This window comes from Cajanus cajan, chromosome 9, assembly GCF_000230855.2.
Source record: "Cajanus cajan strain Asha chromosome 9, NIPB_CcT2T_4, whole genome shotgun sequence".
Taxonomy (NCBI): Eukaryota; Viridiplantae; Streptophyta; class Magnoliopsida; order Fabales; family Fabaceae; genus Cajanus; species Cajanus cajan.
This window is the reverse complement of record NC_138525.1, coordinates 55,158,341-55,284,466: the sequence shown is the minus strand read 5'-3', so window position 1 is coordinate 55,284,466 and position 126,126 is coordinate 55,158,341. Positions and strand designations below refer to the sequence as shown.

Here is a 126,126-nt window from a genome sequence, read left to right as displayed (position 1 = left end):
GAGAGAGAGAGAGAGAGAGAGAGAGAGAGAGAGAGAGAGAGAGAGATGGTTTTTTACTGCTGTTTTGTTTACTTCTTTTTTCATATTTTTTATTAATATACGAAATAATAATAAAAAAAATAGCAGTAAAAAACCATCTCTATCTATCTCTCTCTCTCTCCATATTTTTTATTAATATACGAAATAATAATAAAAAAAATAGCAGAATGGAACAATAGATTATTTTAGCTTAGTTCTGTAGTTTGATTCTGATAACTCTGCTATTTAATATAATGTATATTCCTAAATCCACTTTTATTACTTTATTTTCGTTGACTTTGTTTTTATTATTATCCAGTCTTATTTATGGTTTTAAGTTTAAGTTAGAGACATAGGGAGCTATATGTATTTTTAAATAAGTTGCTATCAAAAAAATTTTTGATAAAAATTAATTATCACAAAATTTCTTAAAAAAAACTTTGAAAATAGATAAAATTAGGTAGTAAAAATAACAAATGTTTAATTTAAGATTATAATATTTTTTTTTAGTTGTCAATTTTTATTATAACATAGTATTATATTTAATAAATAGTATTAAAAGTTTATATTAAACATACTATTTTATAAGTAAATATACTTAAAACTAATAGTACATTAAATATACATTTTTTATAAATAAATAATATTAAAAAACCAAAATATTTTATATTTATAAAGAATACGTAATGTGTATGATTTTATAATAAAAATTTTTTATTTATTTATTTTGTTATTTAATATTGTCGTAAACAGATATCCTCTATTTAACCAGTAAACTAAGTTTATTAAAACTCGTTCTTATTTTTGCATTGCATAAAACTACTATATAATTATAGTTATTTACGTGAAAAAAAAGGGCTGTTTAGGTTCAACAAAATAACTAAAACACCTTTCGAATGCCACTCACGTTCAACTACTTTTTTTCCACAGTAATATATTTCTAATAGAAGATTTTTACAGTTACTTCATTCTTTAAAAGTATCCAGTTAACTGAAGATGTCCATAAAACAAGTTTTAAAATCTTGAACAATAAAAAAGTAATCTCACAAATTATACATTTTACAAAAATCATAAAATCTATAAACTTCAAACTTTACAATCAAGTTTTGCAAACCAAATAGTAGATTTAAAAAAAAAATTTGTACCAAAGAATACTTAAGAAAAATATTTTAAAAAGGTAGTTTGATAAAAATACTCTATTCACTCTTAGATTATAAGGACTTGATTTTCTTTTTTTTTTAACTGTACTTTTATAATACCATAGAATTAAATGAATTAATTATACTAACATAAATTAAAGATTTTTATAATTTATAAATACTGATTAATTTATCTAAATTAATAAGTACTTTTAGTACTAATAGTTTTAAATACTAATGATCCTTGGTACTAAAACGAAGTTTTTTTTTTTTCCTTGGTACTAAGAACTTATACTTTTATGAAAGTAAGATGGTTTACGAGATATCACATAAACCTACGTCTTATATTTAACTTATTAAGTAAATAAATTTCTTAAAGTTTAAGAAACTCCACTTTATGGAACAAACCTACCTCTTAAATATTTCTTAAACTTTAAGTTCGTAAACACTTTAAAAAATTTTATCATAGAATTTCAAATTCTTCCAAAAAAGAGAATTTAAAATTCCTCATATTTTTTTCTTCTTATTTCACTTATATATTTTATCTTATCTCTTTATCTTTTCATCTTTTTAATTATTGAATATTAAAAAATATTTTTAAAATTATTAAATATTATCTAATATTATTTTTTAAAATTATTAAATATTTATTTAAAAATTAGGCTAATGTTTATTTTTATAAAATTTAATTTAAAAATCTCAACATATAAATATATTTTTAAAATCAATTTTACCATGGTGAAATCAAATTATCATATCCAACCCCAAAAATTTAAAATTTGAGAATTTTGAATTGACTTCCAAATAAAATATTTTAAGAATGATAGAAATTGAAATCAAAGTAATTCAAATATCAAAAATTTAAAATTTCTTAAATTTGTAAAATTCCTCATAATAGTGTGTTTGGATGGGAAATTTAAATGGAGTAATCAATTATTTTAAGAATTTCAAATTCTTTGAGATGAAATACCTTGTTTAGATGAAGAATTTATAAGGAATTTGAAATTTAAGCATTTGTTAAATTTCTTGAAAAAGTATAATTTCAAATTCTCCTAAAAGAGTATGAATTTGAAATTCCTCATATTTTTTTTCTTCTTATTTCACTTATATATTTTATCTTATCTATTATCTTCTTCATGTTTTTAATTATTAAATATTCAAAAATATTTTCAAAATTATTAAATATTTAAAAATTAGCTAATATTTATTTTTATAAAATTTAATTTAAAAATCTGAACATATAAATATATTTTTAAATTAATTTTATCATGTGGAATCAAATTATCATATTCAACCTAACAATTTAAAATTTGATAAATTTGAGTTGACTTGTCCAAACAAAATATTTTGAAAATGATAAAAATTGAAATCAAAGTAATTCAAATACCAAAAATTTAATTTTTTTTTAATTTGTAAAATACCTCATCTAACACACACCATAAATGAAATTGTCAAACATGATATTGAATTTTAGGTGGGGAAATGATTAAGAGTTGCTTTCAATGCTTTTTAAGTAAAGTTAACAAATGCACCTCTCCTTACTTTACCAAAAAATTTTAAATTCTTTGACACCATGTGTGAAGCATCCATCATAAAGATTGAGGTGATTTTGTTACAAAAGAGACATAAAAATTATTTTTGTGAAAAATTTGAAAGGGATACCTAAAGTCTACAAGAGGAAGGGATTATATTTTGTAGTTGTTGATAGGTTTTCCAAGATGACACATTTCATACTGTGTCATAGGATGGATGAAATCTTGCATTGTGTCGAATATTTTATAAAGTTGGTGAAACTCCATGGATTATCTAAAAAGATTGTATTATATGAAGATTCAAGAGTTCTTTTGTTACTTTTGAAATATTTGTGAGGGAAACTTAGAATTGAGTTACTATTTGTTCACTGTATGCCAACTCCAAAAGGATCAACAAACTTAAGTGGTTAATAGGACTTTGTCTTAACTGCTTATATGCTTGGTAGGTAAAACTTTTTAAACTTTAGATGATTTTTTTGTTTCATGTTGAGTTTGCATAATATAATGTTAAATTCTACTGCATCTTTATCTATATTTTTTTTAAATGTGTATGGTATTAATCCTTTATCTCCTTTTGATTTGTTACAATTGCCTAATATTTCTTTTATGACTAGTAAGATAGATTATCAAGAGCCATTTTTGTTAGGAACTTACATTTGAAGGTGAATGTGCAAATTGGGAAGGATGTGAAAAAAATTCAAAACATGCTAAACAAGAGATACAAGTCTTTAATATTAAAGTCAATAAATTGTATATGGGTTCACTTAAGGAAATGATGATCTCCTTCCAAAAGGACATCTAGATTTCAAGATATAAGAGATGACCCATTTTGTAAGTGTTGCAATGCATAATTGTTGACAGTAATAACTTTAATGTTAATGATATGTTTTTTTGTGATGTAGAAACTTGTAATCCAAATTTAAGGACAAATTATTTTCAAGAAAGAGAGAAAGACAAAGACCCACCATTTGAAACATCAAAAGAAATAAGAAAGGAAGTAGATCTTGTGATAAATGGTCCAATAACAAGAGCAAGAGGTTAAAAGCTCATGGAGAGACTAAGAAAGAAACTCAAAGAAATAGAGTTAAGTGGAAAAAGAAATGGAGTTATAAAAAATCCCACAATGACAAGCTTATTCTGATTTCTGTTAAATGCATCTAACAAACTTTTAGATACTTATAATATAATAGTTCCACTTATGACTTTATGTCAAGTTAAAAATCAAATCCGATCTTTGATAAATAAAAACACAAATATCAAACCATTATAAACATAAAATAGTAATTTTAGTTATGATTATCATGAATCAAATTTTAATATTTAATTACATAATATAGATACCAAATTATCATAAACATTAAAAAGTAGTAATTTTTATTATAATTTCATGCCGAATTTTAGGATTCAAACAATGTTCATTATTCAAAGAATACAATAGATGAATTACAAATGTAATTTTATTTATTTATCAAAATTATAATAACATCGTCATAATTCGAATTGAAAGATCTTATACATACTTCTCTAATCCTTTACCATTATGCCAACTTGAATAGTTATTCTAATGAGTATCGGTTATTCTAATGAGTATTAGTTTACGAGGGAAAAATTTAGAAGATTATCACGTAAACTAATAGTATATAATATATTAAAAGAAAAAAGAAATAGTGATGGCAGAATCACAGTATGGGAGAAAACAAACGAAACGCCCGCGTTGGAATACCACAAAAACCTAGGGGTAAAAAGGGACAAACAGTGTATGAAATATAGCAGTAGAAGCAAGGAAACGACTCTGCCTCAGTCCTCACTCTATATAACACTTTCGTCACAATTTTTGTGTAGAAAGTAAATAAATTTTCTTCTTATTTCTCAGACACAACACAGGCGATTCCCAACCCCCCCCCCCTCTCTCTCTCTGGGGTTTCGTTTCGCTCTCTCTTCTCATCGCACTTCGGATGTGTATGCTCCCATCCCCTTTCTCTCTCATCTCGCAGGTTTGTTTCTCTCTCTCTCTTCACCCCAACACGGTGTTTGTTTTACGTTAACAACTTGATCTGGTTTTTCACGCCAATTGCTGATTCGGCACCGTTTTTTGGTTCTTTCGGAATCGCTTTGGTTTAATCGCGGATTGCTGGTGTCCACCTAATCTGTTTTTTGGGCTTGTTAATCTGATTATTGTTGTTTTTATTTATTTATTGTGATTGTGATTTATTTATTGATTTTTTTTTTTTATTTCTAAATTTCAGGTGGTGGTTCAGTGTGTAGCTGAGGTGAGATGACAACCCTAAGATCGAGTTGGCCGTCGAGGCTGCGCCAACTTCTGTCGAGCGAGGGTGCCATTGGTCCTTCCGTTAAACTCGACTCTGAGCCTGTGAGTTGCTTTTCTCTCTCTCTCTCTCTCTCTCTCTCTCTCTTTTTTTTTTTTTTTTTTTTTCTATTACGCACCGTTTCGTTGTGTTTGTGAATAGGGTTTAATGGGGTATACGGGGTTAACCCCTCGTTAAGATTCTTATTCCTTTATTCATTTATATTGATGTATGATGGGGAATTCAATTAACATGCTCTGTAACTCGATATGAAGTGCTATTTCAAGGGTTTTTATGTCTGTGGTTTAGCTCTGGTTGGATTGTGTTTTACTACTGGCTTCATTCTTTTGATAGCGAGAACCTGAAAATTTGATCTTTTTGAAGTGCAAATGCTCGTGAACGGTTTTATGTATGAGGTAAAATAGATAAACATGCGTTTGGATGGTATTTAGTAATTGAAATAAGTTGGTATACACATTGGGCATTTGGATGGTTTTTGTTGGCCGAAAGTCCAAATTCGCTGTTGGTTTTTTAGATTTGAAGTGTGTTTTTTTGGGTAAGGTAACTGTTTCGGCTTTTAGGGAAAAAACTGTCCTTTTGTTTGCTTTGATGACAATGATATCAAATAACTGTTATGGCACCGCCGTAAAGGTACTAAGTGGCATTAATGTTAAGTAGTAAGCACCCAACATTAAAGTCATGCATCCTAAAACTCTGTTTTTTATTTTTGTTTTTGTTATATATATATTATTTTTTTCGCCATAAGCTGACACGCCATTCACCCTATGTTTATGGCGGATTTTTGGCCACTGCCCTAGGCCATTATTCGTTGATAACCTTGTTTGATGACTAGATGGAATTTGTGGCTTATCTCGAAGTGCTGTTTTGTTGCGAAGGAAACTGTATCTATAGCTGGAAATGGCTTATTTATTTAAATAGAAAGACAAGTTAGTGAGTTTTTTATTGAAATTAGTACAATGGCAGGAAAAATAATACTACATGCATTTAAGTCACTAATCTTGGATGTAGAATTTATTCGTTGTTACATTACTATTTCTGTAGTTTATATTTTGTTTGCTGGTGGGTTACTGGGTTTGAATGGCAAAATGAGCCACTTCGGTTTGGTCTGAGATCAACTGAATAGGGAGTTGTCCCAAAGCTATTTACCACTTACTAGAAAAGTTTGAATAAGCAATTTGCATTTGTACTTATTTTGATTTTGGGTCCTGTATTTGATTTTTTGAATTCATTTTGATATTATTTTCTACTATTGTAATATACAGTATATAATGATACCTCTGAAACATGTTTATGTAAAATATTGGCAAACGAAGCATGGTTAGTAGTTATTATGGTTTTTTAAATTTTATAAGTTGTATTTGATACTAGACTAAAGAAATACAGCATAGATAATGGTGTTTTTACAAGTATGTTACCCCAAAATTTGAGTATATTACACTGCTACTTGTTTATGCTAATTGCTAATTTCATTAGTCATCTACTAGAGCTGGTTTAATTAGTATGTGAACATTTGTTTCTCATAAAAGTTGGGTTATGCTTAAATTTATATAATAGATCTCAGGCCCCCTGGATGCATTGTTGTTGTGTCTCAAATTCTTGAACATTGAATATTTTAATGATTGATTAGCTGTAGTTCTATTCTGTATGTTTATGAACATCTTTTTGTTTCAAAACCCATGCAGTGCACTTGCATTGCACATTGAATAAACAGTGGTCAGTGAGTCAGTCGAAATACTTGCAAGTAGTATGCTGCTGTGTCATTACTTTCTAGCCATTCTCTGTTTTAGTTTAGTTTATTTACAAACCATGTACTTGAGACTGCTAGAGGTGCACTAGTGTAATGTAGCTCAGTCATTGGTTCTGTCAGAGATCTTGCTAACCGACTTAGAGGTAGTTAGACAGTTATAAATGTAGGAACTGATCACAAACTATGGAGTTTATTCAGAATTTTCAGAGAACTCTCCAGTTTGCTGTTAATTTTTCAGCTTACTTTTTTTGCACTCTCTTCATTTTTATCACTGTAGCGTATATTCTAGTATGGTATCATATTGATAATTTCAGTTAGTTAGCTTCTGTTAGGACACAAACTGACTTGGAGGTAGTTCGACAGTTATGACCAAAAGAGCTCACACCGGGTTAATTCAGAATATTAAATACACAACTTTCAGAGGAAAATCTCTGCTTTACTTTTCTCTCAGATTCTTATATTTTCACCCATTTTTCTTCTTATTTTCTCACTAAAGCACAGATTCTAATATGGAGATTTCATGTTATGTACAGTGAATCTTAGGTTTTGGTAGGTTACATGAGTTTGATTTCTTGTATACAGAGTACAGAAGTACAAACATATCCACTTACTTAGAAAGCAAACGTAGAAGCTTCTGGCTTTTGTTCAGCTTTAGGTTTTGGTACTTATTGTGTATGCATTATTTCAGTGGCAAATTCCTTGGGCTCTTTAAATTATGGGTGCTCCATTTGCATGTACTCTTTTTTGAAAAATTAATGTAGGGAGGTGATGATTTTCTTTGTCTAAAAATTTGATTAATACTGTTATTCCTCAGTCAACATTGATTATCACATGCAATTTATGAAGTGAAACATGTTTGGAAATTTGCTTCAACTTCATTTCATAATGTATTCTTAGATCCATATGTATTTTTCAGTGCAATTATATCTATTCACATTCTCTTTCATTTCTCCTTGACATCATGTAATGTCATTTTTGGTGATTGATTGGTTTCAGCCTCCTAAGATCAAAGCCTTCATTGCGAAGATCATCCAGTGTCCGTTACAGGATATTGCCATACCACTTTCTGGCTTTCGGTGGGAATACAACAAGGTATTACCATATTAGGCCTGCTATTTTTGCTGCATTGAGTAATTTATTTTATTTTCCCAATGCTTTATACCTTCCTTTCATGTCAGGGGAATTTTCATCACTGGAGACCATTGTTGCTTCATTTTGATACATACTTCAAGACTTATTTGTCGTGTAGAAAAGATCTGACATTGTTAGATAATTTAGAAGATGACAGTCCATTACCAAAACATGCAATTCTGCAAATATTACGAGTGATGCAAATAATTTTAGAGAACTGCCCAAACAAGAGTTCCTTTGATGGCTTAGAGGTTAGTTGGACATAAATTATACCCTATCTAAGTCTTCTTGTAATGTAATATATTATCCTTCATCCCTTCCCTTGTTTATTATTGTCAAGTGGTTTCTTATTTTATGTTTGAAATTTTTATTTATGATATTTTCTGTTTCTCTTCAGCATTTCAAGCTTTTACTTGCATCAACAGATCCTGAGATTCTTATTGCTACATTAGAAACTCTTTCGGCGCTTGTAAAAATTAATCCCTCTAAGCTTCATGGCAGTACAAAGATGATTTGCTGTGGTTCAGTGAACAGCTATCTTTTATCCCTAGCACAGGGTTGGGGGAGTAAGGAGGAGGGCCTGGGACTGTACTCTTGTGTTATGGCAAATGAGAAAGCCCAAGATGAAGCTCTGTGCTTATTTCCTTCTGATGTAGAGATTGGTCATGACCAATCAAATTGCCGCATAGGTACTACCCTTTATTTTGAATTGCATGGTCCTAGTGCCCAAAGCAAGGAACATAGTGGGGACACAGCTTCTCCCTGCTCAACAGTTATACATATGCCAGATTTGCATCTGCGTAAAGAAGATGATTTATCATTGATGAAACAGTGCATTGAGCAATATAGCATTCCTTCTGAGCTCAGATATTCATTGCTTACTAGAATCAGATATGCCCGTGCCTTTCGGTCTCCTAGAATATGCAGGCTTTATAGCAGGATTTGCCTACTTTCTTTTATTGTTCTGGTTCAGTCTGGTGATGCTCAGGATGAACTTGCTGCCTTTTTTGCCAATGAACCAGAATATACAAATGAATTAATTAGAATTGTACGATCAGAAGAAATTATATCTGGATCTATCAGAACACTTGCAATGCTGGCTTTAGGAGCTCAATTAGCAGCATATACATCATCCCATCATCGGGCACGGATACTCAGTGGATCTAGTTTAACTTTTGCTGGTGGGAACCGCATGATACTCCTGAATGTGCTTCAGAGGGCTATTTTATCATTGAAGAGTTCTAATGATCCATCGTCCCTTGCCTTTGTTGAAGCACTTCTTCAGTTCTATCTGCTCCATGTGGTTTCAACCTCAACTTCTGGAAATAATATTAGAGGTTCTGGGATGGTGCCTACATTCTTGCCATTGCTGGAGGATTTTGATTCTACACATATTCATCTAGTCTGTTTTGCCGTGAAAACCCTTCAGAAGCTTATGGATTATAGCAGCTCAGCTGTATCACTGTTTAAAGAATTGGGGGGCATTGAACTTCTGGCTCAGAGATTACAGAAAGAGGTACACAGAGTCATTGGTTTGGTTGGAGAAACTGATAACATGATGCTTACTGGCGAAAGCACAAAACACAGTACTGATCAATTGTACTCCCAGAAGAGGCTCATAAAGGTGTCCCTTAAGGCGCTTGGTTCTGCAACATATGCACCTGCAAACTCTACTAGATCTCAACATTCTCAGGACACTTCATTACCTACAACTCTAAGCTTGATTTTTCAGAATGTAGATAAGTTTGGAGGTGACATTTATTATTCAGCAGTTACTGTTATGAGTGAAATAATCCACAAAGATCCTACCTGTTTTTCTGCTCTGCATGAAATGGGTCTTCCTGATGCGTTTTTATTGTCAGTTGGGTCTGAAATACTTCCTTCATCAAAGGCTTTGACATGCATTCCAAATGGTCTTGGGGCCATTTGTCTTAATGCCAAAGGGTTAGAGGCTGTTAGGGAATCTTCATCACTACGGTTCCTTGTTGACATTTTCACTAGCAAGAAGTATGTCTTAGCCATGAACGAGGCTATTGTTCCTTTGGCAAATGCTGTGGAGGAACTACTACGTCATGTATCTTCATTGAGAAGCACTGGTGTTGATATTATCATTGAAATCATTCATAAGATTGCATCCTTTGGGGATGGAAATATTGCAGGACCTTCTGTAAAAGCTGAGGGCACTGCTATGGAAACAGATTCTGAAGACAAAGAAAATGAAGGCAATTGTTGCATTGTGGGCACATCATATTCAGATGTAGAAGGGATAAGTGATGAACAGTTTATTCAGCTATGTGTCTTTCATTTGATGGTATTGGTTCATAGGACTATGGAAAATGCTGAGGCATGCCGGTTATTTGTGGAAAAATCAGGAATTGAAGCTTTATTGATGTTGTTGTTACGCCCTACTATTGCACAATCCTCAGATGGCATGTCTATTGCTTTACATAGCACCATGGTATTTAAGGGGTTTGCTCAACATCATTCCATTCCTCTGGCACATGCATTCTGTTCTTCTCTTAGAGAGCACTTGAAGAAAGCTTTAGCCGGGTTTAGTGCAGCATCAGAACCTTTGTTGTTGGATCCAAGGATGACAACTGATGGTGGCATCTTTTCTTCACTTTTCCTGGTTGAGTTCCTTCTATTTCTTGCTGCATCCAAAGACAATCGTTGGGTGACTGCATTGCTAACAGAATTTGGAAATGGGAGTAAGGATGTTCTTGAAGACATTGGACTTGTACACCGTGAAGTTCTGTGGCAAATTGCTCTACTTGAAAATAGAAAGCCCGATGTTGAGGAAGAAGGTGCTTGTTCTTCTGATTCACAACATGTAGAAGGGGATGCGAGTGAAACTGAAGAGCAAAGGTTCAATTCTTTTAGGCAGTTTCTTGATCCATTATTGAGAAGGAGAACATCAGGATGGAGCATTGAATCTCAGTTTTTTAACCTGATAAACCTGTATCGAGATTTGGGCCGTTCGACTGGGTCTCAACATAGATTGAATTCAGTTTCAAACAGGCGGTCAAGTTCTGGTAATCAGGTACCGCATCCTGGGTCAGATGATAATTCTGCAACTGTTAATAAGGAATCTGACAAGCGGAGATCATATTATACCTCTTGTTGTGACATGGTCAGATCACTTTCTTTTCACATTACCCATTTGTTCCAAGAGTTAGGAAAAGTAATGTTGCTACCTACGCGTCGACGTGATGATGTTGTGAATGTAAGTCCTGCTTCAAAATCAGTGGCTTCGACATTTGCATCCATTGCTTTTGATCACATGAATTATGGTGGCCGTGAAAATCTTTCGGGAACAGAAGAATCTATATCAACAAAATGTCGTTATTTTGGGAAAGTGATTGATTTTATTGATAGTATTCTAATGGAGAGACCGGATTCATGCAATCCTATTCTGCTGAATTGCCTGTATGGACGTGGAGTTATTGAAACTGTATTAACTACCTTTGATGCGACCAGTCAACTGCTCTTCACTGTTAATCGGGCCCCTGCCTCGCCCATGGATACTGATGATGCAAATGTGAAGCAAGATACCAAGGAAGATACAGATAATTCATGGATTTATGGTTCTTTAGCTAGTTATGGGAAATTGATGGACCATCTTGTGACCTCCTCTTTCATATTATCATCATTCACAAAGCATTTGCTTGCCCAGCCCCTTACTAATGGTGATACACCTTTCCCAAGGGATGCTGAGACTTTTGTGAAGGTCCTGCAATCCAGAGTATTGAAAACTGTACTTCCTGTTTGGACTCATCTCCAGTTTGTTGACTGTAGTCATGAATTTATTTCTACTGTTATTTCTATCATTAGGCATGTCTATACAGGTGTTGAAGTAAAAAATGTGAATGGCAGTAGTGGTGCTCGCATTACTGGGCCACCTCCTAATGAAACAACTATTTCAACCATTGTTGAGATGGGTTTTTCCAGGTCTAGAGCAGAAGAAGCTTTGAGACAAGTTGGGTCAAATAGTGTGGAGTTGGCAATGGAGTGGTTGTTCTCTCATCCAGAGGAGACACAAGAAGACGATGAACTTGCCCGTGCACTTGCCATGTCCCTTGGAAACTCTGAATCAGATGCTAAGGATGCTGTTGCTAATGACGATTCTCTGCAGCTTGAGGAAGAGATGGTTCAACTTCCTCCTATTGATGAGTTGTTATCTACTTGTGCAAAACTTTTGCTGAAGGAACCTCTTGCTTTTCCAGTCCGTGACTTGCTTGTGATGATGTGTTCTCAGAATGATGGTCAACATAGATCTAATGTGGTCTCCTTTATTGTGGAACGGATCAAAGAATGTGGTTTGGTTTCCAGCACTGGAAATTATGCCATGCTGGCTGCTCTTTTTCATGTTCTTGCTTTAATTCTGAATGAGGATGCCGTAGCTAGAGAAGCTGCTTCCAAGAGTGGTTTGATCAAAATTGCCTCAGATTTACTCTACCAGTGGGATTCTAGTCTTGATAGCCGGGAGAAGCAGCAGGTACCAAAATGGGTCACAGCTGCTTTCCTTGCATTAGACAGATTATTGCAAGTGGATCAAAAAATGAATTCTGAAATTGCAGAGCAGTTGAAGAAGGAAGCTGTGAATAACCAGCAGACATCAATTACGATTGATGAAGACAGGCAAAATAAGGTGCAGTCTGCATTTGGAGCCTCTATGAAGTATGCAGATATACATGAGCAGAAGAGACTTGTTGAGGTTGCTTGTAGTTGTATGAAGAATAAACTTCCATCTGACACAATGCATGCTGTTTTGCTACTATGCTCCAATCTTACTAGGAATCATTCTGTAGCTCTTACCTTTTTGGATGCTGGTGGCTTAAGTCTACTTCTTTCTTTGCCAACCAGCAGCCTCTTCTCTGGGTTTGATAATGTTGCTGCTAGTATTGTTCGTCATGTTCTTGAAGATCCACAAACACTCCAGCAAGCAATGGAGTCCGAGATAAAACACAGTCTTGTAGTTGCATCTAACCGGCATCCAAATGGAAGGGTCAATCCTCACAATTTCCTTTTAAATTTAGCTTCTGTAATTTCTCGGGATCCAGCAATTTTTATGCAAGCCGCTCAATCTGTGTGTCAAGTTGAAATGGTAGGTGAGAGGTCATACATTGTCTTGCTGAAAGATAGAGATAAAGACAAAGCTAAGGAGAAAGAAAAGGAGAAGGATAAATCATCGGAGAAAGACAGAGTACAGAACAGTGATGGGAAGGTTGTTTTGGGAAATACAAACCCAGCACCTTCTGGCAATGGCAATGGCAAAATTCATGATTCAAATACCAAGAGTGCCAAAAGTCATAGAAAACCTACTCAAAGTTTTATTAATGTAATAGAGCTTCTTCTTGAATCAATATGTACCTTTGTTCCCCCCTTGAAAGATGACATTGCCTCAAATGTTCTTCCTGGCACCCCATCATCAACTGACATGGACATTGATGTCTCCATGGTTAAGGGAAAAGGGAAAGCTATTGCCACTGTGTCTGAGGGCAATGAAAATAGTAGTCAGGAAGCTTCTGCATCACTTGCAAAGATTGTATTCATTCTAAAGCTTCTGACAGAGATATTATTGATGTATTCATCATCTGTACATGTTCTACTTCGACGAGATGCTGAAATCAGCAGCATCAGGGGTTCTTATCAAAAGAGTCCTGCAGGTTTAAGCATGGGTGGGATATTCTACCATATTCTTCATAATTTTCTTCCACATTCGCGAAACTCTAAAAAGGATAAGAAAGTTGATGGTGATTGGAGGCAGAAACTAGCAACCAGGGCCAACCAGTTTATGGTGGCTGCTTGTGTTCGATCCACAGAGGCAAGGAAGAGGGTTTTTAGTGAGATTAGTTATATCATCAGTGAATTTGTTGATTCATGTCAAGACATCACACGACCAGGCAATGAAATTCAGGTTTTTGTAGATCTACTAAATGATGTTTTGGCTGCACGTACACCTGCTGGTTCATGCATCTCAGCTGAGGCTTCTACCACTTTTATAGATGTTGGTCTGGTTAAATCATTCACTCGTACCCTACAAGTTTTGGACCTTGACCATGCTGATTCATCTGAAGTTGCTACTGCTATTGTTAAAGCTCTTGAGTTGGTAACAAAGGAGCATGTCCATTCTGTTGATTCTAGTACAGGAAAGGGTGATAATTCAGCAAAACCTGTTCTAAGTCAACCTGGAAGATCAAATAATATTGGTGACATGTCACAGTCAATCGAAATGACATCACAAGTCAATCATGATTCCCTTCAAGTTGACCATGTTGGGTCCTATGCAGTTCGTTCCTATGGTGGGTCTGAAGCTGTTACTGATGATATGGAACATGATCAAGATCTTGATGGAGGCTTTGCTCCTGCTAACGTGGATGATTACATGCATGAAAATTCTGAGGATGCACGAGATCTTGAAAATGGAATGGAAAATGTAGGTCTACCATTTGAAATCCAACCTCACGGCCAAGAAAATCTTGATGAAGATGATGATGAAGATGATGATATGTCTGGAGATGAAGGTGAGGATGTAGATGAAGATGAGGAGGATGATGAGGAACACAATGATTTGGAAGAAGTCCATCATTTGCCACATCCTGACACAGATCAAGATGATCATGAGATTGACGATGAGGATTTTGACGATGAAGTTATGGAGGATGAGGATGATGAGGAAGATGAAGATGGTGTTATACTGCGACTTGAGGAGGGAATTAATGGAATTAATGTTTTTGACCATATTGAGGTTTTTGGTAGAGAAAATAGTTTTCCAAATGAAGCTTTTCATGTTATGCCGGTGGAAGTTTTTGGATCCAGACGTCCGAGCCGGACAACATCTATTTACAGTCTTTTGGGCAGAACTGGTGATCCTGCTGTGCCTTCGCGGCATCCACTGTTGGTTGAACCTTCTTCATTCCCCCCATCTACAGGGCAATCAGGCTAGTTTCTCTGAATTTTTGTTGTTGATAATCTATTCCATTGATAGTTTTTTTCTTAATGTGTTAATTTCTATTTTTTTAAGGCAGTAATTGCTACTTAATTTATAGAAAATTTTGACTTTTTAATGACATCTTTTCCTTTTGGTATCTTGTTAAAATATTCCAGATAGTTCATTGGAGAACAATTCAGTGGGTTTGGATAATATATTTCGATCACTGAGGAGTGGACGTCATGGACATCGTTTGCACTTGTGGACTGATAATAACCAGCAAAGTGGTGGGCCTAATACTGTTGTTGTACCACAAGGCCTTGAGGAGTTGCTTGTCACTCAATTAAGGCGGCCAACCCCTGAAAAATCATCCAATCAGAACATAGCAGAAATGGGCTCTGATGGCAATGTTGGAACCACCCAAGCACAAGATGCAGAAGGAGGTGCCGGGCCAGAAGTTCCTGTTGAAAGTAATGCTATTCTGGAAGTTATGACAGTAACACCTTCAGTAATTGATAACAGTAACAATGCTGATGTCAGACCAGCAGGAACTGGACCTCCACAAACAATTGTTTCAAGCACTCACTCTCAGGCAGTTGAGATGCAATTTGAACATAATGACGGAGCTGTGAGGGATGTTGAAGCAGTCAGCCAGGAGAGTAGTGGTAGTGGAGCTACTTTTGGTGAAAGTCTTCGGAGCTTAGATGTTGAGATTGGAAGTGCCGATGGCCATGATGATGGTGGAGAAAGGCAAGTTTCTGCTGATAGGATAGCAGCAGGTGATTTGCAGGCTGCACGCTCAAGAAGAGCTAATGTGCCTTTGAATCATTTGTCTCCTGTGGTTGGAAGAGATGTGTCCCTTCATAGCGTTACTGAAGTTTCAGAGAATTCAAGCCGTGATGCAGATCAAGATGTTCCAGCGGCAGAGCAGCAGGTGAACAGTGATGCTGGATCAGGAGCAATTGATCCTGCTTTTCTTGATGCCCTTCCTGAGGAGCTGCGTGCTGAAGTTCTCTCAGCTCAGCAGGGTCAAGCGGCTCAGCCATCAAATGTTGAGTCCCAAAACACTGGGGATATTGATCCAGAGTTCCTTGCAGCTCTTCCGGTTGATATTCGAGCTGAAGTTCTAGCTCAGCAGCAAGCACAGAGGTTGCATCAGTCTCAGGAGCTGGAAGGTCAACCTGTAGAAATGGATACAGTCTCAATAATTGCAACTTTTCCATCAGATTTACGAGAAGAGGCAAGTTTATGAGTTTGCCACTGTTATATGAAAGTGAGATTGTCTTTGTAATTGTAAGGTTTTTCTTCCTTTCAGGTTCTGTTAACGTCACCAGATACTATCCTTGCCAATCTTACACCTGCTCTTGTTGCTGAGGCAAATATGTTGAGGGAGAGGTTTGCACACAGATACAGTCGTACCCTCTTTGGCATGTATCCAAGAAGTCGTAGAGGGGAGCCTTCAAGGCGTGATGGTATTGGCACTGGTTTGGATGGAGCAGTGGGGACCATTGCTTCTCGCCGGTCCAGTGGAGCTAAGGTTGTTGAAGCTGATGGAGCACCTTTAGTTGACACAGAAGCTTTGCATGCCATGATTCGATTATTTCGTGTAGTGCAGGTATTGGTTTGTGATTGGAAGAAGTCCTTCAATGTGAGTCATTCTTTATTGTCTATAATTTGTCTATTACATTTTTTCAGCCACTCTATAAAGGCCAACTCCAGAGGCTGCTTTTAAATCTTTGTGCCCATAGTGAAACAAGAACCTTTCTGGTGAAGATTCTGATGGACTTGCTAATGCTTGATGTAAAAAGGCCCATCAGCTATTTTAGTAAAGTTGAGCCTCCATATAGATTATATGGTTGTCAGAGCAATGTAATGTATTCACGTCCTCAATCTTTTGATGGTAAGAGTACTTGATTAATCTTTTTTGTGTTGTGATTATAAACAATTATCTTTATTTTAATTGTCACATAAATGCATTTTTTTAGTTGGTGCTTATGATTGTGAGTCTTCAATTAAGACTTCTGTCTGAAATGTGTTTTATTTTCTTATTTTTATTTCACAAGCTTTCTCATATTGGAGTGTCAATTTATAATATTTGGGGAACTTTTTGTAAATGGTGAATGAATTAATACCTTCTGTATTGTTTAATCACATAGGAGTTCCCCCGCTGCTGTCCCGTAGAATACTTGAAACTCTCACTTATCTTGCTCGCAATCATCTGTACGTGGCAAAAATTTTGCTTCAGTTTAGGCTGCCTCTTCCTGCAATAAAAGAACCAGATGATGCACGTGGAAAATCTGTGATGGTTGTTGAAGATGAAGTAAGTATAAGTGAAAGTAATGAAGGGTACATCTCCATTGCAATGCTTTTAGGTCTCTTGAACCAACCACTTTATTTGAGGAGCATAGCCCATCTTGAGCAGGTGATGCATTGGTTTTATAGGCATTTTTGTTTTTATTTTCATGTGAATGCAGACAGTGCTGATGTTTGACTTTGTATCTGTGTTTCACTGTTTTGTATACAGCTGCTGAATTTACTGGATGTGATCATAGACAGTGCTGGAAACAAGTCATCTAACAAATCCCTGATATCTACTAACCCATCAGGTCCACAAATTTCTATTGTGGAGGCAGATGTGAATGCAAATTCTAATATTTTACCTTCTGGCAATGATGTATCTACTAAAGCTGATGATTCCTCCAAACCCACGTCCTCTGGTATTAATGTTGAATGCGAGTCACATGGAGTATTGAGTGATCTTCCAAAAGCAGAACTCCGGCTCATGTGCTCACTGCTTGCTCAAGAAGGGTATGCATGTGTGCTTATACCTGTTGTCAATTTTTTTTGTTAGGCATATACCTGTTGTCAATATATCTAGTTTGTGGATCTATTCACTATCACTAGGGGCTTCTGTATTTTGCAGAGGGGTGGGGTGGGGGTAATTAAACTCATGACTCGGGAGCATCAAACTAATTTTAAATTACGTCAGTTTTGTTCATATATATATATATATATTTTTTTTTCCTGTTTGTAATGCCACAGTTGATATTAATCACCAATCAGACCAGATTGGTCTTGCTATATTGTTGTAGATACAATGTTTTAGTAAATGTGGAGTTGGTCTGACATTTTATACATTTCTCCCAGTTTGTCAGATAATGCATATACTCTTGTTGCGGAGGTAATGAAGAAATTGGTGGCCATTGCTCCAACTCATTGTGAGCTTTTTGTTACTGAGCTGGCAGAAGCAGTTCAAAAGTTGACTTCATCTGCAATGGATGAGTTACGTGTCTTTAGTGAAGCAATGAAAGCTTTACTTAGTACTTCTTCAAGTGATGGAGCTGCTATTTTGAGAGTTTTGCAAGCCTTGAGTTCCCTTGTCACCTTATTGACTGAGAAAGATAATGATAGAGATACACCTGCTGCTCTTTCTGAGGTTTGGGAAATCAATTCAGCTTTAGAGCCCTTGTGGCATGAGCTGAGCTGTTGCATAAGCAAGATAGAATCCTACTCTGAGTCTACATCTGAGCTTTTGACATCCTCTAGAACATTTGTGTCTAAACCGTCTGGTGTCATGCCTCCACTTCCAGCTGGCTCCCAAAATATCTTACCCTACATTGAATCTTTCTTTGTGGTTTGTGAGAAATTGCATCCTGCTCAGCCTGGTGCTAGTCATGACTCAAGTATTCCTGTTATTTCTGATGTTGAATATGCCAGCACATCTGCAACTCCACAGAAAGCATCTGGAACTTCCGTGAAAGTAGATGAGAAACATGTGGCTTTTGTCCGGTTCTCAGAGAAGCACAGGAAGCTACTAAATGCCTTTATAAGGCAAAACCCTGGTTTGCTCGAGAAATCTTTCTCACTCATGCTGAAGGTTCCAAGATTTATTGATTTTGATAACAAGCGTGCCCATTTCCGATCAAAAATTAAGCATCAGCATGACCATCACCATAGCCCCTTGAGAATATCAGTGAGAAGGGCATATGTTTTAGAAGATTCTTATAACCAGCTTCGCATGAGATCAACTCAAGATTTGAAGGGAAGGTTGACTGTTCACTTCCAAGGGGAGGAGGGTATTGATGCTGGTGGGCTTACTAGGGAATGGTATCAATTGTTATCCAGAGTTATTTTTGATAAAGGAGCACTTCTTTTTACTACAGTGGGCAATGAATCAACATTTCAGCCGAACCCTAATTCTGTTTATCAAACAGAACATTTGTCTTATTTCAAGTTTGTTGGTAGAGTGGTGAGTCCCTTTTAAACTGTGTTGAATTTTTTAGTCGGTCTCGTGTGATTCTTTTTTTGACATCCTTTCTATCTTATCCAGGTTGGTAAAGCATTATTTGATGGTCAACTCTTGGATGTCCATTTTACTCGGTCATTCTACAAGCACATTCTTGGGGTCAAAGTTACATATCATGATATTGAAGCCATTGATCCTGATTATTTCAAAAATTTGAAATGGATGCTTGAGGCAAGTGCATTTATGTAGTTTCTTCCCCTCTGTATTCTTATCATATTTTGTTTATTGCTTAAATTGTGATGTTTATTTGTGTTTCTGGTGTGATTGCAGAATGATATCAGTGATGTTCTGGATCTTACTTTTAGCATTGACGCAGATGAGGAAAAATTGATCTTATATGAACGAACAGAAGTATTGACTGTGCTCTTAAATCTTTGAAATGGATTATTAGATTATGTATTATTATAGTCTAATCATGATGGAAATATCTAGGTGACTGATTACGAGTTGATTCCTGGTGGTCGGAACATCAAAGTTACTGAGGAGAATAAGCATCAATATGTTGACTTGGTTGCTGAGCATCGGTTGACAACTGCTATTCGACCTCAGATAAATTCTTTCTTGGAAGGGTTCAATGAATTGATTCCCAGGGAGTTGATATCAATATTCAATGACAAAGAACTGGAATTATTGATCAGTGGACTTCCTGATATTGATTGTGAGGCTTTCATTGCTTTATATTGCTTTAATGAATGTGATTTATTTTTATTTTCTCTCTCCACATGTTATCTTTACTGGTATCTAAATTGCATGGAATGGAAAATTTTAACTGTTAATTATTTTATTTCAGTGGATGACTTAAGAGCAAATACAGAATATTCTGGATACAGTGCTGCATCGCCTGTTATCCAATGGTTTTGGGAGGTTGTTCAAGGTTTCAGCAAAGAAGACAAGGCTCGTCTATTGCAGTTTGTGACAGGCACATCGAAGGTATATTGCTATCCAGAGCTTTGAACATATTAATCTTTTATTAGCTACTAATTTTCCGGTTGTTTTTCGAGTGTTTGAACATATTCCATGTAGAGTTATACCCATTCATGTTTTCAATTTGTTTCTGAAGCATTTTAGTCAATAGTGAGTCTCACATGATTGAGAGCTGCAGCAGCAGATATTTTTGTGATAGCTGTAATTTGAGTGATCTGCGATATGGATTGATATAAGACTTGGTTTATCTCCTGAATACATACAAAGATCTAAGTAATGTTGCTAAATTGTGATTAAGATCATAGAATTGCACAGTCACGTTGTGGAAGCCTCTCCGGGCTGCTGGATTCTGGGTGGGTTCGAGAGTTTGTAGGATCAGATTGAAATAGCTTATCATACTCGATGGATCGTGGATTTTTCTAGTTTTGACTATTGTGGGATCTGGGCTCTTGGTGTGAATGATCTGAAAGCCAAAAGACTCATTTTGTTGTTTGCTTTTATATTTGCCCTAGATCCCTCTTTACTGTAAACCCTTGAAGCCTTCTCTAAAAACAACCCATTCAAAATCCCTTCTAACTTGTAGATCTTGTCCCAAACCACCTCTCCCATTTGTTCCCTGCTCTTTTGAACTAATTTCTCTGTTATACAATGGGGCATCTCCGTTCTTTGGCATGAGAGTTTTTCGTCTGTGATTGTGCATCCAGTGTCTCTTTTCTTTCTGCTCTGTTGGTGGGTCTACTAGGACTGGCTGAACCGCTGAAGAAGCTCATAATTTTTTCTTAATGAAACCCACAAATTGAGCTTTTTGCGCCTTCATTTAAATACAAAATATCTAGACTGGTTTTCATGTCTGTTCTGTTTCATTTTTTATAAATTCTATTGAGTATAAAATAAATTGATATATTAAAACTCTTCCTTTAATTTTAATGATTTTATGTATTGGGTAATTATATTATGTTTTTATGATGTTGGCACCTTATTTTTTGCAAACTTGAAGGCGTCAAAACTTTTATAATGCAATATGGGTGTCTGATTTTTGCCACTTATGTTTCAGGTGCCTTTGGAAGGCTTTAGCGCTCTTCAAGGAATTTCAGGCTCCCAGAAGTTTCAAATACACAAAGCATATGGAAGTCCTGATCACTTACCTTCTGCTCATACATGGTATGTCTCTTAAGCCCCATAGAAATTCCCCATAATGTTATTTTGACGGATCATTATTATAGTCAAGTGATTTGAAATAATAAAAACTGAATTTTCTTCATGCAGTTTCAATCAGTTAGATTTGCCCGAGTATCCATCTAAACAACATTTAGAAGAGAGGTTACTGCTGGCAATTCACGAAGGAAGTGAGGGTTTTGGATTTGGTTGACAAGTTTCAGTGGGGAGGGGGGATAAAATACTTTGTATTACATTTTTAGGTTAGGAGTATTTTAAAATAGAATTGAGTGGTACAGGGGGTTTAAGTTTTTAAGTTCATATCATGTTAATATGTGTACAGTCGTATATTTGCAATGGGAAATGCCGTTGGCAGTTTTTCAATTAACCGTTTTGCCCTGCAATGATTTCCTGCTTATTCAGCTGATTACTTGCAAATATAACTTCTATGCAACAATGAATAAACTTCGTACCTGGTCATTTTCGTTGTGAATATCTTAGTTCACCGTTATTAGCTCAAGTAGTAACTTTGTAATGTTTTGAGGCGAAGATATTTCACATTAGTGGGAAACTAAGTTTGATAGTCAAATTTTAGTCTTGTTTATACTTTTGGTGAAGAAAAGGAAATAAGAAAAATGAATTAAACAATAAAATCAAGCAAAAAAGAAGAAAAAAAGTTGTCTTTGCTAGTAAAAAGAAATAGGTAAATTTACGTAATCTTTTTTTACTATTATAAGATATAAATATAGTAGTTACAAGTATATTTGCTTATACCATTAACCTAATACTACATCCAGTTTATGTTTACAAGAAATATATTAGTGTATTTGACACTAGTTTATTTCGTCTAAAACAGACCGAGAGTATTGGTACCTTCAATGGAGGAGCTTGGGTTGAGTAAACTTATTAAACTGGAGTTATGAATAAGTTCGTCGCCAAAGGAGTATAGCAAGCATAAGGGGCATCGGATATGGCTTTATTTTATTTTATTTTTCTACCCATGGTGTTAACTCAACCCAAAAAGTTAGCAGAATAAATGATTTCAAGCCATTATTATATACAGAAGCGATATAGGATCTTAACACTCCCAATCCCAATACTAGGACTAGGATTTTCTGCACCACATCAAAATTGAAAATGTAGAAGGCATAACTCAACAGTCAACACCAAAACACAGCTTATAAGTATATTTTGGCCCTATACTCAACCAATGTGGGATCATAACAATATCATTAAGCAGTTAAAGCCTGGATTTAGATTTGTTATCTACAACGTTGCTAATATAACTTACCGGTGGCATCAACTCTATACATCCATCTTTAATTTTGTGGAGTCTAAAACAATCATGTTGATACCCTCCTAATGGAAGCTTCAGCATAAGTTTCCACTTACAGTTTCTAGTTTTGTTTGTTATCTTTTCTTAGTTTCTTACCTCCATAACCATCCCATTCATATGGCAATCTGAAACAAACATTGAGAGTTAGATATCATCGTCTAAGATACTTCTTCCCTTCGGCATCATCTTTTATGATGCTGCAAAGGCTAGGTGGAAAATCAACTGGCCACAAAACCACGTCGTCTCCCCAAAGAGCCATCTTAGCAAGATGATCAGCTGCTCTATTAGTTTCACGCCATGAGTGAGAAATTCTGTATTTATCAAACTTCTTTAATAGCTTCCAGATTTGTTTCAAATAGCTATCAGCTTTTGGACAAAGTTGTTTTCTATTAACTGTCTTCACAACACTCATAGAGTCTGATTCCACCCATATTGATTTAATCCCAAGACCTAAGCAAAGAACAAGGCCTCTCCATATGGCCCACAGCTCAACAAAAAAAACATCACCTTGAGGAGCTTTGGAGACAAAAGCACAGATTGGTTCACCACGGTAATCACGAAGCAGCCCCCCAAAACTAGCAGTTTCTCTATGTAAAGAACCATCAGTATTTAATTTTGTCCATCCAAACTCTGGCTTTGTCCATTCACACCATCTCATGGATCTGGAAACTGGATTGAGAATGTTTGCAATTTGGTTGAGATTCCTTAGTAGAACCATCCCTTTGCTGCTTTTTTGAGTAGAGGATAACAGGTATGCGCTATTTGTTACATGAAACTCAACTCTATGCTCTTCTTCCTTAGCCTTGTGTTTCTTCCCATTAAGATGTGTCCTTAAGCAATTTTCACTGGTGGTACTAATCTGACATAAAGCACAGCTCCATTCCTTCTGGATTAGCATTATACCAGTTACCCTTCTATAACTGCTTTCTGTCTTGTCACAGCCAGCAAGATCATCTATCTCCTGATGCAAACAATTTTTTTAGAAAGAAAATTATATTATATCTACTACAATGACAAAATAGAGTTAGAATAAATGACAATCTGACTTGGAAGGAATGAATAGGAAGCAGGAACCTTTTTGTAGATGGTGATTACCATATTACATCTAAACAAATTTACAATATAATTGCAAGTGAAAACTCACCATGACATTTAGCATGACAATTGCATATTTGGGGTTAACAGATAATTGAGAAAGTAAAAGCAGAATACAAATTATAGCTAAAACCTTAACATTTTCAAATAAGTTGTCAGTAATTTTCTGCAATGATAAATGAAAAATACTGGGGCAAAAGCTTGATTACCATATTACATCTAAACACATTTACAATTTAATTGCAAGTGAAAACTCACCACGACATTTGGCATTACAATGGGCTTATTTGGAGTTAAAAGATAGATTAATAAATTAAAAGCAGAAAACAAATTAAAGCTAAAATCTTAACACTTTCAAATGAGTTGTCAGTAATTTGCTGCAATGGTGAATGAAAAATACTCGGGCAAAAGCTTGAAACCAATACCTGATGATATGCTTCAAGTTTCTTTTCTTGTATGTGTCTTGTCGGAATTGGCTGGTCAGAGGCATCAACAGGTTTACTAATCTCATCTGATTCAAAATGCGTGCTTTTCTGACTGAATTCGGTTGATGCCCTTTTATATAGGTTCCAAGTAAAGTAGTGTCTAATTACGAATTTGTAGACATATGATGCTGCACCAACATAAGGTGTCAACAGCAAGATAGTTGCTACGGATTTCACATGGGGCCACCACGGGAGGCTGTAAAAGCAACCAAATTAAAAATGAGAATAAAAATGGTAGCAGAAAACCATAAGATCGGGATTTCAACCATAAGCACAAGTTATGATTGGTTCCATGCAGCATATAATGATTGTACGAGGATGAACTATTAAGTTTAGTTTACTAATTTTTATTTTTCTCTCTTAACCCTGTCAGTGAGATGCAAAAGATCATCACTAAATGCATTTTTTTTGCAGATGATATAATTATAATTGGGGAATCAAGGAAAGAGGTTAACTATATGCTAGAGTTTTGGGAACAGACATTAAAACCAGAGGATTTTTGCTTGAGTAGGAGTAAGACAGAGTATATGCTTTGTAATCTTAGTAAGAAGCAAGAGGAAACTAACTTGGAGTTGGAGGTAAAAAAAATTGGAAAAGATGTCATACCACAAGCTTCTAAGTTAAAGTAATTGGGATCAACATGAGAAAATTAACGAGGATGTCACACATGATGACATGATACAAGCTAGGTGGTTAAAATGACAAAAGACATAAGGGGTTATTTGTGACGGTAAACTATCTACCAAGTTTAAAGAGAAGTTTTATGGTATTGCTATACAACTAGTTGTACTTTATGTAAGTAAATGTTGGCCTTTAAAGGCACAAGAAGAGAAAAACATGGGAATAGCATAAATGATTATGTTAAGGTGGATGTGTGATCATGCAAGAATATGAAATGATTGAATACGAAGAGATAGTGATGTCACACACTGACACCTATTGGGAAAAAACAACCAAAAAATCAATTAAGGTGATTTGAACACATACAAAGAAGGCCATCGGAGACATTGGTGAAGAGGGTAGTCTGCATGGCTTTTTAGTGTTGAAAAAAGGATAGAGGGAGCCCAAGAAGAACATTGGAGGAACTTATTGCAAGGGATCTCATTGTGGGTCCATGCAGTCAACCTCATCAAGTAGGGTATGGCTATTGTTGTTGTGGTTTCCTAACCCTGCCACTGCCACCCATGAGCTAACTTTTTATTTTTATTTCCTTTTAAAAAATTGTTTTCTAGTTTCTATTAACACTCAATACTCATGATCATTCAGACTCGACTTTATTCCTAGAAATAATTTCAGGTAAAGAAGTTAAAGACAGAAATAGACCACAAAATGCTCAAAAGAAACACCAAAGCAAACCAACATAACATGCACGTGAATGTGTGATGCCAAATTATGCACTGGCAGTACCATCTCAAAAATACTTCATATAAATGGAATTTTGTGAAAGGCAACACAACTGGAGAGAGAAGCAAGGTTCCAGTAACACAGTTGGTGAACCTTTATGTTGAACAACCCCGAATATCTCCAACAAGAAAAGAATAATAAAAATAAGATAGCGATGTTAAACAAATTACAACCCTAAAGTACCATACCAGAATGGAATCATTTCAGTGAACAATACAACGGTCAAGCTCACTGCGACCAAGAACCTAACTTTGACTTGAATTATGAGTTTGATTAAAGATACCGAATTTGGAAGTTATAGTTGGAAATAAAATTTTCAAAGTCTGCATTAACAGTTAAATGAGTTTAATGATCAGAGTAAACTAATTTGTACTCAAAATTAAATTCTCAGCATAAAAAGAAATTACCAGTTGAATAACACAGAAAGTTCCCATTCCATGATCATTGAGAAGGAAAACAGAACCCAAAAAACAAGGCATCGCTGGTTGCTGGAATGGGAATCACTCTCCATTGCCCGAACGGAAACGAACCTGCAAAAATTAAATAAATAAGTTTTAGCTTTTTTTTTTTTTTTTCAAAAAAAGAAAGCTTTTTTATTTAATGAAGAAATAAGAGGACCCATGAGTTGCTACTTACAATGGACAAAGCAAACTAAACGGAGGCCTGCAAGTAAAAAAAAAATTAAAAATTGAAGACATCAAAGTTAGATAATCAGACCTCTGAAACTAACGTTTATAATTTACTGTGACTAAAATTTCAAATAATTGATAACAAAAAAAAATGAAGAGAAGAGTTTGAGTACCAGGCAAGAACTGTGAATGTTTTGGTTAAAAGAGTATAAAGAGCTTCTTCCCAAGACATTGCTTCAATCTCAGTCTTTTTTTTCTTCAATCACAAAGCTTCATGAAGAAGCAAGTACGCATAACTAACAACGTTGTTGGGAAGAAGAAGACCAAAAGTCAATTTATTAACACTTTGCCTTCCTAAGATCTATGTTTCCGACCAAATAAGCCAATTGGAAAACGAGGAAGATAAAGACATGGAAAAATAAAAATAAAAACAAAGACATGTTTGATCCGTGCTAATAATTGAAAGGATATCCAATGTTTTCAAAATACCACACTAGACTAATGAGGGCACTAGGTTAATGAATAAAAGTAGTCGCTAATTAAATTATATAATTTGATTTTTATTACTTTTTAAAATATTTATATCATATTATATTATATATATATATATATAACTTTTTTAAAAAGTTGTAATCAATATAATATTGACATAAGTTATAGAATAGTTGAAATGTATAATTTAATATATAATCAAATATATAATTTTAAATTAAAAATATACGATATTAATTATTAAAATCAATTGTATAACAATAAAATATATTAGTTTATTAATTACTGTAATGTTCTTTAATCACATTCACTTATAAAATTAGTGATTAGTTGAATCACATAAATTGATATAAATAAAATTTAACTTAATTATATATTTTGTGTTTTTCAAACATATAAATATAAATTTTGATAAGATAGTAATCGAGTTATCGCTTCTCAACTCTTGACTTTAAGGTTCAATTCTTAGATATAATTCTTTTATTATATATATATAGAGAGAGAGTTAATCACTTATAAACTATTAGTGTAAAAAAATTTTAAACTGGCAATTAATTATATCTTTTAATTGTGTCATGTCACTGTTATTATATCTTTTTTTACATTGTCAGTGTAATGTGTTTATAATGACATGACATAATTAAAAGATATAATTGGTTTTCATTGTAAAAAAAATTACACTGGCAGTGTATAGGTGATTAACTCATATATATATATATATATAGAGAGAGAGAGAGTTAATCATCTATACACTGCTAGTGTAAAGTTTTTTACACTGACAACCAATCATATATTTTAAATTTTTTTTATTTGATTAAATAAGTAAATGACATGACACCATTAAAATATATGATTAGTTGTCGATGTAAAAAAATGTTACACTGTGTATGGGTGATTAACTCACACACATACACATATATATATATATATTCAAAACATCTATATATATTATACTAATCAAGGTTCAATTCTTGCATATAATCCTTTTATTATATATATTTTTTTAAAACATCTATATACACTATGTCAATCATGTTATAATCACCAAAGATTAACCGACTTACTCTAACTCATCGATTTGACATGATAATTGGTTGAGTTACACCGATTCTTATAAAGTCAATTATACATACGATCTAGTAACATACTTTAATTAATCTTACTGGACCTTCGATTTTACATTTAAAAATATTGTGATTTTAATTTTTAATAGGAATCAAAATAACATGTTTATGTTAAAATAAAAGAACTAAAAAAAATTAAATTTGTATACAAATTTTTGTTAAATTATTCATTGGGTCTCTTTATTTATTTATTTTTGTTTCAGTCTATTCTCATTATTTTTAAATGAGTCAATTTAATCTCAATTTTGTTTAATTAATATTAATGTTTAAATTTTGTTAGCTCTGTTTAAATAATTAATGATGGATGCCTATTAAGATATGACATGGATTGCTTATGTTTCTTTTAATTGGATTTTAGTTTCGGACGGATTCTAGGATATGAGACTACATTTGTCTCCTATTATGGAAAAGAACTGTAAGTCGTTAGATTTGCATCATTGCAAAATAATGGATGAAATTTTTTCCTTTTTTTCTTTTGTACTTTTTCTGTTCAATCCCTCCCAACCACATTACTTGAATCATTGTATGTTGTTGTCGAAGGTAGATGATGAACTTTTTTTTTCCTTCTCCCTTTTCTTTCCTATCCCACCACTACACACTTGTGGAGAGTATTTCTAATGAACTTCTTTTTCCCTCTTTCTTCTCCCTTTTCTTTTTTCCTTCTTCATCTTTCAGATATGTAAATTCCTTTTTCCAAATTAGATATGTATATTTAAACCAGATAAAACCCTCATTTATTCAGTGACAGATCCAAAATTTTTAGATAATGAGGACAATATTTATTTATATATTTATATTATTAAAAATTTTATATATAACTTTTAAAAGTATAAATATATATTATAATTTTTTTAAAATTATATCAATTATTATAAAATAAATTAGGTTTGACTATGTTATATTATAATTTAGTAAGTTTGAACTTAATTTTTTTTTAAATGTATCCTAAATATGACTTATTTATCTATCATAGATATTTTTTAAATATTTGGTTAGAACTACAATCCTAAAAATATAGTTTATAATAATTTAATACTAATAAAAACATAATAAACATGTTAAATTGTATAAAAATCAAGTGTAATTTATTTATGATATAAACATATTTTATATCTAATATAATTTTTTGAATGATAATTTATTTCAAAATATATTTTATAATAAAAATTCTAAATAGAATATCTTCCAATATTTCCTATTTTAAATTTTTTAATCAATGTATATAATTTTTCTTATTTTGATTTTTTTAATTAATGTATGCATAAATAGAAAGTATAAAAGGTAAAACATACATGTTACAAATTTTTTTTTTATCAAAAATTAAACTTTTTAAAAAATTAATTCGTTATTAACGAGTATTTTTTATCACATATGAGAACCGATCTCCTTTAAAAGTTTGATAAATATCAATTAAATGAACAAATATTTTAAATTTATATTTTATATATATGATAATTTAAATATATATATTTATTTATTTTATTAAAATATAATATTTATTTTTAAAAATATATTATTATTTTATAAAAAAAATATGTGTATAGTTGCCCCCACCCACAGTGCTTGTTCACTTCCTTTTAATAAAACTTGCGCAGATAAAAAGAATCAATTCCATTAAATAAGAAGGGAACAAAAAAAAGAGAAGGAGAGGGGGAAAAGTTAAAAAGTTTCACGGTTGCTAGAAATTATCTCCGACGACGGTGCATGATGGTTAGCCTCTCCATAGGAAAAGAGGTGATAATATATAGTACAGAAGGTACATCACACTAACATATGTCTCAACTTAATCTAAAGGACAAAATTAGTGGATCACAGTTGGCCACATGTTAAAGTTAACTTTTGTCTTTATTTTATGTTAGAAGTGTTAAAGAAATAGAATGTTTTTGTGCTGGTTTTCTTTGGCAAACTGTGAGCAATTAGTGATGAAAAGATCTCATCAATTGAATGGTCGGGAATGTGTAGTTACAAAATGAGTAATTCAAAGATAAAATCAGCAAGAAAAAAGTCATAATTTATACCTTCTAGAAAAAAAAAGACAATGTACGATTATCATAATAATAAGTCAAAGATAAAAATTTATTGAACAAATGTTTATACAAAGATATGATTTTTTTATTTATTAATGTTATAGGTTATAGATTAAAAATAATATAAGTTGAATAATTCATAATAATGTTATGTTCAAAATAGGATTTGAATGATTTACTATTATTAAATGAAAAAAAATATGATTTTGTTAAAAGGAAAAAAAATACTTTTTTTTATCAAGATTTATTGTATTTTATTAGAAAATTTATTAGTTGAAATTATATTTATTTTGGATCAACACTTCCACTAAAATTTGATTACATCATTTTAAATGACAAAAATAAAATTTGAATTTAAGATTTTATACATACTACCTTAACTCCTCAATATTATGTTTACCTTAATGATTAATTCAAATACATCCTTTGATAAATGGATGGAAAATATTACTTATCTAAGTTTTTTTCTCCACTTTCAAACTATTGTGTTCGTATTTAGGGATGACAATGGTAGGTTGGGGAAGGGTACTCGTACCTGCATTTGAAAAAAAATACTTGTATCGCTTTTATATTTATGTAGGTAACAATCTTAATTCCCATTTTCATACATCTTGTTTATATACTCATACTTAACTCACTACCTACACTTTACTAATGTGTAAAACCAATAATTCAATGAAAAATATCATTAAAAAATTGTTACAATTAAATTAAAAATTAAGCCTTAAATTGTCAAAACATAACTTTAAATCATTCAAACATAAGTCATAACTTATAATCAAACAACATTAAAAAAAATAAAGTTTAAATATAAATTCTAATCATTTAATGTTATTATCAGTAGGAGTAGAAATAGACTAATTAGGTTAGATTTTCACAAATATAAGTCATATTTATTTTATTTACCTATTAAAGACATTTTTTAAAGGCTAACTTGACATGTTTAAAAGTTTGTCTTGTGTGCAAGCATACTTGTATAGCCTGTTTTATACAAGATCTATAAATCTAAGTAGCTCAGCAAACTTTGTTTATTATCTAAAATATTCATTTTTTTGTCGTTGTTTTGTTGTATAGAATTGTTGCATTGGGGTTTAAACCTAGAACTTCTAGTATACTACCCCAACTCTCTCTTTTTACTAGGTTGACCTGGTGGTTCTTATTCATTATTTATAAAGACCTAGAATAATAATAAATAAAACAAAATAAAATAAAAAAATTTAACAAATTATTATATTTAAAAAAACAGTGATCTTATCAATAAATTCAAATTCTCAAATATGCTAATAGGGATATAAATGTCAAATATATCTAGATTTTTTTTTATAAATTAACAATCACTACTTAAAACAACCATTAATTGCCACATATATAATTGAAAAATATAAAATATAAAAAAAATACATATCTATACATGTGAAAAGTTCAGTAAATGTTTACAACAATAAACTTATATTCATATAATAATGACACTTTAAAATTCTAAATTAAACTATTTTTGTTAAAAAAACTAATTATTAATTACATATTATATATTCATCTCATCATCATTAAATATTGTGTAAATGTTTGTCTCTCGAATTTAAATATTACGTTGGTTAAATAATACTTAAAGAAATTGAAACATGACAAAGACTAAATATTAAGCTATCTAAAATAATAATGGCCAATATAAAATGCAATAACTCTAATTAAATAAATAAAATTGTGTAATTAATTTAAAATTTTAATTTAATATAATGTAAAGTATCTTTATTTAATTAATTAATACCAATGAATCTTTGTCTTGAAGGCACGATTTTTTGGGGAGCTATTTTACTCTCCTATTAGGCGTAAATCTTAACATCAAAATGTTTGTAGGTGTCCACCCTCATGTCGCACTTGTTTACTTGACACCACAAGGTCCACCTCTGCCATGTTATAATAAAACTATTTTCAATTAAAAATTAATTCAATTACATGTTTTTCTAAAATGATAAATGTTTTTAATCTCTGTAAATTGAATGATGTTTGTTTTTAGTTTTGGAAAATTGTTTCCTTCTAGCTAGTCTCTTTGATTGAGGAATTGTGCTACGATTCTACTTTTATAATAAATGAAAGAATATTCAAAACAAAAATTTTGTTTATGTGATAGACCATGTGATTCTTTTCACAAATATGTTCACATCTCGGATACTAATAATCTAGTTATTAAGGATATTTTCCGACAAGGTGACTCTCTCCTATGGCAGATAACTTGCAATATGCTGAGATCATGGCTATTTATATCATGGGTTTTCAATTGCTTGGGATAAAGGATTATAACATCAGTTAATTGCGAAGCTGAATCCAGTGTAGCTTTCATGATAATTAGTAACAATGGGGCACCCTCTTACTCACCCTCATGCAACAATTGTTTCAATGATACCTACGTTTACTATGTGTAATTCTTTGTCCTTCACGCATTCTTATAAAGAAGGAAACAAAAATTGATAGTTGTTTGGTTGTAAAAAAATATGACAGTAAAGAAAAAAAACAAAAAAAAAAAGTGCATTTACAAATATGCACGAAAATGAATAATACACGTGTTGAAATTTATTCGTAATCAATTAATAACATATTACTCCCAATCAATTAAATTGTTTTTCTATACCGAAATCGTAATTTTTTTAATCGAATAAATAAAAGTAATGTTTACTTTCGAAACTTTGAATTGATTACAATTTTTTTTATTCGATTGAAATTTTAAGTTTTATATGATTTTTTAATTGTTTATATACTTTAAATTTATTTACTCAATTTAAGTTTATTATTTTAATTAATTTTTAATCTAATTTAATTTTACTTTAGAATTATTTACTTACTTCTAACTAGTTATTTATTTTATTTTAAAATATTATTTATTTAGTTATATAATTTTATTTAATTGATTAAAATAAATAATTCATAATTTTTTATTTTCTATTTCTTTACTTTTTGTTTATTTTTATTTTTGCATTTCTCTCATCTCTTTTTTTATACTTTATTTTTCACCTATTTCTTTCCATCTTATTAAACATACATAATAATATTTCTCACCCAAATAACCAATTTTTTTTTTATTTCTTATTTATTTTTTTCACCTACTTTTCTTTTTTCAAGTTTCTCTCTCTCTATTTTTTTACTTTGTTTTTCTTCTCTACCCAACACAGCATAAGATAAGAGTACTAATTGGTTGGCAAATGAAGTTGCTAATTCTTTGGATGTAATGTTTGTTTGGCATGCCAGCCCAACTGATCTACATTATAATGAAGCCATGGGTAGTTTTTAACCCAGGGGCAATTAGCTTTTAATGTTTCTTTGGTAACTCTCAATGCTAAAAAGTAAATATTTCTTTATTTACATGAAGTAATAACATACTTAACCTAAACAATTATTATAAGAATAAATATAAATCAACTAATATTTATACATTAAATAATTGTCATGTCTAGATAGGAATTGGTTTGGATAAAATATATCAAAGCATTCATTTTTATATATAAATTTTAAGGAAAGGAATTGAATGACATTGATTTAACATTAAAAGAGTTAAACAAGTTTTTATCCATGATTTGTATTATAATCTAATGATTTTATTAAACTTTCACGTCAAATCTTACTTATTTATTTTTATTTAATTTAAAAATTAATATCAATCATAATTTTTATTTAATTTATGTTATTGTCTATATTATTATTATCACGACAAATGAATTAAAAAAATATTTTATATGATTTGACATCCTTCAAATAATTATGTCATAAAAAATTAATAAAGTATAAAAAATTAGCAAAATATGTTAAGAGAGACTAAAAATTAAAATTTTTAAAAATTGAGGACTAAAATTTTATTTAAAATATGTAAGTTATAAATTATGATATTTTAAGTTTTTATATTTTAAATAAATATATAGAGGTTGTATTGAGGAAAGCTCTACCGATGGCACATCTTTGATCATCGAGCACCTCACGGAGCGGATCTTAATTCTGAAACACACACTACGTGCTTTTAAAGAACGAGTCTAGTTTCCATGCCTTTTTTCCATGCAATAATTATTTTAGGGTTCTTTTCATTCCACCATACTTTCTTCGGTGCACTCCGCCATGGTGTTACGTGATTAAACAATCGTCTTCCTCTGTCGCATTTCGAAAACGTGATCAAAAGGTGTTTCGATTTTTCATTGCCTTTGGCATACAAGTGATTTTCCGCATCGAATAAAAATGGATGTTTCTCCGGCTAGTTTCCTCTACAGTTTCTCGATATTTTGTCTTACGTTGTCGATCACATTCATGTAAGTCCTCAACCATTATCTATTTTGTTGTTAAATATGTGTGTTTCTCTTAATTTTGACATATTCAGCCATGATTATCGATTATTATTGTTTCTGATGCGATTTTGTTTGGGATGTATGGTGTTAACAAATGCTAGTGGGTGAGATTGAATTTCGAATACTTGTCTGGCAATTTTAGGTTGAAAATGAAATCAATTTGAATTGCAGAAAAGGTTTACTCGGATTGTTAGGAATTTGACTAAGAGTGGGTGTGAGTCAAGAAAGTAGCCACTAGAAAAGTTTGCAACTAATTGGAAAAGGTTGCAAGCTTTGGTGCTCATGGACTACTTAATAGTAGTATCTCGTGGACGCACCAGAGAAGGGGTATGCGTAGAGCACCACTAGTTAGTGGAATGGGTGGCTTACCAATACCATATAGAATTTGAATGAAAACTTATATAACAGTTTACACATGCTATAATATTTATACTATGTTTAACATTGAATACAGAGATAATGTGATGCTGAATCTAAGCACTGATTACATACAAATGAATAATGTGCTACATGTACTCAATTCCCCATATGTTGATGATCATTGGGACACAGTTACTTGAGTTTCGAGATTTACTGAAAGCTCATTTGGAAATTGATTAGTATAAATAGAAGTTATAAAGACATAGTTGCCTGCACTAATATACCGATTGGGTTACATTTCGTAGAGATAGAAGACTAATCTTAGGCTGTTTTGTATTCTCTTTGGAGGAAATCTTCCTTCATGGAAAAGTGAGAAAATAGAATGTTGTTAATAGAAGTCACAAGGACATAGTGTTGAAGCAAAACACAGAACATCCGAGTTCATATTGCTAAAACAACTATAAATTTTTAGCCCTTTATGGGTTTTTCTGGCCTTAAAACTCTTTTCTCTCCAGCAGGCAACAACATCAAACCCTTTTCTCCATCTGTTTTGACTTCATTGGAAGTTTGGAACCCATATTTTTTATGTTCTCTATTCGTATTCAACCTTAGTAGCCATGCTTCTCTTCGCTCCATCTGTTTCTTTTTGTGAACAGTTCTTTATTCTGATGTGATCCAATCTCCATTCTCTTTCATTTTGCTTCAAAACTCATGCATTTAGCTAACGGATGAATTGGACTTGAACTGAGCCTTCATTGGAAACAGACATTTTCTAAATCTTTGGACTGGGTTTTTAATTCTATTTTTTTATTGCATTTTTATTATAATTGTAACAGCCCAAGCAACCCACCCGCATGAGGATATTGTCCGCTTTGGCCCACGGCCGCACGGTTTTGCTCTTGGCGATGACACGCATGCCACCCCAAAAGGCCTCCTCACAAGGAAGGTATCCACACCCATATATATGGCATGCTTCGTTCGCCTTCCTAACCGATGTGGGACTATATCCACCCCCCTCAAGGGAGTCCAGCGCCCTCGCTGGCACACCGATCCGGGCCCCGGCTCTGATACCAATGTAACAGCCCAAGCAACCCGCATGAGGATATTGTCCGCTTTGGCCCACGGCCGCACGGTTTTGCTCTTGATATAGTCCCACATCGGTTAGGAAGGCGAACGAAGCATGCCATATATATGGGTGTGGATACCTTCCTTGTGAGGAGGCCTTTTGGGGTGGCATGCGTGTCATCGCCAAGAGCAAAACCGTGCGGCCGTGGGCCAAAGCGGACAATATCCTCATGCGGGTTGCTTGGGCTGTTACATTGGTATCAGAGCCGGGGCCCGGATCGGTGTGCCAGCGAGGGCGCTGGACTCCCTTGAGGGGGGGTGGATATAGTCCCACATCGGTTAGGAAGGCGAACGAAGCATGCCATATATATGGGTGTGGATACCTTCCTTGTGAGGAGGCCCTTAGGGATGCCATGAGGGCATTGCCTAGGACAAAACCCTGAGGCCTGAGGGCAAAGGGGACAATATCTGGCCATGTGGGGTCGCTGCGCTACTCTGATGGGTTGGCAGGACTTGCCTTGGAGGAGGCCTTTTGGGGTGGCATGCGTGTCATCGCCAAGAGCAAAACCGTGCGGCCGTGGGCCAAAGCGGACAATATCCTCATGCGGGTTGCTTGGGCTGTTACAATAATCATCATTAAATATAATTTTTTAGATATCAAAACTATAAAATTACTACTTTTTTTAACCTAATTTTTTTGAAGCATTATTATCTTCTTAATACTATTGTGTCATTATACGGTTACACATGTTTCAAAATTATCGTGTATACAACTAGAAAGACATGCTATCACATTATTATATATGTTTCTAAATCAAATTTTTTTAGTTTAAAATAATTACCAAATATATAATTAGAAATTTAAATAATATTAATATAAAAATATTGGATATTTTTATTATACAAGACTGAAAGAATTATTGAGATAGGTCTAACAATGAGGGTTGAAGTAATATACACCAATGGAAGTTAAGATATAGAATGTTCAAGGTGTTAGATTCAAATTTTGAATATCAATGAATCAAAATTTTTAAATATATATATAAGATTGATTCACTTACTCCAACAATAAATTTATTCTATTTAATAACTTATATTTTATATAAAATTTTTAATAATTTAATTGTTGAATTAAATTTTTTTATAATATAGATTAAACTTATAAAATTTTAAAAGTTTTAAGATTATTTAATATATTTTCTTTCATTAATTTGAATTGACTGATAAATTTAATATATATATATATATAAATAAAAGATGAAGAAAAATTAAATAATTCAAAGATAAGTACTAGTAATTGTTGAGATAGATAAGATGTTTAGCGTAAATCATAATTCAAAGCTTGTAATAGTGTGTGTGGAAATTTTCTCAAAATTACTTATGTGTACTCGTCTAATATCCCTTTTGTCCGAACCAGAAGAAAAAAAAAATCTAATATCCCTTTTTACCAAGTTTTACTTTAATCTTCTTAACGATGACAATGTGAATAAAATTCTGAAAAATGGGGAAAATAAAAGTGCTTCTTTGCTATAAAAAACTATTGCATAGCAAGGAAAGATTTTGTTTTGAGGTATAGCATTTATTTAATTATTTTAAGTGAACTAAAGAGAGCCACCGGCTAATCTCTCATAATACTGAAATTTATTAAAAATCTCACCCCTAGTAACAAATATTCTTCGATATAGATGTTCTTCTATACACATAGCTAACGGAAAAATGTGATTTGGTGGCAAAATAAGAAATATTATATTCACTTAAATATATTTTTAGTTCTCTAAAATTAAATAGTTTTAATTTTTATCTTTGTGATATTCTTTTCTTTGTTTTTATTATTCTAAAATTTATAAATATTATTTTTTATTCTAGTAAAATAAATACATTTTAATTTGCTTTCTATAAAAAAATAACAATTTTTTATCTTTCTAAAATTTAAAGTTGCTATTTTTAATTTTTAGCGATTATTTTAAGATAAATAAATATTAATTATTTTAATGATTTATATTGACTATTTTAAGGTAAATAAATGATAATTATTTTATTGATCTATACGAAATTTTAAAGGTGTCAAACATTGACATAATATCATTAGTAATATTATGCAACATTTAGGATGTTCATTTATTTTTTTAATAAATAAAAAGTGGTTAAAAATGATCATATAAAGATTAAAAAATAAAAATAATAGTTTCAGTTTTAGTAGGATGAAAAATAAATAAATTCTTTTCCATAAATTAAAATCAAAACTAACAAATTTTGTAAGGACTGAAAATATTTTTGTCTATTTTATTTCTTAGTTCTATTTATTATTTTTAGTAAAACATAAATACAATTTTTGTAATTATACGTCGTGATCACTATATTTCGTGAAATCACCAACTAATAACAGAACTATTCACATGCTTAAGATTTTATATTCACTGTACATAGATATGCACACTATGACATATATATAAGTACAAGTCCAACTAAGAACAACTATATATACAGTATATGTACAATCATCTTATATAAAATAATATAGAATCTTAAATGCTGGTCAAACACTATTATACAGACCATAAAAAATAGTCCAATACAAGATTATACCATCGAAATGGCCCTACAACATCTCCATGAAGTCCGCTCTGACTAACCCTATCCTATTCCCATGAAAAATCATGATCATCGCAATCCAAACCACATAAAAAGCATGCAAGGATAAACTAAATTTCAAAAGCATACTAGTATATGAAATAACATTTATACTACTTACCAACATGTAAACCAACCAACCACCTTATGGTTTACAACACTCACCAAATAACACAACACCAATATGTTTGAAAGCTGCACACTAAGTCATATCAAACAATAATATACTCATCTAATGCATATGAACACACTAATCAACAACACATCATGCGAAAACACCTCAACTAATGTGTTGTCACGTATTCACCTACGAAGATCTCCTAACACACTAGAACAATTTAAGTGACCTATCGAATCAACTCAATTATTTTCACACCAAAATGCGCTCACTCGATCATAGCTAAAATGGGATACTAATCCCTAATTTCTGATTTCTCAGATGTCGCCACTTATATTAGAAAAGTTTGATTCCATCGTCAGGAATAATATAATTGGGTATAGGCGTACCACGATCTTAACATACATTACCAAGTCACATGTAGTGTTAGTCCACTAACTATTTGCAAGGAATCACACAACCTTGTCAGTAATCAGTTAGGAGTTGTAGCCCTTGACTTCATACTTTACTCTACATTAACTAAGGACATAGAGGAGACTCAACAAAATCCACTCAAAGAGTTTCACACCTACTCAGAGAGGGTTTTCAACAATTGGCCTCCCAAAGCACCAAAATAAGATTCCCTATATGAGATATTCACTTTCTAAACAATATCCTCTCCTCTAGTCCTAAGTCAATTTACATGTCTTAATGTTTGTAGCATTCTTAGTATCAACACCTCAACATACATCTTTTATATACATTTCCCCAGGTCAATGCATGTAGAGATCAAATCACACCAATCATGTATAGCATACTAATGCTTAACACCTCAACCAAGAATAACATCTCAATGCTCAACAATTTATTTAATAATAGCATATCAATGCTTATTCAACATTTCAACCGTGCAATTTATAACATATTAATCACACATAGCATATCAATGCTAGGCAGCTTAACCTAATAACATATTGATGCTTGTCATCATCATCATACAACATGTATCAACATTCAACTTACCAAAATCAACTATAGTACAAAGACAACCTTCACATAACTCAACATAATTGGAGTTCCACTAATTCAATCAAACTCATTTTTATCTCATATGAAAAATAAGAATATTATCTACAACACTTATGAAGCCTTAAAGTTTTAATTCCATCATCTACTATAGTGAAAATTACAAAAATCACAACAATTTACCTAAATACTGACAACTTGGCCTTTGTTCACTAAAAAGATCACAATTGAAGTTTTAGACCACCTTTTTAGGTGATTCCAAAGCTATTGAAAATTTAACATCTAGGGCTACAACTTCTATAAAGACAACAAAGTCTAATTCAGAAAGCACTGAACCACTCAACCGTTTCAAAATCGTTTAGTGGATTCCTTCCAAAAACACCCCTAATTCTAATATCCAATTCCACTTAGCCGTTTCAAAACGGCTCAGCCATTTCCTTCTAAAGACACCCCTAAACCTCTCCACTCCATCCCAAGCTTCCTACAAGCTCCAATCTCAATTCTAAACCATAAAAACTCATCTAAACAACCAAAATACATTAATTTCCACAACAAAACAACTCATAATAAGAATTTGGGTGCAAAATCAAAGTTCCCCCAAAAACTCCAAATACCACAAAAATTTCCAAGAAACTAAGAACACCAAGTCTCTTTGCAAATCAGTTTAACATTCAAACAATTATGCATCAACGAGCATTCATACCACACATGTAACATGAAAAGTCACACAATCATCCACCAAGATCAAGTCCTAACTATCTTTACCTCAATTCTAAGCTCTCTGGATGGGAAGAAAAGAGGAAGAGAGGAGAAGAACTTTGAAACTCCCGTAGTTGCGTCACTACTCTTTCTACCCCTTATTACCAAGCTCTATGAACCCTTCACCACTATCAACCCCTTTCCTACAACTTAGGTGGGTCTAGAAGAAGAAGAAGACAGTTAGTTTTGCAAAGAGTGAAAAAATTTCAATGTTATAATTTTTTAACAAGAACTTAAATTATGTTTTTAGTTTTTAACCATACAAACATACATAATTGATTAAAATTAAATTAAAAAAATTGTGATTTTTTTTAAGTATTCATGTGATTATTAAATAAATTTTAATTCAAACCATCCATGTATAATTCAGATTTATCTTTCTCATCTTCTCATTATAAATATTCATCTCACTTAATACGCTCGCTTGCTCTTTTACTCATTCACTCTCTCTCTCTTCTCCTGCTTTCTCTCTCTTTCTCTCTTTCTCTCTCTCTATATATATATATTTATATTTATATATATACACACACACATATATATAAAATTATACTTTTGATCTTTTATCTTATTTTTTAGATTTATTTTAGTCTTTTATCTATTAAAATATTCATTTTGATCTTTTATTTTTATGTTTGGATCAATTTGGTCCTTTTAAAACAATAATTATTTTTAACTTTACAATGTAATTTTGAATCAATTTTTTGGCTAATTTAAGACGGAAAACTTGTAACATTAGATTCAATTATATAAAAATTATGAAACTCAATTGACATTCGAATCCAAAAGATTTATATACATAGTGAAAATCGTGTGAAAAATATGTCTAAAAAATAACTAGAAAATAGTATGAAATTATAATTTTAAAAATTTTTCAATTGCCTTTTTGGACTCATTTTCATGCAATTTTCGTCATGTTTGTAACATTTTTTTTATTTGAATTTCAATTGTTCTTTTATAAGTGAATCTAATAAGATAAGTTTCAAATTTTGAATTAGTCCAAATTTAAGAGATAAAAAACTAAAATAAATATTTTAAAAGATAAAGGATTAATATATATATATATATATATATTTTGTGACATAACATTGGTAGTGGAGATTAAAATAACTTTGTTCAAAATTATGATAAATGAAGATCAATGTTTTTAAAAATAGAAATAAAAATAAAAATAAAATAATTATAAATATAAGATATATATATATATATATATATATATATATATATAAATATAAAATCTTAATTTTTTTTATAGAATTTCTTGGCTAAATGACCTGATTATGCTCTGTTTGGATTAAGAATGAAAGAGGAAAAAATGCAAAAGAAAGAAATAAAAAATGAAGAAGTGGAAAATTTTCTCTTTCACTTGTTTGAATGGATAGAAATGTTAGAGGAAAGAAAGAAATTGGAAAAAAAGTTATAATAATTTGTTTTAGATATATAGTTCCTTTATTATAATAGATAAAAATAGGTATATAGTAATAGATTACACCGTTATATTTTTTTGTAGTATTTTACATTCGGTGTCAAGATGTTGGAAGAAGGACAACTACGTATAATATTGACTGTTATGCTGCGATTACTTTGTTTTTATTATAGTTAATGGTATAGCGATTTGTTGTGTTTTAACCACTTTGTTACTTGTTTCTGATTACACGTCTTTTAACAGATTTTCTTTTGCATTGCTGACTTGGATTTTGAGCCGGGTACTAGGTGCATCAGTTGGATTTTGCGTTGGTGGATGTAATAGTTTAAGAGACGTGGCAGTAAAGTTTAAAAAGGTTTTTTTTTGCCTTCATTCACTGCCTTATTTTGAAGTTACGAAATTTATAGGGCACTGGGACATGCTTGATATAGTAAAATCCAAATTCATTGGATTTTATTATGGTAATTCGTGTACATTGCATGATTAAATAATCTTCTAGTACAAATAGTACACTACTTGGTTCAGTTGATATGGTTTCTCTCTATACAGCCCATTCTGTAGATCTTAGTTCAAATTCTCTGTCTCATATTCTAGCGACTGCCATGTTTGTTTCTGTCTCTAAGGTCCCACAGCAATATATTCTGTTGATTTATGACATGTACAGGGTCCTATTGAATCTGTATCTATTGGTGAAATTAAACTCAGCTTACGCCATTCCTTGCTTCAACATGGTGTGGGTTCTAGTTCAGGGGACCCAAAGTTGCAACTAATAATATGCAACTTAGAAGTTGCTACGCGACCTTCAATCAAAAGCAGCTCTAGCTCTGAGAAGAAGAAAACTCGAAAATCCAGTGGTCGTTCTTCTGGATCTGGCAAGGGAAAGTGGAAGACCATAAGCAATATTGCACGATATTTGTCACTTTGTGTGACAAACTTGGTTTTGAAGGTATGCACAGTATCATTTTTAACTTTCTTGTTTGGCCAACACATTGATTTTAGTATTTCTAAGTTCCAATACTGGGGTGTCTCTGTCTGTTTGTATAATATGTAAACATATAGTTAAAATGATTGTTAGAGGATAGTATGTTGTGATTATTTTTGAGGAGTAAAACAAATTTTAATACGACATATATACATGTGCATTTGAATTAATTTGTATTTATTTCTTCTTGATTCTACTGGGACTGAGATCGTATTTGAAAATCTTCTTTTGGTCACTGATAATCTCTTTTGAATATTGCAGACACCTAAAGGTACTGTTGAACTTGGGAAGTTGAATGTTGATATATCTAAAGATGGTGGATCCGAGTCAAATTTGTTGGTTAGAGTACAAATATTACCCATTGTTGTTAACCTTCCCGAGGCTCAAGTTACCAGTAATCAGTTATCTGATTCTAGTAGTGGAGGACTCAATGCTTCAAGCCAAGCATCTATTGCTGCTACAGAAAAGGCTCCGGCTACTTTTATCTGTGAAAAATTCTCTGTCTCATGTGAATTAGGCCATGATAGGTACTAATCTTCCTTGTATAAATTTTTATTATAATGGTATTAATCATGCACTCCACTTGTTTGAGTGGTTGTTGGAGTAAAGGAAGTGGATCTGTAAGCAAGATGTTCACAAGCTGTATGGTGTGAAGCTTATTGTTGAAGCCAATGGAAATTTTGAAGTGAAAAGCTTCATTTATAAGTGGAGATTGCAGTTTTCGCATGGTGCATCATATCTCAATAGTGAATTAAAACTATTGGAAACAGACTGTTAGTTTGACAAATATTTCATTGTTGGTCCCAAATTTAAAAATTCCAAACCAAACTTTCTTCTGGTTTGGTTCACAATTCAGGTAGCATTAGCACTCCATTTGTTCCTAATAGTATTTTAAATAATAGAATCTGTCAAATGGAACTTGCTTTTAATTTTTATATTTGTAGCTGATCATATGTTGCTTTGTCCTACATAGAGGTCCCATTTTATAATTATACATTATACTTGGTTTGTCCCTTTGCAGTTTCTATAAATGTCCTCATATTTAAAAGAAAAAAATTACCTAGCCTTGTGTTATGCAGCGTTGCTGCAAGATTACCCGACTTGGACACTCTCATCCTTTCCCGATTTTCATTTATTATTCTTATATGGTTTCTTAGTTTGTTGTTTTTCTTCTCCATGCAGTGAAGTGGGTATAATTATAAGGAATTTGGAAATTTCCACTGGAGAAGTCACTGTGAATTTGAATGACGGGTTGCTTGTGAAAAAAAAGAGTTCATCGGAATCTTCTTCTGGCTCTGAGAAAAATAAAGTGTCAAATGTTGAATCTATGAGCACAAAAGACCCTTCCAAGAAGCAGCAAACACTTGCAGGCCATATTTCTAAGTTTCCTCAAAAGGTTTGAGAAATTAAACATGCTTTGTTTTTCTAATAATGACATATGCTTCCTGAGCCTTGGTGCAATGGTTGGGTTGTGTTGACTGGTGAATGGGTGGCTTGGTGTTCTAGTTACTGAAATAGCTTCTCGGCTTATTTGGTAATGATGTATTCCCTTCAGTCTCGAATACAACAAAAAAAAATCATATGGGTATTGGTCTCTATTGAAAAAATCCAAGTCCCACATCGACTAAAGATTAAGCAATTAAATAGTATATAAGTGGAAAGCAACCCTCACCTTACAAGCCGGTTTTGTAGGGTTGAGTTAGGCTTAATTCACTATTCTAAGAAGATATCAGAGCTATCCTAGATTTTTAAAAATGGGTCACCCACCATTCATTGATACATGCACCATGGACATGAGGGGGTGTATTCAAGTTCCGCCAATCCTAGATCATTAAAAAAGGGCCACCTACCATTTATCCACGTACCAAGCCCAATAGTGCTGGACGTGAGGAGGTATATTGGGAAAAATCCAAGTCCCATATCGACTAGAGATTAAGCAATTAAATAGTATATAAGTGGAAAACAACCCTCACCTTACAACCCGGTTTTGTAGGGTTGAGTTAGGCTTAATCCACTATTCTAAGAGTCTCAAATATAAGCAAAATTTAACTAATTTAACCTCATTTAATATTATTATCTCGAAAATACCTTTCACTTATTTTTTTTTTTTTTTGAATGTTATACATGTAACTATTGTGTGTATATAGCATTATAATCAATTTATGTATATAATAGTGACTATATTGCTGTGTTCCGAAGAATGTAAAATTTATTTTTCAAGTGTTCATACAAGTGGTTACAAGTATTTATATGATTGGTGTCTAGCTGTCTGCTGAGTCAGCTGTTAGTTACAAGGTAATAATAGCATAACAAAATAACAGAAACCATACTCTTTTGTTTTGGTTCCCAACACATTCTCTGTTAGAAACAATTCTATTCGAGGCACTGTCTGGTACTAAATGTGGGCACTTCTCCTACTCCTAGCAAGGATTCAAATCTTAGTTCACCACATTGCAAAAGAATAGCTTTTTTGCTTGACCCAACTCTCTTTGGTACAGAAACTATAGTATTCATAATATGGGCAACCCTCTTCTGCTAAGCTAGATTTTGCGGTTGAGTTAGGCCTAATCCAATTATCATAATCATATTTTTATCTACATTTAGTGTTATCAATTCAGAGTGTTGCTAGGTCCTATTCTTTGATTGTCGTAAATATTTATCCATCTTAGCAAAGTGCATTATATCTTCAGCTTATCTTGCCGGTAGGTTGTGTGGCACAGAGATGCATCTTTGTGCAGCCTTTCCCCAATTTTGAGCTCCTTTCATAGCACTTCAGTAATTAGATGCCTTGTTGTAGTCTTTCAAGTCATTTTCAAATTTTTTAAACACCAGAGTTTGGCTTTGTGGCTAATGTGATTCCTTCACTTGTAAGTGTCTGAATATTTGTTTATGTTCATGGTGATTTTTGGTTTTCAACAGGCAATTTAATCTAGAATTCTATGGCCCTATTCAAAGCAAAAGTATATCAACTTTGTGGTTCTTAATGGGACAAATAGTTTCTGTTATATTTTCGGATTATATTTAACCAAAGATAAAAACTGTTCAAGGTTTTTTCAAATAGTTTTACTGTCGGCCATGTAATTATGCTTCTTATTGTAGGTCAGCCTCAATCTGCCAAAGCTGAATGTGAGTTTTGTGCATCGTGAACATAGTCTCTCTGTTGAAAATAACATCAAGGGCATCCAATTCAAAAGCATCAAATCACGACCCGCCAAAGATGTTGGGGAGAGTACACGTCTTCATTTTCAATTTGAATTTAGTGAAATTCATGTATGGAGTGTGTCTATTGATTTGTTGAAGCTTGTGGTATGATTTTCACTTTTTTCCCACTTCCCTTCTTGCTGACAACTTTTCTACTGTTCTATTGATATTAAAGCTTCTTAGAGAAGCTGGTTCTTCCATCCTGGAGATATTGAGGCTGAACCTGGGAGCATTTGTGTACATCCCTGTACAGGTAAGTAATTTTGCCATCCATATAACAAACCTTTATATCTCCGTATAGTTGGTATTTTTTAGTGTTTGCTCCACCTGTCAAAGTTTTCGTAATATTAGGGGCAATAAAAATGTATATTACACAGTTTATATAGAGAATCTATCACCTTTAAATTTAATCAATGAAGCACCAATAGTCCAATACTTGCATTTGTTTTACATATCCAATACGGATAGTTTTGTATCGTGTTAAAGTTTGTTTAAGAGTGTTTTATGTAGTGGTGGCGACAGGGCAGGGTTGGTTGGTAATAACTGCAATAATAATGGTGGTAACAGTTTCAATGATAGGATTGGCAGTGACAGTGTCAATAGTGGTAGTGGTGTTGGTCCCTACGGTTAGAATCTAGAAGGGGGGGTTGAATAGATTCTATGTTATTTTTCCTTTTCTTCTTTGCTTTCTAAATCTTTACCAAACAAATCTTGATTTAAAACAAACCTTTAAACATAAAAGGTAATTCAGAGTTATAAATGCACAGCTTATCCAACAAGATTTGAATAACAAGATATGTAAAGATTGAATTTATCAATTACCAAGAATCTTTAAAGTTCAGTTTCTGCAGATAATGTTTTTCTTCATACAACATTAATCAAGAAACTTATACAGAATGTAAAGAGTGTAAGGGTTAAGAAAATCATGCACCAAGATATATACTGGTTCAGCCATCCAAAGGCCTACATCCAGTTTCAGATTTAGATACACCTCTAAATCCAGTCAAATCCACTATTGATATTCTTTACAAGCACCCTGCACAAGCAATATCCAATCAATGAATTTAACAAGCAAATCTTGACACCCACAAGATTAACAAACCATTTCTTGACTCCACAAGAAACATATAACCCAAGAATATTGATCCCACAATATCCTACTTGAGAAAAACCTATCTCAAGATTTCTCTTTACACAACTCTTCCAGAGATTCTCTAATCTCAAGAGTTAAAACCATCCAAACAATAAAAGATCAGAAACGAGTACACCTGTTCGTGTAGATATGATCTTCAACAACGTAAACCAGTTTAGAATGAATTTTCTATATGAACTTCATCTTCTTGAATTGATCTTGCACACTTCTTTTTCCAAAAGTTGATTTTCAGCAGATATGTTCTTTCTTTCTTTTTCAGAAAATCTTTTTCTCTTTTGCAGTAATGTGTATTAAAAAAACTTCTTTCCGTGTGTGAAAATTCTCTTTTTTCTCTTCTTAAAAAAAACTTCAGTTTTAATCTTATTTAAAGACAATTTTCATGTGCAAGGAAACAGTTATTTCAGTTATATTCATAACAGAGATAATCTATTACCTGTGATGGTAATCTATTACCACGAGTTAGAATAACTGAACTAATTGTTTCAGCTCCTGTTTTAATCTATTACCTAACATGGTAATCGATTAACACGATGCCAAAATAACACAAAACTCACATTTGGAACAGAGGTAATCGATTACTTTAAAGAGGTAATCGATTAACACGATCCTTTTTCCTCTTGAAATCATCAGAACCAGTTTGGTAATCTATTACCACACATGGTAATCGATTATTCCAGTATCAATCAGTTTTTCAACATGAGTCAGGTAATCTATTACCAGTTCAGGTAATCTATTCCTTAACTCAGAAAATTTCTGATGTTTTCAAGTTTTCATTTAAAGTCTCAAACACTCAGTAAATTAATACTTCATGTTCTCAACAATGAATGAAATAAGAAAAATGAGTATTATGATATTTTCACCTTCATGTTAATTACTAATTTTTAACACATAACAAACAAACACATACAAGCCTAATCTTTTAAACAATCAATACATTATCCTTTTGACATAGGCTTAAAATAAAAAGCAACATGAACAAAACATCAAAACTAAAACTTCTAGGGAACATCTTCCAGATGTAGATTCTTCAATCTTCAACAATCTCCCCCTTTTTGGTTTTGATGAGCCAAACTCTTCATGTTGACTTTCACAATCATCATGTTGTTTTGTTTCACTTGTTTGTTTGAAATTTGAACTTGAATTTGAACCTGCATATGTCTAGAACAAAAACTTCCATACAAAGCATTATGCAGTTCTATTTCCATTTATTTCTTATACAATACATAAACAACCATATAAACATTTAATCAGTTTCTCATGAATTTCTCCCCCTGTTTGGCTTAACCAAACCAAAAAAACAGAGTAAACAGAGAAATAACATGATACTTATGCAACAAAAACAACAAGCACTTAATAAGACTTTCATCATATAAGCATTAAAAATGTTCAGAAGCATACAAATACTACAACTATTACAAACTTTAAGTCTGAAATATAAATCAAAGTATTTATGCTGAACAAATTAAAATGCAGTGCCTAAAATGTAATGCATAACTAAAGTTCTTCAGGGTAGGGTATGTTCATCGCATCCAGTCGTTCAGATATAGATTCAAAACAAGCCTTCAGCTCTTGATAATCTCTTCTCTGAGTTTCTCTGATGTCATCTAGCTTTGCCAGAACAGATAGCTCAAAAGTAGAAAGAGGCTTGGGCTCTTCAGCACCTTCCTCTTCTTCAGTTTGAACTTCAGGTTGAGACGGCTCTGTAGTCTCAGCAGTAGGAACATCTTCCTTTGCTATCCAACCAGCATCTGTTTTTACTAGCTTCATCATTTTCAGAGCTCTATCCTTGATATCATGAACATCTCTGGTGACCTCTTTTGCTTCACCAGTTAAGGGAACTTTATAGAACACCAATACCTTGCTTATGAACACAGCATATGGACACTTGCAGTCCATTAACCTCCTTGTCTTTAGCATTATGTCTTCTACCACATATACCCAATCAACTTGAATGTTGTTCTTAAAAGCTGCGAGCAGTGCCATATCTTCTTCACTGATTTGTGCGTGATTGCTCCCCCTTGCTGCCAGAATCCAGACAATTACATAATGTAGGAGTCTATCTTCCATTCGTAGACCTCCAGCATTATATGTAATTTTCCTCTTTTCTTTTCTTTTGTATTCTTTATTAGCCTCCCAGGCTGAAACATCCCTCAGCATACTCATAAAAAACGTATCTTTATCTATTAAGAAATTTTTCATCTTTAATTCATTGAAGGTAGGTTTAATACCATTTCTGGTTAATCCACCAATCTTCAAAAATACATCAGCAGATAGAGTAACTTTTATTCCTTTAACTTCTGAAACCAAAGCACCATTTTCATCTTTTCCCTTCTTTTTAGATGTACCTTGACCTTGAGTAGTAGGACGAGGGTAATCTCTGTTGGCTATGTGCTTTACACGCTTTCCTTTGCCAAGACTTTCCATGAATGGGGCTTAGGGTTAGGTTTTGAAATAGATTTTGAGATAGAAAAGGGAACCAGGGGTTTCGTTCGTTTTAGTTTGAAGTAAAAATGGAGAGAGTTTTGAATTAATTTGAATTCGAAACAGATTTAAAGAGGGTTTTTGAGAGAAAAAAAACAGGGGTTCGCGTCAGGTAATCGATTAACCCAGTTGGTAATCGATTATCTCGCAACTGAAACAGGGTAATTATGCAAGTGAGTGAGTGGTAATCGATTAACCCGCATGGTAATCGATTATCACAGTGGGTATGCATCAGAAATTGCATCAAAGTAGCAGAGGTAGTCGATTACTGAAAATTGATAATCGATTACTGCTGTTGATTTTTCAGCAATTTCTTCATTTCTTCCAATGGTAATCGATTAACCCGATAGGTAATCGATTATCACAGAGAAATGTGTGCAGATACAGGGCATACTGTGTTTTGTGTGATTTCCTATTATGAGTGCACATACATCAAGTTTAAACCTATAAGTGCTTAGCAATTTCATGCATATTCACACAATCATACTTTAATTATGAGATTTAGGATAGATTGGACTCACTAATGATACCAAGATTGGTTCTTAGCTTGAAAAATCTTTCCTTTGGTAGAGGCTTTGTAAAGATGTCAGCAAGTTGATCTTCTGACATTATGAATTTGATGTCACAGTCTCCTTTCTCTACATGATCTCTGATAAAGTGATGTCTAACTTCAATGTGCTTAGTTCTTGAGTGTAGAATAGGATTCCTTGAAATGTTAATTGCACTTGTGTTGTCACACTTCAGTGGTATGTGATCAATCTTCAAACCAAAGTCTTGAAGTTGATGTTTAAACCAAATTGACTGAGCACAGCAGCTTCCAGCAGCTATATACTCAGCTTCAGCAGTTGAGAGTGCTACACAAGCTTGTTTCTTGCTCTGCCACGATATGAGACATTCTCCAAACGTGTGGCACGTTCCACTTGTACTTTTCCTATCCAATTTACAACCAGCAAAATCGGAGTCAGAGTAACCAGTTAAAGATGGAGAAGTACCTTTAGGATACCACAATCCAACATTGATTGTGCCTTTCAAATACTTCAGTATTTTCTTTACAGCCTTCAGATGTGATTCCTTTGGTTTTGATTGGAATCTAGCACATACACATACACTGTACATGATGTCAGGTCTGCTAGCTGTTAGATACAGAAGAGATCCAATGATCCCTCTATACATTGATTCTTCAACATCTTTTCCTGCAATATCACTATCTAGATAACAATTAGTAGACATAGGAGTATTTGATATCTTACAATTCTCCATATCAAATTTCTTTAACAGTTCTTTGCTATATTTAGTTTGATGTAGAAAAATTCCATTTTCCATTTGTTTGACTTGTAGTCCTAGGAAGAAGCTTAATTCTCCCATCATAGACATATCAAACTCCTTCTGCATATTGGAAACAAATTCTTCACAAAGAGATTGGTTAGTTGATCCAAATATTATATCATCAACATAAATCTGAATCAGCAGAATATCTTTTGATTTTCTCTTTATGAAAAGAGTTTTATCAACATTACCTCTTTGAAAGTCATGAGTTAGTAGAAACTTACTCAGCCTTTCATACCATTTCCTTGGAGCTTGTTTCAGTCCATACAAAGCTTTCTTGAGCTTGTAAACATGCTTAGGTAATTTGCAGTCAACAAAACCAGGTGGTTGATCTACATAAACTTCTTCATCAATTAGACCATTTAAAAATGCACTTTTCACAGCCATTTGATATAGTTTGAAATCAAACACACAAGCAAATGCAAGTAAAAGCCTAACAGCTTCTAATCTAGCAACTGGAGCATATGTTTCACCAAAGTCTATACCTTCCTGTTGATTGTATCCTTTGGCTACTAATCTAGCTTTATTTTTAACTATAACACCTTCTTCATTTAGTTTGTTTCTGAAAACCCATTTTGTACCAATGACATTCATATTCTTATTGAAAGGAACTAAAATCCAAACATCATTTCTTTTGAATTGATTCAGTTCATCATGCATGGCCATTATCCAGAATTCATCTTTTAATGCATGTTCCACACATAATGGTTCAATTTGAGAAACAAATGCCATATCATCACTTAGAAGATTGAAAGAGTGTCTAGTAGAAACTCCCTTATTTATATCTCCAAGAATGTTATCCAGAGATAGATCTTTGGGTTTCCTCCATTCTTTGGGTAGTGATGTGTCTTCAGATGGTGTTTTCTGCTGTAGTTCCAGTTTTTCTTCTTCTTGTGTAATACTGTCACCTGTCTCATCTTCATCATTAAGAGATTTTCCTTTTTCAAGGATGTTAGTTTCATCAAAGGTAACATGTATAGATTCTTCAACAGATAAGGTACTTTTGTTAAAGACTCTATATGCTTTGCTAATTGCAGAATATCCAATAAAAACTCCTTCATCAGCCTTAGCATCAAATTTTCCAAGAGTGTCTTTTCCATTATTCAGAACAAAACACTTACAGCCAAACACTTTAAAATGTGAAATGTCAGGCTTTCTTCCTTTGTAAAGCTCATATGGTGTTTTCTTTAAAATAGGTCTAATCAAGATTCTATTTAGAACATAGCATGCAGTGTTTACTGCATCAGCCCAAAAGTATTTTGGTAAACCATTTTCATTTAACATGGCTCTTGCTAGCTCTATTAGAGATCTATTTTTCCTCTCTACAACTCCATTTTGTTGAGGAGTTCTAGGGACAGAAAAATTGTGATTAATACCATTTTCTTCACAAAAAGTTTGAAAAGATTCATTTTGAAATTCACCACCATGATCACTTCGCAAAGATTTAATTTTCAAGTCCTTTTCATTCTGAATTCTTTTTGAAATGATTCTAAAGGCTTTAAAAGCATTGTCTTTATGGGATATAAATGCAACCCATGTGAATCTGGAGTAGTCATCAATGAGAACTAAAGCATAAGTGTTTCCACCTAGACTTTTGGTTCTTGATGGTCCAAAGAGATCCATGTGCAAAAGTTCCAGCGGTCTAGAGGTTGACATAACTTTCTTTGATTTAAAAGAAGCTCTAGTCTGCTTTCCCTTTTGACATGCATCACAAAGTCCTTGTTTAGAGAACTTGATCTTTGGAAGACCACTAACAAGATCTTTAGATGCAAGTCTATTTAACTGATCTGCATTTATATGTGCAATGCGTCTATGCCATAACCATGTTACATTATCATGTGATGTGAGACAAGAATTGGATGATGAATGCTCTAAGTCTAAGATGTATATGTTATTGACTCTTTTTCCTATAAGCAGGACTTCATTTGATTCCTTATCACAAACCATACAGCATTGATTATTAAAAGAGATATTGTAATTTTTGTCACAAAGCTGGCTAATACTAAGCAGGTTATATTTGAGACCTTCTACATACAGGACATTTTCAATGAGAGTATTGGAATTGTTACCAACACTGCCTGAGCCTAGTATTCTGCCTTTGTTGTTATCTCCATATGTTACAGATCCTCCTTCTTTTTCCTGTAATGAGATAAATTTGCTTTTATCTCCTGTCATGTGTCTTGAGCAGCCGCTGTCTAAGTACCACATTGATTGCTTTGCTCTCAAGCACACCTGCAACACAAGTTATTCAATTTGATTTTGGTACCCAATGGATCTTGGGTCCTGGAGAATCAGTGAGTACATAATCTAATTTCTTAATCCATTTATATTTTCCACTAGGAATGCCAAATTTCCTTATCATGCATCTGTAGTAGTTATGACCAGATTTCATACAATAGTTACATGAGTGAGAATTAATGGATTTCATAACATTAACATTCTGTTTTTCTTTATCCTTTGCTTTTAATGCAGCATACAATGTTTCACAGTTCTCACATGGTGACTTTAGTTTAGAGATATCTGAAAGTAGTTTCCTGTTATCATTCTCTAAATCAGAAATTTTATCTCTCATGTGTGTCATTTTCTTTTTATAAACATTATTTGATTTTTCTAATTTCTTTGCTTCAGCATACAGTTCAGCAAATGCATTTTGCAATTCATCATACGAGTCAATAGATGAGTCAGAATCATATACCTCATAATCTGAATTATGTTTGGTCATGAGACAGAGATTTGCTTCCTGATCCTCATCACTATCACTTGAAGTTGTTGAGGCATTCTCTTCCCATGCTATGTATGCTTTCTTTTTCTTTGATCTGAACTTTTGTTTCGTCTCCTCATTCTTTTTCAGGCTTGGACAGTCAGCTCTCATGTGTCCAGCTTTTCCACATTCAAAACATTTGAACTTTGGAGATGAGTTTTCATTCTTCTTGAAGGATTTCTTCTGACTGGAGAATCTCTTATTGTTGTTCTTCCTTCTCATGAATTTTCTGAAATTCTTCACCATTAGATTTAATTCTTCTTGTTCAGAACTTTCATTGCTGCTATCCTCTTCATCACTTGAGGATTCTTTTACCTTTAAGGCCAGACCTTTTGCCTTTTTATCTTTTTGTTCTTCATCAGCAATCCTTGACAGATCCATCTCATATTCTCTTAGCTTTCCAAATAACTCAGCACTTGTCATCTGAGCTAAGTTCTTTGACTCTGTAATTGCTGTGACAGTTGGTTGCCATCTTCTGTTTAGTGACTTCAGGATTTTGACATTTACTTCTTCTTCCACGAAGTCTTTCCCTAATCCTTTTAGGTGATTTATTATGTGAATGAACCTCTTTTGCATATCCATGACAGTTTCACCTTGATTCATTCTGAAGGTTTCATATTCCTGAATGAGTGTGTTCTTTCTAGCTCTTCTCACTTCTGGAGTTCCTTCATGTGTTACTTGGATTAAATCCCAAGCTTCCTTTGCTGTAGAACAAGCTGAAATTCTAAAAAATTCATCAGAATTTAGTGCAGAATGTATGATATTTAAAGCTTTTGCATCATTCTCTGCTCTTCTAATTTCACTTTGATCCCAGCTATCATATGGTTTCTCAATTTCTTTTCCTCCCTCTATCTTAGTGGGTATTTTGTAATCTGTGATTACAGCCTGCCAAATATTTCTATGAACAGATTCCATGAAAATTTTCATTCTAACTTTCCAAAAGGGATAGTTATCTCCACAAAACAATGGGGGTCTGTTTATAGAAGCACCTTCAGCAAACGGTAATTGATTACCAGCCATCTAACCTTTCTAAAGATCTAGTCTTGAATGTTTTACAAGATACAGCTCTGGTACCAATTGTTGGTCCCTACGGTTAGAATCTATAAGGGGGGGTTGAATAGATTCTATGTTATTTTTCCTTTTCTTCTTTGCTTTCTAAATCTTTACCAAACAAATCTTGATTTAAAACAAACCTTTAAACATAAAAGGTAATTCAGAGTTATAAATGCACAGCTTATCCAACAAGATTTGAATAACAAGATATGTAAAGATTGAATTTATCAATTACCAAGAATCTTTAAAGTTCAGTTTCTGCAGATAATGTTTTTCTTCATACAACATTAATCAAGAAACTTATACAGAATGTAAAGAGTGTAAGGGTTAAGAAAATCATGCACCAAGATATATACTGGTTCAGCCATCCAAAGGCCTACATCCAGTTTCAGATTTAGATACACCTCTAAATCCAGTCAAATCCACTATTGATATTCTTTACAAGCACCCTGCACAAGCAATATCCAATCAATGAATTTAACAAGCAAATCTTGACACCCACAAGATTAACAAACCATTTCTTGACTCCACAAGAAACATATAACCCAAGAATATTGATCCCACAATATCCTACTTGAGAAAAACCTATCTCAAGATTTCTCTTTACACAACTCTTCCAGAGATTCTCTAATCTCAAGAGTTAAAACCATCCAAACAATAAAAGATCAGAAACGAGTACACCTGTTCGTGTAGATATGATCTTCAACAACGTAAACCAGTTTAGAATGAATTTTCTATATGAACTTCATCTTCTTGAATTGATCTTGCACACTTCTTTTTCCAAAAGTTGATTTTCAGCAGATATGTTCTTTCTTTCTTTTTCAGAAAATCTTTTTCTCTTTTGCAGTAATGTGTATTAAAAAAACTTCTTTCCGTGTGTGAAAATTCTCTTTTTTCTCTTCTTAAAAAAAACTTCAGTTTTAATCTTATTTAAAGACAATTTTCATGTGCAAGGAAACAGTTATTTCAGTTATATTCATAACAGAGATAATCTATTACCTGTGATGGTAATCTATTACCACGAGTTAGAATAACTGAACTAATTGTTTCAGCTCCTGTTTTAATCTATTATCTAACATGGTAATCGATTAACACGATGCCAAAATAACACAAAACTCACATTTGGAACAGAGGTAATCGATTACTTTAAAGAGGTAATCGATTAACACGATCCTTTTTCCTCTTGAAATCATCAGAACCAGTTTGGTAATCTATTACCACACATGGTAATCGATTATTCCAGTATCAATCAGTTTTTCAACATGAGTCAGGTAATCTATTACCAGTTCAGGTAATCTATTCCTTAACTCAGAAAATTTCTGATGTTTTCAAGTTTTCATTTAAAGTCTCAAACACTCAGTAAATTAATACTTCATGTTCTCAACAATGAATGAAATAAGAAAAATGAGTATTATGATATTTTCACCTTCATGTTAATTACTAATTTTTAACACATAACAAACAAACACATACAAGCCTAATCTTTTAAACAATCAATACATTATCCTTTTGACATAGGCTTAAAATAAAAAGCAACATGAACAAAACATCAAAACTAAAACTTCTAGGGAACATCTTCCAGATGTAGATTCTTCAATCTTCAACAAGTGGTAGCCATGATAGTGATGATAATGACAGTGTCAATGATAGTGATGTTGGTAGTAGGACCGAGAATGTTAGTGGTGGCGAATGTAGCTGGAGTGTGTTTTTAAAACTAAAAACTGAATTCATAAATCTTTTATTTCTTCATTTTGAACATAAAGGTAGAAGTTTTTTTGAAATTTAGTTAAAAGCCATTTTAGCCAAATACATTTTGCTTTAAAATTGTATTTGAAAACCAAAAACTAAAAGCCCACAACCACCTCCAAATGCATATTTTAATAATGTCCACAAGGTTTTCTTTTAATTTGGATTTGCAGAATTGAAATTATATATTTATTAGCTTTTATCAATTTTTATGCATATCCAGATATCTTGATACGTGATCCGTACATATTGTATCATATATATTTTAAGGATAATATAATCACATTGCTGCATCGGATACATGCATATTGAATCTGTGCATCATAGCCTTTATTATTTGACCAGGTGGTAATTTTTGCGGTCCAACACATTGATTTGTGGTCCACTATTATGGATAACACCATTCACTTACTTCACCTCATACTTAAGCTTTTAGAAGGGTTATTCCTTGATATGGTATTAGAGTCTTCTTGATAGTGGTGAAGAATTTGATCTTTGCCATCTCATTTCTTACCAGAATTGACTTTTAGCATAAAATAGAGTGCTTGCTCGTTGTCCGTGTTTCAAGCCTACAGAACTCCTAGTGATTTATTTTGGATGTAAAACAATTTTAAGCATTCACCTAATATCTTAAGCTTTTAGGAGAGTTATTCTTCGATAGCCACAATATTTTACAATAGCATTTCTGCAGACGTTTATATCTAAATGACAATGTTCTCATAGTATGAAACTATGAATGAAGGATGCTTGAAATGGACTATTAAATTGAGTTATAATTATTTTTTCTTTTATTTTCTGTGCAAACTTACTTTTCTTTTTGGGTCTCTTCCTCTAGTCAGTTATGCGTGTTAGAGCTGAAACTGAAATCAAGCTTGGAGGTTTACAATGCAACATCATAATGAGCAGATTAAAGCCTTGGTTGGTCCTACATTCATCTAATAAGAAGAAGAAAATGGTTCTTCGGGAAGAAGCTCCTGTTGTAAAACCAAAATCAACTGATAGTAAGAGTAAGACCATCATCGTGTGGACATGTAATTTTTCAGCTCCTGAGATGACAATAATGCTTTCTAATATGGCTGGTTCTCCACTGTATCATGTAAGTACTGGCAAATATATATGCTTATTGTTATTTATGAACTTGGAGGGAGAAGAATTTATGTGTGACTTACGTGTGGCAGTGGATGCCCTTACGAGTACTGTTTTATATAATATTATTGAGTCGTGTTAAAAAGTTGGAGCATTTATCATGCATATCATGCAAATTGTTTGCAGTAGATGCTAAAATTCACGCATTCTATAATATGCTGCTGGGTTTATAACCTTGCTGCCTGTAACACCTTTAGAGAAAAACAATGCAAGGACCGAAGTCTGTTGGTCTAATAATGAGAGAGTCTAGTTGTGTATTTTATGGAGCTTTAAGGGTGCATTTGGTTTGTTTTTGGCTTCATTTTTGTTTCATGCATTTTTATAAATAATTACGAAAATGTCACCTAATTTTCACGTAATTTCTCCTTTGCAAATTACTATGTAAAACTTCAATTTTAAATTGAAAATAACACAAAAAAGTACTTGAAGAAAGTTTTGTCCAAGGAGAATGTACACTTTCTTGAAACAGTAAATGAAGTGAAAATAAGGCAACATTTTTTTAATTATTAATGAAATCATGTCAGTGAAAGTAACTAACTAAAAGCATCCAAAATTTATATGTTAATCAGCTTGCATTAATGATACACGTATACTCATTATAAACCTCTAAAAGAGAGAAACATTTGTAACAGCTACTTGAATATTAGATTGGAAATTCATAGGATCATTGTCCATTATTGGTTCTGACTTCTGAGTCTTTTGTTGAAATGGAACTAAATTAATCATTTCCATCAACTGAAAGATATGGATGGATTGTTTGGTATCTTATTCCCTTTGTTTAAGTAATTATTATCTCCAATTTTTGACCATTTTAAGTTCTCTATCGGATGAAGATATCTTGTATGTTAGTTCAAATGCTTGAGTAAAGTCACTTACCACAAAGCATCGGTCTATTGCTTTCCAAATCAAGGGTTGCTTACAATCAACACATCTAGTCGCAAACAACACTTCGAATATGGGGACTACAGTGCATACTGAACTGGGTGAATTAAACCTCAACTTGGCTAATGAAAATCAAGAATTCTTGAAAGAAAGTATTTTTGGCGCTGAATCAAAATTTGGCTCCATTTTGCACATTACAAAGGTAAAATTGGATTGGGGAAAAAAGGACGTGAAATCCTCTCAAGAAGATGGTCCTAAGAGTGTGCTAAGTTTATCAGTTGATGTGACTGGTTTGGGAGTTTATCTAACTTTCAGGCGTATAGAATCATTCATATCAACTGCAATATCCTTTCAAGTTCTGTTGAAAAGCCTTTCTGGTTCAAAGAAGAAAACAACGCAGACCCGGGGGCGTTCATCATCATCAAAAAATTCAGGGAAGGGAGCTCAAATGGTGAAGTTCAATCTGGAAAAGTGTTCAGTGTATGTATTGGGGGAGACTGGATTAGAAAATACAGTTGTTCCTGATCCGAAGCGAGTTAATTATGGTTCACAGGGTGGTAGAGTTATAATAAATGTGTCAGCAGATGGTACCCCACGCAGTGCGAGCATAATGTCCTCTGTTTCCAATGACTACCAGAAGCTAAAGTACTGTATTTCTCTTGAAATTTTTCATTTTAAGGTGGGTTTGAACAAGGAGAAAAGATCCACACAGATAGAGCTTCAAAGGGCCAGATCTATCTATCAGGAATATTTGGAGGAAAATAAGCCAGTACCAAAGGTGGCATTATTAAACATGCAAAATCTCAAACTTGTTCAACGCTCAGGTAGCCTTAAAAATGCATCCTGTTCTCTTTTCAGTGCTACTGACATTACCATGAGGTGGGAGCCTGATGTACATCTATCACTAATTGAACTGGTTCTCCAGCTGAAATTGGTTGTACACAATACAAAGCTGCAAGAACGTGGTAATGAACATGTTGAAGACATGTCTCATGTAGGAGATTCTAATAAGAAAAATGAAGCTACTGTGGAATCAGTGCCTCCTGAAAAGAAGAAAGAATCTGTTTTTGCTGTCGATGTAGAAATGTTAAATATATCTGCTGGACTAGGAGATGGAGTTGAGGCTATGGTTCAGGTGCAGTCAATTTTTTCTGAGAATGCTCGTATAGGAGTGCTCCTTGAAGGGCTCATGTTTAATTTTAATGGGGCCAGAATCATCAGGAGTAGTCGAATGCAGGTTTCACGGATTCCTAGTAAATCTGCTAGTGCATCTGATTCAAAAACCACAGTATGGGATTGGGTAATTCAAGGTCTGGATGTTCACATTTGTATGCCTTACAGATTGCAATTGCGTGCTATTGATGATGCTCTAGAGGATATGTTGCGTGCTTTGAAGCTTATTGTTACTGCCAAGACAAATATAATTTTTCCTGTGAAGAAAGACAGTTCTAAAGCTAAAAAGCCTAGTTCAGTAAAATTTGGATGTGTAAGGTTTTTCATACGCAAGTTAACTGCTGATATTGAAGAGGAACCACTCCAGGGATGGCTTGATGAACATTATCATCTGTTGAAGAAGGAAGTTGGTGAATTAGCTGTGAGGTTAAACTTTTTTGATGAATTTATATCCAAGGTCAAGCAAGATCCAAAATCTACTGATGACACCAATAATTCTTCTCAAGAAAAAACGGTTTATTTTAATGATGTTGAGGTTGATGTAAATAACTCTTCAGTTATTGAATCAGTGAGAGAAGAAATTTATAAACAATCATTCCGATCATATTATCAGGCATGCCAAAACATAGTGTTATCTGAAGGGTCAGGTGCTAGTAGAGATGATGAGTTTCAAGCTGGTTTCAAACCTAGTGCTTCAAGGATTTCTCTTCTTACACTGTCAGCATCAGACTTAGATGTAACCTTGACAAAAATTGATGGTGGAGATGATGGGATGATTGAAGTTTTGAGGAAGCTTGACCCTGTTTGTCTTGAATGTGACATACCATTTTCCAGACTGTATGGGGCAAACATTCTCTTAAATACAGGTTCTCTTGTGGCCCAGATTCGTGATTACACATATCCTCTTTTTGCTGGAAGTTCTGGTAAATGTGAAGGTCGTCTTGTAATGGCCCAGCAGGTAATACTAAGAAATCTAATTTCTTTTGATAAGCAAATGAGTTTTATTTTATTAATGAAGGAAGGGCTAATCTCAGCATAAGACATCCCTATCAGCTAAAAGGTTTTATACATGTATACAAAAAGAACAAGAGCCCGATACATAAAACCAAACCCAGTAAAGTGACTAAATTAAAAGTCCCCCAAATTTGAAACCAGCAACATACACCTTCTGAGCACTCCCAGCTGCAAAATGAGTTGCTCCTCAAACCTTCAAGGCTCCTTTTTGTGTAGCTACAAGCAGAGAAGCACCAATCTTCACAAACAGAAAGTAGTGCACTAGTGGCCTAGTAGAATTTTCACTGCACTCTTCAAAATTATTCAGAATAACGTGAAAGGCCGCTTGATACCTTTTGCCTCCATCCATCTCCAGAATTAAAATGAAACCCAAATGATTAACATATTGTGGTCATCCTTTGGTTATGAAGAACCAGTTAAAATATAGAATTACGATCATTAATGGATCCAATAAATAATTAACTGTCCAAATATCCATATGAATTTATGTTTCCTGTGACTTTTAAGAAAAAGCTGCATGTTACTTCTTAAACTGAACTTGATATGTGTTTCTTTTATGCTTTGTGGGAATTAACTAAATGATGATTAAGCTGATAATATTTCTTGGTCGTTATTCTTTTATTTATTTCAAGTAGGCAACTAGCTTTCAACCTCAAATGCTTCAAGAAGTCTATGTTGGGGAATGGAGAAAGGTAAGCATGCTTCGATCAGCTACTGGTACTACTCCACCAATGAAGACATACACAGATTTGTCATTACATTTTCAGAAAGGGGAAGTGTCATTTGGGGTGGGCTATGAACCAGTTTTTGCTGATATTAGTTATGCTTTCACTGTGGTGCTACGGAGGGCTAATCTAAGTGTTAAGAAGCCTGGTCCACTTATTGTTCCACCAAAAAAGGAGAAGAGTTTGCCATGGTGGGATGACATGAGAAATTACATTCATGGAAGAATTTCCTTATTATTTTCTGAAACAAAATGGCATATTTCGGCAAGTACAGATCCTTATGAAAAGCTTGATGAACTTGGAATTCTTACTAGCTCTATGGAAATTCACCAGTCAGATGGTCGTGTTTTTCTTTCTGCAGAATATTTCAAGATTTTATTGACCAGTTTGGAGAGTATGGCAAACAAACGTGGTTCCAAAATTCCACCCTGTGTTTCTGGGGTATTTTTTGATGTCCCAGTATTTACACTTGAAGTTAATATGGACTGGGATTGTGACTCTGGCCAACCATTGAATCATTATTTATTTGCACTTCCGATTGAAGGGAAACCTCGTGATTTTGTATTTGATCCCTTCAGATCCACTGCTCTTTCCCTTCGATGGAACCTATCTTTTAGATCATTTCCTCCTTCGTCAGGAAAACAATGTTCATCCTCTGTTGAAAGAGATCGTACAGAAGGAGAAGCTACTGTATGTCAACCTCCTCGCACTTTTCAGAATGCTTCACCTGCTTCCCCAACAATAACTCTTGGTGCTCATGATCTAGCATGGATTAAAAGATTCTGCAACTTGAACTACCTTCCCCCACATAAACTGCGCATGTTCTCCCGTTGGCCTCGTTACGGTGTTCCAAGAATTGTCAGATCAGGCAATCTTGCACTAGATAAAGTAATTACTGAGTTTATGCTCCGTATAGATTCCACACCAATTTGTATAAAGAACATGCCATTAGATGATGATGATCCAGCCAAAGGACTGACCTTCACGATGACAAAGTTGAAGTTTGAATTGTGTTTTGGTAGGGGCCAGAAAAAGTTTACTTTCGAAAGCCAACGTGACCTTCTTGATCTTGTTTACCAAGGTATTGACCTTCATATGCCCAAAGTTTTCCTAAGTAAAGAAGAAGAAGACTGCTGTAGTGTTGCTAAATTAATTAGCATGGCAACAAAAAGCTCAAAATCTGCATCCAAGGATAAAATTCCCTCTGAAAAAGGTTATATGACACATAAAAGTCATGATGATGGATTTCTTTTATCCGGTGATTACTTCACTATAAGAAAACAGTCTCCAAAGGCTGATGCTGCCACTTTGGTAGCCTGGCGTGAAGCAGGAAAAACAAATGCTGAGACTGACAAGACCTATGTACGGCCTGAGCATGAAAATCGTAGCAAATCTGGTGAGCATGCACAATCAGACCATAGTGACGATGATGGGTATAATGTGGTAATTGCGGATAGTTGTCAGCGTGTGTTTGTCTATGGTCTCAAGCTTCTGTGGAATATTGAAAATAGAAATGCTATTTGTTTCTGGGTTGCTGGTCTTTCCAAAGCCATCCAAGCTGCCAAGCCTTCTCCTTCTCGACAGTATGCACAGAGAAAATTACATGAGGATAAAAAAAAGCTTGATGTAACTGAAACTAATCAAGAGGAAGGAGCTGAGACCAATCAAGATGATAGAGCTGAAACCCATCAAGATGATGGAGCTGAAAACCATCAAGATGATGGAGCTAAAACCCATCAAGATGATGGAACAAAAACCAATCAAGATGAAGGAGTTGAGACCAATCGAGATGAAGGAGCTGAGACCAATCAACATGAAGGAGGTGAGACCCATCAAGATGAAGGAGCTGAAACCCATCAAGATGAAGGAGCCGAGACCCGTCAAGATGAAGTTTCTCAGTGCCTTAACAACAATAGCATCTCAGATTCTCCATCTGCTCAAGCTGCCAAGAATACTGGATCACTTTCATCCCCACCACCTTCCGATACCCATCAAGATGAAGTTTCTGTGTGCCTTAACAACGATAGCATCTCAGATTCTCCCTCTTCTCAGGCTGCCAAGAATCCTGGATCACTTTCATCCCCACCACCTTCGGATAATGTGGACAACTTGCCATCTAGTATGTGTCATATGCTTCACGAAATTTACATGCACGTTGTAAAATGAAACACGCAAAGTAAATACATCACTAAATATGTCTTGTGTCACAACAAATATTTTCATTGCTTGTTAGATCCTTGATGTATTTTTGTTAGGTGCCATTTTCTCTTGAGTATTGTTACTGATAGGTTTGTTTACCCTCTTTTATTTCCCTTTTTTGTTTATTGCTAGCTAAAAATGAGAAGGCTGATGACCCAGAGGAGGGGACTCGACACTTTATGGTTAATATTATTGAACCACAGTTTAATCTTCACTCAGAGGATGCAAATGTAAGTTTTAAAAATACTTTTTCATTTAAATAAAGCTAACGGGCATATACACGAAGCATTTTAATTATTGTGTATACCTTTTAGATTGTAATTTGAACTTGGATTAAAACAATTTTCTTCTGCTCAATTTTTTTTAACAGATATTATTCTGAGGAGCAGCTGACTGCTTTGGTTTTCTGTTTCCTGTTAGTTTATGTTAGGATAAGTAGTTATGCATCTTTGAAGAGCATGTATGATACATATATATTTTGTTAGGACCCCCACATGTCAAAATGAACAAGACCAAAGGATTAACACTTCTATTATTATTGGGAGAAAAAGTAGCACAATGGTGTTTAGCTGCTTGACACAGCACAATGAAATGACGCAATAGACTCTTTTGTAAACAAATGAGGAAATAAGGTCCTAAATAAGCTAAGCTGTGGATGTCCAAGTTGCCTATGATGATTCCAAACTTGGGAAATTGCCCATGTCTTTGAGGTTGCCTGTTGACTAGAAGACATGCTCTGTCTGATATCATAATTGGGCTCCTTGTGTTGCAAGAAGTATAACTGACTGCTCTTTAGCATTAAAAACCGTCCTCCTTGTGTCAAGGTCCTGAAAGATACAAGGAAAAATTTAAAAAGGTTACTGAACAATTCAAATCCTTTGTAAGTTTATGTATAGAAATGATATTGTTAGACAATTTTGGAACATGAAGGACATCATCTAATGAGAGAGATGACTGTAGTTGGATGCTACCAGTTCCAACAATAGGGGCATTGTCTCCATTGGCCACTGTAATGAGTTGCCTGCCTTGAGTATGATGTAAAGCGGGTGGAAAAAAGGGTCATATTATTTGTTTCCAAATTAGAGATGTTGAAGGTACATGAACTAGGGGTCTTACTCATAGAGCCAATAAGCGTTCGAAGCTGATTGAGCTCTTCTTTAATAAGACCTTCAATGTCCTGGTCATGTTGGAAGGATGAGGAGTCTTCTGTTTTGTCTGCCCGGTCAAAAGTCGTTTGATTTGCTCACTTTAGTGTAGAGCACTTGTTTCCACCCACACGCTCATGAGTTTTCTCGCTTCCATGAAGCTTCTAGCAAGTATCTTTGACATGACCAGACCGCTTGTAGTATACACAATATTCCCCACGATCGATTGCCCTTTGGTGGGGGATTTCCACTAGCAGTTGAACCTTTGTTGGAGCCCTTTCCTATTGTCATAGCAGAGCATAACACCACGTACAATATGAAAGACTTCCGATAATGAGTAAAATTTCTCCTTGTCTAGAATTCGTACACATATGGGATTGTATTTGGAGTTAAAGCCATGGGGAAACATAAAAAGTTTTCCCATTTCAACAACCTCGGAGTGTGCAATAGAATCATCTTTACATGTCTAAAAGCTTTGGTAATGATCCAGTTCAATCCATTAGCCATTCAGGGTTCCAATATATTTAGTTATAGAAAGGGTTCCCTGCCTTGCGGTAAAAATTTTGCTCTCCGTGTCATGCAATATCTATGCCTACAAAAATATCTCTCCTAATATTTTTCTCTAATTACAACAACAAACAACTCATTTGGAATTTGAGCTTAAGGTCTAACTCAATCCTACAAAGTCGGCTTGTAAAATGAGAACTGTCCAAGCCTTAAACTGGACCAGTTATGTATTAGGTTAGTAAATTAATGGTCGAACCATGGAGTCAATAGTTGAATCACATAAATCGGTTTAGATAGTATAATTTTTTTTAAAACTAGATATATATTATTTATGTTGCATATTAACAAACTACATTTGTTGGTGTAGTGGTAGTTAGTAAGTTGCAAGCTTTCAAAACATTAGGCTCTTGAGTTCGATTCCCATGTACTGTTAATTTGCACGATAGCAAAACTCCTTGGGAGTGGAAGAAACACATGGGAGGATCGGTCCAACCAGAACTGGGTTTCACCGGTTTAAGCTGATTTCTGGTCAGTTAGATGACTTCAACACTAGGTCCAGTTCCTAACCTGAACCACTTGCACTTCCGGTTCCCGGTCAGACCAGTCGGTTACTGGTCCAAATCGAGTTTGATAACACTACTTATAAGCACTAATTATGCCGTATCTTTAGTTGATGTCTCCAATTCGGGTTTGATAATATTGCTTATAAGAACTACTTATGCTGTATTTTTAGTTGATGTGCGATTTCAACCGCCTTAGATCCGACATCCCAATAGTTGAACTCTACAATGCTTTAGTGAACATTTCTGGTTAGCCCCTTCATAGGTAGCCCTTTTCCCAAACACTAAAAACCAATTCTTTTAGGCCACAATTAAGGTGGGCTAGGGGTGACTGCAATTACAGGTGGCTTCCCAACAAACTTTAATAGGCTGAAAATTAGGCGGGTTAGGGGTGACCATAATTAGGCAGCTTTCCAGTAATTAAAATATTTCTTGTTAGGCAACCTTGTATTTTTATTTCCAATATCTTTTTTCATGTGTTATTTTTCCTTTGTTTATAAATTTGCAAAAGAAAGTGCCAAGATTATGTGTGTATTCATGCTTTTATAGGGTAGGTTTTTGCTTGCTGCTGTAAGTGGCCGCATTTTAGCCCAGTCATTTCACTCAGTCCTTCATGTTGGTTACGAGTTTATAGAGCATGCAATTAGTACTACAGATGAACGTAGTAGTGAATACCAGCCTGAAATTGCATGGAAAAGAATGGAGTTGTCTGTTATGTTGGAGCATGTGCAAGCCCATGTTGCACCAACAGATGTTGATCTAGGGGCTGGAGTACAGTGGCTACCGAAAATTCTCAGGGGCTCTCCAAAAGTAATGCGTACAGGTGCCCTTCTTGAGAGAGTTTTTATGCCTTGTAATATGTACTTTCAGTTCACAAGGCACAAAGGAGGAACTCCAGAACTGAAGGTAATTTTTTTTTCTTTTCTATCATAGTAATATCCTAGCCTGTGAATGTGATCAATTTATTAGGAAATCCAAAGCTCCTTGTAAGATTAAGTCTTTTATCTGAACTGTTGTACTGAATGATTTGCTGCATATTTGGATACTAGAAACATCCATCCATCTCCATAGTATTTGTGCTATGTACGTGGAAAAATTTGAATCTATCATACATATATTTTACATTGTTTTATTGCTAATTTCTTGCATCGTGTTTTGGGGAATATTGGTTTTGTGCTAAATATTTCTATACCTTTTTGACAAAAGGGTTTGAGGGAAGAAAAGAGGTCAGAAGTTTGCTGTATTCACTATTTTGTGGCACATATGATTGGAGAAAAATGCTAGGTTTTTTCTTAGATATTTTTATTTCTTTAGATGTTTTACGGAGAAGAATAAGGTTTTTGGCTTCTCTTTGGTGCTTGGCTCATGGTATTGCCATTTCAGATTTATGTAGTGTTTGGATTACCATTGTGCACCTTTGTTCTTTAGTATTGTTTTGCTGGTTCTATTATCTTAGATTTAATTTGGATGACATTTTATTCTCCTATCTATGAATATCTCCTTTCTTAATGAGATTACCCTTTCTATAAATAAAAAAATGATCCTAACTCGTGATCATCTCTGTATCCAAATTTTCCTTTTCTTAGTAAGCACATATATTCCCTAACATGCATATTTTTGTGGAGTGTTTTTCACCAGTTTGTGGTATTTTGTCATGGCTATGGTGGTCAATAATCTGTGTCAAATACATACTTTAATACTGCAGGTGAAACCCTTGAAGGAGCTCACATTCAATTCTCATAATATAACGGCAACAATGACATCTCGCCAGTTTCAGGTCATGCTGGATGTGTTGTGCAATCTTCTCCTTGCACGGGTTCCCAAGTATGGATAACTTGCTTTATACTCATTATAAATCTACTTTTATTTGTTTACCTACCTCAGATATTATCATATGTTTACACCATTTAGTACCCTATCAAATTTAACAGTGTCAGGTAAATTTGGTTATTCCATCTAAAATGACTACATTAGTATTTAGTAGGATCACTATAATTTCTTCTCCGGGGTTCAGGAGTTAGATTTATTAGCTGCTATATATGGATAGATCAATCTGATTTTTTGTTGGTCTTGTTATTTGGCATGGTCTCAAGTCACATATTCAACATTACTTTTATATATTTTCATCTTCTGAGTTACTTATTTACAGAGGATACTACTAACCTGATACAGTGTTTGATGTTCATCGATGCTGCAATAGTTTTCTATTTAAAACTATTGTTTATTTACTCTGAAATTATTTATCAGGCAGATTTTTTTTTTCATGGCTTTGGTTTTAATTTAGATAATCCAGGTAGTTGAATTATATGATTCTTACCTTAATGCAGTCTCTTTTTTCTCTTCCAAGATGTTCTGTTCTATATGAAGAATCCTTTAAATTAACTAAGTATATCATACACAACTTAGGCCTCAAAAAAGTAGCCTGTCGCTTTCTCTTGAAGATGATGAAGTGGTCGAAGAAGAAGCAGATGAGGTGGTACCTGATGGTGTTGAAGAGGTGGAACTTGAAAAAATCAACCTTGAAAAGAAAGAGAGGGAACAAAACTTGCTTCTTGATGATATAAGAAAACTGTCTCTTTGGCATGACCTTTCCACAGATCCACATCCAGAAAAGGAATCAGACTTGTGGATGATAGATGGTGGAATAGCCATGCTGGTAAGAAAGGAATCTTGTTAAAAATTTTTGAATGTATGTAAATGGATGGTTCTAGTCCAATTATAGATGCTTGTTGTTTGACTTGTAAGTGTTTCTGTCTGCCAAAAACAGATAAGGCTAATACTTTGCGTGGTGATATTTTTTTTATTGTGGTGCTTAGAATATTTATATCCATTAGCAGAAGCTGATAAGCTTATTAGTTGTAATAGTAAATTAATGATAATAGGAAAGTCTTCCTTCAGGCGGAAAGTAGCATGTAGGATTGAGCCCATTCAACGTAGTTTCTTCCATTCAGATTTTGGATTATAAGTTGTAACCAAAACTCAAGGACAGAACATCAACTGCATGAATCAAAGGATAAATAAACACAGAACAACACAAGTAGAAATAGCAAAAGGCATATAAACTTAACATGGTTTGATACCTCTTGCCTATATCATTATATCCGCAAGAAAATCTCAACAAATATTCATTGTCTCAAAATCCTAAACTTAAGAAACCCTCTCCCTAATTCAGCCCCCCTCTCACTTGGGTGGTGACCCTTTCTTTAGGTCCAGTGATTATTTCATCTCAAGAACTTATATTTATAGTGTGGTAAATAATTTCTAAAGACTTGAACCACTTAATTGCCTTTCACAATTCCTAGAGCCATCAATAACTTTTATTTATAGTCACAACCTATCACTTCCCAACTAATTACTTTTTTAATTCACTTACTTTAATTAATATTTGAAAATTTGGATTGATTTTCCCTACATGATGATGCAACATTGACGTCTCTAGTATTTGCAAAAGTCATAGTTGACGAACAGTATTAGAGCCAAAACTTTGATACCATGTAATTTTAAGAGAAGAAAATGATATTCCTTATGATTTATCAAAATTACATGAGTTATACAGGCAGAGTTGGCTAGGAGAGATTCTAACTACCCTGATTAAAAAATACGTATAGGGATAAGATAGGGAGAAAATAAAGGAAAATCATGTGATGTGTCAGATCAGAATAATCTGATCTTGATCTTAACTACTTAAATCTTTTAAAATCCTTTTTTAAAATTTAAAATCTGTTAGAATAGAATAAACATTTGTATTATTATGGTTAGCTTTATTTGAGTAGGCACAGGCTCCTTCGAGGAGACCTGTTGTATGTATCTTTCTTTTCTGTTATAATTTCTGTTAGGATTCAGTTACATCTGAACTGAATCCAGATGCCTATAGGTTCTTTGTATTCTATCATTATAATATAAACATACAAATTTATCTCAATCTCTCTCTCTCTCTGAGTTAGAATTCTAATAAAAGTACATACAAGTCGTATTCTTATTGTTTCAAATTTTGTATTTAGAATTTAGCAATTGATATTTTATAAGTTACAACACATAACATATCTCACTATATATACCTCTTACATACCACATATTTACCATAGTAATATACCGTGATCCATACCCAAACTGGAGAACCAAATATGTTAATCATGCATAACTTTTTACAAATAAAAATATTTGGTGAAGACGTCATTAGGTTGTTGTCCAATCCACCTGTCCCTGAATCTTTTCTCATACAAAATGGATGTGGACCAATCAACAACACTTTGCTACTTATTTCTGCTACAGACAAGGTTGCTCTGGTAAGACCACAGTAGCCAAAATGGATCTTCTATCAACAAGGGATGCAGAACAACTTTGAAGAAGCTCTCCACTATATTACGTCCATGATCCCTGGCAAGGATCAGTGATATGACCAATAAAGTGGGGCCTCGCCTCTTGAACTAGTTTTTGAGGTTGACTTAGGTCCAAATCCAAATTTTAAGAATCTCCATACAGACACCAAAGCCTAGAGCTCTCACTAGATACCTCGTTATATGAATAAAATCCACCCACCAATGGGTGGTCTGTGGAGATGACATAAAATGACTAACCACACTGACAAAAGAATGCAAAAGCTAGACTAGTGATTGTGAGATAGTTAAAGCTTACCAATTTTCATGTCCATCATCTGCCAAATGATCAAAACTTGTTTTGAGATGTGTGGAGCATTTGATGTTATTAGCTGATCTTAGTACATGACAAATTTGCATGTTAATCAATGTTGTCCGATATTGGCAGGTCCAAGAACTTAAGAGAGAACTTGTAAATGCACGAAAATCTTGGAAGGAAGCATATGCATCGTTAAGAGTAGTTATGCAAAAAGCTGCACAACAGCGGTTAATGGAGAAGGAGAAGAACAAAAGTCCTTCTTATGCTATGCGCATATCCATGCAAATTAACAAAGTTGTTTGGAGCATGCTCCTGGATGGTAAATCCATTGCTGAAGTTGAGATCAATGACATGGTGAGAATTATTTTGAAAACTTCAATCCTCCGAGTCTAACTTCACATGTATTAGATAGGTTCTAAAAATTTCATACTTTAAGGCTCAAATTTGCTCAATTTGACTTTATATAGAGTGCTATTCCTACCTCGGAAAGTATTGAATCTACAAATTTCTTTTCCCTGCTTGTTCGGGGACAATGGAAAAAATTACAGCGATTTTTTCTAGTTTAGTTGTTCTTTCTTGTATTGTTCCTACAAACGTGAGCATATAGTTAATTTCTAATCCCTTGTTTTTTACCTTCTTAGATTATATTTTCTCTTTCAACTTGCAAGAATATACTAATTCAGTTTCTTTCTGCAATCACTTAGATCTATGACTTCGACCGGGATTATAAGGATGTGGGCATTTCTCTGTTTACTACAAAATATGTTGTTTTCAAAAACTGCCTGCCTAATGCCAAATCTGATACGATTCTGTCAGCATGGAATCCCCCACCCGATTGGGGAAAGTATGTATTTTTTCAGGCCATCTTCTTCAATTACTGGTGCTTTCATGTTGAATTTTCTGATATTTGATGCTTTGCTGTTCCTGGTATTGTCTTAACTGCTAGTTAAGTTCTTATTAGTGTTTAAGTTCAAGTTCAACTGCATCATTCACCCCTTAGGTTTCCATGCTACTCCCTCTCTTTAAACTTCAACTGAAAAGGCATAATACAGAAAGTACCTGGAGAAGTATAACTACTCAACTAGAATAAACTATTAATCAAGTCCTCAAAATATTACCCTCTCCTAAATAGTTCCTGAATTGATAAAACTATTTTAAGTAATATCTAGGGTGAGAAATGTTAGCCATTCTTTCTCTAACGCTTTCTCTACTAATTTGTCTTATTTAATGAGTCTCTCCTGATTTAGTGGTAGGACCTACCAAAATTTGTGATCTTCAATAAATTTCAATCAATAATAGAAAATGTTAAAAAGAGGGTGTTGCTAGATTTCTCTCTCTAAAGTAATGAATTTTCATTAGATTAGTTCCTAAGTTGATGTATTTCAGTAAAGTTTAGGGACTAATTTGAATGCTTCGTGATTTTTAATACTTCTAGCGCTACTTAAGTAGTTTGTCTTACTTTAAGGATCATTAAGAAGAGAGAATGATACTTTAAGATCAAATTGGTGGTTTACTGCCTGTACTGTTGAAAATATTGGTGTAGATTGCATGGGAGGAGAAAAAGGAGGCACTTAATAATTTATTTTATTATAAGATTGATGTAATATCTTTTTTACTGCAATAAAGGTTAGTGTCTTTTTCTGTTTTCCTTATCTTCTGGGTATCTTTTTTGCATGTTTGCTTCTTTTTTCCCCAGAAAAGTGATGCTTAAAGTTGAGGCAAAACAGGGAGCTCCAAAGGATGGAAGTTCTCCCTTTGAACTTTTCCAGGTAAGTAATTGCTTATTGTTATTTTGCTTCTTAAAATTGGTAAAGTTCAGTACAGAATAATAAAATCCATCTCTTATTCTAATTTTGGGTTTTCATATTTTTATGTCTGATGCTTAAAATTGAGACCAAGTTTAATATTGTTAGTTTTGTCAAGTAGACCCTGCCCAAGATTAGATATATATATATATATATATATATATATATATATATATATATATATATATATGAGGAGGATCCACTTACTCCAAGAATAAATCTTGGTAAACTTACTTCACTCAATAACTCATTCTACATCAAATTTCAACGATTAAACCATTAAATTAAAAGTTTTTAATATATGGATAAAATTTACAAATTAAACAGATAATCATAAAAATATTTTATGCATTAATTTGAATTTATATAACGAAGTATGATATGATTTTCAAATTTTTAAAAAATTTGTAGGCTTGATCTATAATACATTAAGAATTTTTAATTTAACATTTGGAGCGATGAAATTGATGTAGAACATAAGTTATTAAGTGAAGTCTGCCAAAACTTACTTTTGGAGTAACTAGATCCTCTCTCTCTCTCTCTCTCTCTCTCTCTATATATATATATATATATATATATATATATATAATGTACCTGATTACAAATGTACAATGTGCCTTTACATATTGGAGAGATGGCAGAATATTAGGGAGCAATAATTACATAATTGAATCTGTTAAAATTCACGAGTTTCTAAGAAATAGAGAGAAAATAAAATGAGACGGAACTTTTTTTTCTAATTTCAGAATCTTATTATTATACAGTAATACAACTTAACTATATAGAGTTATTGGACGTAGCTATAGCTAGATTACAGTGGCACCTGTTTTGACAGCTGGACTAACTAACAGCTCACAAACTCAGATATTCCATTGTATGGAGAACCGGTAATCTGTTTGAGTAGAAAATGAGTGCAGTATATAATATTATTTGAGATATTTGCTGGGAAAGCCAATATCTGTACCTTTTGTTTCCTAACATGAACATACTTTATAGGTAGACATTTATCCCCTTAAGATCCATTTGACAGAAACGATGTACAGAATGATGTGGGGGTATTTCTTTCCGGATGAAAAAAAGGATTCACAAAGCCGACAGGTTAATTAAGAATTTCAATTTTCTCATCGACTTGTTTCCACAACAATGATAAAATTCATAGATGTTGTGTTTTAAAGTTAAAATCATGAGTGCTTATGCAGGAGGTTTGGAAGGTTTCAACCACAGCTGTTGCAAGGCGTGGAAAAAAAGGTTCCCAAGAAGGTTCTGCTTCAAGCGCAACGAAAGAAACTGAGGCCCCAGCCAGATCTGGCTTCTCTGCAATGCTATTTCCCACAGCCAGTCCGTCTTCTGCCCAAGCTGATTCAGCCAAAGTGAGTCTATTGTCTATTACATGGTTCTCAAGTAATAATATTAAGTGAAGTGCTAGCAACAAATAGATTGTGCTCATGTTTTTTATTTCAGCCAGTAATGGAGAAAGTATCAGTGTTAACAAATCTGTTACTTGCATTTCTCTAAAAATAAAATATCTGGGAAGGCTAAAGCCATACTACATTGGTAGTAAAGCTAGGGAAGAATATAGCTTCTTCTCCTCTTGTAAATTTACTCTCAGAATCTAAGTTTATAACATTTAAAGAAGCAGAATTGATTTATCACAAGGAGTGAAAATAAGCAAAGCCGAGCTAGGTTTTGCTAGGCCTTGGCCTGAGCTGTTTATATGTCCTTGAGCTATTTTAGAGGCCTAGACTGACCTACAAACTTGATTACGGACTTACTTTGTAATAATTGAAAACAAAAATAAAAGAAAATAAATATACTAGATTTTATAAATCAAGTCTGACTTGTTTATATAATATAAGCATAATTTTAAAGTCTAATATAATATTCATGAAGATAACTTATTTAAAAAGATATTTTATAATAAGATCTATAAATAGAACATAAATTTATATTTCACTAAACTTGTTCACTTGTTATATAAGTCAACATGCTTAATATTTAAAAGGATAAATAAATGTTTGATGTTAATACATTATAATAAATTTGATATAATAATAATGAAAAATACTATACTCCTCTAGCTCTAAATATAAGCACAAAAATAAGTAAATATTAACTAATTTTAGTTTAATGTTATCATCTTCAAAATACGTCTTCATTTAATTAAGATTGTATTTTCAATGATACTTTTTATCTTTAATATCAAGGTCTAAGAAAGGGTAGTTTAGAAAATTAGGTTATTTTAAATGGGATTAGTGCAATTAAAAGATGTTAACTAACTTTCTTAGTTAGCGTGAAGTAGATTTTTTTTGTTTATATTCAGAATTGGGAGTATTTATTTGTTTATATTTAAATAGACCGGTCTATTAGGTCTAAAAGGACTTTTAAATGGCAGAGTCTAGCCTTTTTAACTAAATAGGTTTTTATAAAAGCATTGACCTGACTTATTTTCTAAAAATAAGTCTAGAATCTAGATTAGCTTAAGCTTGATGTAGGCTAGTTCAAAGACATCTGTTGTGTAGCCGGACCTATTCTCATTCCTAACTGTAAGGAGTTTGTTTGGTAAAATGCTTGCAGGCAGCCAAAGCCCAAAATGTCAAAGCTAACCCTGGTACTGGTGCCGAGTTGAATGATAAAACACAAGAGACTGCAGGAGAATCTGTAGCTGATGAACAAGATGAAGCATCCAAGAATAAACCAAAAGATTCCAAAGGTGTCCAAGCTGGTCATTCATCTCTTGAAGAAAAGAAGGTAGCTATGCCACCTGAAGAGAAGAGATCTAGACCACAAAAGATAATGCAATTTCAAAACATCAAAATTAGTCAGGTTGGTACTAGTTCTACACCATATGAAGTTGTTGCTAATCAAATTTCATCACCTATGTTGAAATAATTCCAATTTCTCATAAATCATATATCTTTTCTTGCAGGTGGAATTGTGTGTTACATATGAAGGGCAAAGATTTGTTGTGAATGATCTTAAATTATTGATGGATCAATTTCAGCGAGTTGAGTTTACCGGGACTTGGCGAAGACTTTTCTCACGAGTTAAGAAGCATATCATATGGGGAGTCCTCAAGTCTGTGACTGGAATGCAGGTGACGAACAACTTACAAGTTCTCCTTTTATTTAATTATTAACGAGAAAAACTAGCAATACACTTTTTTTATCACATTGAATGTATTGGTTGAAATTTATTGTAAATTGCAATTTTTTGTAGGTCCCTTTACTAATTTAATGAATAGTTTTGTAGTTTTCAATAAATTTTGATGAATAATAAAGTGTGTTAAAAAAAGTGCGATCTAGAACTCCTCTTGTTAACAAAAATGAATTATCAATACTAGACTTCAATTCCCAACAATTTTACTTGTAGGCTTAGTTATTTTAGGAAAATAATTATTCAGTTTAGCCTATATAGCCTAATGCTGTGTACAATTTCAGTATCAAGGAGCAACGTTTAGTTGTGTTTTCATATCCTTTATACTCAAGTTGGTGACAATCTTTAACTGTTTCTCCTTAATTAATTTAAATGTCTTATTGTCATGGATCATGTAGGGCAAGAAATTTAAAGACAAAGGTCAGAGTCAGCCCCCTAGTACTGCTGCTCTAGAAGTGGACGTTAATCATCTTAGTGACAATGAAGGCCAAGGAGGAAAATCTGATAAGCTTCCACCAGCTTGGCCTACTAAGCGTCCAAATGATGGAGCAGGTGACGGATTTGTAACATCCATTAAAGGACTATTCAATAATCAACGCCGCAAGGCAAAGGCATTTGTGAACAAGACAAAGAAAAGTGAGGGAGAAAATGAAGCTCAAGGGGAATTGACCGAAAATGATTCAGAGCCTTTTGCTAGGCAGCTCACCATCACACAAGCTAAAAAGCTTATAAGGCGCCACACCAAGAAGTTGCAGGCTAAAGGACAGAAAGGTTTGTTCTAGTGTCATGTCCATGTTATTGGTTTTTGACAATTTAATTCACTATGATTTGTGGATAATTTTTAATTATTTGTATAAGGTTAAAAAAAATGCAATATATTATTAACAAGAAAAGAGATAGGACACATTTGAATAAACTTCTTCATTAATACTTCTAAGATAAAAAATAATAAAGAAAAATAAAATAAACTTCTAAACCAAAACTAAAATTAGTTTATGTATATACTAACTTATAGAAGCTTTCTTGTATTAACTTCTTCAAAATATGTTTTTTAACTTATGAATAAGTTAACTATAGCTTATAAAATCTTACTTTATTTTTTCTTCTTATTTTCTTCTCTTAGAAGTATTTATAGAGAAGTTTATTCAAACAAGCTAACTCATAATGCATTTTTAAGCCAAAAGCATATTATTGGGAGGAAAGGGAATTCTTCTCAAAGAAAAACAACCAAAAAAACGCAAGCCAAAATGGGTCAAGAATTCAGTAAAGAATCTAATCTATTTACACGTATTAAAATACCTGCATTCATCTCTGCACCAAAGAACTGCAAATACCACTAGTACCACAAACTCGTAGCTTCTTTATTCTTGTCAAAACCTTTAATCACGTGGTGAGAAACTTTCCCAAGGTGATAGGATACATCAAGAATCTGAAATAGATTACTCGTTAGAAAAGTAATCGTTTACAATACAGGAATGATTAAGCTAATGTTGCTAGCTAGACCTAAGGTAGAGTTGTTTGACATCTGCAGTCTGCAATATTGCATTTGGATTAACCCTATTAAGCACTACTGGCTAAACAATAGAGGGAGCTTTGAACTTTCAAATGCCTTTGTCTAGGGGAATCCCATTGAGAGAAAGCAAGCATCATGGAGAAACCCTTATTTTTATAGATGATTTCTTAACTCATTAATTTATCGACCACTTTATTGAATTCCAAGTGAATAACTTTAGTAACTTTATTTTAGAAATCATATTTTGTATGAATAGAATACACTAATGTGTTTCAGCTCAGGAGTTTTCTTTATTCTGTTTGCCATGTGTTCTATCCACTCACTTAATTACTTTGGTTATATATCCTATCCTAGCCATCTTCTTCTTTTCCGACTTATGTATTTAGTTGAGTAGTTTGAATACACTAAGATTCGGATTTTACTGGCTTAGTGAGTGCCCTTAAAACAAGCGCACATAATCTTTCACAGCTAGCTTCATGTCACTCAGACTTGAAAATTAAATATTCAAAGTTGTTCTTTTATGGTGATATCTGTCTGTACTTTTGAAATAATTCCCATCAAATGACATATTTTGATAACTTACTTGCTAATCCTGCTGATTTATGGCAGCCATTGAATTCTTTTCTTCTTGATTTAATAACTCAAGGACTGAATAGTCAAATCTTTTACAGATTCGCCCTCAAAACAAACGGAAGCACAACCATCATCTCCAAAAGAGGAGATCATTACATTTGACAGTGATTCTTCAAGCGATTCCTCACCCGATGAAGCTTTTCAAGAATAGGTTTTCTAAAAGAATTCTTGCTTTTCAGATGATCATGAAGCACGTTTCATCTGATTCTTGAATGACTAAAGGATGCAAAATCTTGACAGCTGATCTTTCTAAATCAGCAAGTACCTCAGATAAACACCCAACAGAAAGGCAACTTGAGGGTAGGACACCAAAAATGGAAATAGAACTTTTGACTTAAAATTTGGATAATGTATGATTGATGTTCATTTCTATTCAGTGTATTATTCCCTGGCAACCTCGGCCATTGTTGATAAAGTGACTTGCATTCATTTCTTCTCTATCAAACAATAGCTTCTGGAGTTCTGGTAAATTGCAACGTTGGGCTCCTTAATATTTCAGAAAATGAAAGCTTAAAGGTGACATGATTCCGCGTAAACATTTTATTATAATGTCAAAATTATAATTAAAGTAATATTCTCTCTCACATAGATTTTATCACACAAATGCTTCAATATTTTATCCGGATTAGGAAACAAAATAGTAGAATAAATTGTCAGTGATAATAATGTCCAATAATAAAAACACTTATGAAGGCACCAGTAAATAAACCACGAACGAATGCGGTCACGCAAAGGAAATAAGCAACTATGATGGACCAGAATTTAATTTTAGGTTAAAAAGCTAATATGGTCCCTTATATTAATTGTTTGTTTTAATTTAGTCCCATTTTTATTTTTGGTTTTAATTTGGTCCCAAATTAATTAATTGGTTTCAATTTAGTACCAAATTAATTAATTGATTTCAATGTGGGACTTCCGTCCAAATTATTTAAACGGAGTTAACTTTTTGGCCACGTGGATGCCACGTAGATGCATACATGGATGACACGTGGATGACAATTTTTTTAAAACACCTGGCCCCAAAATGGCACGTTCTGAAACCGGAACAGGCCGTTCTAGTTGCACTTTTGGTGTGTTAATTTTGCACCTGGAACGGACCATTCCAGATGCAAAAATTAACACACCACCAGTGCAGCAGAACGTCCTGTTCTGAACCCAGAACGGCCCGTTCCAAAACTGAGAATTGAATATTCTTAGCTTGTGTTTTTGATCGTTAAAGTATTATAATTGTTGTAATTTTAGTCTCACAATTTTTAATTGAACAATTTTAATCTCTCAAATATCAATTGTGCAATTTTAGTCTTTCTCATTAAAAATTTAATAATTTTAAAATTTTAATATATATATTATTAGTATTTTAATATTACTGATAAATTAATATCAATAATATTTTTACTATATTTATAAATAAACTAATAATTTGATAAATATAACTTAATATACATTAATATACTTTTACAAAAGTATAAATATATAATATCAGATATATATTTCTAATTAATATACTAATATTTTTGTAAAAGTATATTAATATATAACAAGTTATATTTATCAAATTATTAGTTTATCTATAAATATATTAATAATATTATTGATATAATATCGAAAATTATAATATACGTTAATTTGAATAGATAAATAATTGTTTAATTTTAACACATTATATATATATATATATATTAAAATTATTAATTTTTAATGGGAGAAACTAAAATCGTACTATTATGATATTCGAGAGATTAAAATTGTTCAATTAAAAATTGAATGACCAAAATCGCGCAATTGCAATTCTTTAAGGACTAAAATTACCCAGTTAAAATCTTGGGGATCAAAACTGCACAATTGTAATACTTAAGGGATAAAAAATGCAATTAAACTAATATTCTTTATTAATTTTATTAAAAAATATAATAATTTTGAAAAATATTTTTTTATGCTAAAAATGTTAAAATTACTTATTTTTATAAAATACAATTATCTTATAAATAGAGTAATAATTTTTTTCTTTTTCTCTTTTTGTTTGAAGAAATATTTAAGTATCACTTTATAATTTTTTGCAACTTATTTAAAATTAGAGGAATAAAATGATAAAAATTAATAAGATAAACATAATAAAATAAAATATAAAAAAATATTAATATATTTATTTTATTAGATATAACAACATGATTAAAATATAATTAATAATATATATTTTATAAAATTATTACTATTTTATATATAAAAAACAATAAACCGGAACGTCCCGTTCTGAAACCGGAACGGCCGTTCTGGTTTCTTTTTTGGTGTCTTAATTTTGCACCTAGAACGGGCGTTCCGGATGCAAAATTAACACACCAAAAGTGTAACCAGAACGGCCCGTTCCGGTTTCAGAAAGGGTCGTTCTGGGTCCAGGTGTTTTAAAAAAAATTCATCCACGTTTGCATCTACGTAGCATCCACATGACCAAAAGTTAACTCCGTTTAAATAATTTCGACGGAAGTCCCACATTGAAACCAATTAATTAATTTGGGACTAAATTAAAACTAATTAATTAATTTAGGAGCAAAATGAAACCAAAAATAAAAATAGAACTAAATTGAAACAAAAAATTAATATAAGAGACCAAAATAGGATTTTAGCATTTAAGCGATTTTCCATCTTTTGGACGAGACCCAAATCTGAATGCCTTTTGTATGCACAAAGATTTTAAGTAATAATAAGAGTCCTTTTTGCCAAATTTTTTACTCATTCCTGACTTAACCATCAGATATTCGAAAACTTTGGTCTAGCTATCTTGATCCCTAGTTCATAATCCATTTTCCTTTTTATAACTTTTTTTTTTCTAGTGGGTTTGATTGAATTATAGATTATCCTATTTATATTAACGTATTCTATTGTTCTTTTTTCTTTCACGAACCTGTTAATTGTTATATGAGTTGCATTAATAATTATGATTGATGAGAGCAAAGCACTGTGTATATTCTTATTTTTATTAGGACAACAAAATGAATCTCTTATGTTAGGTTGAGGGGGGAAAAAGAAAAACATGTTAAAAGACACTATTTTATATGGAAACATTTAAACCAATTACAAATCAATTTGCCATAAACCTTAACAAGCAAATGCAAACATCAATTTTGTCTTCTCAATCCACAAATGATAATCCAGAATTTATCGTAAAGATTACACTGAAAATGTTATATATATATAAGGGTTATAATAACACTGGTATAACTTTTATCAAGTGTTACACCGCTCAATAACTTTATATTAAATGCGAATTTTGTAAATTCAACCGTTAGATTGAAAGTTCATATCACTTAGATTATATATACAAAATTTTATATTAATTCAAGATGATTTGATACTTCATTTTTATAAAACAAAATTGACGTAATATATTCATTTTAAAATATACTAAAATATGAATACTTTGATCATCTTCAAATTATTGTTCAATTTTAACAAAATTCGATATACACATATAAAGTAATATGAACTTTCAATCTAACGGTTGGATTTACAAAATTCATATTTAATATAAAGTTATTGAGTGGTGTAATACTTGGTAAGAGTTATACTAGTGTAATGAAATTTCTAAAGGATTAAATTTGTCTTTGACTCGTTAAAAGTGACTAATCATATTTATACAAAAATTAATTATTGATGAGATCAATAAATACTTCATCCCGATAATTTAGTAATTCGAAAAAAAAATATCATTCAGCTGTTATTTTTTTTTATCAAATAGACTAACATGTCCTTATTTTTATCACCCTCTTATTTCTTAAACCTTACAAATGTTCTCATAATCTAGAAATGCATTTCAATTAAGACAAGTAGCCTTTGTCTTCAATTAAATACCTTGTAGAAATTTGAAATTATTAAATACTTAGATGATAAATATTAGAAAATAACATTTGAATAACCTAAGATAGCAAAAAAAATAGCTATGATATAATTGTCAGTTTGATTAAAATTAAAAAAAAAATAGAAATAGACAGAAGTTAATTCGGATAAAAAGTAGGGGGAAAATTAAGAAAAATCAATTTACAGGAACAATAAAAATTATTTAAGCCCTATATAAAGAATGTATATAATTTAGACTTAAATGTGTTTTTAATTTTTGAAATATAGTAATTATGTGATTTTAATCCCTCAAATTTTAATTGAGAAATTTTAGTTTCTCAAATAGGGATGTCAAAACAGACTCCAGATTACCACAAATTGATGGGTCAAGTTAGGCATCCTAGCCCGTCCCATCTAACATGTTAGTTTGTCAAGCCAAATGGTGGGTCGAAATAGGCTGGCCTGTCAATCCACCTAAAAAAATTTATTATTTTTATTGTTAATGTTAAGATTAAATAAGTTACATGAGATTTATCACGTGGGTAATATGTGATTTATTGTGAAGCAAATATGTTATGCATTTGATTTATATTATTATATATAATTTGAAGTTTTCTGTGCAACAAATTTGTTTGAATAATTATTATTACATTTACATATCCATTTTAGTTTGTAGCAAATTTAATATTTATTGTGTAACAAATCAAATCAAATCTATTGTAATTTAAAATTTATTTTATTATTTAGGCATACTGATTTATGTGTGTCCATTATATATTAAGAAAGAAATATGTTAAAAGAAGTAACCAAAATAAATATGCAAACTTTTTTTTATTTTTTTGTCTGTCAAGCCACCTTTAGACAAGATAGGTCAAGACATTCAACCCATTGTTACTTGGCAGGTCAATTTGCCCCTATCTTTTTTGGTGGATTGATGACAGGACAGGCCTAAACAGATCAAATAGACTTATTTTATCATCTTTACCCTTAAGTATCATAGTTGTACAATTTTGATCCTCAATTTTTAATTGCGCAATTTTAATCCTTCACATACCACAATTGTGATTTTACTCTCTCATATATTACAATTATACAAATTTTTACCTATTTAAGTTACATATATTAGTAATTTTTAAAATAATAAATTTACATTACTTAATACAAGAATAAAAATTATAATATATGAAATTTAAATAGTTCAAAAATTGTACAATTACAATACTTAAGAAACTAAAATAATAAAATCATACAATTACAATAATTGAGAAACTAAAATTACTTAATTAAAAATTGGGAGAACAAAATGCACAATTGCAATATAAAAAACTAAAATTACTCACTTAGAATCTTAGGAAGTAAAATAACACAATTATAATACTTAAAATGATAAAAATGTAAATCATTCGCTAGAAGAAGAAAAAAGATTGTCGGATATAGAAGTGGATGAAAAAATTTGAACCGGTGGTTAACTAAATTAATTTTTTAAAAAAATGAACCGAAGTATAATAACTTGAACTATTCCTAAAGAAGAGTAAAATAAAATTATGAGTATCAAAAATGGTCCGGTTCGATGGCGTAGCTGATGACCTGATGGCCGAGCTTCTAATAAGTGGCACATAAAAAATACAGACCAATTTGATTAAGTCTAAGAAACCTTTTTTTTTAATATTTTCCAGACTACCCAGTCTATTGTCCAATTCTTTTATATATATTTTTTTTTTCTAAAATTTGAATAAAAATAAAATAAACCAATTTAACATGTGATGGACCAACAGACATAATCATTTCAATTGAAAGCACCAAAACAGTAACTAATTTCTAATTTAGTTTGGACGAAATTTTAGTTAAGTAAAATTTTTATAAATTCGGTTCAATTTCTATAAACTCCGTCACCCTATGTAATGCTCCCACGGTTGTTCTTCATGTATCAACCAACGTTATTTTTGAAACTTCTCAAACTAGAAAGAACTATTAATATGGGTGTAATTGTAAACCTAGAGCCCATCCCATCAAGCCCCTTATTTTTAAGTCTCCTTGAACAGTAGTTTGATTTTGGCCGTAGCCCATTTGATACTTACATCTCTAAAGAACCTTGATTATCTACCATGTCAGATTTACAGCATCCGTGCTCTAGTCAACAATGATACATAGATACCTTAACCGAATGAAAAGCCTATTTGACTCCTCATTTCTCTCTATCCCCTTATTTCATTATTTCACTCATTTTCTCTCTAGGTGTCTATTATAACAGTAGATGTCCACAAAACACTTTTCTATATTCATATAGCTTGCATATAGCAGCCATCTGTTGTAAAAATAATTAAGGAATCCAATTGGCTAACTTTTGACTTGCAAGACTCGATTTGTGAGTTGCCAAATGTCACAGTTGTGAGTTGCCAAAGGAATCCTGTATAACAAAAATCTACAGGTAAACTTAAATTCAAGGTATTGGGTCAGACTATCGCCGAGCCATCATTTAAATTTAAGGTTATACATCCGGAGATCAACGATTAATACCACTGATCCAATCATAGGAACAAAGTTCTTGCATTGATGGGAGTATTGTGATATCTGTACATTCTATTGGTCAATCTGAATGAAATTACTATAAACCTACTTATGCCAGAGTCCACGATTCAAGCATTTTCTGAGACTGGAAAACTCAAGGATTAGCTACGAAAGCTGGGATTATCATGCTGAGAAAGCAGCAAGATTGTTATGTGCAGGATCGGCAGCAGTCCGACAGTCTGAGTCATTCCGTTCATCAACCTGGTTATCAGATGGCAAAAAAAAAGGTTAAGAGGCTGCACATATTACCATGCTGATTATTGATAAACGAACGGATACCTGCTCAACTGGTACAAGAGCGAGTTCATGATTTCTCTTAGAAAGGTCTCTCAAAGCACCCTGCAGAATAACGTTATCAAAAGGTGGAACACTCAACAACTCAGCAATCAGCATTAAAAAAGTGCAAATTCACAATTGAGCAAATTTTAATTGCACCTCCCTCTAGCCAAAGATAACACGCCTTGAAGATAACGGGAAAAAAATTAACCCCATAACTTTCCGAAGAAAACAGTTCAAAATAAGAAAAAAACTAAACAATAGACTCCGCAAGGTTTTGGTATTCACAAATAGTGCCAGAAAAGACCACACGCAATACACAGTTGTCTTGCTCTCTTGTGAAACGCCTGATAATGTGTGTCCACAATGCAGATGGGAGGGAAATAGAATCAAGAACCAAAAGGCACAGCTTGAGGTCGTATGCATTTCAAGTCATATTAAGTATGGTTATTGGATCATGTAGCTAAAGGACACATATTAGAAGAACTATAATAGCCAAACAGACATAACTCTCAAACATTTTGTACAGAGAAAACTAAAACATTCCAATATGGACATGAAAGCTGAAATAGATTTTAAAAACATACTCTACTTATACAAAAACAAAAACACAAATTGTGGATTTTCCAAATTTCAATTTGAATGAGGTAAAATAACAGAACTGGCCATGCTTGAGAATATATATATTAGTCATTAGTCATACAAATACATGGTTTTATAATAATGTAAAAATCTAAAAGAAAATGAATCCAAAACTCAATAAACATTTTTTTTCCTAAAAACAAAAGCCATTTGAAGAAAGTACCTACCCTATTTGCCCAAAACAGCCCACATGCATTGCAAAGTGACCTTGGACCAGATGGTCCTCGCCGCATCATCGGGGTGGCTTTTGAACTAATGCCACAATGTGTGCATCTATAGAAACAAGCAATAAAAAAAAATGATAAAATATCTAGTTAGAATAACTTCATACAGGTCTCAAATAACGTGAAATATAAAGCTTTAATAAATAACCCTGAGCTAGAATAGCTGAATAGATGGCGATTAAAAAGGAAAAACTCGAAATTCACAATAAGTTGCAAAGATTTCATAAAGGAACAAATAGTTTGGCTAAAACCTAAAAGAAAATACAGCTAACACAAAACTCACAAGGTTTCTGATTGACTATCATCCTGTCCTGAATCTTGGTCTGTACCCCAACTATTAGCTCCATCTTGTTTCTTAGACGAAGTGAACTGACCCTTATTACGATGCATCCTACATTTATTAGACAAATAAGTAAGAAATATGCATGAATACAAATAAAATAAAACAGATAAAATGAAGAGCAACAAGAAAAAAATGAAATATAGATAACGTAGAAAAATTAATAAAATTATGAAAGATTCCTATTTAGTGCATAAGCTACATTGAGTCCAAGAAATTCACACTAAGACAGTTAATAACTTGATATTTATTAAAACCAAGGTAGTCAAGATCGAGATACTAGTTAGACTTGGAAAAGAGTCGTAGAATCGTAAATCAAGGAATCGTAACAAGAAATGTAAGATTCTATGATATTTATAAAATATTGAAATCCAAATAAATGCTTCTAACGTAATATAAATAAGAGGGAAAAAACATTATAACACATGTAATACTTAATTAAGCTTAAATTCGTAATCATATACTCATAAAGATAATAAAGTCAACAACTAAACTCCATATAGAACTGAAATGACCAACTAAACAGCTTAAAATATTGCATTGCAGAAGCAAAACAACTTTTTCATTTACACCAGCAAAACAACTTTAAACACCTAGTTTAGATCTCTAAGTTTCCAACTAAGTCTCTGATAGATTATTAAAATCTTATGAGATAAATTATGTAGCAATTCATTTTTTGTTCAATTATTTTGTTGTCACTGACTTATTTTACTCTATTAATACATAAATTGTTCAATTATTTTGTTGTCACTGACCTTTTTTACTATATTAAATATTAATAAATAAATTGTAAGATATATTAAATTATAATAAGAAATACGATCTCCAAATGCAGCTGAGGACAGGGGAGAGCTCTGTGGAGGAGTTGGGAATCACAATTGAAGTCAAAGAAGGTCAGGGCAAAAGGTTGAAGTCGAAGAAGTCTACGAAAGTTTTCAGGGAGGCTGGGATGGTGTTGGGTTTAGGTCTATGATTTGTTGGGCTTAAGTTTTTAGAAGCCCAAAACAATAAAAAACAAAAATAAAAAAAAGGACTAAAAAATTAACGTGAAAAATAACTAGCCACCAAAATCACAAAACACAGTGAAAGCCATTTATTTTTACACTTCAGTACGTGTACGGCAATTTTAGCGATTCCACTCTAGAACGATTCCCAATCATGGACAAACTCACCCATCTATATCAGGTGTGTAGAATCGCACAATTCCGTGAGGCAACTCGCGATTCTGGCAACCTTGGTTAAAACAATGCATGCAACTACATATACCAAGCAAATCACAAGGCACCAGCCTTCACTCTAGCAGATTTAAACTATAAATGCACCATCTAGCCAATGTAATAATGGATACGGCTGCTAATGTATACATCGTATTAAAAATTTCTGTGTTAATTAAAGTTTTGTCTAAAAGAAGAAAGGGAAAACATAATAGACCTAGTGGTAGTTTCTTGCTAATTGTACCATGTCCATTGGTCAATATTTGTTTAAGCCTCACCATATAACGAACATAAGATTTTTAAAAATAAAAAAAAAATCAATCATCCAATTTTCAAATCTCTGCATGGAAAACGATCATTTACAAGCGATACCATGGCATAGCTTTTGAAATCTTCGTAATAAGAATAAAGCATGTTTTAGTTTCAAAAAAAAATAGAAAACAAGTTTAAAAATCTGTTTAGTTTGGTTTTTAACGAATATGTTTATGAAAAAATTCTTTAAAAGGGACAAATCAGACTAGCAGTCATTTTCACCATTTCTGGAAACACTAAATTGAAAATACAGAAGCAACTTCTTAATCAAAATAAAAATAATATGAACCAAGGGAGTTGGTCAGTATTAGTACCCACTACCCATAAGGGTACTCGTACCACACCCAAAGTGAATTGTCAAAAAATGGCTGGTTAGTGGTTTCACCGTGATCATCTAAAAAATCACTAAACAAAAACCATATAATCAGCAGACAACAAATGTCTGACGATTATTATTTAACCTGAACACCAATACCTTTGAAAAGAAATATGGGGTACTAAAGTAATCCTCAATTCCCATCAACACAAACTACACATTCTAAAATTTGAAAATATGAAAATGAAAATCATTTATAGGAAATAAATACAAAATAAAAAAATAAAAAAGTTCACATTTAAAAGAGGAATGATGGGGTTGATTTAGGAATGTATGTAATGAATAAAAAACCTAGGATGCCAAAAGGAGTGAATTACAAGACTAACAAATATGGTCATAGTAGTATACAAATAAAAATGACATGAAGTGAACAAAAAAAATCATATTGTTACATTTAACAACATTAAAAGGCATATTCTGAGATTAAAGTTAATTAGACATCAACTTTCATTTATATGAAAACATAGCTAAACTAGATTAGACATTAAATTCAGATCCAGTTCATTCACAATCTAAAAGGACGAGCTTCTGTATAGGGCAGGTCAGAGATTGATCTACAATGACCAAGTTAAATTTAACCCCACATATGCTGCCAGAGAGTGAATTGGGGAACAAGACCCGCTCACTATAAAATCTATATTTTATGCTAGTTCAGACTTCAAAATGAAAAAGCAGTTTAAAGTTTAAAAGCGCATATCCATTATAGCCTTACCTTCACCAATTCCCAATGGTTTGAGCACAAGACTACGGAAAAAGAAGCTCAAATCCAACACAATTGTATGTAAAAGAAGTCTAAAATCCGGCATACTAACATATCTATTGTTTAGCATGCTGCTTAATTATATTATATCTACTACTTATCAATAAATTGGTATAAAGAAACGACATAGCAAACTCATTGCCAATCATCATTCACAAGACGGACTTGCCACAGGAGCAGAATCAGCTTTTAAGCTCAGACAGTAAACAACTCTGTTTGTGTTCAACAAATTCAATATACTCGCAAGTTTCTATTACAAACCACAGTATGCTAATTATCAAACCTGAGCGCAACTTCTTGCCGTACACTATATCTCACTTTTTTATCAAAGCAGCGCTCTTTCCTCTTCTGCCTGAACCTATCTAATGAGGCAGCTCGCTGTGGTAGACTACATCTTGCTGGATATTCCGTTGAACCCTGCAGCAGCAACCAAAGAATTAGAAAATACCACTCAGCACAGAGCACTTGACAATTAACAAGTTCTACCACAAATAATGCTACCTGCAACCACTTAACTCACATAACCCCCGCATCACTTTACAGTGTATTTGTTTTACAATTAGAATCTTTATAAAGGTCCATTTATATAAAAGCAACAACTACTTACTTCCTATTTATATGCTTTGGAAAGTGGGAACTTCCATTTGCGTCATGCCAAACGGTTTCCCAAAACATACACTTTACCGTTGACTTAATAGCTTTACCATACTTATGACCCGATAACAATACATATATACATGTACCACCAGACATTAACAAAGTTTGTCAACCAATGCGAGCAAAGTGATGAACATAGCTTTGATTTGGTCACTATTTAGTATTTACTAAGTGACTTCAAATAATGAATATACAAATTACAAACTCTCACTTTATTAATGCCTGGTGAGATAAAGTACCCTGTATCAGATGATACTAATAAATAAAACGGTAAAGCGATGCAATTGCAAATGTGTATAACATATTATAATCTTCTGCTTTCACAAAATACCCTCTGATTCTGTTGATTAACCGCATCCACACATGGCGAACCACTAGATGATAGCTCACATCCACCCAAAAGTAACAACACCGCTTGAACCTGTCACGTGAAGAAAAATAAAGATTAAACTTTCCAAAATAAATAAACAAATAAACTCACGCTCTGTTCATTCATTTAACGAACCACCAGAAGCTTGAAGCAAGGTCGAAAACAAAAAGGAAAAAAAATACACAATCGCAACGCTGGATCAACGAAAAATAAGAGAGAATTGAGAGAATTGAGCCATAAAATCAGGAAAACTAAAAAAGGGGGCAAAACGGTACCTTGTCAGGCGTAACGGCATCAAAAACGTAAACTTGGCCACGAAACGACAGCGTAAGCTGGCTGGACTCTTCGGGGCCTCCACCGCCGGAGACATAGACCGCATCGGATGTAACATCTTCGACGACGACGCCGGCGGCGGCGGCACCGTCTTCGAGCGCATTCGTTTCGTACTGAATGTGGTGGTGGTGGGCGTCGACGGCGGCCTCGGCGCCGGAGCCGTCGTCGCTTTCGATCTGCGGGGGCATGTTCAAGGGCTGGGAGTGTCCGTACATTGGTGCTGGGTCCATGGGGAAGCGCACCGCATTAGAGGGGTAATTGGGGGGAAGTTGGAAACCCTAACCCTAGAAGGAGCTTGAATTTGATTGGAATTTGGAGTGATAAGTGTGTGAGGTGAGGGAGAAAGGGAGAAAGGAGGGAGTGAGGGTGAATTGTTGTGGAGAAGGACAACAGAGGAATTGATTGAGGAAAAGGGAGGTGAGAAAAGTGACCATGTTGATGGTGATATTTACGAGGCTTGCCCACAGCAAGGCCCAATAGACATGCCACATGCCCCATGGGATTTCATGTTTAATAACAACCTTTAATGTGCCCATCTTTGACCAAAAAGCAATATTCTATATTCATATTTTTTTCCTGATTTCTTCGTCTAATTTTTTTAATTATATCATTTTAGACTAATTTAAAGGGGCATCTTAACTTGTCTATCATGTACCATAGCCGATTTAAAGGTGCATCTTAACTTATCTATCATGCACATAGTCGATAGTCTTCATAGGTTAATCTGATTTTCATTTTATTTTAATTCATCTTTTATGCAATCATATTATTATCTTTTTCTCTTTAGAGAGATTCTTAATTTCTTACCATAAACTACTATACTTTTAAAATTTAAACTAACTCTCCCAACTCATCATGTTCTCTCTCTCAAACAACATATTTTTATAGTAATTTATTATCTTCTTTCAAAAACTTTTTGATGCTTGAATTTATGTTTCTTGATGGTAATAATCTTGCCTTTGTCCTTGAAGGTTGTTTTTAAGGGCTCAATAGTTTGCAAACTCTCAGTCAAAATATATGGCTTAACAATCATAAAGATGAATATGAATTTTTTATTTTCATCAAGATGATTTCTTTAATAGTGATTTTTAGGCCTCATTGAGATACTTTCTTCGATAAATACTTTTTCAAGTATGACTTAACAAGAACCAATTCACAAGTTTCATTCTCAATATGTCAATTTGTACCACTTTATTTGACCTAGACAAACATTTAACCCCACTCTGAGATGATAGGGGCATAAAAAAACTAGGTAGAAAGATAAAAAATGCAAAACATCATCACTTAAAAATCACCTCCAACAATGGTGTATGGTGAGGGTTTGTTGGGGAGGGAGAGACACAATGATTTGCTAGAGAAAAGGAAAATCAATGTTAGTATGATACAAAGGGTGCACAATAGTCACATGAGGATCAAATTAGTATAAGAATTCTTAACTATGATGTATGGTGGACTACTTATGATGGTGGTCCACCTAAGAATTCATCATAATTTATATTGTAAGTCTTAATGCATGTTGTTATAAACTACGTATTTTTGATAAATTTTTCTACAACTACTTCTAAAAAATATGAAATTAATTTTTTTCTAAACTAAAATTATTGACAAATAATTTTTTTTAAATATATAATAAAATGTTTAATCTCTAGGTGAGTATATATAAAAAAAATATTTGTTAAAAAATCATTTAAATATATCAATAATTCAAAAGATTAGTCATGCATTGACTACAAACAATATAATGCATTAAATTTATGGAACAAAATAACAAACCAAATTTAAAAGATTAGGAAATTTTTTAAGTGAAATTGAACATTGTTCAAGTTGTGAAGGAATACTATATATAAAATAAAGCTCTCTATCAAAGCATTTAACACAATTGTGTATCTAAAACTTGAACTCGATATCACTGGTTAGGATAAAAAAACCATGCACTAGTTGTTCTATGCACTCAATTGTATATTCAAATTATATATATATATATATATGTATGTATATATGTATGTATGTATGTATTGTCACTCTAAGGTCTTGTTTAGGTAAATTTATTTATAAGACATAAAAAAATAAGAAAAAAAAATGAAATTAGTTTATTTATAAGTAGAAATTAACTTATACGCAAACTAATTTATAAAAATTCTATCCTTTTAACTTCTCTAAGATTTTATTTTTAAAAGATATTTTTAACTTATGAAGGAGCTTCTTTCAATTTTTCTTTTTATTTTTCTCTTTTAAAAGTGTTTTTAGAAAAGTTTATCCATTTTAAGTAAATTCATCGAACTTAACTTGGATTAATAGAAAGAAGAAAAAAATTGATAGATCACATATATGTTTTACTAAAAGCAATAAAGTTGAATTTGTTTATCTCATAATCATTGATTAAGTTGGAATAAATTTATGTTAGTTGACTTATGAGTTAAGTGATTTAATAGATAATAAGAATGGGTGTGAGATATTGTAAATCTTTTGATATCAAATTCGATTCTTTTATATCTATCTATATATATATATATATATATATATATATATATATATATATATATATATATATATATATATATGATACCAGATGTCCCGGGGAGTGAATCTAGGGAAAACGAGAAAGGAGGAATATGCAGATGAGCATGCAACAATTAAAACCAGATTTATGCGGCGGTAGTCCGCACAATACTGGGTATCAAGGGCACACCTGACGAGTCAGGCTTACGAATCCCAGGTTTTCACAAAGTTTTATGATGCAAGAAATAAAAGTAGAAGAAAGAGTAATACAAAATTGTTGTATTGATTGAACAAGAAGATACAAAGGCAAGAGAGAAGGAGGAGGTTCTCACTCTAGACTCTCTTTTCGCTAACCGGTGCCACTCTTCTAGGCAGGATACAAATTTATAGAAAACTTAAAGTTACTATTACAACAGTGATTACTATTACAACAGTAAAATGAGTTTTCCGCTACAGGGAACAGTACACCTCCGCTTCCGCTACAGTGAACAGTACACTTCCGCAAAATGAGCAGTAATTGTTGACCCTGGGTTGTTGACTTCTTTCGTCAGGATGACGTCAGGATGTCGTCAATATTCAGAGCCGGAATAGTGCTTTAACAGCGATTGGAGGAACTCAGTCTTCTTCAGATGCTTCATCAAGGTTGATTCCGAAGCAATCATCTTCATTCTGGAAATATGACCCGGATGAAGAGGATGGAGAAGAGACTTCCTTCTTGGCTTTTCCTTTCGACGAACTGGACTCCGAGTCTGTCTGCAGGAGTTCAAGAATTTGATGAAGATTTGTCGCTAAAGCTTCATCATTTGTGGATGCTGCAAGGGCTGCTGCGATCTTAGCCTTTCGATTAAGAAACTGGCAAGTTTCTGGATCAGCGGCCTTGAGGCTCTTTGGATTCTTTTGGAACCAAAGCGCTACTCCTTGTGTATTGGCTCGGGATGCATCAAACTGATCCCACCATTTGACAGAGGCTTGCTTGCCTAAGATTGGAAGAAGCTTGGAGGTCTTCTTGAACTGGTGTTGCCAGGCAAAGATCCAAGCTAAAGAGAACTTTGAGAAGAAATGAAGAGATGTATGGAACTGGCTGGTCCCCTCTTCAAACCTTGATTTGAACTGATTATATCCTTCTCTGATGTCTGGGGGAAGGATACTCAGGATAGGTCCAAAATACTCCCACCACTCGGCGAACCATTGTGGAAAGAAATACCGAATATTTTGTTTAAAATAAATAAGCCAGGAGTGCCTGTGGTGTTTGTTTTGAAACCAAAAAACATTTGTCCAGGCATTAAGATAATCCCAGTAATTGTACCCAATTGGGTCAAATGGCTGAGAAAATTTTCTGACTTGATTGGGTTTATTGTCAAAATCTTTGAAAGTCAAAATTTTGAGGATTTGAATTGTTGAGTGCGTGATAAGCTGGTTATCATTTTTGTCAAAATTGTGTTTAATTGAAACAGATTTGGAATCCACCAGTATGAATTCGTAAAATCTCCTTGTCTTGATAAGACTAAGGGGTTTGAAAAGAAAACCTGGTGGAAAGGTTTTTTCGCAAATCTTGTTTGGATTTGGATCCCAAAATTCGGGTTCCATTTGGATTGTAGGATAAAACCTTCCTTCTTTTGGTAGATAGGAAGATGGTTGTTTTTGGGCAACTGGCTGAGGCTGCTCAACCAAGTCTTCTGATTTGGAAATTTTTGAAATAATTGATTTCAGATATGGGTCAGGTTCTTCTGCAAGAATCTGTTTCCAGGCCTTGGGAGGTTGTTTTTGGGTGATTGGTTGAGGCTGCTCGACCAATTATTTTGGATGTAAAGTTACCTTTGATTTGGAAATTTCTGAAATAATTGATTTCAGGTTTTGATCCCAGAAGAGGTCATTAGGTTCTTCTGAAAAAATTTGTTTCCAGGATTTGGAAGGGAGGTTGGTTAACCCACAATCCTGAAGGGCTAGAAGGGTTGGAAGTGCCATGGCATAGTCCGATGGCTTGGTTTGATGGGTAGATGACCCTGCTTTGGTTTGCTGAGTAGATGACCCAGCGATTGGTTTGTTTTGCTGAGATGACCCAGCTCGGGTTAATGACCCTTTGTCTGAGGTTTCTGAGGAAACCTTGATTGATTTGTCATCCTCAATTGAGGATGCTGATTTTGCTGGGCGATTTGGTTTGCCCAGAACGATTCCCTTTCCCCTTCCCCTAGAAGAGGATGATCGCGGCCTTAATTTAGGCGTCATTGCATTCTGTCTTTCCCTGTAGAAATTCACGGGTAAGATAGTCAGGTAAAGTGTTTGAGGTGCCTTTGATATATTCAATGTCAAAATCAAAAACACTTAAAATTGCTTGCCAGCGGGCAAAGATTTGTTTTGATGCTAAATTTTTAACATCTTTTTGCAAAATATTTTTGGCTGATTTACAATCAACACGGACTAAAAATTTTTGATTCAACAAATCAGATTGAAATTTTGAAATACATAGTACAATGGCCAGAACTTCTTTTTTAACAGTAGAATAATTTTGTTGGGCCTTGTTCCAATGTTTTGATGTGAAAGCAATGCAATTTTCAGAATCATGCATGGCTTGTTTGAGAACACCTCCATAACCAATATCAGAGGCATCAGTTTCGACAATCTTTGGGAGATTGGGGTTGGGTAGGTATAGACAGGGTAAAACTTTAACCTGCTGTTTGATCTGTCTGACCACATTGGTATGGACAGTAGTCCATGGAGGGGGAGATTTCTTGAGCCTTTCATGAAGAGGTTTAATTATGTTACTGAGTTGAGGAAAAAAATCAGAAACATAGTTTAAACAACCAAGAAATCTTTGAAGTTGTGTCTTCTCAAGAATCTGATTGGGAAACTTATCAGCAAACTTTATGACTCTACATATTGGTCGGATAGTTCCCTGAAAGATTTCATGACCAAGAAACTTGATCTTTGTCTGAAAAAGACAGATTTTGGTTTTAGAAACAGCAAGGCCATTTCGTTTAATTACCTTGAAAAATATTTCAAGATGTTTGAAGTGCTGATCAATGGATGAGGAGAAGATAAGAACATCATCAATATAGACAATGCAGAAATTTGAGTATGGATTGAAAATATCATTCATGATATTTTGGAACTCCGAAGGGGCATTCTTAAGACCAAAGGGCATCACGTTCCATTCGTATTGCCCAAACGGGACAGTGAAGGCTGTCTTGTAGCGATCACTAGGATTGATTTGGATTTGCCAAAATCCAGATTTCATGTCGAATTTAGAAAAGATCTTTGCCGAATATAATCGGGAAAGAAGATCTTTCTTGTTTGGAATTGGATATCTAATCCATTGAAGGGCTTGATTAAGTGGTTTATAGTTGATGACCAACCTAGGAGCACCACGCTCGATTTCAGAAGCCTTGTTGACATAAAAGGCTGCACAAGACCAGGGACTCTTGCTCTTCCGGATTAAACCTTTGGAAATAAGATCGTTGATCTCCTTTTGACAGTGGATGACAAGTTCATGACTCATCTGGATTGGCCTGGCTTTGGTTGGGATTTGCCTATCAGTAAAATCCTTTTCATAAGGAAGGCTGACCATATGTTTCTTTCTATCCCAAAAAGCATTAGGAAGATCGGAACAAACATGACATTGAAATCGATCATGAAGACTCATAATCTTTTGTTTGATATGGGATTGAGAAAGCTGACTTTCGATATGTTTGAAAGAGATTTCCTCCTTAAGGAAATTGATTTGATTAAGCTTTCTATCAACCTGATTGATGTTACGAAAGAGGGGTTTATTCAGAAATTTGAACATGATTGTTTTTCCTAGATATTGGGTAGATATACCTTCATCAGATATCTTAATAGGGAAAATGGATTTAATGAATGGTGTTCCAAGGATTACATCATTCTTAAGATTTTTTACCAGGAGAAATGGAGTTTCAACCTGGAGATTATCATTTTGAATGATTGCAGAAGGGAGCTTATACTGGATTTCTAGTCGAGAACCACTAGCAGTCCTAAGTTTCTCGGAGGTTTTGTGGAAGTATTTGGTTGGAATGAGTCCTTCCAGAATACAGTTAGAATCAGCTCCAGTGTCAAACAGAGCGATTGTTTTTAAGACAAAATCTTCGACTGAAATAGTAACATCAATATAGAATTTTTGAATGCTACAATGATTGATCAGAGCGTTGAAGAGGGTATCATCATCAGTGGAGACATGGTCAGATTCATGGCCATCACTGGGATTGTCATGGTCATGCCGAACCACGTTATCGGAAAAAGCTTCAGTTATTTGAGATATGAAAGTTTCATGTAACTGTTGCTTCTTTTTGAGGTCACGAACCTCAGATTTAAGAGAACTGATTTCAATCTGTAGGTCTTGAATTGTAACAGGCTTAGCTGCAGATTTTTCAAGGCGTTTGAGGGTTTGAGTAAGATCAAACTTATTGTTAACAAACCTATTATCAAGCTGTGACTTGTTAGGTTTATGGAGGATTGTCTTGAGCTTTTCAAGATATTCATCTCTTTCATGGTCATATAAAGTTACTGATGAGTAAAGGATCATGAACTTGTTTTTTTTTTTTTTTAGTTCGTGGCGTTGTTGGTGACCCAGTAACGAGTCTCTCTGGTGGTGTTCAAGAGACACTCTTCTGAACCAGAAGATCCAGAGTTTTCCAGCCAATAAACCATTTCAAAGAAATCTTTACAAAGGTTTTCAGATCTGATAATCATTCATGGTGATCTACGGTCAGCGCATAAACTCCTTGACTTACTGCCTTTCCATAGGCCTTACTGCATCGCGCCCCATTCCAGAAACACCATGGACCATCTTCAGATCCAAATAAAAGTTCACAAAATTTATAAAACAGAAATTAAATAAAGCAATAAAAGGTAAACCAAAATTCATAGATCCAGAACACAATAGCCCTATAACATGATTTTAATATTAAAAGTAAACTTAGATCTACCCATAAATTCGTATTCTGTCTTTCCCTGTAGAAATTCACGGGTAAGATAGTCAGGTAAAGTGTTTGAGGTGCCTTTGATATATTCAATGTCAAAATCAAAAACACTTAAAACTGCTTGCCAGCGGGCAAAGATTTGTTTTGATGCTAAATTTTTAACATCTTTTTGCAAAATATCTTTGGCTGATTTACAATCAACACGGACTAAAAATTTTTGATTCAACAAATCAGATTGAAATTTTGAAATACATAGTACAATGGCCATAACTTCTTTTTTAACAGTAGAATAATTTTGTTGGGCCTTGTTCCAATGTTTTGATGTGAAAGCAATGCAATTTTCAAAATCATGCATGGCTTGTTTGAGAACACCTCCATAACCAATATCAGAGGCATCAGTTTCGACAATCTTTGGCAGATTGGGGTTGGGTAGGTATAGACAGGGTAAAACTTTAACCTGCTGTTTGATCTGTCTGACCACATTGGTATGGACAGTAGTCCATGGAGAGGTGTACTGTTCACTGTAGCGGAAAACTCATTTTACTGTTGTAATAGTAATCACTGTTGTAATAGTAACTTTAAGTTTTCTATAAATTTGTATCCTGCCTAGAAGAGTGGCACCGGTTAGCGAAAAGAGAGTCTAGAGTGAGAACCTCCTCCTTCTCTCTTGCCTTTGTATCTTCTTGTTCAATCAATACAACAATTTTGTATTACTCTTTCTTGTACTTTTATTTCTTGCATCATAAAACTTTGTGAAAACCTGGGATTCGTAAGCCTGACTCGTCAGGTGTGCCCTTGATACCCAGTATTGTGCGGACTACCGCCGCGTAAATCTGGTTTTAATTGTTGCATGCTCATCTGCATATTCCTCCTTTCTCGTTTTCCCTAGATTCACTCCCCGGGACATCTGGCAAAGCAATCTCTTACCGAACACTCTAGGAAGTACAAGTACCTCCATATAGGTTGTGTCCAGGTAGCTGTTAAACCCCTCGTCCGAGAAGGGCTTAACGCTTCAATCCTCATGTGTCTTAGAGATATTAGGCACAATGATTTCCATGATTCCCTTATAGGAACCGTTGAAACAAATTTAGGACATGGTCCTGTTTACTTCAATTGTTTTCCAAACAAAACTGTGAGTCTCTTAGACAGAAACGTCTTAGATTCATTATTTTTAAATATCAGATTGCATGGGTTAAACATGAAAGAAGGTTCTATCCCTGCAGCACTCCTGTTTAGGATCCAATACAAGGTTATGAACACTTGCAACTCAAGGGTTCTCCTTAAAACAACCGATCGGGAAACCACTTTGTTTGTCACTGACATGGCAAAGGCCAACGTGGCTGTTCCCAAACTTATAAAATGGGATGAAGTTGAATTACCCACATCCTGGCAAATCGATAAAGCAACCCCAACCTTGCCCAGACAAGCCCCTGAATTCCAAGAGATTAGGCAATCTGAGGCTGGTAAGGTAGAGATCATTTTTGATCGGAGAAATTCTTTTTCCACTAGATCTGAAGCTACTAGATCTGAGTACAATAGTGCTAGAAGATCTTTTTCTGTAGCATCCCAATCTTTTAGGAATCCTAGGATCATCATTCCTGAAACCAACCTTCAGGGTTTAGACAATTCTTCGTCTATCCCTAGATCAATCTATAGTAGGGCTGAAGAAGAAACCACAACTGAAATCCATTCCCCTACTCAATCTGAAATGCAATATGGTCACCTATGAATAGTTACACCATAGATAAACCATCCCTTCATAAGGAATTTTACTCTGATGTTTGGACAACTCAGAGGAAGTGGTTCCTTAGTAATTTTAAGGGTGACCGTAGGTCAGATATCATAGATTTATTCTATACCTTCCTCAATAATGTCCAAACCCATGTTTGTTTCTTCGATTGGTTAAATGTTTACCTTCGAAGGAATAATATCCATCCACCTTGGGTTATTACCATCACAGAAGACCTTTCTGTCAATACACTTACTGTTTGGCACCGTAAGGACGGGAAATTGGTCAAATCTGACCTTCCGCCTAACAGTAGTTATTTTATCCCAAACTTAGAGGACAAATACCTAGCTTCGCCCTTTAAGTATAAATCTGATGATACCATAGGAGCTCAGGATATTAAAGCTGAGGGATTTTGGGAATTTCCCAGTTGTCGATTGCTTGATTAATATCTTCAAAACAAACTTCTTCTTCAAAGATATTGTTTTTAGGAGGAATTTCCTCCATAGATTGGTTTTGCTCAGTGAGTAGATTTTTGGAAGATGAAGAAGAGGAGGAGGAAGCTTTGACAGTAAGACGGCGAGAGAGAGAACGAAGGAAGCTACTCATTAAAAAAAAACCAATATCGTCACCCTCATACGGTTCCATAAAAAGTTATAGGTAGACCTAAGTTGATTTTAATACAAAATCATCATATAAAGTTACTGATGAGTAAAGGATCATGAACTTGTTTTATTTTTTTTTTTTTTTATTTTTTTTTTTTTTTAGTTCGTGGCGTTGTTGGTGACCCAGTAACGAGTCTCTCTGGTGGTGTTCAAGAGACACTCTTCTATATATATATATATATATATATATATATATATATATATATATATTATAATAATAATAAATGTTCCTGCGTAGAAACACTCCTCTGGTCGTTCTTCCTTCTTGATCTTCTAAGTCTTCGGTGCCGACCGAATACAATCTCCGCGAGGTGGGGAGGGTACCTGCAAAGGCACTCCAACGCTCAAGTGAGTATTCGGTATAGAGCAATGAGTGCTTTTATATTGGATAATAACGTACCTTTTTATATCACATCACCTGTGTATTTATAGTGACACAATTGGGCCTGATGGGCCTTCAGTCTTGGGAGATGGGTAACACTTGGGTTAGCCTTAATCTCCTCCTAATCTGGCATGGTAATTAGCGCATAATAAGTATCTAACTTGCCACGTGTTGTTTGTGATCTGCTCTTTGTCGAAGTCCTCGGCTAGGCGTAAGGCTGAAAGGGTGTTCGGCCTCCCCCGAGGCCGAAAGGGTGTTCGGCCTAGGTCAATGCCGAGGAGGTGTTCGGCCTAGGTCAAGACCGAGGAGGTGTTCGGCCCAGGTCAAGGCCGAGGAGGTGTTTGACTCGTCCTTGATGGCAGTGTTGTTTGATTTGTTGAAGTCCTTGGCTAGGCATGAGGCCGAAAGGGTGTTCGGCCTTCTCCAAGGCCGAAGAGGTGTTCGTCTCAGGTCAAGGCCGAGGAGGTGTTCGGCACCGCTTAATACCGAGATGTTTTGATGGGTGTTCTAGTGGTAAGGGAGTCATGGGGTACCTCCTTTGGCCGAGAGGGTGTGTTCGGCCCGTCCTCCAGCCGAAGGGGTGGTGTGTTTTTGTCGGCTCGGGCACCCCTTTCGGCCTATTGCCTGACCGAAGGGGTGCCTCCTAGTACACTACCCACCCAAGCCCCAGGATAAAGGACGTAGGGGTTTGATGTGCTTAAATGGTTCCGGGTTATTTCAGGGTTTTGATTTTGGGGAAACGTGTTCTTCGGGAGGTGTGTGGATAGTGACCGTTGCATGCCATGGCCGTCTTTGGGTTTCGCGCCCTAGGGTTATGTCTCTTCGCGTTCAGGCGCATTTATTACGAGCCCCTTGGGTTGCTTTGCGTGGTCTATATAAGGTATGGGGATGGGACTCCCTTCCTCATGCCTTGTTTGTAGTTATACTGTCTCAATATTCTTTCGTGTGAGCCGAGTACTCCTAAAGGTTCGTTTTTTGTGTTTGTAGATTTTTTTTTTTTGTTGATAATGGCCACCGAAGGTGTGACATTATCGTCAGGGTCGTTGGCTAGTGATAGGGTGTCGGCGCAAGATGTCGAGGCCGAGATGTTGGCCTTCAACGCCGAGGTGGAAATGATTGGGGGTCATGCTGGGTCGGGCCATGAGCGTGGTGGAGAGTCTAGTTCTTCATCCGGGTCGGATTTGCCTGACGCCGAGATGAGCCCCGGGGATTATAGGCAGAAGTACCCTCCGTGTGAAATCCCTGGGTATGATTGGGTCGATGGTGAGGTGGCGGCGTACTTCTCTCGTTTTCATGAGAGGGCTGCCGTGATACGTCTTCTCGGTCGTTGCACGTTAGGCCGATGGGAAGGTTGGGATCCTTATCCTATTCTGCTGCGTCGATGCCGGGCCGAAGGCCCCGGGGAGCTTGATCTGGTTTTTCTTGCGAAGCGGGAAGGAACCGGAGATTTTTTCTACATGTACGAGTGTTTCTTCCGAGAGCTCGGGATGTCGCTCCCCTTCGACGATTTTCAGATGGGGGTCCTTCGTGTGTTAAATGTGGCCCCGACGCAGTTGCACCCGAACGCGTGGGCTTATATGCAAGCGTTCCGGGTGCTTTGTAAATACCACTACATAGAGCCGTCCGTAGGTTTATTTTTACATTTTTTCTGTACTCGTCCTTCGAATAAGACTGTTAAGTGGCTTTCTTTGGTTCGGAACACCGACCGACCGTTGCTGACACCCTTCACGTCGTCTTTCAAGGGGTTCAAGTCGGGGTTTGTGAAGGTGATCATTGACCCCGTCGCCGGCCGAAATTACTTTTATGATGCCGAGCAGAAACCCCTGTTCCCTTTTTATTGGACTCGGCAGCCTCGGAAATACGATGATTTTCCGGAGGACATGATGACCGAAGCCGAGTTGTCGGCTTTAGATATCCTGAAAGGACTGCCGAGGTGTATCCCCTCTCGGTTTCTAGTGCTGCTGCCCAAGTCGTCTCGGCCTCGTTTTGATTTAGAGGGTATGTTTTTATATTTCTGATTGGTCGTTCTTGTTAGGTTGATGTGTGACTGTTTGATTTTTGCAGGCTGGATGGCGCAACAAGGATTGGGATTGTCGTACCGGCAATTGATGAGGAGCAAAGCCCCTGCTGGGACCTCCGCCGAAGATCATCGAAGTGTTGCCATTGATCGGCAACCTCAAACCACGGATGCTGCTTGGCCCACGCCACCTGTTATTGCCCTTCCCGATCCTAAGGTCAGGAAGACAAAAGACAAGGGGAAAAGGAGGGCCGATGCCGAGGGTATGGAAACCTCTCGGCCCAAGCAACGAAGAGTGGAGGGTTCTTCCACGGATTTGGCCGTACCTTCGGCCATCGTCGCCAAGGACTTTTTATCGGAGGAGATCAGGCCGGCCCGAATGATGTCTTCTGATCTGTTATCGGCCCAAGGGCATGTTATGCTCGATGCGGCCACTCCTTCGGCTCGATGGGCGATGGCATGTGAGTTGCACATGAGGGCCACCGCCATATTTCGGAAGATGGCCTTGGAACCGATGGGGGACATGCATAATCTCCAGAAGAGCCTGGAGGACACTAAATCGGCTCTGCAACAATCCCTCTCGGTGCAAGAGGCTTTAGCTGGGGAGAAAGCGGCGTTGGAGGCCGAGGTGGCCCACTGGAAGGAGGCCTATGAAGGGATGGAAGGTCGAGTTCAGGCGGCGGAAGATGCCGAGCGGATGCGGGTTGAGGAGGTGAAGGATCTTCAGGCTGAAGTGGAAAGGGTGAAGGCCGAAGGCGATGCGGCGATGGCAACCTTCCGGGCTGAATGCGAAGGCAAGATTGTGAAGGAGCACGAGGAAGGATTTTGGCATGCCGTTCGGCAAGCCAATCATTTCGGCACTTTTCCTCCCGAGTTCTCCTTCGCGCTTAGCAAGGACTTTTTCCAGGGGGTATACATGGACTATGCTGAGGCCGACCCCGATGCCGAACCTGATCAGGCCGCTCCGCCTCGCTTAGCGGCCCCTGAAGACCCCGGAACCACCTTCAACGATGACGACGAAGAGACCGAGCAGACTGGCAATGCCGATTGAGGGATGGCGCGACCTTTTGTTTTTTGAGGATGCATCTGTTGTTTAAGATGTACAAATTTAGGGTATATTATTTTTTGCTTATGATTCCTTTTGGGCCGTTAGAGCCATCCTTACTTGTACCCTTCGGCCGATAGTGCCGCGTTGACCTTGAGTCTTAATGAATTGCTATGCCCCCTATTCAGACTGTTTTACTTTCTGTTGCGCGCCTTTGTATGCAGCTTCTTTTGTTTTGTAGGTCTTAGGATCGTCTGAGACGTTTTTCTTTTTTGGCCGAGAGGGATGACCGGGAATGTCTTAGGTCATGTAAGTGAATTTCTGTCGTGGGTTAGTCAGTCAAGAACTCACTAATTAAACTTTGGTTGTTAGTGTATCTCGGGAGAAAAGGCTTCGGCCATTGGGATCCCGGGTAGAGGGAACTTCAATGTAAGTTGTTCCATTTCGACCGAGCGATCTTCGGGAAGGAGACTACGCTCTACCTTGACCGAGAGGGTTCTCGGGAGGGAGACTTGACATTCAACCTTGGTCGAGAGGAATCTCGGAAAGTAGACATCATATTCAACCTTGGCCGAGAGAGATCTCGGGAGGGAGATTACGCTCAACCTTGGCCGAGAGGAATCTCGGGAGGGAAATTATGCTCAACCTTGGCCGAGATGAATCTCGGGAGGGAAACTATGCTCAACCTTGGCCGAGATGAATCTCGGGAGGGAAACTATGCTCAACCTTGGCCGAGAGGAATCTCGGGAGGGAGGTTATGCTCAACCTTGGCCGAGAGGAATCTCGGGAGGGAGGTTATGCTCAACCTTGGCCGAGAGAAATCTCGGGAGGGAGACTGAAGGTTTGAGATTAAATTGAGCAAAGATGTCTGAAAAATAAGGGGCTTGTTTCATTGATATGGTGCCTCATTAAAAACCTTTTCTCAGGAAAACCTCTTTTTACATTCTTTTTAAGAGGAGAAAACCTGGGACAAGGAAAAGAGTACACCGAAACAAATACATTATATTCTAACTAAAATAATGCTTCAAGTGCGTTGCATTCCATGTTCGTGGAATGACTTTTCCTGAGAGTTCTTCTAACTTGTATGCTCCATTCTGCAAGTTATGCATTATGCGGTAGGGGCCGTCCCAATTCGGTGCCAGCTTCCCCTGAGCCTTGTCTTTTCGCGCCTCTCCTGTGACTCGCCAGACTAAGTCGCCGGTTTGAAATTCGCGAGGCTTGACCTTGGTCCGGTGTTTTCTGGACAACCTGGCTCGACAAGCTTCCATCATGATGAGGGCTTGGTCGCGTGCTTCTTCCACTAGGTCGAGTTCCACGTTTAGGGCTTCCTCATTGATCTGGTTGTTGAACATTGTTCGTCTTAGTGATGGTTCTCCTACCTCTACCGGGATCATGGCATCTGTACCGTAAGTAAGCCGAAAGGGTGTCTCCCGAGTCGAGCTTTGCGGAGTGCAACGGTAAGCCCACAAGATTTCTGGCAAATGCTCGGGCCATGCCCCCTTAGCTTGTCCGAGGCGCCGTTTTAGTTCTTTAAGGATAACTTTGTTTGCCGCTTCGGCCTGCCCATTTGATTGGGGGTGCTCTACCGAGGTCATTTTGTGCTTGATACCCAGCTCCGCTAAAAACTCGTTGAAACGGCGGTCGGTGAATTGCAAACCATTATCCGTGATCAAAGCATATGGGATTCTGAACCGAGTAATTACATTCTTCCAAAAGAATTTTTGGACGTTGTTGGTCGTGATGGTAGCCACTGGTTCTGCCTCAATCCATTTGGTGAAGTGGTCGACGACCACAAGGAGAAATTTGACTTGGCCTTTCGCTAGTGGGAAAGGTCCCAAAATGTCCATGCCCCAAATAGAAAATGGCCAGGGGGTGGTGATGGAGTGTAACTCTTCGGGTGGTTGATGTGTCAATGGCCCGTGCTGCTGGCAGGGCTTGCATTGTTGAACATACTTTGAGCAATCTGCCCTTAGAGTGGGCCAATAATATCCCGCCCTGACGACTTTGGCTGCTAGGGTTCAACTTCTCGAATGGGTTCCGCATATGCCTTCATGGATCTCTCGAATTACATAGTGTGCTTGATCTGGTGCCAAACATTTCAACAAAGGTGACGAGAACCCCCTTTTGTACAATTCTCCAGCGATTAGGGTGTATCGGGCGGCCACGACTTTCATCTTCTTTGCTTCCAATGGGTCGATGGGTAGCAACCCGGCTGTTAGGTATTCTATTATCCCCGTCATCCAATTGGGCGTTTCCTTCTGAATTTGTAGACACTCGGCCTGTGTGATACTTGGTTTAGGCAATTCTTGCTGTATCATGCTGCGCAAATGGCTAACCTTCTTGCTGCTAGCCAGCCTGGCCAACTGATCGGCTCTCATGTTGAGTTCTCGAGGCGTGTGTTTGACTTGGACATCTTCAAAATCTGCTTTCAGCTTATTGAACGCGTGAAAGTATAATAGAAGCGTTGGTTCCTTGATTTGAAAAGTACCGTTGACCTGCTCTGTTACCACTTTCGAGTCGCTCCAACACTGCACTTTAGGGATGCCTAAGTCCTTTGCCAACCGTAGGCCTGCCAGAAGAGCCTCGTACTCGGCTTGATTATTCGATGCCTTGAAACCGAAACGTAGGGACTGCTCAATCACCACTTGACCAGGCCCCTCTAAAATAATGCCGGCACCACTGCCTTGATGATTAGATGACCCATCTACATGCAGGGTCCACAGGTGAGAGTCGGGGATTTCTTGGGGTGTGAACTCGTTCACGAAATCTGCCAAGCTTTGTGCCTTGATGGGTCCCCTAGGCTCGAAGCGAATATCAAACTGGGACAATTCTATAGACCAAGCGACCATTCTTCCTGCCAACTCTGGCCTTCGCAGGACCTTGGTTACCGGACTATCCGTTCGAATAAGCACCCGATGGCTCTGAAAATAATGTCGAAGGCGCCTGGCAGTGTGTACGAGGGCCAAGACCGTTTTCTCGAGATGTTGGTACCTCGTCTCGGCATCTTGCAGGACTCGGCTGATAAAGTACACAGGCATTTGCTCGGTCTTTTCCTGTACCAACACAGTGCTGATAGCTTTGTCTGATACTGATATGTAGATTATCATGTCCAAGCTAGGGTCCGGCTTGCTCAACAGCGGCGGAGCCATGAACGTTGTCTTGAAGTTTTGAAAGGCTGTCTCGCATTCCTGGTTCCATGAAAACTTGGTAGCTTTTTTCAATAGGGACATTATAGGCCTTGACTTCTCGGCCATGCAGGGGAGAAAGCGAGCCAAAGAGGCTATGCGTCCGGCTAGGCGTTGTACTTCTTTTATGTTGCGGGGGCTTTGCATGTTGATAATCGCCTGACATTTATCGGGGTTGGCTTCTATTCCCCTTTTGGACAACATGAATCCTAAGAATTTTCCCCCGGCCACCCCGAAGGTGCACTTCGCCGGGTTTAATCGCATACGGTGCCGTCTTACTTCTTCAAAGATCGTGCTCAGATCTTTCAAATGATCAACAGCTGAAGTGGATTTGATGACCATGTCATCCACGTACACTTCCAGACATGTCCCTATCTGGTGGCGGAAGATTTTGTCCATGAGTCTCTGGTAAGTAGCACCGGCGTTTCTCAGACCGAAGGGCATCACCTTGTAGCAGAAGTTTGCCGAATCGGTGATAAATGCCGTTTTTTCTTCGTCTGGTGAGTACATGGGTATTTGATTGTACCCCGAGTAAGCATCCATGAAACTTAATCTGTGATGGCCAGCTGCGCCGTCCATCAATGCATCAATGTGAGGCAGAGGATAGGCGTCTTTGGGGCACGCCTTGTTCAGATCGGTGTAGTCTGTACACATTCGCCATTTTCCATTGGCCTTTTTGACCATCACTACGTTGGCCAACCAAGTGGAATACTTGACTTTTCTTATGAATCTTGCCTGGAGTAATTTGGCGGTCTCGTCCTTTATTGCCTGGGCTCTCTCTCCGCCCATTTTTTTTTTCTTTTGGGCGACGGGCTTGGCGTCTCGGCATACTGAGAGACGATGGCAATGAAAATTTGGATCAATGCCCGGCATATCCGCTGTCGTCCAAGCAAATAGATCTGAATACTTCTTCAGGACTTGTTTGATATCTTCAGCTTCTGTTTCGGATAATTGAGAACTTAAAAAGGTAACCTGTCCTTCAATCTTTCCGAGTTGGAAGGGGACTGTTGTCTCAATAGGTTCAACCCTATCTTCCTCTTCCAACCTCGGATCAAGTTCCAAGCCTTCTAATTTTTGTTTGCCGACGTCGCCGATAACATTCACGTCTCGTCCTGACTTCGACATTGGTTCTACTTTTAAGCTGGCGAAGTAACATTCGCGCGCTGTCTTCTGATCCGCATGTACAGCAATGACGGTCCCTTCCTCCGACGGGAATTTCATGGTTAAGTGAGGGGTGGATACGATGGCTCGGAGTTTGTTCAGAGAGGGTCTGCCCAAAAGAATGTTGTACGATGTGTTGGCCTGCACCACCACGTAACGCACCTTGATCCGCCTACGCTGGTCTTCTCCGAAGTAGGTGTATAGGTCTATGGTTCCCCGAGTGTCCACCCTCTCGCCCGAAAACCCTACCAAAGGCTCGTTATAAGGCGTGAGCTCTTGTTCTGGAATCCCCAATTGCTCAAACGTCTTCCAGTATAATATGTCGGCCGAACTTCCCTGATCTACTAGAGTCTTTTTTACGAGGCAATTGTTGATTTCTACGGTGATGACCATTGGGTCGTCTTGCACCGGATCAATGCCGTGGAAGTCTCGGTCAGTGAACGTTATAGGGGGTATACGAACGGGAAGTGTTCGTCCTATAACGTTTACCGACTTGACGGCCCTCAGGTGTCTCTTCCGGGCTGAAGATGAGCTTCCCCCCCCTGCGAAACCTCCAGCAATGGTGTTTATGACTCGTCTGGGCTGATTGCGGTTTCGTTGGTCATTTCCTTCTTGAGACCTGCTACGCTCGCGAGATCGGTTCCGGGGGGGTGCTCGACCTCGGTTGTCTCCCCTAGGTTCCCCTCTTTCGTGGCGGTAGTCGTTTCTTCTGTTATCCGTTATCCGAATGAAGTTTTGGAGGTGACCGGCCTTAACGAGATCTTCGATACGGTCTCGAAGGGCGGAGCACTCCTCGGTGGTGTGTCCTCTATTCCGATGGAATTGACATGCTTTTGTCTTGTCGGCGTGAGGTGGGGTCAAAGCTCTTCGAGGAACGGCCAGAACTTCTTTGGCTAGAGCTTGCTCCAACACTTTGGCCTTGCTAGCGTTGAGCGGCGTATACTGCACATACCTCGGACCTCTGTTATTATTCTTCTCACGATCATTGATTTCCCAGGGTCGAGACTTAGGAGGTTCCTTGTCATTCTCTCTTTTGCCGAGAAACAGGTCAGATCGGCTCTGGTTGCGGAACTCGGCCAGTTCCTCCATCTGCATATATTTGGTGGCCCTTTGCCGTAGGTCGTCCAGGTCATGGGGGGGCTTTTTGCATAAGCTATTGACAAAGGGCCCGGGCCGCAGTGCTGTGGTGAGGTGATGCATTGCTACGGCCGGATCCAAATTCCGAATAGACAACGTCATTTTCCCGAACCTCTCCATGAAAGCCCTCAATGGCTCTTTCTTCTCTTGGCGTATACTGACCAACGCAATGGATGTCAGCTGATGAGGCCGACTCGTGGCAAACTGTATTACGAAACGAGAGGACAGGGATGTGAACGAATCAATTGATCCGGGAGGGAGTCGCGTGAACCAATTAAGCGCTGGTCCTTTCAACGAAGTAGGAAAGACTTTACACATGATTGCATCGTCGTCGGTGTACAGGCCGACCTGTGTGACGAACGCGTCAAGGTGTTCTTCTGGGTCGGAGGTTCCATCGTACTTTTCCACAGTCAAGTTTTTCCAGTTATCGGGCAAACGAGCCCCGGCAACGTCTGGTGTGAACGGCGTTCTTCCCTGCCGTCGTTGTTGATCTTGCGTTGCGGTAGTCGGTATGCCCGATGGTCGAGGGATGTTAACTTCCTTGTACCATCCTGAGGATTCGCCCTGATCCCGGGTTGATTGATTTTGTACATCGTGCGAGGGGTGCCATGTCCTATTATCGCTCCTGAGCTCAGCGTTCTCTCTTCTCAGGGCCGATAATTCGTGAGCGTCCTTTTCTCGGAGCCTCCTGAGTTCCATCATTTCGGCCTTCAGTTGTTCGAGTGCCAATGAGGGGTTAGGCTGTTGAGACCGATCCACGTATGATTCCTCCATTCCGTCGTTCTGATTGGTTTGCTGTCTGGGGGTGCCTCGGGGCATCCCGAAAGGATAATCGGTCGCGTTTTCCTGTTGACTTCTTGTGGTTACCATCTTGCTTCAGGGTCGAGAACCGTTATGGTTTCGGCCCCACGGTGGGCGCCAAAATGTTCCTGCGTAGAAACACTCCTCTTGTCGTTCTTCCTTCTTGATCTTCTAAGTCTTCGGTGCCGACCGAATACAATCTCCGCGAGGTGGGGAGGGTACCTGCAAAGGCACTCCAACGCTCAAGTGAGTATTCAGTATAGAGCAATGAGTGCTTTTATATTGGATAATAACGTACCTTTTTATATCACATCACCTGTGTATTTATAGTGACACAATTGGGCCTTATGGGCCTTCAATCTTGGGAGATGGGTAACACTTGGGTTAGCCTTAATCTCCTCCTAATCTGGCATGGTAATTAGCGCATAATAAGTATCTAACTTGCCACGTGTTGTTTGTGATCTGCTCTTTGTCGAAGTCCTCGGCTAGGCGTAAGGCCGAAAGGGTGTTCGGCCTCCCCCGAGGCCGAAAGGGTGTTCGGCCTAGGTCAATGCCGAGGAGGTGTTCGGCCTAGGTCAAGACCGAGGAGGTGTTCGGCCCAGGTCAAGGCCGAGGAGGTGTTTGACTCGTCCTTGATGGCAGTGTTGTTTGATTTGTTGAAGTCCTTGGCTAGGCATGAGGCCGAAAGGGTGTTCGGCCTTCTCCAAGGCCGAAGAGGTGTTCGTCTCAGGTCAAGGCCGAGGAGGTGTTCGGCCCCGCTTAATACCGAGAGGTTTTGATGGGTGTTCTAGTGGTAAGGGAGTCATGGGGTACCTCCTTTGGCCGAGAGGGTGTGTTCGGCCCGTCCTCCAGCCGAAGGGGTAGTGTATTTTTGTCGGCCCGGGCACCCCTTTCGACCTATTGCCTGACCGAAGGGGTGCCTCCTAGTACAATAAATAATAATATAATAATATATAATAAGTATTAAACAGAGAAGCAACATAATAAAATATAAAAAAAATATTACTAATATTAATGGTAATTTATAAATATTTTCTCTTTAAACGTCCTGACAGTCTAAAATAAACAATACGATCATCCAAACAATGTCCGATGGTCAAAACATGTAATAAAGCTTTTTTCATTAGCCATGCAGAAAACGGTAGAATCATAGTCACCAAATTATGTGTGTACTACATGATGCATGTAAGTATGCCATTCGGTGAGCTTTTATATTGGAAGAATTTTTATAACTATGCAAAGAATATATACTAGGTCTCTAATTCTGTTGAACATTGCATGTACAACTTGTCTATAGAAAAGGTGTTGAAATGAACGTTGCATCTACAACTTGTCTACTCATGCTTTCTTTTTCCTCACATTTCACATTGGCTTCGTTATTTTGATCTTTTCTCCTTTGCTTTCATACCATAGCAACTCCCTATATTGCATTTGGTACCTACTCCCTACATTGTTTTTAGTACCTACTGTTAAGTGTTACCTCATCATTCCCTTTAACCACCTTGTCTATTTGGTTATGCCTTCATATTTGATATATTGTCTCAGCACTGAAAATAGCCTTGCCTTCAATATAATATTGTTAATTTGCCAAAAGTATTAACAAGTAAAATTTTAGTGTACAAGAACTATAATTAGACACAGAAGGCACTATGCTAGGAACAAATTAGGAAAATTTTGATAAACTTCTATAAAAAGTATTTATAGAAGAAAAAAAGGAAACTTCATAAATTAATATAACAAAATTTGGACAAATTAAGTTATACATAAATTAATTTTAATTTATAAAAAAAATTATTTTATTTTTCCTTTTTATTATTTCTCCTATTAGCATTTTTAAAGAAATTTGTCCAAACAAATCTTAATTTCACCGACTACAAGTAGATATGCTGGTAACCATAAAATAAGGTCATGAATAAAGAGAATTTTTTACATAAATAGAATTTTAAAAAAAAATTACCAAAATAACATCTGTTACACTTTATTTACACAACTAGAACTGATTACTGTTCACACTCAGAATTCGGTTCCCGGGGAACCGAACTCTGAGCTTCAAAATTTTATTTTTTTTTGTGTTCAGAATTCTTTCCGGGGAACCGAATTCTGAGTTGTTTTTAATTTTTTTTCATTTGTGGCCTAGTTTGGGCGAATTTGGGAAGTGGAACGGGCCGTTCCGGAAGCAAAATGGCTCGTTCTACTTAAACGAATAGAGTGTTATTTTTGAAATTGGAACGGCCCGTTCTTCGCCCGTTCCAATTTCAAAAATAACACTCTATGTGTTTAAGCAGAACGGGCCGTTCTATTTTTGGAACGGCCCGTTCCACTTAACAGATTCGCCCAGACCGGGCCACAAACGCAAAAAAATAAATAAATAAATTAAAAGCAACTCAGAATTCGGTTCCCCGAGAATCAAATTCTGAGCACAAAAAAAAATTGAAGCTCAGAATTCGATTCCTGGGAAACCAAATTCTGAGCGTGAACAGTGATCAGTTGTATAAATAAAGTGTAACAAATGTTATTTTTTGGTTTTTTTTTTTTTTTAAATTATATTTATGTAAAAAAATCGAATAAAGACGTTGAGCTTTTAGTTTCAACCATATAACAAGTGTGTATGGATAACACTCGAAAATTAATTCCATCCTTAGTTTTAAGAAATGTTAACACATTTTTTCTAATTAGAATTTAGTAAATCTCATGATCTAATTAGTAACTTTATCTTGGTTTTATAGTTTTCAATGAATAAAAGAAAATATGTTAGTGTAACGACCCGGCTGGTCATTACACACAACACCGTACACCTGAAAACCAGACAGAAAGGAACAAGTGCATACAGGTAGTGTCTAGAATATACATATATACATGGTCCAAGTCTAACTAGATTCAAAATGCACAACAATACAACCAAGCTACTACATCAAGTAACTGAACAACAAAACATCAACTAAGATCAGCTCCGCCTGCCAGCTGCAGACTCACCACTAGCCACCCACCTATTCCTGCTCTGCTCCCATACATAGTATGATCATTGCAGTCCAAACCACATGGAAACAACAAAGGGTAAGCTAGTATAAAAAGAACAACGTAAAGCAAGATTTAAGTAATATGAACAACTACAACTATCAACACATCGTCAGCCTACATCTCATCGATTGTACAACAAATCAGCAATTGGAAAAAATAATGCGTCGTCACGCATATCATCTCGGAGATCTCCTACAACAACTCAGCCATTATGGCCTACACAACTCAGTCATTATGGCCTACCACATCTCATATCATCATACAACACAACATATCATCTTACAGCACATCAAGCCATCTTGCAACAATATTCATCTGATACAACTTCAACATCATCAAACAACATTATCTACAAGTCATCACTTCATATTCATCCATTTCAACTCAACTCAGCATAAAACGACATTAACCAGCATATAGTAAAATCTCATCTCCGCGCCCGGCGCCCTCGTGGTTGCGCCCAGCGCGGTACAACCAAAGAACACCAGGGGGGCCAACGCGCCTAGCGCAAGCATGCCCGCGCCCGGCGGGGCCCAGCAAGAGAGCGCAAGGCTCACACGCGCCTGACGCAATACCAATTGCGCCAGGCAGAGACTCCATGGGGTCTCTCGCGCCCAGCGTGCCTAAACCCGTGCCTAGCGTGGGGAAGGCAGAGACCTCCCTTGGTCTCGCGCCCAGCGCAATTCGAATTGCGCCCCGCGCCCTCGTGGCAGAGACTCCCAAGGAGTCTCACGCCCAGCGCGACAAGGGTCGTGCTCAGCGCTGAAATAGAAAGCCCAAATCAGGGTACAACTGATATCGCGCCCAGCGCGAACTAGCCAGAGACCCACATTCCCAAGCGCGCCTGGCGCACCCATCATTGCGCCCGGCGAGCTTGCCTAAATGGAGTCCCCTAGTAGCCACGCGCCCGGCGCGAAGAACTGCGCTCAGTGCGAAGCTCAACAGCAACACCAGCAAGTTCGAAAATCTCACCCAACCCTGCAAAACAACTAGAAATCCAGCATGCAGACGGTTCAAAGTACCACATTTTCATCCAATAGTTCAAAAACACCACCTTTTTACACATGCAACAACAAAACAAGGAAAACCCCAAATTTTTCTCAAAAACCCAAGGACCCCAAAAACTCAAATTTCCACCTGATCAGTAAGGAATCAACAATCATAAACAACCAAATGAGTTCTTAGACCCATTTTCAACCAAAACGCAACAAGAAAACCAGCTTCCCTTACCTCGGTGAAGATTCCGAGCTTCGGGACGGAGAAACGGAGAAGAAGAGAGAACGAAGTGAGCTTGAATGAACGAGAAAGGAGAAGAGGAATCCAACACCAGCTAGCACACCAACTACTCAGCACCACAACCTTGAATTCAAGAAAAGAGTGAAAGAGAGGATTTGAGAGGGAGGAAGATAGTGAATCAACCAAAAATGAGAGAGGATAGGATTTGGGGAAGAAAAGAAAGGAAAAAGGGGTCTCACAACGAATGAGTGTTATCATCAGGACTCATCTAAAATTATGGTGACGCTATAAAAAAATAGAAAAAATTATTTATTATTTTATTTTTCACAAAAATATTTAATTATGTTAGGTAGTAACGCCCATTGCCCTCTAGTGTGCAACTTAATAATAGAAATTTGGCAATTCGAGGTTGGAAAAAATATTGAGGCTGCTACTGTCTAAAAAAATTTGGATCTGATCTAGTCCACTACACTAAATATTGGGAATATAAAACTTATATTTTTCATTTTCTAATACTAAACAAATCCATTGGGCCCCTTTTTTGACTCACTTATCAAAGTGGATGATATAAGTACATGATTTTTGTTTGTGGCTTGAGGTTGAGGCCACTTATGAGACAATTGAACAGAGCCTCATTGCTGACACCAATAGCAATAACAGTAAATTCCAAATAATATGATGCAAAAACAGTGTCAATTTGCATAGGCTTAAATAGTGTAACTCTAGATGGGCCAAATTATAATTTCAATATGATACTGACTAATGTGTATAGAGAAAGTACCAAAACCAGTTGTTTGCCAGTGGTTGATATTATTTTTAATTAAAATTAGAGTTTTATTTTAATAATGTGTGTAAATATATATTAATAAAATTTATATTAAATGTGAGTACATATTATTGAAGTAATTTTAATTTTAATCGGAGAATAACATAAATCACAAATAAAGAATTATAGTTCAGTTTTGTTCTTAACCTAGTTAGCATATTAAAATATTTGGATAGAAATCTTTTTATAATCATATTATTATTGACGTTAAATATTTTCTCATTTTACTGATAACTAATTTTTTAAGGGAGTTTCATTTTTAGTAAGATATATTTTTCTAATTATATTTTTTTTCATTTACATGATTCAAATTCAAAATTTCACTTAAAAAATTGATATCAATTTCATTTGAATCATCAACTTGTTTGCATTTGAATGATATTATATTATTCAAATCTCAAATATATATTTTTTATTAATTTAATATCGAGATAAAATATAAGTAATCAATTCAACAATTTTGACTCATTAAATATGTAAGTATTTAAAAAAATTACATAATAATTTTCTTTTATCCATTAAAATTATAATAATGAAAAAAAATTTAAACATAAAATTATGTGCATTCTACTTCAACTCCTAACAACTCACACAAAATCTAGTGTGGTTATTTCAAGCCTTCGAAGAAAAAGAAAGAAAAAAAATGGTTAATTTCCCATAACCGATATAGTTTATAGTTTAAATAAATAATGCAGATACAACATGCCCACGTGCTTCCCATAACCCATTCTTTTATTTTTTTATTTTTAAAACAAAATCATTACCATGCCTTGACTGTCGTAACTATTGTATTAATTTGTCAACAAGTGTAACGTCTCACATCATTATCTTTTTTTGTAAAATATATTTTTTCAGTAAAAAAATGTTTTTAAATATTTTCGAATGATAATTTTAACTTCTATAGCAATTTAATATATTCTTAGTTTTTGTATTTATCAAAAACACATGTTTTAGTCATTGAAAAAAAAACAAAATAATATTTTTAAATACATTTTTATTTTTTACATTTATTTTAAAATATATAATTTAGTTTCTAATAAAAGACTAAAACCACATAACTAATCATAAATATAAGAACTAACAATATATTAAATTTTCAGGAAGAAAATCAACATTTAGAAATTTGTTGAGGAGGAAAACTTACTATACCTTTAACTTTCGAACAGCTAAATTAAAATATTGATAAAAGTAAAAAAAATAAAAATAAAAATCCAAATTAACAAATTAAAAAAAATATAAAATTTGATAAGTTTTTTAAAAAATTAATACCAACTAAAAATATTGTTTTAAATTGATTACACTTTTATTTTAATTGTCATATATATATATATATATAATGTTTTTTAATTCCTCCTCTGAAATCATATTTCCTAACACTAAATATATTGACTCAAATATTAGAAAGAGTTTGTTTGATATAAAGTAAAAACCTTGTAATTAAGTAACCATATCAAAGTTTGACTTGCAAGATCCTTCGAAGATTTCATATCTCTCATCGAATATTTTTTCCTTCTTAAGCTGGTGCAGAATAATTAATATTATGACAATGGCTAAAAAAATGTAGAAAAAAATAATTAAAATTACTTTTAAAATAGTAAATTAATTGGATAAAACACAAGAGTGAGTCAACAAAATGAGGTTTGACAGCAATTGAACTTCATAACTGGGCCCTAGACTAGTTGTGCACTTTTTCTTCTGCATGGGTCCATATTGTGGCCATGGTTGCAAGCCTTGAATATCCTCGAGACTATTCATGACTCATGAGACGAGTATAATTTTTTCTTTGCTATTTAATTTTTTATTTTTAATATGTGTTTAAAAGATGTTAATCAACAAATATTTATTGTACAAGTCTTTAAAAACAAAAACTATTAAAACATGATGATGTTTTTATAATTATTTGAAAATAAATGATAAAACTATAAAATATTTTGTTAATTTAAGTATGTCCTAAACAGATGATTTTAAAACTTTTTTTAAAATCATTAAAATAAAAAAAAACAAATACTTTTTTTGGCATAGGTGTTTTTTTCCCAGGTCTTTTAATAAATTTATCTTTCTTTTATAAATTAATGATAAAAGACTTCATTAATGTCTCATTAGATAAACTAACATGTTTTTTTTAATAAATTGTTATTATCTCAACTCCTTTATTATTAGGCCGACTCAAGCGATTTTTAAAATAAAAAACATGGTTGATATATATAAATAAATATAAGTAAGAAATGTGCAAGCAATTTTTTAAAATTTTAGGAGATATTTTCTTTTGAGTTAAAGTTCTCCCTAATGTGTCTTATAATATATATTAAAAACATAATTATCTATCGTGGGCATAAAAAATATTATGCTATCAATTCGTTAGAATATATTTTAAATATAAATTTGAAAATAATTATTATAAAATAATTATTATTTTATGCATAACAATTTATAATTAGATAAAAATGTAATTTTTTTTAAAAAAAATATTAGCATATTTTAAGTAAAGTTTAATGGTAATACAGAATCACTGAAAAAAATTTACATAATCAATAATAAATATATATATATATATATATATATATATAATTTGTATCATATTAAAATAATTATTATAAAAAATAATTATAAAATTATTTCATATGATCGATATATCATTGTTAAACACGTAATTATAATACTATATATAAGTTTTAGAGTTAATTACTTATAATTATCAATATAAATTTTTTTATAAATAATTAATTATATCTTTTAATTATGTCATATTATTATAAATACATTTATTTTTAACAATGATATAATATATAATTGATTATTAATATAAAAAAATTTACACTATATAAATGATTAAATCTAAGTTTTATCTCTTATGTGACAAAGTGACAATGCTCTCTAGTTCTACGGTTGTAAGAAAAATCTTAGGAGTGGGACCCCGTTATCAGCACTGAGCATATTAACTTCAATTTTATGACTTTCCCTTAATTAATAGGACGGCTGTCTAACAACTATTTGTTGGCTGACTCTTTTGCCATAAACAATTGATCCACTAGTTATAGATAGTGTAGGAGAGATCTTACCCTAGTAATCTAATGATGAATTCTCACATGATTAAGAATTGATATTTTTGACATAATTACTTGAAAGTAATTTTGAATGTAAAATCTTTTATTAATATTATATTAAAGGTTTTCTTATTAATTTTGTAAGAATTTAATGGTGATATACCGGTAATGTAAGCTCTTTTTATAGAGTCTTTTAATTATAATTCATTATAAAATGATAAACTTATTGACATTAATAATAATTATCTTAAAATTTATATAAATTAAGATTTTTAATTAATTATTGTAGTAAAGTTTTTCACAAAATGAATGCATGACATTTGAATTTATTTTTATATTTATTTCTTTAATTCAATTTTTTATGACTTAAAATATTTTTTAATTTTGTAAAATAACAAATTTTTATGTAATTTTCATAATTTTTTTAATTTTTATTCTTCTAAAATTTAGAATCATTATTTTTAGTCTATATTATCATCTAATCATTTTTATTTATTTATTAAAAGGTCAAATAGTTATTTTAAGTATTACTCATAATTTTTAATAATATCATATTAGTATGTGATGTCACTGATTTTTTTTTTATAAGACTTTAAAATAAATATTATTTATCAACCATAAAATCATCGTTAAAGATAAAAATAACAATTTTATATTTTAGAGATATAAAAATTAAATAAAAATATTTTATAAAAATTAAAAATAATGTTTATAGTTTTTAAAAGAATGAAAAAAAAATTAAAAATAATAAAATTAAAATTTATTCATTTTATAAGGACAAAAAATATGTTTAAATTATTTATTTATTTATTTACAAATCTTTATAAACTTTATTGTATAATATAGATTAGATAAAAATTTCTTTAATTCTCATTACAGAATAGCAATGACGTGGACAGTAAAGTTGAATATTTGAAGCCATCGAATTTCACCATTAAACTAAAAAAAAAAAAAAATAGTGGTGTAGAATTGTTGCATGGATGTTATACTTTAATTATGTCTAACGTGGCTTTCGCTTATTTGCGTGACTTGTCTTGGTTGGTGCTTCCCTTTGCCTTTTAGGTTTCATAAACAAATGGCGAAACCCAGTTATAGGACTTGATGCGATCATATTTGATCCCAAGATCAAGTACTTCCAAAACACTTTATGTGACTTGAGCCTTTTTGTTTGGATAGTTGAGTGAGACTCGCCTAATCACGTGGATTCATATTTCAAATGAAATCATCATTTCATATATACTTTCCTTAACTTATTATCAAGGGTAGAAATTGTCATTTAGTTAAATAGAGTGCACATAAATTTAATACATATTCAACCTCTTCCATTGTGAGACATTTTAGTCATGATATCAAATATATGTACATATATAAGCTAGCTAAGTATAACGTAGTGTGACCCATGAAAAATTTGTCAGTGAATTATTTTTTATATTAAACTAAAATTCAATCTCCTATACTTATTGAACCTAAATTGTGATCGATTTACGAGAGATATTATTTTTCCGCACAGAATAGCTATGGAATTGCAATGGAAATATTTCCTCACTAACTTAAAATTCAATATAAATTTTGTACAAAATCTAGCAAGGATTCGTGAAGAAAATATTCTCTCATTAAATAATTAACCAATTCTTCTAGATATTTATGTAAGACAACAGTTCCTTCTCATATCCTCAGCTAAAAAGCAATTTTTTTTCTAATTAGTGAGAGATTTACAAAGAAATTATTTTCTCACTAATTCGTGATTTTTTCTTGCAGTGAAAATATATTAATATGTCTCATTGTAATATAAAACCTACCTCTCGATGAGAAATTCTACACAGCCCCGCATATTTTCAAATAATTAAATGGAAAAATATAAATTATTTCTTTGTTTTTTTTATTATCATTGTTTATAGAAAATTTAAAATATAATTTATCTTTTGGTAACTACAATAACGATGTTGATAATATATAGTTATAAATCTGACAATAATAATAATTTTATAAAAAAAATATTTATAATTAAATTTGAATTTTGATATTTAATTATTTTATTTATAATATAAAAGACTATTATTAAAAAATACTATTTTAAAATTATTATTATTATTTATCATTTCTTATTTTGAAATTTTTTAAAACAAGCATATTATCTCTCTCTCTCTCTCTCTCTCTCTCTCTCTCTCTCTCTCTCTCTCTCTCTATATATATATATATATATATATATATATATATATATATATATATTTCAAACATCATCTTCATGCATCTTATTCAAAATCTATCTAAAACCCCATATATTATTAATGAAAAGTATATATAACTATTTAAACAAAATATCTCAAAATAATATGACATGACCATATATAGCATATAACTCTGTTCAGAAGTCTCTCTTTATCTCACTATCTCTATATGTCTCCCTCCACATATTATAAATACATTTATTTATTTACCCACGTTCGCATTCAAGACGAATCGAATATATTTTGAATATGTATAAAAGAATTTAGCGAATCAATCATTTGTACAATTAGTTATTCTCTATACACTTCTATTATACATTATCTTAATGATTATGCAGTTAAATCTAATCAAGTACCACTAAAATGATCCATTTTGATTAAGTGATTCCTATAAAAAGAAAGAAGTATCATTATTGGTTTACATTTCCAAGAAAGTGGGTGCCATTAGAACAATTTTATATAGAAATATACTTGTGTACCATTAGCTTTTGTTGGAAGAAAGGGACGGTGATGAAGATAGTTTTACTCCTTCGTTACTTTAAACAATAATAAGCATAGATTAGATCATATTATATAATATACACGGCATTCTTTTTATAGAAAATAATCTGGCCTCTGTGCATGTTCTTCCTGTCTCTAAAAGACAACCCCATCATGTGATAGTGGGAAATTTTCTATGAACTTGGGAACTCTCCACATTGGCCATTTATAAAGTCTATGGCCAAACAAAAACAGACAAGTAGTGCAGTGGTTAGAACAACATAAATATTGCATATCAAATATGTACATCCTGTGGCCAATGAAGTCAATGCATGGTTGAGGATTGGCGAAACAAACTTACTGTTTATGGTAATTAATTAAAGTATACTACACTAATTGTTTATTAGGGTTATTAGATTTGTGCTGATTGGTGTCTGTTGCGGATTGGATGACCACATTTTATCCTTATAGTTTAATGCCAGGATGAAGAATACATGGTTTGTTGCTCAGTACATTGAATCAAGCACATTAATTGGGCATCCTTTCCCGTGAAGATACCCTTCTCCTCAACACGTGGATATTTTTTTTGAATAAATTTCTGAATCAGATATTACATATGCTAGCCACTTTATTTTTAAAGATTTAATTATTCTTTATCAGTTTTTAAATTTTATAAATAAAAAACTTAATGACGATGATAGAAAAAAACCACATAAAATGTTTTCTACAGGGTGAGTTAATTAATTAAAGTGTGAATTTTTTTTATGATTGTGTAATTTTTTTTGCAATTTATGACGTGTAAATCTTTTTTACAATTCACATTTTATGCTAAAGAGTTAAAAATGATATACGTGGATCTCCTTAATATTAAATTCATGGATAAAAAAAATTATAAATGTATATCATTTATAATATGTTGTAAGATGGTCATGCTAAATTTTTAAGTATAAATTGTGTTTTAATATTAGTGTAGAATAATAATTTTATGACAAATATTTACGGTGATTCTAATTCTTTATCATAAAAAATGACATAATGATAAATTTATAATAAAAATAACATTTACTATCTTGAATCGTAAGTTATTAATTTAATCAATATAATAAGTGCATTCCATTTCAATAGAAAAAAGAAACATTTTTTAAGTCTCAAAATAAAAAAGGGTACACATATACAACTTTAGAGGATGATCTTTCTTCACGAAATTCACTTGTGACCAAAATTACCTCTGTTGTTTGAAGAGTGAAATGTTGGGTTTAGGAAAAAGAATTCTCTATTATTTGAGTCATTATTGGTTTTCTTAGGAGCTAGTTGAAACCAAATAACATTAAAAATGAGACAAGTGAGTCAATCTCCCAACATTCTTCCTAAAATATGGAGAAGAGGCAAAAATGGTTATGGAAGTGGCAACTAAGGGACGTGAGAAGTGGTTTGCATAATGGTAGTGGTCAAGGTGGTGCAAAACCTAGACTACTATGGGAGAAGAAGGATTGTCATAGGAAATTTTATGTAACATTTCTCACATATTTGCAATTATTTTGCTTAGAAGGTAACTAAATGTTTAATTGACTTGCTATTATGTCAATTAATTAATAAAAGATTCCTTAGGAGTTCTTTAATCACTAGTGTAAAAATTAGATTTAAAATCAGAGTTTTAAGATCGGTTAAAAGGTAACCGATCTTAAAAGTGACGCGGTGACAATTTTGTAAATAATATAAAAACTTTTAAGATCCGTTACATTTTATCAGATCTTAAAGGTACTTTTAAGATCGGTTATTTAAGAACCAATTTTAAAAGTGTTATTTTTAAAATCGGTTATTTAAGAACCGGTTTTGTATATAATATACAAAATCGGTTCTTAAATAACCGATTTTAAAAAAATCGTCAGAAATCTTTTATCTTTCCCTCCATTCTCATTCTTTTTGATATTTCCCTCCATTCCTTTTTTTACTCTCTCGTGCCACTAGTGGAAAATCAACATATTACGTCACCCCTTTTACGTTGAAAATACGAAAATCTGACGTAAAAAAAACATGGTGGCATTTTTGTAATTTTTGCGAACTTTTTTACGTCGGACCTGGTAGGGTCTGACGTAAAAAGTCAAATCTACGTCGGAGGTATGTTGTGTCCGACGTAGATTTGACATTTTACGTCGGACCCTACCAGGTCCGACGTAAAAAAGGACGCAAATTTGAATAAGAGAGCGCGAGGCACACCGCGCGCATTCACTCTTCATCACTTTTCGTTTTTTTCTCTGTAAACTCTCTCCTTCTCCTTTGTTACTGAATCGTTTTTTTGTCTTTTGCAGAGGGATGAACTCTTTGTTACTCATTCGCACATTGTTGCTGCTCCTCGGGTATGAATCAAGGTTTCATTAGCACTTTTCTATTTCGCATTTCTACTTTGACTATCTGTTTTATTCGATTTTTTGGTTGTTTTATTTGTATAGGTAGTGGGAGTTTTCTTTTGGGTAGTTCTACGAAGCAGAATGACTTGTTCTCTGCAAGCAGAACGGCTTGTTCTCCAAGCAGAATGGGTCGTTCTGCTTGCATTCTTATGTTTTTTTTTATGTTTTTTTTTTACTATTTTTACGTTGGATTTTGTAATGTCTGACGTAAATTTACGTCGGTTTTGCAAGTTCGACGTAAAATTTACGTCTCCCGCTTTTACGTCGGTATGTTTTCTGACATAAAAAGCTTAAAATACCCGACGTAGTACACCTCTTTTGTACTAGTGTGCTCTCACCTAAAGTCTCTAACTTCTTATTTTCTTTGCAAGACTACTATATCAAGGTAACATTCTCATGCTCTTCTCGTGTCTCTAGTTTCGTTGTTGGTTTATTCAGGTAAATTTCAAATTTAAGGTTCGGCAAGGAGAACAGCCCGTTCTACAAGGAGAACGGCCCGTTCTAGATAGGTTTTAACTCATGAATAACTATGCTAGAATGACCCATTCCAAATGACAGTTTTATGACTTTTTAACAACCTGGAACGGCCTGTTCCAGTTTTGGAACGGCTCGTTCCAGTTTTATTTTTTTGCGGAGCCAGGACTTTTAAAATCGGTTATAAAATAATCGATCTTAAAAGTCAACTTTTAAAATCGGTTAAATAACCGATTTTAAAAATTTAACTTTTAAAATCGTCTCTTTTAAAATCGGTTCGGTTAGAGAACCGATTTTAAAAATTAAAAATAACCAATTTTAAAAGCTTTTTTTTCCATTAGTGAACTCTCAGAGTCTCTCATCATCAACTACAAAACACCACACATAATTATTGACAAAATATAATAATTAATAAAAAAATATACAATGTTATATTATGTTAATTTATTTGGACAAATGATGATATTTATATAAATTTTGAAAATTAACATACTAAATTGAGTCAAATAAATAAACTAAGATATCAAATAAGTGTAAAATTTAAATTTTATTTCTTCTACACTTATATAACTAAATAAATGAATCCAATACGCATTTAAAAAATCAAACTCAATTAATTTCTGAATACCATAAGTTATTTACATTCCTAGTACTCAACTCAAATAGATAGAGGCTACGGGAAAATGATTGATTCATTATGGTTCAGATCAACAATTCAGTTGAAATTTTGTTGCAAATTACTGGGCAATTGATTCATCACGGATCAACAATTTGGTTGAAATCTTGTTGCAAAATAATGGGCAAATTTTCACTTTGCACGTAAAAGTATGTCATGGTATGTTGCTAAGCATATTCCAAGCATTTGAACATATGTCTTTCTCTGCATTGTTATCAGATTTCTTTCTTAAGGAAGACGTGCGCTGATCAAAATACTTTTGACATGTATGATGTCGATTATATCCATTTTAGTTTTGCATTTAATTTTAGGTTGACATGATCGGTATATATGTAATAACATATTCATTAATATTCACCAAAACAAAATAATAGTAATAACAACATTCGTAATTAATATACATAAATGATTTTTTTTTTGGAACAGATATAATTGCCACGGACTTGGAAATATAAATCAAAATTAAAGGCTTTTTGCGATACTTCGCAAATGAATGCTCTCATCTCAACATAATGCATTTGTTCATGTTCAAAATTCTAAAAATTGCATGTTGATTATTTTGAAATGATATTGATAAGTGTTAAACTCAACTCCAATCTATATATTGACTCTCTCACACTTAAACGTATTTGAATTTGTAAATTTTTTACCAATGTGTCGATGATAAGGAAATCAACCTATACTTAAAAATAATAGTACTGATTTTAATCAAAGGTAAATTTATCTTGTTGCTACGTCAAAATAGATCATTATAAAGGATCAGGAACATTAATTATGTCAAAAAAAATATTAAACTAATTATGACATACCTATATATTATATATTATTCACTTTATCGTAACTTTAGTCAAATTATTATTAACCTGGTTGTCATTATATTGGATTATCCTTTTTAAAAACTCATTCACTTTTTATAATATGTTAGTCATATTAGAGTAACTAATTAGTCTCAATAAAGTTTAAATTTGGGTTCATTAAATAAATCAAGATCAACACTCTTTAGAATCAATTATCCATCTCAAACATATCAGTAGTCCACCTCAAAAATAGTCTTAACATCTATCATAAGATTTATTCTTATAATTCCTCCTTACTTGTATACATAAAAATAGATATGTATGAAAACACATCTAAAAAATATATATACATGGAAGAAACCAATTCTAAAAAAAATTAACTAATGGTGTTGTACTAACCAAGCTAATATAAACTCGATAGATTATATTAGCTCGATAAATTACGTATAAACTTGTCAGTTTAGTAAAACTTAAGAGGTTAACCTTGCCAATTACTCCCTAGTTATACTAACTTGAGAAAATTAACTCAATTAGGATGTTGGAAAACTACCTTAGTAGAAATGGATAACGAAAAAAAAAAGGTAAATACATAAGATTAAACAAAGACATGTCGAAGAACCTAAACTAATTTGATCGTCAGAGTCTTTTTTGCAAATATTCGATCTTATCCACCGATCAAGGCCCAATGTGTCACCAATCAATCCTATCACATCACCTCAGTTGCTATAGCCAACATGCAATAGGGAGATGATGAATCTTTATGAAAGTTTATGGAATGCTTCGCTAGTGTATCCATTAATAAAATTTGTAAGTTGTTCTTCATCCCGTGTTCATGACACTTAAACTACGACCATTTGTCAATAGTTTATGCGATAGACAACTTGTTAATGTGGATGAACTTTGTGCAAGGGTGGTTGAATACGTTCAAATGGAAGAACAGGTTGGATTTTGAGATATAGTTAGAGGAAGTATGTCCAGTAGAGGAAAAGCTCTTGATATTTATAAGAGAAATTTTTAATCCCCAATTGAAGCATCACTTAATGAGGAGATGCATCACTTAATGAGAAAGTGTATTTTAAGAACATGTTTCAAAACAATTTGCTAGAAACGAAAAGACTAAAATTAAATGATTTGATGAAATTGAAGAAATACCCCGTCATCACGACTGGAGTGAGTACAAACATGCTCACAATGAAATGGTAAGACAAAAATACACCTCTTAATTATTAGTTTCGTTGAAATTTGTAAAACCCTATCATTACAGTAAATAAATGAATAAAGACAAATTGAGCATAAGAGAGGTTTCCTCAAGGCAGCTCGCCAGGCCAGGCTCCTTGCACCGGGGTTCGACCTCTCTGCCATGCACGTGGAGAAGGTTGTTCGCTTCGAAAAGCTAGTAAAGAAGGACGATGTCGAGGACAACTCCAACGAGAACGCCTCTGCGTAGGCTAATTTTGTAATAGCCTAGTTTAATTTTTGTTGTTTTGTTTTTCTTTTGGGATTCAAGTGTGGAACTTCGAAAACATTATTGTATATGTATATATATTTTCTTTCTATTTGCCGTTGCGCTTTTCTTTGCATTTTCTGTTAGGCTTGATTTTTTTTTGCGCGTTTTGAGGCTCACGTTCAATGTCTGTTGTGTATTTTTATTCTTTATGATATTTAGACTGAGTTTCGGGATGGAGTGGATTGTTCCAAGATCCATTCTCGACTTTGAGTTAATCATGCCGAGGTTCGAATTCGACCTCGAATTTTCGTTAAGTAACTCTTTGTGAAGGTTCGAATTCGACCTCGAGTTGATCGTGCTGAGATTCGAATTCGACCTCGGATTTTTGTTAAGTAACTCTTCGTGAAGGTTCAAATTCGACCTTGAGTTGATCATATTGAGGTTCGAATTCGACCTCAGATTTTCGTTAAGTAACTCTTCGTGAAGGTTCGAATTTGACCTTGAGTTGATCATGCCAAGGTTCAAATTCGACCTCGTATTTTCGTTAAGTAACTCTTCGTGAAGGTTCAAATTTGACCTTGAGTTGATCATGTTGAGGTTCGAATTCGACCTCATATTTTCGTTAAGTAACTCTTTGTGAAGGTTCGAATTCGACCTTGAGTTGATCATACCGAGGTTCAAATTTGACCTCGGATTTTCGTTAAGTAACTCTTCGTGAAGGTTCGAGTTCGACCTTGAGTTGATTATGCTGAGGTT

The 126,126-nt window shown here is 34.2% G+C and overlaps 5 protein-coding genes across 12 annotated transcripts; 2 read left to right on the top strand and 3 right to left on the bottom strand.

The window, feature by feature from the left end:
• Positions 1 to 4,520: 4,520 nt before the first annotated feature.
• Positions 4,521 to 21,598, top strand: LOC109804788 (E3 ubiquitin-protein ligase UPL1). Its single transcript, XM_020366646.3, has 17 exons — positions 4,521 to 4,683; positions 4,936 to 5,060; positions 7,760 to 7,855; positions 7,942 to 8,145; positions 8,292 to 14,835; positions 15,002 to 16,065; positions 16,141 to 16,440; positions 16,521 to 16,725; positions 16,982 to 17,247; positions 17,350 to 17,633; positions 17,973 to 19,074; positions 19,156 to 19,302; positions 19,402 to 19,482; positions 19,564 to 19,789; positions 19,922 to 20,061; positions 21,110 to 21,216; positions 21,322 to 21,598. The coding sequence occupies exons 2-17, from the start codon at positions 4,965 to 4,967 to the stop codon at positions 21,422 to 21,424; spliced, it is 10,965 nt and encodes a 3,654-aa protein (XP_020222235.2). The 5' UTR covers positions 4,521 to 4,683; positions 4,936 to 4,964; the 3' UTR covers positions 21,425 to 21,598.
• A 683-nt stretch (positions 21,599 to 22,281) lies between these two features.
• LOC109789731 (uncharacterized) lies at positions 22,282 to 26,622 on the bottom strand. Of its 3 annotated transcripts, none has more exons than XM_029274128.2 (5): positions 26,333 to 26,622; positions 26,167 to 26,193; positions 25,938 to 26,060; positions 24,067 to 24,322; positions 22,282 to 23,504 (listed from the first exon to the last, which is right to left on the bottom strand). In XM_029274128.2, exons 1-5 carry the CDS (start codon positions 26,389 to 26,391, stop codon positions 22,698 to 22,700), a joined length of 1,272 nt encoding a protein of 423 aa, XP_029129961.1. In that variant the 5' UTR covers positions 26,392 to 26,622; the 3' UTR covers positions 22,282 to 22,697. The 3 variants fall into 3 exon arrangements, with proteins under 3 accessions (XP_029129961.1, XP_020204356.1, XP_082919190.1); XM_020348767.3 differs by having other exon boundaries at positions 22,282 to 23,507; positions 26,333 to 26,619; XM_083063064.1 differs by lacking the exons at positions 26,167 to 26,193; positions 26,333 to 26,622 and adding an exon at positions 25,719 to 25,853 and having other exon boundaries at positions 22,282 to 23,507.
• A 7,103-nt stretch (positions 26,623 to 33,725) lies between these two features.
• LOC109789030 (protein SABRE) lies at positions 33,726 to 77,743 on the top strand. Of its 6 annotated transcripts, XM_020347897.3 has the most exons (23): positions 33,731 to 34,091; positions 41,732 to 41,843; positions 42,153 to 42,434; positions 42,732 to 42,997; positions 43,653 to 43,866; positions 45,570 to 45,740; positions 45,847 to 45,924; positions 57,027 to 57,287; positions 58,248 to 60,350; positions 61,042 to 63,250; positions 63,463 to 63,560; positions 66,092 to 66,448; positions 67,248 to 67,366; positions 67,949 to 68,198; positions 70,307 to 70,531; positions 70,882 to 71,021; positions 71,874 to 71,946; positions 72,979 to 73,080; positions 73,182 to 73,352; positions 74,557 to 74,805; positions 74,909 to 75,076; positions 75,534 to 75,906; positions 77,320 to 77,743. In XM_020347897.3, exons 1-23 carry the CDS (start codon positions 34,021 to 34,023, stop codon positions 77,430 to 77,432), a joined length of 8,205 nt encoding a protein of 2,734 aa, XP_020203486.2. In that variant the 5' UTR covers positions 33,731 to 34,020; the 3' UTR covers positions 77,433 to 77,743. The 6 variants fall into 6 exon arrangements, 5 of the variants coding, with proteins under 5 accessions (XP_020203486.2, XP_082919516.1, XP_082919514.1 ...); XM_083063390.1 differs by lacking the exon at positions 58,248 to 60,350 and having other exon boundaries at positions 33,733 to 34,091; XM_083063388.1 differs by lacking the exons at positions 33,731 to 34,091; positions 41,732 to 41,843; positions 42,153 to 42,434; positions 42,732 to 42,997 and adding an exon at positions 43,056 to 43,326.
• Positions 77,744 to 83,505: 5,762 nt separating this feature from the next.
• ZIM (GATA-type zinc finger protein with TIFY domain-containing protein) lies at positions 83,506 to 89,615 on the bottom strand. The gene is made up of 7 exons (XM_020351367.3): positions 89,127 to 89,615; positions 88,813 to 88,902; positions 88,108 to 88,241; positions 85,106 to 85,213; positions 84,766 to 84,871; positions 83,960 to 84,019; positions 83,506 to 83,881 (listed from the first exon to the last, which is right to left on the bottom strand). Exons 1-7 carry the CDS (start codon positions 89,412 to 89,414, stop codon positions 83,804 to 83,806), a joined length of 864 nt encoding a protein of 287 aa, XP_020206956.1. The 5' UTR covers positions 89,415 to 89,615; the 3' UTR covers positions 83,506 to 83,803.
• A 14,855-nt stretch (positions 89,616 to 104,470) lies between these two features.
• Positions 104,471 to 108,709, bottom strand: LOC145952185 (uncharacterized). The gene has a single exon (XM_083064409.1). The coding sequence runs from the start codon at positions 108,707 to 108,709 to the stop codon at positions 104,471 to 104,473; it is 4,239 nt and encodes a 1,412-aa protein (XP_082920535.1).
• Positions 108,710 to 126,126: the final 17,417 nt, after the last annotated feature.

Excerpts from the sequence above, each read along its gene's own strand:
- LOC109804788 (XM_020366646.3), top strand. The coding sequence starts at position 4,965 with ATGACAACCCTAAGATCGAGTTGGCCGTCGAGGCTGCGCCAACTTCTG. Across the intron at positions 17,248-17,349 it reads GCATAGCCCATCTTGAGCAG|CTGCTGAATTTACTGGATGT; the intron begins GTGATGCATTGG and ends TTTTGTATACAG. Across the intron at positions 19,483-19,563 it reads TCTTATATGAACGAACAGAA|GTGACTGATTACGAGTTGAT; the intron begins GTATTGACTGTG and ends GGAAATATCTAG.
- LOC109789731 (XM_020348767.3), bottom strand. The coding sequence starts at position 26,391 with ATGTCTTGGGAAGAAGCTCTTTATACTCTTTTAACCAAAACATTCACA. Across the intron at positions 26,061-26,166 it reads TTTAGTTTGCTTTGTCCATT|GTTCGTTTCCGTTCGGGCAA; the intron begins GTAAGTAGCAAC and ends TAATTTTTGCAG. Across the intron at positions 24,323-25,937 it reads CTTTCTGTGTTATTCAACTG|CCTCCCGTGGTGGCCCCATG; the intron begins GTAATTTCTTTT and ends TTGCTTTTACAG.
- LOC109789030 (XM_020347897.3), top strand. The coding sequence starts at position 34,021 with ATGGATGTTTCTCCGGCTAGTTTCCTCTACAGTTTCTCGATATTTTGT. Across the intron at positions 45,925-57,026 it reads TTGTGTACATCCCTGTACAG|TCAGTTATGCGTGTTAGAGC; the intron begins GTAAGTAATTTT and ends CTCTTCCTCTAG. Across the intron at positions 66,449-67,247 it reads GAGGAACTCCAGAACTGAAG|GTGAAACCCTTGAAGGAGCT; the intron begins GTAATTTTTTTT and ends TTAATACTGCAG.
- ZIM (XM_020351367.3), bottom strand. The coding sequence starts at position 89,414 with ATGGACCCAGCACCAATGTACGGACACTCCCAGCCCTTGAACATGCCC. Across the intron at positions 85,214-88,107 it reads CGGCAAGAAGTTGCGCTCAG|GATGCATCGTAATAAGGGTC; the intron begins GTTTGATAATTA and ends TAATAAATGTAG. Across the intron at positions 84,872-85,105 it reads GATAGTCAATCAGAAACCTT|ATGCACACATTGTGGCATTA; the intron begins GTGAGTTTTGTG and ends TTGTTTCTATAG.
- LOC145952185 (XM_083064409.1), bottom strand. The coding sequence starts at position 108,709 with ATGGAGGAATCATACGTGGATCGGTCTCAACAGCCTAACCCCTCATTG.